This window comes from Heloderma suspectum, chromosome 2 (assembly GCF_057233095.1).
Source record: "Heloderma suspectum isolate Gila_16-S chromosome 2, 16-S_ref, whole genome shotgun sequence".
In the NCBI taxonomy this organism is placed as follows: Eukaryota; Metazoa; Chordata; class Lepidosauria; order Squamata; family Helodermatidae; genus Heloderma; species Heloderma suspectum.
The window spans coordinates 159,451,489-159,593,957 of NC_139459.1; the positions used below are offsets into that span (position 1 = coordinate 159,451,489).

General features: G+C 45.0%; 1 protein-coding gene and 1 long non-coding RNA gene across 2 annotated transcripts; one reads left to right on the plus strand and one right to left on the minus strand.

Moving 5' to 3' along the window:
* Window positions 1-16,427: 16,427 nt before the first annotated feature.
* ATP1A1 (ATPase Na+/K+ transporting subunit alpha 1) lies at window positions 16,428-48,308 on the minus strand. The gene is made up of 23 exons (XM_084835405.1): window positions 48,060-48,308; window positions 36,025-36,132; window positions 32,841-32,900; window positions 31,820-32,023; window positions 28,932-29,045; window positions 28,662-28,796; window positions 28,424-28,541; window positions 27,431-27,699; window positions 27,075-27,273; window positions 25,110-25,219; window positions 24,056-24,190; window positions 23,637-23,829; window positions 23,076-23,251; window positions 22,623-22,759; window positions 22,062-22,212; window positions 21,162-21,330; window positions 20,578-20,732; window positions 20,223-20,346; window positions 18,105-18,250; window positions 17,847-17,977; window positions 17,486-17,587; window positions 17,152-17,243; window positions 16,428-16,716 (listed from the first exon to the last, which is right to left on the minus strand). Exons 1-23 carry the CDS (start codon window positions 48,069-48,071, stop codon window positions 16,688-16,690), a joined length of 3,069 nt encoding a protein of 1,022 aa, XP_084691531.1. The 5' UTR covers window positions 48,072-48,308; the 3' UTR covers window positions 16,428-16,687.
* LOC146353003 (uncharacterized) lies at window positions 47,492-101,995 on the plus strand. Its single transcript, XR_014787924.1, has 4 exons — window positions 47,492-47,770; window positions 69,863-69,995; window positions 91,728-91,810; window positions 101,321-101,995. It is a non-coding gene; the product is annotated as an uncharacterized LOC146353003 (long non-coding RNA).
* The last annotated feature ends 40,474 nt before the right edge of the window (window positions 101,996-142,469 follow it).

Here is a 142,469-nt window from a genome sequence, read left to right on the forward strand (position 1 = left end):
ATGGCGGCCCCCATAGGGAGCCGCCATTTGCGTTCCTTATTTCGTCGCTGTAGTCTACGTAAATCTTTACGTAGACTACGGCGAAAGTAAGGACAACGCAAATAGCGTTGCCCTTATTCTCGCCGTAGTCTACGTAATCTTTACGTAGACTACAGCGACCAAATAAGGAATGTGAATGGCGGCTCCCTATGGGGGCCACCATTAGCCGTACGCGCTTTTTTTTTTTTTTAAAGTCACCCGTGATAGGCTACGTGATGATTTACGTAGCCTATCACGGCTGACTTTGCAGATCTAGCCGTGATAGGCTACGTTAATCGTCACGTAGCCTATCACGGGGGCGTATTTTTTTTTTTTACTTTTATTGGAATGGCGGCGGCGGCGGCCGGTCGAAAGATTGGCTGCCGCCCCCGCCCCTGACGAAGACCCGACGAACCGCTGCTGGGACCCGCCGCCGGGAGGGACATTCGGGAAAGGTAAGTCCCATCCCGGGGGGTGTGTGGGGGGCGGGGGGTGCAGAGAATTTCTCCCCGAAACTTCTTCGGGGGGCCGAACACATTGGCGCTTGGCCCCCTGAAGTTTCGGGGAGAAATTCTCCGCCAACCCTACCTCCAAGGTGCAGCAGAAGGCTTGGCAGCAGGCTCCGTATCCCAAGTATTTATTGTATCTAATCTAATAGTCTTCCCCAGCCTGGTGCCTTCTAGATGTGTTGGACTACAACTCTCATCATTCCCAGGCAGTGTAAGCTAAGTGGGTGACCTTTGTTCAGTCACTATCTCTCAGCCTAATCTACCTCACAGGTAGATTGTTATGTGTATAGAATGGGAAGAGAACCATGTATGTGTTACCAGAGAGCACCTCACCTCCATTTCATCCCCATACTCTTCAACTTGTGTCTCAGTCTCCATCTTGTCTATAATAACTAGCTGGCAAGCTAGGATAGTGTGTGTTGCCTGGACTAGTTACCAACAAGGATCCTTCCTGACCCTCTTTGCTCTATTGTAAGGAGCCCAAAATGCACACAAAACTTTCCTATATCTGATGCTATCAGGACAACACTATACTACATTAATTGGCCATTGAGAGCTCTGGATTCTTGTGTGACCTTCTAACTAGCATCAGAACAAACCCACCCAAAGCCAAGTGCTCCCTGCTCAGGGTGTACATCACCCTCCCCTTTTGTTCCCTGAAAATCCCTTTGCTGATGCCATCCTAGTTTTTGTTTTCTGGACTGTAACTGACCTTGGACCCCTGAACCCAGTGTTCTTTGTGTGTGTGTGTGCGCGCACGCACGTGCACACATTCTCCTTCCTTTGTGTGCTAGAGGGAGGTCCTGCTGGCCTGTACACTGCCCACAACCCTCTCCTCCTTCCTGAAAAACCCTGCACCCCATCTTCTGGACTTTTACTTGCTCCTTGAGAGTGGTCCGGGAGGCAGCATCTCTGCCTGACCTACTCCTGGAAGCCCTGGTTTAGGTGCCTGTTTCATCATCATCACATTCCACAATCCTGCTCAGTAAAGCCTTGCATTGGCCTGGAATGCTGGCTTCACTTAGACTTACTCTGATGCTGAGGGTACTCCTTCCTTTGATGTGCTGCTCAGCAGACTATAATATCTAGGGCTGTGCACGGCCCCCCCCACTTCGCTTCAGATGCCGCTTCAGACCCTCCAAATCAGCCCCACTTTGACTTGGACCCCCTCTGCTTTGACTCGGTTCCAGATGCAAAGTGAGATTCAGATATCCGGACCACTCGATTTGGGTGTTTTCCCACTGACTTGCATGGGAAAACACAAATGGCCATAACTTTTTCAGTTTTCACAATAAATATATGAACTTTGGGGTCCTCTCTGCTGACATGGAGGGGATCCCACTTGCCAAATTTCAGGCAGTTTGGCCCAGTACTCTTTGTGCTAGGTGCAGCTGAATTTTGAGATTTTCCACAAAAACGTCCAAAGCAGAGCTATACCTCTCAGTGCCGTGCACTGCCTCCTCCTACTGCCTGCTCTGCTGTCTATGGCTATGTTTCCATAACAATGGAAGGAGAAGCTAATGGAAGAGTACTGGATTTTTTAAAAAAGGAATCAGCTTTGCGCTTTGGTCCATGCAAGGCTTCTCGAGCAAGCGCTCCTCACCAGTAAAAATTGCTTCACAGAACATACTTCCAGGTGGGGGTTGGAGTGAACATCCTCTGACTGGCAGGGGCTGCTCTGCAAGAGCAGAGTAGCTAAGAAAAGAGCAGAGAAGCTAATAAGAGAAGCTTCCCCCTTTCCTCTGAAAGTCCAGGTGCACCTGCATTTCAGGAGCAAGCCTCACTGAGCACAGTGGGAGTTACTTCTGAGTAGACACACGTATGCTTGTGCCAGAAAAGAAAGCAGTAAACACAAAGATGAAAACCAGCCCCCATTTTAACCCACAGGATCTCTATAATGAAGGGTGGAAGTAGTTTCTTCCTGATGCAATAAACCAAACAAAGGAGAATTGGAGCCTTGAGATTGCACTTTACCAGACTTAGGGAATTTGGACTTTAAGCTGTGCCATATCAATTGAGGGGGATCTCTGTAAATTCTGTGGGCATTAAGAGGGCAAGCCTAATTGACCACAATGGGAGTTACTTCTGAGGAGGCACTAATGGATTTGTTGTGGGAAAGAGAGCAGCAAACACAAAGACGGAAACCAGCCCCTATTTTAACCCGCAGGATCTCTATAATGAAGGGTTGAAATTTCTACCTAAGGCAATAAACCAAACAAAGGAGAATTGGAGCCTCAAGATCAGGCTGTGCCTTGTCAATTGAGGGGGTAAATTGCTGGTGGAAACACCCCCAAGGACTGCTCGCTATCTCCTGCTGACGAGGAGACAGCCAGCGAGCTGTGGGGGTGTGTGCCCTTGACAGCCGACCAGGTAGGAGGAGCAGGCGGTCCGTTGCACACCCCACCCCTGCTCACGAGGAGGAGACAGCTAGCGAGCAGCAGGGACATGTGCCGCACATCCTCCTCCTCCTGGTTGGGTGATTCACAGCGCTTTTTGCATATAAGTCTATGTGCATATAGACTTCCAGTCGCCATGTTTTTTAAAACATGGTGATGGCGGTGGAGGCGAAGGGACTGGCGAGCAGAGCAGGGGCAGGGGATGGGCATCCGGAGAACCCAGACAGGGGTGGGTTCTCACATCCCTAAGTGACACCACCAGAATGATCTCTGACTCTGAAATGCAGCTGTTTTTCTCCAGTTCTTCAATCTTCCCCCCTCCTCCACCACTGTCTCTGATTGGAGATTGCTGGGCTACGTTCAGCCCTGATTTGGCAACTAGAGTTTCCATTCGCCAAAGCTCCCTCCCTCCCCCGCTGAACTTTCTCAAGTTGATACTTTTGGCACCAGGCTGTCTGGGTTGCTCAGAACGAATCACCAAGTCAGACAAGGCACTTCATATACAAACTGCTTCACTTCAGGGTGCCTCATTGCTATTCTGTTCCACCTCTTATCACATGGAGACACCTCCAAGGCAGCCCACTTCAACTCGTTATTCGGACTATAGACTGAGGTGCTGCACAGCCCTAATAATATCCCACCTTCTCATTCACAATCTTTATTTCTCTGCCTCTCTCCTCAGCTTTCCATCTTCAAATGTTCCCCTCCTTATTCTCCAAATGCTGAGGTATCACTGTACAGCAGCTTTTGGCTCACTGTTGCCTCATACATCTCTCTCTCTCTCTCTCTCTCTCTCTCTCTCTCAATTTCGCCCTCCCCTCCTTTCTGAGATACCTTTCAGTATTTTGCCTTGCAGTTTGCCTTTCGTCTTTTATTTTACATTAATACCCCCCCAAGGGGGGGGGCCTTCATCTGTGTTGCTGCCTCCTCGGTATCTTACAAGGGTGCTCCACTACCTAGAACAAGTTCCTAACATTACCTATATTGCACTCCTATGTATTTGTTAAAATGTGTAAGTTTCTGGGCTAGCTTTGCTGGATTGATGCAGTATGTGCTCTGCAAAATAGAGTCAGGGAGCCTGTCTCCATGACAATGGAAGGAGGAGCGAAGGGAGGCTTACCCAGAATTTTTTCAAGGAATTGGCTTTGGTGCACTTTGATCCATGCAGGGCTCTATGAGTGAGTGCACCACTCCAGTATAAGTCACTTCACAGAACATACTTCTGGGTGGGATGGGGGGATTGGAGTAAATATCATCAGACTGGCAGGGGCTGCTCAACCAATAAGAAAGCCTCCCCCTCCCCAATCCAGGCTCTCCTTTTTCCTTCCCCAGACACTCCTGCAAGGTGATGGATGGAAGCTTAGCCCCATTGACCACAATGGGAGTTACTTCTGAGGAGACCCCTTCCCCAAGCTATGCCTGATTCCACCAATTGTTTTTTTTTATTTCTCCCCCTCTAAAACCACTATCTCGCTTTGTCACTATCATACTATCGCACAATAGCGACTTAGTGAAAGATAGGGGGCATAGCTGTTGCTAGACAAATGTGTGATATTGACCTAGCAACTGCGCGATAGAGCACATGCGTGATAGAGCTAATGAGTGATAGAGGCACAGAGACATGAAAGAAATCACCCATCCAGAAAGGAAGTAGTTCAAAAATCACACCTACATTTGTTCAGCAATAGCTATGCCCCCAAACAGTGGCATAGTGAGGTAGTGAGATAGGGATATAGGTATTGCTGAACAAATGTGAGATAATGACATACTGAGATAGCGAGATGAGGGGAGGTGTAGGTCCTGCTGACAAAAGTGCTATTTCGATTTAAGACTTTAATTTTTTTAAGAAGTTAGAAGCTGCCCGGAGCATAATGAGAGTTACTTCCGAGTAGACACATATATGTTTGTGCTGGGAAAGGAGGGGAAACAAAGGGATGGGAAACCAGTCCCCTTTCTAACCCAATGCTCTGCAGGATTGGATGATTGAAGGTGGAAGTAGTTACTTCTGAAAGATAATAAACCAAACAATGAAGAATCACAGCTTTGAGAAAGCTTTACAGCCTTTAGGGAATTAGTGCTTTAAAATATGCTATTTCAAGGGGGGTGGGGAATCTCTGTAAATTCTGATGTGTGCATTCAGGGGGACAAGCTGCATTGACCACAATGGGAGTTACTTCTGAGCAGACACTAATTGGCTTGTGCTGGGAAACACAGGGACAGGAAACACCCCTTGACCAGGGTCACAGTGAGAAGCACACCGCCGGGCAGGGCTAGCATACCCGAGGTAAATGTGGGGGTTGGGGCACACGACAACTATACAACAGAAAACTTAAGGAAAAGAATAGGGCTTTAAGCAGTCTCAGGCAATCCGTTTTTTCCCTGATAAGCTCCGGGGTGGCTGCTGGATGCCACAACATCATGTATTCCTAACAACCTCCAAATGCAGCCAGCTCAGAGTAAATCGCTCATCGAGACACCCCCAAGGTTGCAGAAGGAAGAGGTCCTCCTGTTCTAACAGAATAACACCCCTCATTCAGTCATGTTCCAAAAGGGCTTATTCCCTGAACATGGGAATTTAGGCTTCAGATGTGTATTGAGGTGCATATCCTGAGAAAGCGTGATAATACATCTTGGTGGAGAATGTTAGTCCGGCCTCTCCCAGGAGCCCTGTGGCTGGGGCACAAGGTGGGAGTGGTGGCCAGGCAGGTGGGCGGGCAGCAGAGACCTGGGTTGGCTGGCCAGCCACATGGTTGGCTTGCCAAGCAGGGACGGAGGGTGGCGGCTGGCGGCTGCATCCGCAGCCGCAGCAGCAGCCAAAAGAAGCGGGGAGGCAGCACTGCCACCCTGCTTGAGGCAGCAACATGCCTTGGGCCAGGCCTGGATAGGATCATATTACGACAGGGCTCTGTGATTTGCACTGGCTTCCACTATATTTCTGGGCCCAACACAAAGTGCTGATATTAACATTCAAAGCCGTAAGCAGCTGAGGCCAGGTTACCTGAAGGATTATGTCCTCCCATATATACCTGCCCGGACCCTAAGATCATCTTTAGCAGCCCTTCTCCAAAGGAACTGAAGTGGATGGCTACTAAGAAGAGAGTTTTTTCTGTTGTGGCACCCTAGTTGTGAAATGAACTTCCCAGAGAGGCACACCTACATTGTGCTCTTTTCAGTGCCAGGTGAAGACCGTGGCCAAATCTACATGGAGATGGTTTTTGAAACGATTGTTTAAATACGGATTTTCATGAAATCAGGTTAGCTATTCCCAAGGCAAATGGTGGCCAGTAATGCGGTATATGCATTTTTAAAAATCCGCTTGCATGGCGCAAACGGCACCTGAAACCACATTAGTTCAGAGTTTGGTGGGTGGAGTCCTGTGACTGTCATCAACTGTGTAAGTTTGGGGCAGCAAATGAGTAGAGGCTTGCTCCCTGAACTTCCCACCCCCTCAGTGAAGTGTAATTGGAGAGTTACTTCTGAGTACACATGTTTATCCAGCGCACGTTCGCAACAGCACAGTTTCAAAGCAAGGTTGGCTCCCCTCCCCACTCCCATACTCAATGCATATTTAAAACAGACAGTGATTGAGCACACATTTGCAACAGAGCGACAGGGCTGGCTCCCTGCCCCCTCCCCACTCCTGTACTCAAACAGCAGGCAAAGGAATTCTCCCAACCCCTCTGCTCTTGTACTTGGCAAAGTGCAATTGAAGGCAATGAGTTACTTCTGGGTAGACATGTTTAGCCCTCTGCTCTCCCCTGTCCCTGCCCCATGCAACTTTCCCTTCCACCAACCAGTGCTACTTCCACTAGCCTGTTCTGGAGCCAGCTGAGGTCACACAGACTCCCAAACTGCAGTGAATTCACTGTGATGGGAAAATCCTTCACAAGATCGGGGGGGGGGGGAGCAGATTTAGGGCAAGAAAAGCCACACTAGGTACAGAGAGGGGCATGTGCCATCTGCCACGATTGTTTTGGGAGCACAATAGAACCAGAGTAAAAGCCCCATGTAGATACCCCCCTTCTTATTTTCCCAAGCATTTTAGCTTTGGCTGTTGGGTGGTATAGAAATGTAATTAATTTATTAATTAAACGGGATTTTAGCCTCATGTGTCTTTTCCATGTAAGGATGAAAGCCTCTTGCCAGTGTGCAATGTATACGTCTTGCAGAATCATTATTGCTTCTCCCTCATATGTAATTGACTGCAAGAAGCTTGTAACACAGAAGGGCCTGGCCTCCTTTAGCATGGGGCCAAATGCCATGCTGATGTCCCAGGGCTGGGCTGCGTGGCGTGGCATAAGAGACAAGGCTCTATGTGCTCTTTCAAAATCAAGGGCCTTAATTTGGAGGTTGGGCAGGGGTCAGAAATTCAGTCATGTCCTGGCCCTTCTCAGACCAGGAGCCTTAAGATTCTAACGTTTTGCCAGTCCTCCAGTTGCAATTGCATTTCCATAGGGGTTTTAGTAAGGATTTGGAGCCTTTGCTGATATTTAATGCCAACAGTTAGTGAAATTCAGAGGAAAGAAATGGTGTTTCAGCTATTAAATAAGGATGGCAAAACGATAACAGATGACAAAGAAAAGGCAGAGGTGCTCAATTCCTACTTTGGCTCAGTCTTCTCCCAAAAGAGGGTCTATGACCCCGCTGGCAAAGGCGAAGTACAGGCTGAAGGGGCAGGATTGCAGCTTGAGATCGACAGGCATATGATCAAGGAACACCTAATTACTTTGAATGAGTTCAAATCTCCAGGGCCAGATGAACTGCATCCTAGAGTAATCAAGGAACTGGCAGAAGAACTCTCAGAACCGCTGTCTATTCTCTTTGAGAAATCATGGAGGACAGGGGAAGTGCCAGATGACTGGAGGAGGGCTAACGTTGTCCCTATCTTCAAAAAGGGTAAAAAGGAGGAACCTGGGAACTACAGACCAGTCAGTCTGACATCAATCCCTGGGAAAATTCTGGAGCAGATGATAAAGCAATCCATCTGTAAGCACCATGACAACAATGCAGTGATTACTCATAGCCAACATGGTTTTGTCAAAAACAAGTCCTGCCAGACAAATCTGATCTCATTTTTTGATCAAGTAACCTCCCTTGTAGACCGTGGGAATGCTGTAGACATCATATACCTCGACTTCAGCAAAGCTTTCGACAAAGTGCCCCATGATATCCTGATGAGCAAACTAGCTCAAAGTGGGCTAGATGAAACAACGATCCGGTGGATCCACAGTTGGCTACAGAACTGGACTCAAAGAGTGCTTATCAATGGGACCTTCTCAAACTGGGGAGAGGTAACGAGTGGGGTACCGCAGGGCTCAGTCCTGGGCCCAGTGCTCTTCCACATTTTTATTAATGACTTGGAGGAGGAGGTGCAGGGAATGCTGATCAAATTTGCAGATGACACAAAATTGGGCGGGATAGCTAATACTTTGGAAGGCAGAAACAAAATTCAAAGTGATCTGGATAGACTGGAGCGCTGGGCAGAAAACAACAGAATGACATTTAATAGGGATAAATGCCAAGTTCTGCACCTAGGAAAAAGGAACCAAATGCACAGTTACAAGATGGGGGATACGTGGCTCAACCACACTACAAGCGAGAAGGATCTTGGAATTGTTGTCGATCACAAGCTGAATATGAGCCAACAGTGTGATGTGGCTGCCAAAAAGGCAAATGCTGTTTTGGGCTGCATTAATAGAAGCATAGCTTCCAAATCCCAGGAAGTACTAGTTCCCTTCTACTCAGCACTGGTAAGGCCTCATCTGGAGTACTATGTCCAGTTTGGGGCACCACACTTTAAGAAGGATGCAGACAAATTGGAGAGGGTTCAGAGGAGGGCAACAAAGATGATCAGGGGACTGGAAACAAAGCCCTATGAAGAGAGACTGAAAGAACTGGGCATGTTTAGCCTTGAGAAGAGAAGACTGAGGGGAGATATGATATCACTCTTCAAGTACTTGAAAAGTTGTCACAGAGAAGAAGGCCAGGATCTCTTCTTGATCATGCCAGAGTGCAGGACACGGAATAATGGGCTCAAGTTACAGGAAGCCAGATTCCAGCTGAACATCAGGAAAAACTTCCTGACTGTAAGAGCAATACGACAATGGAACCAGTTACCTGGGGAGGTGGTGGGCTCTCCCACACTGGAGGCCTTCAAGACGAGGCTGACAGCCATTTGTCAGGGATGCTCTGACTTGGATTCCTGCATTGAGCAGGGGGTTGGACTCGATGGCCTTGTAGGCCCCTTCCAACCCTAATATTCTATGATTCTATGATTCTATGAAATCACAAAACGTTCCAGCAATGCCTGTCAGTTTGGTGGACACATCCAAGATCTTGTTCTCCAGTGGCTTAACAGCCAAAGATCCTTGCAGCATTGCTTTAACTGTGTCTCCCCCATAAGATGCAGCAGCGTCTTTTGAAAGTTTAGCATGCACAGGTGCCATGTAGGTGCTCTCTTCCCCTTCTAGTGTTTTGGCATTCACATTCATTGCATCCCCTACAGCTCCAAAATAGGATTTGTGATCTCTTTCATGTGATAGAAATGTACCCTGCCCACAAAGAAAACTGGAGCAGCAGGGAGTGTTTGGTCATGAAGCCGGTGGGTTGGATGCCCTGCCAAGCCAAGAACACCTGTGCTCCCCTTTTCCCTCCTGAGTGCTTGTGAGGGCTGACTTGGCATTTGGGACACAATGCCCACAGAGATCCCTGGTGTGCACAGCACTGCTGTTGGCTGCTTGTGCCAATATGCCCCTTTTTGCTGTGTGCCATTTCATCAGCTGTTACTGCTCCCTTTTTGTTACCTCTTCCATGTTCTATATACTTACGGTACCTGCTGACTGTGTATCAGAGTAACTGAGCTGGGTTTCCATTCCTCCAGCTTTTAACCTGCTGGTGATACAATGAGCACCTGGCCAAGTGGAATCCTAGCCTCCTATTCTAATCAATATGTCCTGCTTATAGTGGTGCTGGGACAAAGTTCCAGGGAACCAGACAGGGTCGAGTCCAAAGCAAGGTCAGTACGCAGTCAAACACAAGAAGATCCAGAGAAGAGCTGGGTAGCAGGGAAATACAAGGCAGGAGTCAGGGAACTGAAAGATTGTCCCAGCATCTAGTGAAGGCTTTTAATCCTAAGCCTGCAGAATGTCCTGCTACCTGTGGGGAATTTTAAATTTTATTTAATTTTTTCAACATGAAGGACTGACCTCCAGCTGCCTGCCATCTTCATTTACCAGAATGTCGCTGGGCCCAACATAGAGGCTGAGACCAAAGCTTCCTTTTGAAATGCCTCTGACTGCCTGGAAAAAAGGAAGGATAAAAATGGAGGCTTGTGGATGACAGTAGAGCAACCAGGGGAAGGCCAGATGAAGTGGTAGGAGAAAGTGGTGAGGGCAGGGCTGGGGGAGCTGTAGAGAGCAACGGGTGGAGTTAGGGAAGCCTATGGAGCATGTGGAGTGAGAAAGTGTGTGCCTGCCTGCCTGCCGGGAATGATCTTGAATGAGAGAGATAATTAAATTAAAAGGAGTAGTTTTATGCTTTGGGGCTCAGATCCCACCTCTGCCATGTACTCAGGTTCTTGGGCATGTTACTTGTCTTTTAGCCTCACCCATTTGTCTTTGTGTAAAATGGGTGTTTTTTGACTGGCTGCACCCACAATGACATCCATTTTGTGAATGGGCACCCCATGGCAGCAATTTTGTAATAGCATCCATGACACTGTCTCAAAAATTCAGTTGTGCCCACCAGCCCAAAAAGGTAAGAGACCCCATAGCATGTCTCTCTTATATGGTTACACATTATTTCCTATAATCATAGTCCTGTTGAACATATTGCAAAACCGTTATTTACTTACTTTCCACTCCAATAGATGGTGTCTCAGTTCCAAAATTCTTTCTGATCTTGAAACACTGAGCTGGCAGTGTTATCCTAGCCTTCCTGAAGAGCCAGTTGAGAAGCCCTCTGCTAGCCAATTCCAGGATCACTCTCTTGTCTTTAATGAAGACAACCGTAAACTCCTCATGGATTTATAGGCCCCACAGTCTGAAGAGGTCACTAAATTATTTGCCCTGCTCTATTATGTAACAAGCAGAAGCAGACTATTTGTCTGCTGAGATTGGGAAGAAACTCAATATGGAGGTAAAAGTTTCCTTTGCTTGGATTAACATTTTATATGTGTAGAGTGTGACACACAATACCCTGAAAGGGAATCTAGTATCACCTCAACGTTTGTCACCTGCCTCTGGTTGCTTGCAATTCTGAGCAGGCAGTAGCCTGCTCAGTGATAACAAGAAAAGATAGGTCTTGGCTTTGTGTTCCTCTGAGGAGGTCAGTCATGGCATCTGTCACTTACCAGCTCAGGGCACAGCCAGAATGGTGTGTCTGCTTCATGGAGGAAGGAGGTGTGGAACAGGAGGCCAGGTCATCTGATCCATAATGGATTTATTCTTCTAAAATGTACTCTTACAGCATGTCAATGAACAGCTTGACTGAGGTAAGGAAAGAACAGAGCTCTTTGTCTACCCAGTGGGAACAAAGGCCTGCCTGTGAGCATGTGGGCAACAGTGACCCAGCAGAGATCAGCTGGCCTGGTTTCCAATTATACAAGGCATAGTTACCACCAGGGAAAAGCATTTAAGGATTCCAAAGGTTTATGAGATCGTGGCTGAGGGAGGGTCACTGAAGGGCTGGATTCATCTGCCAAATATGCTTTCCTTTCTTATCACTAGGAATGCAGAGCAACAGAGAAGGCTGTATCAGATATATTGAATGCCAATACATACTGTACTTTTTGAGACATGCAAAACAGAATGTGATTTCAAATAACAAAATACATGCTGTCAGTGGTGAGTGGCACACATACATTTAAATGTTCAAGTTCCCCTGCAATATGTAGACTTCCCTATTAAGCACATCCTGAAAATTCCTGTACCATTTTTAGGTTTGTTTTTTGTTTTTGTTTTTTATGTTTCTAGTTCTTAAACAGCTGCAAAGATAGGCTTGAAAGTAGGACAAATGTTTTTTGAAAGCTGAAAGAGGGGCTCATTAGGACGTCCAGTGGCCTTTAGAGTCCTTCATAATTAATTCCTTGATCCCTTCCGAAAAGAGCAGAAATAGAATTTGTTATCCAAAATAAGCAGCTATGTGCAAATCTATTTAATTTGCATAATTATACAGGGGCTCCTTCACACTGAGCTTTTATTTCGTTATTAACAGAAGTTTGAGGGCCCTTACATGATGCCGTGATCATTCAAGGCATCTCCTGCACTAAATGCCCTTTGTTCCATTTTTAAATAAATCGCAGATCATGCACTATCAAATTACCCTGTTGTGTTCTGCTTCAGTTTCCTCTGTGAAGAGAGTAAAAGCGGCAAAAGGAGCGAGATCAATGAAAAATAATGGAAGACTCAGATACAAGGAGGGGGAAGGGGAGGGAGAAAAGGAAGCACGTGAAAAAGGGAGTTGTTGCGATCCCGCATTTAAAATGGAAGCATTTTAAGCTCTGTTTTAAATGCAGGATTTTGGGCTGGTGTAGAGATGCCCCAGGCCAGAATCCAGCGTTTCTTGGTGCAGAATTTTGATTTAGATGGTTTAAAAAGCATCATCACTTACCTCAGCATCCGTTCCAGGGGACTAGAAAGTAATTGATGTAGCATCAGTCTATGTACAATGGGCAAACCAAATTAAATGCCAGTAGTAGCAAACTGGCTAAATCTTGCAGCCCCATCCTATGCATGGTCACTCCAAAGTACATCCCAATTGTGTTCGAAGTCAGTGTACAGAGAATTGTGGCCTTATATTAAGTCATGTAGAATTATTACCAAGGGTGCAATCCTATGCATGTTTAGACAGAAGAAAGTCCTACAACTCCCAGAATTCCCCAGCCAGCTGGACTTTCTTCTTTCTAAACATGCATAGGATTTTGCCCTAAATGTTTCAAAAAGTGTATTCCTAAACTTGTGAAGTTGTACCTCACCAAGAATAAGGATGAAAAGGTATGATAAATATTTTTGGACAACAAATGATAAGTGAGACTACCTAAAATAATATCCTGAGAGGTAGCTGTGTTAGTCTGTTGCAGCAAAAACATCAAAGGGTCTTTTGGCACCTTAAAGACTAGTGAATTTATTATGGCATAAACTTTCATGGACTACAGCCCACTTCATCAGATGCATAAAGCGTTATCATGGCCTGGTTTGGAGGGGAGCAGGATTTGTAAACAGTGAGGTCCAGAGAGAACTGAAATGTCAAAAGTACAGTGATAATTACCTTATTTACAGTGGCCATTCACAAAACAGTTGTTGAATGATGACACAGACACCCTTGCATTGGTGAGCTGATTACACAAGTAGTGTGATAATAATTTTAAAAACCTTTGTCCCTATTTAAGCCACAGGAGATAGTCACCCTCTTGATGAATTGTAGCTCAGCTGTTTTGTGTAAAAATGTCTTTGAAGTTCATTTGTTCAAGAATGGCCACCTTACAGTCTGTGGCAGGCTAAGTGTTTCCCCACATCAGGAAGTCATATACCTGCTATTTTCTACTGTGATATATGCCATCATTTGACAGCAACGCACACTACATGGGACACACAGGCCAGTCTCTATGCAGAAAAATAAATGGACACCAATCTGATATCAGAAATGACAGTATTCAAAAACCAGTACAGGAACACTTCAACCTTTCAAGACACTCTGTTACTGAGGTGCACCTAAGCAAACAGGTGCATTGACTACTTTAAGACTTTTCAGCTCCCATGTTGAAGGTTTTCAAAGCTTGGCAAAATGGTGGCTTGTGTACATGATGTCCTATTTTCTGTGAGGACGGATCACCACAGAGAAAGTAAAATGGCTGGCCACAGGGAGAGCAGTTGTGCAGAACTGACTTGAGAGGCCATATCTGTGAAAGAAAAATTCTGTTTTTCTAGAGGGCCATCTCAAAATCTGTGAAGAGCTCAAGGCAGCTTAGAAATTCAACCCTACAGGGCTAATTCAAAATCTCTGATGCCACAACACAGGCCAGATTCCAAGAAGGGAGAGTTCTGTATACTGTAAGGCAATTACTGCTGAGTCCAAAAGGACAAAAAAAGTTCCTATTTAACCTTAAATAGGTAGCACTTGCTTGCTGGGTGCCCCTCACCTTCACTGCTGCCTGACGTGTCCGTCTGTGATCAGGAGAAGGTTAACGGGGAAGCAGGTGTTAGCTGCCAAGGGCCTGAATTTGAGCTATGGATTGCTAGTTGCTGATCCTCTTTGTATTACATGTATGCTGCCGTGGAATATGGTTTGGAAGCTTCAGCTGGTACAGAATGGAGGAGCCCACCTCCTTGTGGAGATGAGTTGCCAGGAGCATTATTTTTTAGGCATAGTGGAAGGGCTGTTCTTGTATAAAGCCCCAAACCACTTGAACCCTGAATAACTTTACTGTCTCCCCACTTGAGTCTACTGCATTGTCTTAAATACTAAAGCACTGCAGGTGGAGGAGCACTTTTAAACTACATTTCTCATGCATATACAGTTATAATTTATAATCAGTTCTTTGTATCATTATACAGAATAAAATCAAATAATTCTATTATTTTCTTTTACATTCATACATGTTCATATCCTATCACATGGTTTACTTAATTGTTAGGGTATCTATGGTTAACATATGCAGTCTATATTAATTCCAGTATTGAATAAGTGTTTTCCAATGTCTCTGAAATATCTCCGTTGCCCAAATTTAGCACTGGGAGAAATTCTTAATCAACTGTTGCAGATTAGGGTGAGGGATTTATCAAAGAGGAGGATGTCCAGGTAGACCCTGCCTCTCTGAAGTTAAGCAGTCAACAGTCACTGCTCTGTTTCAGCATGTAAGTGAGGAAGGTGAATCTCAGGCCAATGAGCCAACTTGAGCTCTCCCATGCATCTCCATGCCTAGCCCTCCGTTTTTTGTCCGTCCATGTCTTCATAGGCCCTGTCGGTGAAGAAAGTGGGATTTTATCAAAGAAGGTGGCAGGGTTTCACTAGGATTTTCAGGAACTCCCTTGGCTCAAGCAGCACCTCCTGCCCAGAAGGAAGGCTAAATAGGAGGGGCACGCACCAACCACAAGATTGCCAAACTGGGGTCCAAACCAATTTGAAAAACAGCCCAGTTTGGCTCAGACCAGTTGGGGGGTGCCTACTTACTCTTGTGTTCCAGATCTCGATTTGGAAATCCAGATCTTCATGCCTCCTGTTGACTATCATTGGAAATCAACGAAAGAGCTATAACTTTTCTGATTTGGATGAAATTTGCAGGTGTAGTTGTCCCTTAGGAGAGGATTACATCTGCCATGCTTCAAACAGGTGCAAGTTTGTGCTACACATCATTAAATTTTGACTGTTAGTTGAAAAGAGAATCCAAAGCACATCCCTAGTAGGCAATCCTATGACTCATACTCTCAATGCTTGTAAGCCTCCGAACTCAAGAGGCTTATAAGCATCCAGTGCAGAGCACGAGAAGATTATCATTGCCTGCCTGTTCCTCCTGCTCTGCATTTTCACTAGACAGGCTTTTCTGCCAGTCTAGCTGAGGTGCATCAAAGGGGGAGGAAAGGAGGCTGGAGGGGCCTCAAGATAGCATGTATCCCAGCCTCTCTAGTTTCCTCCCCACCCACTGGAATGCCCCTTTTGCCCCCTCTCTGAGGTCAAGTTCCTGACCTCGCAGAGGCAGCTGGGGTGGTTCTTTCCACGCTGACTGCAAGGGGGTAATGGAGCATGGATTTCTGGATCTCTAATATGCTGTTATTTGGAGGGCCCTAGAACTTGATACATGGCCAATATTACTTATTTCCAAAATTCCTGTAGTCTTACACACAAAATGGCACCGAAACAGGCTATGCTGTGCCACAGAGCCTTCCTGTGGAGTCCTCCAATGGAAGACACCTCAGTAGCTTGCTGACTGTGGTCCACTTGAGTTGCCATTCACCTAGCTAAAGCTCCCTCTACATAAGATTCCTGCAACCTGCTCCTCCGTGGGCACACACCAAAGGATTATTATATTATATTAAAAAGCCCTTCTCCGTGAGCCCCTGCCAAAGGAAGTGAGGCGGGTGGCTACTAGGAGGAGGGCTTTTTCTGTTGTGGCACCCCGGCTCTGGAATGAGCTCCCTAGTGAGGTTCGCCTGGCGCCTACATTGTACTCCTTTCGGCGCCAGGTGAAGACCTTTTTATTTTCCCAGGCATTTTAGCTTTCTAAATTTTTATCTTTGCTGTTTTAAATCTGTATTTTAAACTCCTGTACTGCTGCTAGGTTTTATTGTGGTTGTATTGTTATATTGTGGTTTTAATGTTCTGTATATTTTAAATTGTTTTATTGTGTGTTGTTTGGTTTTAGTTTTTGTGAACCGCCCAGAGAGCTTCGGCTATTGGGCGGTATAGAAATGAAATAAATAAATAAATAAATAAATAAATAAATAAAGTGTCAGTTTTACTCATGTCACCCCCTCCCCGCCACTATGAACAAGACACACACAAAATCCTCTTGATGTTCCACCTTTATTTGTAAAAGTCCAGATATAAAATCTTATCGTTTCTTTAAAAAAAGCCAAAGAGGCACATTAAAAACTACTCCATCTTCTACCCCCACCAGTGACTATGCTGGACACTCCCCTTCCTCTCCACTCCATGGTTCTTCTAGCTCTTTCCACTGTTTCCATCTTACAAGGATTTGATCTTCCTGCATCCAGAAGCTCACACAGTGGAGAGGCTCAAGAGTGCAACCAAATCTGGTCCAGCAGTTCTTTAGTAGTAGGTTTCCTTTTCCACCCAGCCTACATGGGGAGTGGGGAGAGAAGATATATATTAAGTTGGTTTTCCTATTTCTCAATTCAGATGCAAGCCCTTGATATCAGAAGCAAAGGGTTCAAGTAACTGCGCTGCAAATGATGGAGAACATATCAACATTCATGAGTTACACAAGCACAGACTATGCACAATTTATTCCTCCATCTTATGCCTCCTATTTATCAACTATTACGACTAAGATCCAGGCCACAGACCTTGAGGGCTCTTTGCCATCTTAGCAGCAGAGCCCACAGCAACCCCTCCAAGCGCTAGAAGCTAACAGCAGCCACAGCTCTGCCCTACTCACTACATTCACAGTTATGTTAGATTACACATGTGCCTCATGGAATGGAGCCCTGGACAGTAGGGAGGCTGCTAGACCACCACAACATCCAAGAACGTTTTGAACAGAAGGCTCTTACCTCCTGGGCTGCGTCTGAGGATGAGTTTTCTTACTTCATCATACACAAAGATGAGGAGAGAATAGGGGAAGGCACAGAACCACCATGTTGGCCTGCAAAGGAAGAAATCCAATTGTAATACGTAGTTGCATAGCATAATTGCTGTTTAGTAAGAGCCCAGTGTCCTCAAAAGCAAGCACTAACAAGTTTAGGATAAGCCCAGATCCCTACTTTGAAATGAAGCTCAAGGAATTAAGAGTGGTAGAGATTATGCAAAGACCAGCCATAGCAGCAGAGGGAAAGTTGAGAGAATGGTTTCAGGATAGCCAAAAGGGCAATTGGATTTAATACTTACTTGAGAGGATACATCCTCAAGGCAACATCCATTCCAGGGCAGTAAGACAGGAAGGCAGCCAGGGCAGTCTCTTCAAAGAGACCAAATATTAGGATCTTGTTCCTGTGGAAGTAGAAACGAAAGTCAACCCCAGGAGGAAACCACCTTCCTTCTCAACCCTGAATCCTGGGTGGAAGTTACCACAACCTTCTGGGACCTTAAGCATTTCCCCCAAATGCTGTTGGCAACATGGCCCCATTTCACATGAAACCTAATACATATTGCCTCTAGCATCTGAAACACCCAACCATTTCCAGCTGTTTGGTTCCATCCTGGGAGGATCAAAGGCCATTTAGGAAGGGAATGACAACTTGCTACTCACTTCATTCCTTGCTGGAAGACAGAATTCCTTCTGGTCTTACAGATAACCAAGTCCGCCCACTGCACCACTACAATGCTGACGAAGAAGGATGTGTGACAAGTGAATTCCACAATTTTCCTTTGCTCGTAAGTCTGAGGGTTAAAAAAAAGCAGGCAGGAAGACTTCACGCTTGCATCTTTTTGCCCATGGAACAGAAAACCATCAGGAATGGGGCTAACATGCCTTTTAACAGTTATGTTAGGCCATTAGGAAACTCACCCACTGTTGTCCATAGCTGTCTTCTACATCATTAATCCATCGGTCATCCCATGTCACTCTAATCCCTAACAAGGATGATGGCAAGAAGCCATTTTCTGCAAGGATCACGAAATAGGTGAAGAAGCCTCCCAATGCTTGAATCATTCCTAAACAAAGTGGGAAAAACTTTACTTCACCTTGAGCAGATGCTAGAAGACATTTTATGAATAATACACACACATTCACACTCATTCAAGAGACTTCTTTTGTGTTTTAGCCAATCTCAAAAAGGTAAGAGGCTGAAGACATGTCTGTCCCAACTCACCGGCTGTCTACTGACTAAAGCTGAAGCAAGCTTTGTAGTAAGCTTTCTCTGTGATGGTTTATTGCACAAAAGCACATCAGGGGCACAATACCAGCTACTCCCATTCTCTGCCGAGGCTTTGCTGTGCCCCTCCAGCATTGTAGCCACGATGCACGAGCCTACACACCTTCTGAATTCCAGCCAAGCCTGCTTTCCTCCTCCTCCTCTGCTCTAGGAGATGCATTTGCAGAGAAATGAACTGCTCCTCAATTAGCACTCCTCAACTGTATAAGTGGAGATTACCAGGCAGCTGGAAGCACTATAGTTCTATTAAGCAACTGCAAAGTAATTGACGCAAGCAGCAGCACATAAGATGGCCACTCCAGGTCCCAGCTACTAGAGACCAACCCCGCCTGAGCCACTTGCCCTTTAGCCTCCTTAATCCCTTGCCTATCCACTCCCTCCCCATGAACAGCTCACATGCCTCTCTTTCCCTAGGCCCTGCATGGGAGTACCCGACATTCCAGCAACCTTTACCTCTTTCTGCTTGGCCCCTCATTCCCTTAACTATGCCCTCCTGTGTCCCCTTTCCTTTAGGCCTTTGCTTCCACCACTCTTCTCAGGTCCCAGCATCTCACTGCTCTTTCACACATTGCAGGAAATGGCACAAAGAAATGCAAGGTACAGTCCACATCCCAAGCTCTACATTCTAATATGCCAAGGGGATTTCACACACTTTTCTTATATAGAACATGCATCTCATCTAGGAAATCACATCTGAAAAGATGCTTCATTCATGCTTTTTCTTTTGCTGCTTTCTTTAAAAATACCAAGACCTTGGGCCAATGCTACTCTGCCCCTCCCTCAACCGCCTTTCTTCAGCCATTTTGCACTGGGCTCTGCGTCCCTCAAGCTCCACTTGCTCCTTCTACTTGCAGACTTCAGGCCTGAAACCACTGACATTTGGAACATGGTTCTTCAAAATAACGATGTTTTGCAGATAGCACTGACAACAACACTGGGAGCTCTGATTCCACAGTATGCAGGCTGTGATCAGTCAGCCTCAGAATCACTGGGAAAAGGGCAACGTATCGTGCTACTGTCTCTGAAGTTCAGCACAACAGGAATCCCCCCACTCCAAAGCGAGGAGGAGAGTACGCCCTGTACCTCTAGCTGTGCTGAGCTCTGGAAGTGCGTCCAAAATGCCATGTGAAGACCCCTCACTTCCTCTGGATGAGGAGGAACAAGGTTGGTGATGAGCAAACATTTGGGCTGGACCCCACACATGGAAACAAAGGAAGCTGCCTTATACCAACTAAGACCTCTGATCTACCTAGACCATGATTCTCTACACTGACTGACAGGAGCTTTCCATATTTCAGGCAGAAGTCTCTCTCAGCCCTATTTGAAAATGCCAGGGATTGAACCTGAGAACTTCTGAATCAAGGGTGGAGAACCCCTCCCCTCCCTGTGCACTGCCACCCCCATGGAAATTGCAAGGCAATTAGGCTTAGGAATTTTTTTCTAAACCTACTTGCTGAATGGAGGGCTGTGGGGGAAGGAAAGAGGAGGAGGAGGTTTAAATAACTGTGTGAATGGGGAGTGCATGGATGTATTTGAACTGGGGGGGGGGAGAAATCTGTGAATAGATAGAACAGTGCGTTCATGCTCATTTTTCACTTTTGCCCCACCCCAGCAAACTTTTCCTCGAAGGAACATAGCCCCCGACTTCAAAAAGGATGCCCACCCCTGTTCTACAGGCAAATTTCCCCACCTGCTCATAGCCCTGCACCTACACCCACATCTGTTCACCAAAGGGAGATGTGTGCGCTTACCAATCTGACCATAAGCCATGCTGATCAGCCTTTCATTTACCAGTTTGTCTGTCTTGGGGTTTCTGGGCTGTCTCTTCATAATGTCACTTTCTGCTTGCTCATATGCCAGAGAGATGGCAGGAACCTTTAAAGTGGGTGAGAGATGTTGTAGGATTAGATACCACTTCATGGGTTGCGTTTCTTGCATTAACCTATAGCGTCTACACTCACAGTCCCCTCAACAAAAGAGCAACATCTGGTTTCCACAGCAAGCATTTTAGAACACTTGAACATACATGCCTCAGGCTATGGAAGGGTGGGTGTGGGGGATATTTAGGCATGGTAGAAATAAAGCCTGCTAGATTGTTTTACTAACCATGTCAGTGCCCAAATCAATGCATAAGATGGTAACTGTCCCCAGTGGTAGGGGGATGTTGGCGATTATGAAGATGAGGAAAGGTGTAATCTCAGGGATGTTACTGGTCAAGGTGTAAGCAATTGATTTCTTCAGGTTATCAAAAATCAGGCGACCTAAGAGAAAAGAGAACTATTTTTAAAGAAAGCAACCAAGTTTGCTGTGACAGGAGTGTAGACTACCAGGTACCCAAGGCCAACCTTCACTTCCTAAGTTCCATACAGAACAGCTTTTAGTTCACACTGATGTGGAAAGTTTAGGAAAATGATCACTACAGTAGAGCAGACATTAACTAAAGCAGATGGAAATTCAAATAATTTAGATTTGGGGAACAAGCTATAGTTTGATGGCTTTACAGTAGACAACATTGATTTCCAAGGACTAAACAAGGAGTTTTTCTATGCACACAGATGTGTGTGCATATGTGCGCGCACACACACGCAGAAAGTTCTTGGACACCTAGGATTTACCATGGCTGGTGAGGAAGGAAATAGAAGTGTTCTGTTTGTGAACACCAAAGTTGCCATAATGAGTCAGGAACTCACCCTCTTCAACCCCAGTAACAATAGAGGCAAAGTTGTCATCCAGCAGTATCATGTCAGCTGCCTGTTTGGAGACATCTGACCCAGCAATACCCATAGCAACACCAATGTCTGCCTTCTTCAAAGCAGGAGAATCATTCACACCATCACCTGTGACAGCTACAATAGCACCCTGAAAGGAAAGAGGAAGAAAAAGGAGCTTCGGTTTATGCAAGTTATCTCAAGCAGCTGAAAATAACTCCTCTCTTTCCCGACAGGTTCACTCCCACCATTTGCATTAAAGCATCCATTGGCTTTAAGTCTGCCCCAGTACCTGGACAGCAGCTACAAACTTCAAAATGTGCTCGTGCCCTCCATTACTCTCCATAGAAGAGGGACCAAAGTTCAGTGTTAGAGCACACCATTTGCATTCAGGTTGCAGCTCCAGCTAAAATGATCTCATGTATCAGGGTGGGAAAGCGCTTCTGGCTGGCAAGATGCTGATGATCAGAGTAGACAGTACTGGGCTACATAGCATAAGACTTGACAAGTATAGAAGCATAGAAATAACTACAGAGCAGTGATAAATCAAGAACTAATGCAGATCAATGGAGGAACAAACTGTGTTTAGACAACCCAGGTGTGTACTGTATAGTCATTACCTTCCTAAGTAAGTACTGCAGATTTCCACTGGTTAGAAATGGCAGAGAAGCAGACTTTGGTTAAACATTAGGAGAAACATCCTAATGGGACAGTGGAACAGACTGCCTTTGCTAGAGGCAGAGACTGGACAGTCCACTTTCAGGGATGCTGTAGCTGAATTATAGATCCTGCATTTGAGAAGTGGGCTGGGCTATATGTCCCCCAAAATCCCTTCCATGATACAGCTGACTGAACCACACTGCTAGAATCCCCTCTGCTTACCTGCCGTTGGCAACCTTCCACAATGATAAGCTTCTGCTGAGGAGAAGTTCTGGCAAAAACTATTTCTGTGTGGTGTCTCAGAATATCATCTAGCTGCTCACTGCTCATGTCCTTCAAGTCAGATCCATGAATCACGCAGGCTTTGGCATCCCTGCAATTTGAGAGAAGGTGAGTTGAGAACTGCAGAATATTACTCCTTTTTTTTTTTTTTAACTCAGTGGAGGAAACCTTCCCTCTGATAGGGCAACCAAGACGGAGTGGCTGCTTCCATTCCAGTCTCTCAGCCAGAGGATGCTGCTGAAAAAGTTTTAGAAACTTGATCTGGGTAAACTGTCAACTTGAAAACAAGCAAAATGGATGCAGCCAGCTCAAGTGTGGGATCAAGCAGAAGCACTGTTTCCACAGACTTGGCTCCAATCTTGTTCACCTGTCTCCACCACATCTCGCTAGCACAGATATTTGTTGTTAAATGCTAGAATTTAGAAGACAAGTGGCAGGTCCCCCGCACCCTCCCCCAGACAAGCACCACTGTCTCTTTCTAGCCATGCTGATGCTCAGTACCTGGAGTTGACCTGGCTGACAGGAATGTTGAGGCGAAGAGCAATATCTTCCACAGTCTCATTGCCTTCAGAGATGATGCCAACTCCCTTGGCAATGGCCTTAGCCGTGATTGGATGGTCTCCTGTCACCATAATAACCTGCAAAGCAAAACAAGGCAACATCAGTCCCTGGTAGCAGAGGCCACATGTGACTTTTCAAATGCCATATGCCCCTGAGCAGAGACAAAGGGCAGGCATTGGTGTGGCTTATCCAAGAGAGACAGAAGCATCAACAGCAACCGCACGGCTTCCTTCTGAGATGGAAAAGCAGTTCACAGATCTGTCTAGTCTGTACCCGCCCCCCCCTTGCATGCAAACCTCTCAAACACAGCTGCTTTTCTATATTCTTTGATGCTGTGTTTACAGAGGGCTCAGGTTTAATATTTGGAGGGGTGGGTTGGTAGAGCAGTTTTACCTTTATTCCAGCACTTCTGCATTTGCCAACTGCATCAGGGACAGCAGCACGAGGAGGGTCAATCATAGAAATCAACCCAACAAAACACAGCTTGTCTACCGGGAAGTTCACTTCATCCGTATCAAACTGGAAGCCTTCAGGGAACTGCTCATCCGGCAGAGCCAGGTGGCAAAAACCTACAACACATCCAATTCAAATAATCTCACATATTAGGGAGGAGGTGCTCAGTGGGGCTATTTTGATTGCCAAGTTGCCCAGCTACATTTGAGAAGCCCTTGGAAAATTTGGCACCGGGCACCTTGGAAGCCAATGGAAAGTATAATTCAGCCAGATCCAGACTCTCTCTCCTGCATGAGACTGCAGCAAGCATTAGAAGCTTACAACAAAGCCTTACCAACATTTTCTTTAAGTTACAGTCTATGAAAACCTACAGATCCCAGCATGCATTGCTCCAGTCAACCCAAACACTTCGCAAGCACTTCCAGTGATTTCTTGGCTGTACTAAGGCAATCGAGCATGTGGGTTAATGTAAGGCAAGACTAGTCCAACAGACCACCTTACCCAATACTCTCTCCCCAAGGCCTCCTAATTCAAGGTAGGCATTCTGAAATGCATCTTTGGCCTCTTCATCTAAGGGTTGCTCTTTTCCATGGATCAGGATGGTGCTGCAGCGGTCCAGGATTCTCTCTGGGGCTCCTTTCATCACAAGCAGGTACCGTGATTCTGATGGGTTTGCATTCTTGTGGATCGACAGCTGCATTTTTTGAATAGTGTTAGAAAATGTCTTTTTTGGACAAGGTTTCATCTACGAGGCTGGTGTGGAGTTTTACACTCAGACTCCACCATCCCCAAAGCTCTGGCACACAAAGCAGCAATTTGATTGGCAGGTAATGCAAACCCACCAGGGTTAAACAAAAACCAACCTAGCCCAATACGAAAGATGCAGTGTTTGTTTATGCAAAACATCACACGTTTCTTACTTGGTATTTGTTGGTAGAGTTGAATGGTATCTCTACCACCTTGGGGTTCTTCTCCCTCAGTTCCTTGACAGACCCACAGCAGAGTTCAATGCATTTTAGGAGTGCAGATTCAGAGGCATCTCCTGCCACTGCCCTCTAGCAAACAATACAGTAAGTATACATTAAGTATCTGAAGACCTTATAAGATGATCCGCCTTCCAAATAAATATCACTTCTTTACAGATAAGATACATGTCCCCATTCTGTGCAGAAACACAATGGTTGACATCAGTTTTCTCTTAAAAAGAACAAGCATATTTTTAGTGGACATGCACAGAAATGAATAAATCTGCAACAATATGAAAAACATATTTTAAACATAACTACTGTTTATCGGGGGAATGAATTTAATATACCCAAGAATAACTCAAAGTGCAAAGTGCTTGCTAGCGATTCAGAAATCACTTGTATTGTAGAGGAGACTGTGTCTCCTCTACAAGTGACTTCTGACTTGTGAATACATTCAGTTTCTTCTGCTATGCTTAAGACCAGGCCTGCCTAGTTTTCAACACACCAACGTTAAGCAGCCCAGCAGCCAAGGACATCCTGGCATTACTGCTTGCCTAGGACAGGCAGTTTGTTCAGCACCTTACAGACCACATAATACTGCCAGGGCTGGGTTCAGTTTAGTGGGCACAAGTTGTGCAGGCCCGCTCAAGGCACAGTAGGCTAGTTTTACTATTGGAATAAACAGTTTTGCACATTTAGTAGGATTTCTACTATGCTTTTGTGTGTGTGGGGGTGTGAGTTGGTGCAGATCTTCTATTTGCTTTTGTGTTAGAAGGACCTGGTGACTCCAAGCTGTACTTGAAGAACCAACAAAATTGTTCCTTGACAATTTGTGAATGATATCTGTCCTCTGATATTAGTGAGGTTGCTACACTGCCTTTGCCACCAGCAGAACCCTGTTCTTCCTCAAGTTGCTTTCTCCTCATAATGCTTCACATTGACCATAAGGCCAAGACATGCTTGGCAAACGAGCAGCTACGGTAACTAAGCCAGGGGAATGACTCACCTTCAGAATGGGAACATTTTCTTGGTTAGCCTGAAACACTGCCCGGTTGCAGAGTCCTGCAACCCTGGCTAAAGAGTTCCATGTTGGAGATGTCTTGTCAAAAGAGGCACCTTGGGGAGAAGCAGTGGAAACTTCCATTTTAGTTCCATTTTCAGAATCAAACACAGATTCATTTGCTTTGCTCGACTTTCCCCTTGTCTGACACTAAGCACAAACTCACACCCACCACAACTGAGAAAAATCATCTCTGAAATCTTGTAAATTATAGTAATTATGGGCTACACAAATAGTACTAAAGTAAATGCTGGCAGGCTCAGACCCACACCTGGCATACTCCAATAATTGAAGCAGCAGCCTCAGGACTTCTGGGAATATTATCCATTGACTGGCCTGGATAACTGCTGGCTTTTATATTTTCAAAGGGACTATGACCTTTGCTTCCATATTCCAGCATGCATTGGGATGATCCAAGACCATTTAGGCAGTCTGCAAAAAGCTTCCTCAGTCATCTTAAGACTGTTACATATAGCTGACAGACCTCCACGATGCCTTCTACCATCATCTCTCTCTTCACCCCCCACTTCTTTATTTGTTTAACATTGATTTTATGGAACTTGGAAGCTAGCTCCCCAATGCTTCTATGTTTAGTTGGTTGTAATAAAAGTATGATGCTATGCTATTGCTGCTTTCTTGATGCTCCTGTACCAAAATAAAAGGATGTATTCTGCACAGCTCCAGCAAGAATGGTAATAAAAGGTTTATTCCTTATAGACCAAAATACTTTTTGCACTAAAATTGCACTACTGGAAGACAAAGACACACACACACTTTCCTTTTAAAAAAACATTGGCTAGGCAGAAGGCCAGGCATTTAGTGGCTCGGTTTGCATAATCACTTAAACAAGCCATGTTTAAGCAGCAGTGCGTGCTGGGCTCCATTTACCTAATCACCTGCCTGACCAGAGCTTGTTGTGTCGTCTGATCCTGGGCAGGCATGGTTCCCTCAAATAACCCATGGCCTGTCGTTTGGTTATTTGACAGCTGTTATCCCTCAAACAAGCAACACCGCCCAGGTTTGGAGAACACAACAAGCCCTACCTGGGCAGGTAATTAGGCAAATGGCACCCGGAACGTGGCTTAAACAAACAACTAGGGCTTGTTTAAGTCATGGTGATTGTGCAAACTGGGTTAGTGATTGTCTCTTTCAGACAAAATAGTGGGTAAATTCCTAATTCGTTTCTGAATGGAGGGGGGCGGGGAGAGAACCAGAGAAAGAGCAGCTGGCTATTCCCACTCCCTCTGAATAAGAAAGAATATAGGATTCACCATAATACATGGTGGGAGCAGAGAGAAAGATGGCACTGCTACAAGACCTAAAAACTGGGCAGTCATGATACCGAGCTGCTGGAGCACAAAGAGCCAAGGGTGGGAGGTATCATGAACAAAAGTAGTGCAGGCTTATTCCCAGCTCTTCAACCCTTCATTATGGCCACTGACTTAGCTGCCACCTCTGTCCCTGAGAAGCAGAGGTAACTATTATGATTGCTTCTTCTGGCATGAATAAATGTGCTTTTCAGATACAGTAATTAAACCTAGAATCCAGCTTTCTTGCAAGTATACAGCCATCAGTGCCTCTTCAAAAGCTGGCCCACTTTTCTAAAATATATTTTATTATCCTTCATATCCTGCTCTTGCATGGGGCTTCCATCCAAGATGACCAGCTCCAGACTTGCTTAGACTCAGCAATACTACAGCTTCAGATGCTCCCAGACCATTTGCCAGGCCAAGATGTCCCACTTCAGTCAGGGTTAGAACTACTATGAATGTATTTTCCTTGGTCACATGGGAGACAGAGCAGTGAGCTTATGCAATGGCAGGGGCTTCTTGGGGCCTTGCTGGCTTATATATTTTGACTATGAGCAGAAGACAGTGCCTATTCATCTGACAGGAAGATCAGCCAGCTTACCACTCTGGTTTTCTGTAGTGTCAGCCTCGTGGATCTGGTTATCAAACCACATGTGAGCGACTGTCATGCGGTTTTGAGTCAGGGTGCCTGTTTTGTCAGAGCAGATTGTAGATGTGGAGCCCAGAGTTTCCACCGCTTCCAAATTCTTCACAAGACAATTCTTACGGGCCATGCGCTTGGCTGTTAGTGTCAGACATACCTAGAGAATGACAAAAGGAGAGGGATGCTTGTATTCACTGCAATCCTGTCTTCCCATACCTCTTGCTAAAAAGAGCAGGAAAATTTGCTTCTGAGAAGTGTGTGCCAGCAGTCACTGCAGCTCCTCTTCAAACACATGGTATCTGCACCCAACTTACTGTGACTGTAGCAAGCAGACCCTCAGGGACATTGGCCACAATGATGCCAATAAGAAAGATAACAGCTTCCAGCCAAGTGTACTCAAGGATCAGTGAAAGGATGAAGAAGGAAACGCCAAGGAACACAGCCACACCAGTAATTATGTGGATAAAGTGCTCGATCTCTATAGAAATGGGTGTCTGTCCCCCTTCCAGTCCAGAGGCCAAGGAGGCAATGCGGCCCATCACAGTACGGTCACCAGTGTTAATGACTACACCACGGGCAGTCCCTGGAAACAGTTACAAAGACTATAGTTAAAAACAAACATTTATCTGCACAACTAAGATCTATCTTTAAGATGATTTTGTATATACTTCACTATATGCAAGCAAGTCCTTTAGCTACCTCCCAGCCAAACAGCTCAAAGATACTGTCTTTGATACATCAAGATTGGTGGCACACAGATTTCTATCCTACTCCCAGTAAGAATGTTTTCTGACCATATCCTTATTCTTTGTCCTCTGGGGCTGCTCAACAGAAGTTTAGAAGTACCACTGCCCACTCCTTTAGCAAACAGCTAGCAGCTACCCATGCTTGCTTCTCCCCACCCCCCTGAAAAGGCTGCCCTCTAGTACAAAAATACCACTTCCACGTAGCAAATCTGAATGGAAAGGTACTGGACCTTCTTGGCAAGTTGATCACAAAACAAGTATGTCTACAAAAAGGGTAGGGGCTGCTGCAATTCGGGCTGAGCCATGGTTGGAATGAAGATCCCCAAACCATCAAGCACCTCCGACAATGTGGTCATTGTTTAGAGAGAATGCAAACATAAGCAACTACATGCTGTTTTTGTCATGCAAAGTGTTCACCTGCCAGCTCCACTGTGCTGACAGAAGGTGCCCTGCCCAGAGCTTCCCTTATTTCCCCTTGTTTTGAAGTATCCAACACTTCTAGATCTAAGCACTTCAGCGTTCTACTGACTCGTTTGATCAAATATCATAAATGGTTTTTACCTTCAACACAATTGGTAGAGAAGAAAGCAATATTTCTAGTCTCCAGTGGGTTTTCATTTGTGAAGTCTGGAGACCTTGTCTGAGGTTCTGATTCGCCCGTGAGAGAAGAGTTGTCCACCTGCATAAGCAATTGTGTTAGAGGAAGAGTCCACAAGAGGTTGCAAGGAGGCTGTGGCAAGCGTGGTTCCTCTGCAGGTGCATGCTGGCCCCTCTGGTCTTACAGCTGGCACATACATACCTTACAGCCATGGGCTGAAATGATCCTCAGATCTGCTGGGATTCTGTCACCTCCTTTCACCTCCACTAGGTCTCCAACAACCACCCCTTCAGCATTGATGCTCAACTTCTCCCCATTTCGGATCACCAGAGCTTGCTGCAAGAGAAAGGAGCACCTGGGAACTCTTCGGCATGCGATCAGAGCCTTCACTTACTTGTACCTAGAAACAGCTACCAGTAACAGCAGCGAGCCCCCCACTCCTCCGAAGCTGAACATGCTGTATTTACATACCTGAGGCACCATATTTTTGAAAGATTCCATGATCTTTGAGCTCTTGGCTTCTTGGTAGTAAGAGAAGCAACCAGTTATGATGACAACAGCAGCCAGCACAACACCCAGATACAACTGCAAGTAGATGCATACATTTGATCAGTTTAAGTGAGAAGTCTTTTGAATGACAATGGCACTAAACAGTGGGTCTGGTGTTGTAAAATTAGTTGTAAGCAGTACTGGAGTAGACAGAATTTGATCCAGTTTGCCCCTGAGTAAAAGAGTTTGAAACAACTCATTATGGGATTGTAAAATGAAGACCTTGATGAAGAAGTGGGCCTGTCCTGAAGATCGCAGTTGAAGTGCACTAGAAGCATTACAGGCCAAGCTCTCAGTAGCCTGAGCAGATCTCAGGCAACAACACAAACCAAGAAGTTAGATGATTTACATCACCTTACATATAAAACAATGAAACTAGGGCAGATCATAGCCACCTTGTCTTGTACCTAACATAGGCCCAGTTCAGACATTATGGGAAACCATGATTAGTGAGAACGAGCCAGGATCAAACTATAGTTTCAGTTCCTATTTGCTCTCACTAAGCAGAGTTTAAACAAACTACCATTCTGAGTTTGGACATCACAGGGAAGTCTGCTTAGTTTAAAAGTGGAAGTAAAATCTCCCAATCTCCTCCTCTGGTATGTGAAAGAGGAGAACGGAGGGAGCATACATGCTTGAGGATTATAGAATCATAGAGCTGGAAAAGACCTTGCAGACCATCTAGTCCAACCACTTGCTCATTGCAAGCTCTGTACTGCATGGTGCAGCTATGGCATCCGCGACAGATGGCCATCCAGCCTCTGCTTAAATATTTCCGGCAAAGAAGAAGTCACCACCTCCTGAGACAATCTGTTCACTGCTGAACAGCTCTCACTGTTAGGATGTTCCTCATAATATTTAGTCAAAATCTGGTTCCCTGTAATTTCCAACCATTGGTTCCAGACCATCCCTCTGGAGCAACAGAGAACAAGTCTGCTCCTGCATCACAGCCTTTCAGATATTTGAAGACCGCTATCATGTCTCCCCTTAATCTTCTCTTCTCCAGGCTAAACATACTCAGCTCTTTCAACTGTTTCTCACAGGACTTGGTTTCCAGTCCCCTCACTATCCTGGTTGCTCTTCTCTGGATGCACTCCAGCTTTTCAATGTCCTTCTTAAAATGGGGAGCCTAGAACTGGACACAATACTCCAAATGTGGCCTAACACAGAATAGAGTGGAACTATTACTTTCCGTGATCTGGACACTGTGGGCAAGATCCAATAGGGGCCTTGCGTGTGCCCAGCCCCTACTGTTTTCAGCTGAAATGTAGTGCTTCCAGGGGCAAGCCCCCAAATGAGCAGAAACACTTGTTTCTGGAAGGCATGTCCTCCCCCATCCAGAAACGAGCATTTCTGCTTGTTTGGGGCTTGCCCCAGAAGCACTACATCACAGCTGCAAATGGTGCTGGCCGCACACAGAAGAGCCCTAATGGATACTGCCCTATGCTTCTGTTAATGCAGCCAAAGATTGCATTAGCTTTCTTAGCTGCCACATCACACTGCTGGCTCATATTCAGCTTGTGATCCGCTAAGACACTTAGGTCCTTTCCACATGTAATGCTACCAAGTCAGGTCTCCCCCATCCTGTACTTGTGTTTTTTATTTTTTGTAGCTAAATGCAAGACTTTTCGTTTATCTCTGTTGAATCTCATCTTGCTAGATTCAGCACAGTGTTCCAGCCTGTCAAGATCCTTTTGAATCTTGATCCTGTCTCCCATGGTATTGGCTATGCCTCCTAGCTTTGTGTCATCTCCAAATTTCATAAGCAGCTCCTCTATACCCTCATCTAAGTCATTCATAAAAACATTGAACAGCATAGGTTCTCCATTTGAGACCTCCCTCCAAGGGGATGCCGAGCCATTAATTAGCACTTGCTGAGTACCATTGCTCAAACAGCTGTGGATGCACCTAACTGTAGTACTGTCCAACCCATATTTTGCCATCTTGTCAACAAGGATATCATGGGAAACCTTGTCAAATGCACTGCTGAAATCAAGATATACTATGTCACAGCATTCCCATGATCTACCAAACTAGTAACTCTATCAAAAAAAGGAGCTATGGTTGGTCTGGCACGCCCTCTTTCTAACAAACCCACGTTGACTCCCAGTAATGAATGCATTATTCTCTAGATGCTCACAGACTGCCCATTTAATCATCTGTTCAAGAATTTTACCCAGTATTGATGTCAGGCTGACTGGTGGGTCATTTCCTGGATCTACCTTTTCCCCCTTCATGAAGATGGGGACAACATTTGCCCATCTCCAGTCTTCTGGTACCTCACCTGTTCTCCAGGAGTTCTCAAAGATTACCGACTCTGAAATAATATCCGCAAGCTCCTTCAGCACTTGGGGAAGTAATTCATGTGGCTCTTGAGATGTGAGCTAAGAGCTGCTCTCTAACTTATTATGGGCTGCAAATCCCTCTGTAAATCATTTGTTCTATTTGTCCAGGTTGAACACAACTCCCCTTGTGGGAGAAGACTGAGGCAAAAGAGCAGTTGAGTAGTTTCATCTTCTTTCCATCACCTGTTAACAATTTACTATCTTCCATAAGCAGAGGATCTATCCCTTCCTTGATCATTTTCTTGCTCCTAACGTAACCAAAAAAAGCCTTTTTGTTGTTTTTTAGCATCCCTCGCCAGCCACAGCTCATTCTGGGCCTTTGCTTGACACTGTTTGTTCACATAGTGGGAGACCATGATTCACTGGTATGTCTAAAGTGGACCATACAATTTAGACAAGTCAAAACAGCTATGCAGCTTAATAGCACAGCAAAGTCTCTCCCCGCCCCCATATATATTTACTCACATTGTCATTATTTGGCTCCTCCTCTGTTGCAGCTTGAATACCATATGCCAGAAAACAAAGAATAGCTCCAATCCACAGCAGAAGGGAGAAGCCCCCAAAGAGCTGCCTGCAGAATTTAACCCATTCTGGTGTTGTGGGAGGTGGGGTGAGAGTGTTGGGTCCATCACGAGCCAAGATCTCTGCGGCCCGTGCAGGAGTCAGACCCTAAGTGCAAAAATGGGAAAGAAGAGAATTCAGGCACAGCATTGTCCTTAAGAGATGTCATGGCTCTGCCTCACTCAGGAGAGACTATCTGCAAACTATGGAGTAGTTGGGTTGTTTTTGTAAGCAAACCCAAAACATCAATTTTTCTTCTATCTAGCCTTTCCTAAAACACATTTTACATTAAGTTAATGTGCTCCCTCATTAGTGATACAAGTCGAGTTGTCACCTGATTAAAATTCACTCAGTCTGCATAAATTTGCATGTGACTAAAATTGAGCATACTTTGTTTTTAGATGATGCATGTATATGTTGCAGCAGGTGCTGTCTTAGAAGAGGCATTCCTGCCTGTGTGTGAGTGAAAAGTTCTAAGGAGGTGACTGCCACTTGCAGTTTTTACAACTGCCTATTATTAAAAACAAACTTGTTTAAAAACGTTGCTCAATTAATTGGATGGCTTTAGCCAATTACAATATATTTAAAGCGATTAAAGGTTGCACCCTTTAATCAAGCTTTTATTATGTTATCTATTTTAAGTATGCAATAGCCCTCACCCTGTATGATATTCCAGCATAATTCAAAATGGCCCATGCCTGTACAAAGTGGCAAACTGGCAGCAGCACACAGCAAGCACACAGCCCTGTCAAAACTCAGAAGGGAATGGCAACTTTTGAGCCGAGCAGCGCAGTGGGGGAAAACAAGATACATTGGCACCTTCTACAAGGAGGTTAAGTATTACGTACAAAGGGACATCTTATTCACCATAGGGATCATAGGTACTCTGTCCTTGCAAACCAGAACAGAAAGTTGGCCAGCTTACCCGGCTGAGGTCCGTTCCATACTTCCGATGAAGTTCATCAAGGCTGAGTTTGTGGTCATCCTGCAAAGCCAAAGAGATTAATGAGACTTGCTCCAAGCACCTGCGTATGTTGTCAGTATGGGGATGATGTTCATGACTGTAGCTGAAAAGGGTTCCAGACAGAGCAACTTAATGTTTCTAGAACTTCAGAGTAATTTGCTAATTTCATGGGCTCTGCTGATAGATCCCAGCCAGACAACAGCTTCATTAGTTGCACCCTTGCTGAATCTGCACACTTACTGTACACTTACAGCACCCACAAGAACATGCACCTTTCTCAGGTTTCTACTAGAGAGCCAGTGCTATCCAACGGACAGTGGTGGACTCAAGATTGGATATTAAAATCCCTGTTATGCAGCAAGTAACTATTTCTGCACCCCAAGGACTCAGTCTGTATGGACTCACTCTCTCCCAATCCCTCATATAACGATTGGCAATTTCAGAGGGTTGCTACAAGAATAAAGAGCAAAAAACGGCTGTTTCAAATAGGCCCTGGGCATGTAGCTTCTAGATCAGGGATGGGCAAACTTGAGGCCCTCCAGATGTTTTGGCCTACAACTTCCAATAGCCCTAGCTACCTTAGCCAATGCCGAGACATGATGGAGGCCCATATGTTGGCCACCCCTATTCTACATACAGGAGAAAGAATTGGGCTCACATGCCCTTTCTCTCAAAGCTACAAAAGGAACACATTGTATGATGCAGCACCTATGTATGTACACCTGTGCACACATACACTCTCATCAATGTGGGGCCAACAGACAGGGTGAAGAAACACGTTCTAATCTAATGAGTGGGTCCCCTACACATGTGTGAACCAGCCCCTTATATTAGAAGCACAGCATAAGCCAACAGATAAACGCAAACACTTGTGTCTTTCTGCAGGCACTTGTTGCCAATAAGGCAACACCCAGTCGCTGATTCTTGGTGAAATAAAGCCACAATCTATGCCTCCACTATCCAAAGGCCTAATTAAACTTACAAAAATATTACCACAAACTGCTGGCCATTGCCACAGTTCTTTGATGGCTTTAAAAAAAATATTTGACAAATTCATAGGAGGAAGAGAAGCACAGAGCCACAAACACACTTCTCTTCATTACTAAGGCAACTGTTATCTCCCAACTCTGGCAAGCATCCTTCATGTGAGCAAGCCTGAAAGCACTTGGGGTGGGTGGATTGAATTGGCTTATCTTTGCTAACCAGTGCTCACAGGGATTCCAGTCTAAAAACATATGGGAGTGGAGGGCAACTTGGGCTGTAACTTTTCAAAGTACTAGGCTAAACTGAGAAACAAGGAAAAGAATCATGCAGGACTGGACTGGATTATTTCTCTCTCTCTCTTTGATGGGGATTCAAGTTGAAATTAGCAGTTTAAAATTTTAGATGAGCACAGCAAGTATTTTGAAATGTTAACGGTTTTGTATGATAATTTACCTCATTGTTAGAAATACAAAGGTTACATTAAAGCCATCTGAAAAGCCTTTATTAAGCAAATGCTCAATGTGTTTCACCAGCTGAAACTATGTAGAAATCAGTCACTCAAGAGTTCAAATAGGAATTATTCCCAAAGAAGCATGCACAGGATTACACACTACTATCTAGCTCTGTCCATTCAAGAACACATGTAGATATTATTATGGTCCTCTAAAATGTTTCTGAAGTCCCACTGTCTCTCGATCCCAACACTGTAACACTTCAGAGCCTGCTGAGGTACAGACCAACTTTAAGAGACCCAGCATAAAAGACTGAGCTTTCAGTCAGGAAGTCCCAGTTTAATCTCACTTCTGCCATAAGCATACGAGATAGTCATAGGAAAGTCACTCTCTTTCAGCTTCAGCCCCTTGCAATATGCAGATAATACTGATGAACTACCTTACAGAGGTACTGTAAAGATAACAAGATAAAGTATGTTAAGAACTTTGAATAATCTAAATCAGGGGTGGGCAACACCCCACTGAGGCTCTCCCTGCTGGCTCCCAAAATTGTAAAAAAGCAAACAAAACAAAAGCTGGCATTCAGAGTGGCCATGCCGACTCTTTTTTTAACCATTCATACATTCCATTTATATCCCTCCTTTTTTCCTCTTTCAACAAACCCAAGGCAGCTTACACAGTCCTCCTCCTCTCCATTTTATCCTCACAACAACCCTGTAAGGTAGGTTAAGCTCAGAGTCAGTGATTGGCCCAAAGTCACCAAGTGGGGACTAGAACCTGGATCTCCAGAGTCCCAGTCCAACACTCTTAACAACCACACCACACTGGCTTTTTTTGGTGTAAGGATGCTATTTGGCGCTCTGGACACCATTTTAAGATTAATTTGGTTTTTTTTCTGTGCCTCGGGGGGAGAGCTATGGCCCACAGTGCGAGGGGACTAGCAGGAAAAAATGGCCCCTAGATCTCCCAGAGTTGCCCACCCCTGCTCTAAATGCACTATAATACTTAGCATTTGTATTATTATACACAAGGAAGCTTCCTTGTCATCGATTTTAGGCTTCTGTCAACAATATAAAATTTACTCTGCCCTCCCCCATTCCAGTGTGAACACACACATAAAACAAAACAAAAATGCCACCTAGTATTATCATCATGTCATCCCTGCCCCCCAAATGGGGAGGTGGGAGGAAGAGAAAGTTAGAGTGCAATTGGCAGAGAGTAATGAGAGGCTGAAATGTAGGTGGGTATATTGAGGTTTATGGCACAGTGACAGCTAGGCTAGCTTACGCCACACACTATTTTTGTTGCAAATGCAGGAGTTTTGTTCACCGGCAACTTATTCACAGTAATTCAAACAGTCTTAAAAAGAGGACAGACTGCCAATAGAGCTCAGGAGCTTAAACGTAACTTCTAAATCAGCCTTCCCCAACCTGGTGCCCTCCAAATCTATTGAACTACAATTCCCATACTGGCTGGCAGTGATGGGGGCTGTGGTTCAACACATCTAGAGGTCAACAGGCTGGGGAAGGCTGTTGTAGATCAACATCATCCACCAGATTTGAGGCTACATTAACAGAAGGGATAGGGTAAGCAGCTGAAGTTTAGGAAAGAATCTCTTGAGGAGTCTGAAATGGAAAAGGCTTAATAGCACCACCCCAAACCTTACTTCATGTGCTGAACTTCTCCCATAGATCAGAAGTTGATCTTACCAGTGAAACTTCCTTTTTCAGTTCATCCATATCCTTGTCTTTCTTCCCCTTTTTCTTCTTGGCTCCATGTTCAGATGTAGCTGCAGGTTCATACTTGTCACGTCCAGTCTAAAAGAAAACCAGAGACATGAGGATAAGGAGCTGCCTTGCACTGAATCAGGATATCAGCCCATCTAACTCGGTACTGTCAAATTCTGACTGGCAGCAATTCTGCTGGGTCTTGGACAGAAGTCCTTCCCAACCCCGTTACCGGACACCCTCTAACTGAAGGTTTAACTGCAGTGCTTGAACTTGAAACCGTGCCGATGCAAAGCATGTTCTCTACCTCTCTGCTATGACCCTGTCCATCAAACAGTTATCATTGATCTTCTGTATACTCTAGAAGCAACCCTTCTGTGACACCTGAATCCCCTCAAGCACTAAGGCTTATTGAACATGGTGGGATTTACTTTTGAGTAAACATGCACAAAATTTCACTGCAATGCAATAGACCAAGACTGCAAAAAATATTTTCATCAGCCATTCATGCTGGTGCAGTATATTTGCTTGGTCCACAGCAAGCCTGAGCAGTTTATAGCAAAGCACAATGAAATGCCATTTATAGATTAAAAAACCAAACACAGCCACACCCACTCAACAAGCTAAGCACCTATTCAATTTTAAAAGGCTGCAGGACAAGTCTCCTTGGGCAGATACAGTTTACCAGAAGGGGGAAAGCCTGCCAAAATCCTTGGTCAACAACTTGTCAGATTGCCCTCATGTTGTCACACTGTAGACCCAAAAAACTACTCCTTAGAAATTACTGGGGGCGGAGTAGAAGCTCAAGTCTGTAAGTTTAGCTATGGTTTGGTATGACGTCTGAACTGATAAGCCATGGTTTACAATCAGCCAGCAAAGTAGAAACCATAGCTTAAATTGGATGGTTTAAAGTGGGTTTATGCTAACCCCACTTTATGTTTGGCGTGATATCTGAATTGACAAACCATAGTTATGGCCATCACTTTCCCTCCAGAGGTTGCTGCACCTGGACATGGGAGTGGACTCATCAAGTTAGGTGCTGTGAGGCAAGAAAACAAATGCAAACAAGTAGCCCTAAATGAATTTGCTGAAACTGAAACCATGGTTTAGGTTCTGAACTGTGGTTATCATAGTTTAATGTTATGCCTGGATTGAGCTGATGTGAGCATAATTACTCAACTTTACTGAATATTTTGCACTGGAGGGAGCCCCCCTACAGTCGTGTGCACTCTCTCTGTCAGTCACTCTAGCTACATCCAAAGGAATTGTAAATTTATGTAAGGAAATTGTGTATGCATACAATGGATCCTTTAGAAACATTCTGCACATCTAATTTCATTAAGAATGTGGTGGTTTCCAAGAACATTTCATACAAGTCTTATCACAAGATTAGCACAACCTATCCATTTCACGTTGCTACATCATGGGACAATTATTAGAAGTCTGTTTCAGAATGTTTCAGACTTTATGAAATGAACTACAGGGGAAGAACCCCCCCCCCCCAATCATTCAATTCAACTTTTTGAACTCAGCTCCCCTTCTACGCTTATTCTACTTTGAGGACCTCATTCCTGCCTCCAGATAGCTATTGGCAGAAGAATGAGCAAAGATGGTTGCACACAGCAGTATGCTTTCCACCACATGCGAATCTGTGGAAAAGGGCGAATTAAAAATATTTTAGCAAGAGTGCTATGCTAGCACCTCTCCTATATCACTTGTCACACCCACAGCCTGGCAACATTCCTAGGCACTGCCTGAGGGACATGAACTTAGGAGGTCCTTCCTTCAGCTGCAAAATTTTCACTTGGACCCAAAGTAGGAATTCTGCAAGAAGCAGCTGAAGAAGATGCTAAGTTCACAACTTGCCAGTTCACAAGATAGGAATGGCCAGTTCACAAGATAGGAATGGGACCTTCAACTTCTACTTGTCCTCTAGCAGCAGCTAATCCCTTACGAGAGCTCCTGACCTACATGCTCTGGAGGTGGGAGGAAGTATACCTTTTCATGTATTCGGGTATGGTAGTCACAGCTTGCAACAAGAGAAATGAATCCTTCCCTCCAAAGATTACAGCCAATCATGACAGTCCAAATGCCTTCAAGACTGCATGTCATCCCCCCACTCCCTCAGAATCCACTGAGCAACTTTCTGTACTTGTCCTTCTCTTTTCCCCCACCCTGACTTGCATAACCTTATTTGTACAAAAGCTATTTTATGCTGATAAAGATGCAAGATTAATCCTGTGATTAGTGATGACCTGGGGGCAGGGGGGGGGGGAGTGACAAGAGGGACCTATGAAGAACTGAAGATGGGGGGCACAGGTCTTTATGCTTCAGCCCCCTCCTCCCTGCAACAAATCAAGGGGGCACTGTGCTCATAGGAAGCTTTTTCTAAGCCCACTCACCCCACACTCACTTGGGGAACAACCCCCCTTTACTTCCCAAACAGCCATGAGTTGAAGGCTTCATTTGTCGGTTAAGTGAGAAGCCAACACAATTCCCCCACCCCTGTGAACCTAAGGCAGAAAAAAAAAATCAGCATAGCAGAAACATTAAGTTCTGTGTTTGTACCTGGTGCCTGTGTAGACAAACTAGGCCAAGCCAGTAAGAATGAACAATAGTCACATTAACTGTGGAATATCTGAGGTATTTGTTGATCATGTTAACTTAAAGCTTTGGAGTTCATACAACCGGTAGAAAACAGAGGCAAGCAGAAGGCAGTTGGTTATGGACAGAATTACAGGAAGTTCAGTTTTGCTTTTTTAAGATATTTCTCACATAGTACCTAAAGTCCAACGTAATTACAGGATCAAATATTTATTTTCCTCATACTTTTTGCAGTGTGCTCAGGGCTATGCAACATTTCGAAGAACACTGCAGGCTGTTTTTAGTAACTGGAAGGGAGCTTTTGTTCCCTGTGTCTCTTATCTGTGCAGAAAGTGAGGCTGAACTGAAAATACTCAACATTCTTCACGTACCCTTCACCGCACTGTTTCCACCTCCTCGTTTTTTTAAAAAAGAGAAGTCATGTTAGGGGAGAAAACAAAAATCCAGCACAATCTTCAGAAAAGCCCCACTTCAGCTCTGCCAGCCTCTTGATACAACTGAGCTAGAAATCTTAGATTAACCCCAGATAAGTACACCAGAGACTGTTTGTTAAAGGGTGGTTTTCATTACCCCTTCCTTTTCTAGCTAAAAGGAAGTGCAACTTATGAATCATGAAGAGGCAGAGAACAAAAACCCTGCTTTATTCTTTCCATGTCCTCCAAGTTCTTCTCTCTCTCTCTCTCTCTCTCTCACACACACACACACAGTGGTTCACGCATTTCAGTGTTCTCTCTGCCCCTGCAATCCAGTTCACTCATGCGCTTGGAAAATTCTGGAATCCCCCCCCATTTCTTTGCGAATTACTGAAATGTACTGCTTACACATCCCAGCCAGCCTCTGCTGCAGACTCCACAGATCAGAGCTGCAGCCTGACACATTCTTCCTGTTTTTAGTATAGGTTTTCATAGATGTTGGGCAACATTAACCTGCTTCCTCACCATCTACTCCAATCTATAACAGGTCAGAGTAGTGGAAGCAATGAATCTACAAGAACTTAAAAACCCACTTGCTTGTGGTAATTATACAAGAAACTTCAATGAAGTGCAAAGCTGAGTGGGAACAGGTGCCAGGACACTGTAGGCTGGGCAAATGGGTTGTACATTCCCATGAGCTTTAAAGAAAGCCAAGAACAGTTAACTATGATTGTGGGTGAGGAAGATGGAATGAGTCAATACTATAAACCAACAAGTACCCACTGAAATTATCCAGATACCTGCCCAAGGGAAACATTGCCACATATTAAAACTACCAGTGTTTCTATTTATGATGCAATACATGCTTTAACCACTGTAAAGCTTCTTGCTATAAACACGTGTGATCAAGCAAGTAAGCAACGATGTGGAATTTCCAGTCCCTCAGCGCAACCGTTAATCAAATAGAGAAAATTCAAACCTGCAAATATTAAGGGATGTACTTAGTCATGTTGATTTGTGAACCAAAAGGGCAAGTTCTAACCCCACGCCCCCCCCCCCACACACACACACACTTTGGGTCACACACACAGAGCTCTCAAGTTCTGCACAAAGTAAGCACAGTTACCTATGTCAAACGTTATGTCAGCAACTCATGTAATGCAAAACAATATTAAAGTAAGCACATCTATTCTGTGTGCACTTGTTAGTACTTGTAAAGCTAAATATTGTTGCAATACCCAACATTCTGAAGATGTGTTAAGGCTACAACCCTATATCCACTTACCTGAGTATAAGCTCCATTGAACTCAATGGGGTTACTTCTGAATAGCCATGTAGGATTGTGCTACAAGTTATGGGATGAGTGGGCAGACAGAGGATATAATAAAGAGCATTGTGCTTAGATATGAAGAGCACTGAAGTGAACAGTAATATGCCTCAAGCCAAGCTCTCGCTGCCTCAGTCCCTCATTTGCAACTTACAGAGTTGGTGTAAGCATTATTAAGAATCTTAGTGAAAAATAAAGGTCTGATGCTACTTTTAGAAAGTGACATTTCTCTCCTCCACCCTCCCTCTTGTTTCTGGATTTCCCTCTGTAAAAATGGCAAGCGCTTCTCCATATTTGGGGGCCTCGGACAACTAGCACTGCCTGTGCCATATTCCAAATGTAAGAGAAAGCTGAGGGTTAGACAAGTAGGAGTGCTGAACTTTCATTCTGGACAAGATAAAACCAAAGTACATAAAACAAAGTCCCTGGGAATCTGTTCTGCTATTATAGCGACATCATTAAAACAGCATCTCAAGGAGAGCTGGAGCTACTACTGTTCTGTGGTTTCAGCAACAGATGCAGAACAACAATTATCTTCATAGACTAGTCATAGGCAATGAACTTTTCCTCACCAAGACTGGAAAAAATGCCACAGCCATTTACCATCTGGCATAATCAATATATTTGACAAGGAAAGCAGAATGCTGCCTGCTCTAGAAGCCAAACTTTGATGTTTACTATCCAGCCAGCCGCCACCCCAGTTTCTAATCTATTATTTGAGAGTGGGGGGAATGGATGCTGGGAATCATACAGACAGGATGAGAAAGTATTTCCCCCATGGCTTCATTATTTCCAGAAATTTTACATCTCTAGTCTTTCTTTAAAAAGTGTTCTTATCACATAGTTTTTAGGAATCATTTTGGGTAACCAGCCTTGGGTAAAGGCTGGGTAACAATATATAAATATCTTAAATTCCAAAAGAAAAAAATTCAGAATCCAAAGCTGTTCAATTTTTCAGAAAAACCAAAAACAGTCCTTGGAAAAAAAACCCAATTTTTTCCTGAATTTTTCCAGCTTTTTCCAGGCCTTCACATCTCTATTTCCAACCACTAAGCAAGCTTCCAATGTGGCTACTGTCTCTATACCTAGTGCACACTTAGAATTAATCTTCAACTTCACTAAAATAAGGTGTACCACATTTTGCTTCAAGTTCTTACCCTCTTTGAAGAGCCTGCTTTGGTTCAAATGCATTTGACACTGCAAGCATGTTACTTACTTAAGAAGACATGCCCAGTGCTAAGATCATTGTTCACAACTGCCCTCTTCCCCCATTCCTGTACAGTGTTGCTCTTGGTGGCATTTTCTGGCATGAATATGCTATCAGTACCAGGTCTTGCAGTGTAAATCTGTCTGCAAACTCACTCAAGGAGTTCCAGAATTGGGGACGGAAAGCCAGGCAGGCAGCAACTGCCTCTCTCATTTGACCATTTCAGGGAAAGGCTGGCTACTTTGACAAGCTCCTCCCCCCTCAGGCCTTTCACTCCGTATATGGGCCACAGCATCCCTTCCCATGAACTGGCATTATTGCTTGTACAAGCAAGCCAAGCTGCTATCTCTTTCTGAAGCATCGCGTGAGCTGCCTGTGCCTTCTCAGGGATGCCAACAGGAGCGCTACTCAGCAGAGGCTGTCTGAATTTGACTGAGTGCTAGGAGCAGGAGCACTAGGGCATGGCAATCCAGCTCTGTTCAACATGGACAGTCATCCCCCATTGTGCTACTTGCTCCCTCCCCTACTAAGTGTGAAGGAAACCATATCTACATGCCATAGCCACTTTCTTTTTCCTCTTATCTGTCATCCCAAGCCATCAGCCAAGCCCTCGGTCTGGCATGCTTCAAGTAACATTGGAAGCAGCAGCGGGTTTGAACTCCCCACACCCCCAAAAGGTGATGGGGGAGAAACCTGCCACCAACTGGGAAGCTCATTGTGACAAGTTTAATCCTGGCATTGAGAATGCAAGCAGACCACCCCGTCTGCTCCTTGAATGTCTTGCACACAGACCAATTTTTGTGTACCAGTTGTGTCATTCATTCCCACTGGAAGTTTTCACATGGCAGACTTCCACAAATCCACTTACTAACTCACCAGGGGCAATGCCTTTGAGGACGGCCTCTCTCACAAGCACAACTTAAGAAGCTCCTTCTCTCATTTCGCTCCGCTAAGCTTTAGAGCACAAAGAAGCAGTGCAAGACACTTGCTGCTGTTACCTACTTGAAACCACAGTATGATGAGGGATACAGTCTCCTGTACTCAAAAGTTTTCATGCATACACAGTGCATGGTGGTGACCAAATTATGGAGCAGCTAATAAGCCACCCCAAGATTTATGGATTCTGACTGAGTCACAACCATCATTTGCAGACTGTAGCTCCGGAGGTCCATTCCCCTGACAAAAATATCCCGCAGCAGACAGCCATTGGCTGTAAACGTCTATGCAAAGAAACACTTAGTCGCAACTGCTGACACAAACGTCTTGACAACAGCTGTATTTATTACCCCATACCTGCATGCTAACCAAGGGAACAATTAGTTTAGATTCAGAATAAAATGGTGAGTATGATATAATGCTTTCCTTACCCTTGTGGAGGGGCTGCAGCTCAGTGGTAGAGCACCTGCCTTGCATGGAGAAAGTTCCAGGTTCGATCCCTGGCATCTCCAGGTAGAGCAGGAAAAATTCCTGCCTGAAACCCTGGCGAGCTGCTGCCAGTCAGTGTCACTGGCTGGATGGACCAAGGGCAATCCAAGGGATGGACCAACGCAATATAAGGCAGCTTCCTATGTACACTTAAGTGTTAATAAAATGTAAACTCCCTTGTTATAAGCATATTCAATGGGTTCTATCCCATTTCACTCTAGTGGAAATCTGTTAGTGGTATGGGACTTTCTCCCCTTTTCCTTCCCCCTGCAGCCCTGTGCTGGCCAAAAATCTGTTCTGGAGGGATTCCCAGCCCCTAGAGCAGATTTAGAGGCTGCAGAAAAGCAAATCACTCCCTCCCTGTTCTGCTGATGGAACTGCTTCTGTCAGTGTAATGACACCATTGGATGCAACCCAGTTTATTTAAAACAAAGTATGGAGCTGTAAAACACATACACTTTCCTCCTACTGATCTAGACCCTGCAGGGAAACAAAGTCTTGATGTGGACCAAGGTCACAGACTTCAATTCTAAACATGCCTAATCTCAGGATCACTTTTTCTGGGTCCTCAAGTGATCTTGGCTCTTTTCTTGCTATCCCAATTTTGGCTGGAACCACACCAAACCATGTCACACCTGGGAACCCAACAAAGGGACTTGTGGATCAGCACAATTTCTGAGGTTCAGTGTTGGAAAGTGAAAAAGATTTTGAGAGTTCCCTGTAAGTGAGGGAGGAGAAAGGTACAGTAGTTTCTACTAGAAAGGTACAGTAGAAACTGAACAGTAGTTTCCCACACTTACATATGTATCTGTTACCTATTTCACTTAGTACAAAGTATTTAAAAAAAAAAACCTATACAACAAACTCCCTGTGCAACAGTGATAATCTATATGCCACTAGCGGCATAAAAACATTCATGCAACCCCTGCAATGATAAAAGTAACCACCCACACACTGTGCATTCTAGCTTTCCCTTATTCTAGGATGTTCAAATTATGAGTTTTTATATAACTAAACTAGTGGTAAAAAGCAACGACACAGAAATAAACTTTTTAAGCTGACTACATGCGAGAAACACTGAGACCATTTTAATTTCTCAGATGGAAGTCATCAGCCCTGGTGGGGCAATGGAAAAGTGTACCTTCCTGACAGAACCTGCCCATGTAGCTTGGATAGTATAGGAAGCCATGGGTCATTGTTTATACAAATGTTCTCCTTTGTACCTATGTTAGAAAAAAATCTGAAATTCTTAAAAAATAATCAGAGGAAAAAACACTATGGATATTGGCAAAATTATTTACCAGTATTGTAGCCTGTTGCTACACAAGCACGAATCTGAAGGTTTTAATGGGATTTTTAAATGTGGTTACTATCAAAAGCTGTTGATGTTCTGTGCATACATAGACTGTTTTAGTTTTTACAAAATGCTGTTAGTACAAAGGGATTTTAGTTACACCACTACAAGGTTGTTCATATATACCAAGCGCTGAAGATGCAATAGCTATCCTGGGAAGGAGGCCATAATCCCAACTTCATATAATTCTTAACACTGGAAATGGCATGCTGAAGAAAAAAAGCACAGTCCAATATCCACCAGCCCAATTAGACTGGAGGGGTCCTATTGGCATTCATCATAATAATCTGGTGTGAGCAGGTTATGCTTTGCAGCTACACTGGAATCAGTAGTTACATAAGCACCAAAAATCCAAAGGTCTATCTCACTCAAAGAGCAACAAAACAGGTTCAAGTAATTTTCCATTTTTCTGATGTTGAAATACGTTCACTGGAGTCACTGTATTCAGTGTGGCGTGGTTGTTGTTTTTTACTTGAAATTCAAACTGACTCTCCTGAATGTGTGATCCCTCTGTGGTTTGCTTGATGAAGCCAGTGCTAACAAGGAGAATTCCCAGACTGCAGAATCTCAGCTTTGTTTGTTTTAACATAGCCAAGCCAATAACAGACAGCCTTCAACCAAAGCTCTTACGTTTTGTTGCAATTCAGGTTACAACTCCATGACTGCAAATGGCAATGAATTAACAAAACACCTAGTTGTTACTGGTAAAAGCCAGTTCAAACTGATGTTCACCACCAGTACCTCATTCTAACTAGTTTTTCCTGGGAAACTGCCAGCTGCTCACATACACACAGAATTGTGGAAGAAAGTGTATGAATTTGCTAAGCATCTTACAGTCTGGCCTGTGCACTGTGATCTCTCCAGCCATTTATCCTCAGATATTTTGCTACAAGAAGGTAACAAAGTGCCATCAGGCCTGACCTCCTTGGCTGTTAACTTACAAGGCAGCATGACTGTTGTGGGCTGCGCAATACACAGAAGTTTGCAGCCTTACGCAGTCCTGTGAGGCAGTAAATCCCACTGAACTCAGTAAGGCTTGTTTCTGAGTTAAATGTATTTAAGATTTGACTGGGAAGGGCAAGAGGACTGAAGCAGCAAGCAAGCACTAAATACAGAGGATCTTCTGTTGCTATAGGCTGCAAGAAATATTCCCAACAAATCCAATGCAAACAACTTAGTTTTGAAACTAAGTGATGTGATCATGGTTTACATATGGCAAGAAAAAGGAAGACACCCAGGATGGGTTCAACTTCATGAGAATGAGTTGACTGTCTACAGCCCGGAAGCTACAACCCAAAAGGCATCATAATGACAGTATACCCTCTGTGATAATTGCATAGCATACTGAAAACTATGCAAACTATTGCATCAAGCTGCAGGATCTCATGGATACAGAAGTTTCCTCTATTAGGCAACAGCCTCTCCAGCTTCCACCTGTCCTGCTTAATAAGCAACTCTAATTAGCAATCATCATTCAGAACTTGGTCCCTGAGGCCTCAAGAGAAAAAGAACTGAAGGAAAACTCCTCTGCATTCAAATTCAGTGTTTGAAGGGTATTTCAACATTATATACTCCCCTGGGCCAATCATCATTCTCAGCCTAACTTCACAGGTTGTTGCAAGAATAAAATGGGAGAGGGGGAGAGAACTATGTACCACACAGAGTTCCTTGGAGGAAAGGCAAAATAAAAATATAATATATAAACTTTGTGTTCAGGCTTAAAAAGGCAAGGGTTCTTCACTTTTAGTTTAGGATAATTTCCACACATTTTGCTGCTTTTCTAGGCATAGCCTCTCCAGAAATCACCCAGACCTCAGCAAGAGTTTCACTAGATAAAACAGGAACACACTCCTAAGAAGTTAAACATTTAACACCTGGGCAGCAGAGCACAACACAGAACTGATATGCTGGAGGGAACAGAAGGCAACAAGAAGCGCCACCAGTTGGACGCACAAATAACTTGCACGTTCAGTCTAAAGCTACCCATGAGTGGACACTGTGGACAAAAGTTGTTACCTAATTTTTTTTAAAAAAACCCTCCCCACTTGTAGGCTTCCACCATTTTAAAATTCACACTGGCAATTCAGTTCCCTATCTACTATCTCGACTCTAAGCTGGTTTAGAAATAACAATGTCATTTTCACTTTTTAAAGCCACAATAACCCATTCTGTAACTTTGTTATTATTAAGACGGCTACCTTCTTCTAAAGCAGGAGTGGGCAACTTATGGCCCTCCAGACGTTTTGGCCTACAACTTCTATCAGCCCTAGCCAGCATAGTCAATGCTGTGGGATGTTGGGAGTTGTGGCCCTCCAGGTGTTTCTTCTTTTTTTCCTGACCTACATGTTGCCCATCCCTGTCCTAAAGGCAATGCAAGGGGTGTATATGGAAATAAGTGGCCTTTATTCTTCCTCTTCAGGGACGTTCCCCACTGAAAAGCATGTGACCAACTTTACATGCATCTGTGTGCAACAGTGGACTTCAGCTGAAATGAAAGGACTTTGTGCCATAGAATAAAGAAAGCTAAGCACAGACCAGTAAATGAAGGTGGAGATTATTCAATCTCCTGGCAAGAATACTGCAGGAGTTACTGCATCACTCCAGGCCCAGTACTCTGAGATGACCAAACCAGAACCAATCCACACATTAGGACAAAATCAGATGGTGGAATTCTGGATTGCACCACTACAAATTGCAGCGGAGAAGTCATATTTTGAAGATACCCCCAACCTGGCGCCGTCCAGAAGTTTCACACAACAATTACCAGCATTCCTGACCACTGCCCATGTTGCCTGGGGCTGATGGGAGTCGAAGTCTAAAATATCGGGAGGGACCGAGTTGGGGAGGGCTGTGGTTAGGGTTACATTTAAACCTCTAGCTATAGCTAATCTACTGATTTATTACATTTTAACGTAGGGAGACTTTCAAAAAGAGCCCCCACCCCACTCTATCAGTCCGGAATCTCCCCAGCAATTCTGCCACTTGTCTAGACCGGCCCTGGGAAATGCGAGTTAGGCCTCCACGTGCCACTCTGAATCACACACTCGTGGGCATTGAGGTTAAAACGATGCCCGGTAGCGATGGTGTCACCGCGGGATTTCCCGCCACCCCCCCTTGTAGAAGGTCGTCCGATCCACCGCCACCCACGCTCCCGCGGGCTTCCAGCTCCAGTCGCTCGTCCACCACCGTAAGCTCCCGAAGGAGGAATTGCCCGCCCAACGGCCCGATCTTGTTCCGCCTCCACCAGGAAGCCTCCGCGTTCTCCCCCCACGCCACCCTGGCCCGCTTCTGCCGCCGAGGAAATGCCCTGGTCCAAATTCCACTACCTCGCTTCTGACGCCCAGATCTCCCTCCTCCTCCCAGTCCCCGGCGGCCAGCTCCCTCTCTCTTCTAAGCCGGTAAGCAAATAGCCGGGAGCAGGGACCTCAGCAGCGTCCCCCCGCCCGCGCCCCGACTCCGGCAGACTTCGCCGTCGCGTGCGAGCAGGCGAGGGAAACATCGCTTGGCTACCAACAGACGGTGGTGCTACCGCCGCCGGACCGCGCCGGGCGGGATCTAGCAGCGCCAAGGCGCGGGCAGACAGGGCAGCCGGGACGAGAAGGCGCCGGAGAGGCGCGCCATTTCCCTCCCTCGCAGACACTCGGCGGGCCGCGCTGGGTCCTCCGTACCGCCCCTTTCCTTCCTCACCCCCTTGCCCATGGTGCCGACGGCCCTTCTTTCGGATGCTGGTCTCAGTGCAGGGCGGCGGCGGCGAGACAAGGAGAGATTGCCACGTGTGCGTTGGGCGCAGGCGAAAAGGCCGGCTGGGCAATGTTCGTCCGGCCACCCCTTTCCTCGCCGACCGCTTGTGCGAGCGCAAGCGGAGCGCAGTCAGAGTGGCCTTTTGGCTGCCTCTTCGCGCCGCATACAGCTAGCTGGCCAAGCCTCGGCTGCCCCGCCCTCGGCAGCGCTGGCGCCGCCCAGTTGATCAATGGCGGGGGAGGAAAGGCGTCTCAGCCCGCTCAGCGTCGGTGGCATGGACTGAGGGGCGCCTGCGTGCCAGACAGTCCTGTTCGTGGTCCGTTGTGCGCCCTTTCGCGTGCTCAGAGGGGACTAGGCTGGCGGGGTCGGCATCCCGCAGAAAAATCCGAAGCAAGGAATCTTGCCTGCGGCCAAAATGTTATATGTGCCCGCCATACCTAATATTCAGTCAATTTATTTGGGGTGAGAGAGAGATTCCTCAAGTTCTCGTCCACTTAACTTTAACTTAGTATTCTATGCAAGTGATAGATGCGAGAAGTAGATTTTAACGAACTTCACGTGAGTAACTTAAGGTACAATAAATTAGAAATGAAAACAGATGTCCATTACCTGCAGAACAGTTGGAGTATGCGCCAATGTTACCTGTATACACCGACTTCCTCCTTTTACACAAAATCTTTAAAAATGTACCGATATTAAGGTTCCATGGAATTTACTCTGTAGAAATTTGCATGAGATTGCATCTTTAAATTGTTGAATGGGTCACGGCAAATTTCTAGCATATACTCGTTGGAAAGTTACTTTTGTGGAAGCATGCCAGTTTACATCTGGCAAGAGATGAGTTTCTTTATATGAACATAAAGGGGGATCTGTTCCCAGTTTTCTAAACATGTATAGCAGGGGTGTGAAACGTGTGGCCCCCCAGATGTTGCTGGACTGCAACTCCCATCATCCCTAGCTAGTGCAGCCAATGGTGAGGGATGATGGGAGTTGCAGGCCAACAACACCTGTAGGGCCACACAGTCTCCATCCCTGATGCGGGGCCATCTCTGCCTTACTAATTTTGCCTGGTTGTATAGTTTTAAACTATACTGGTTGTATAGTTTTAAAGCAGCTTAGTTTTTCAGTTCTACCATTACAACACCTGAGCATTTGATTCATTATAATCAAGATGATTTGTCTTATCTGTATATTCTCCAATTTAGGTTGGAGAATATAACTAGTGAGGGTCCTGGCCAATTAAAAAAGTTCAGTGAAGAATGGTAGAGTTATAGCGGTTCCAGTATTTTGCTTTGAAGGACAGGTGTCTGTTGTATTCAACCATTTTTATGCCCGCCAAAAGATAGCCTCAAGTTTCTCCTATATATAATTCATTATTGTTATTATTCAAGGATATGTGCTGCTCTAGAAAGAATATGTATTGCTAAAGTTATGAGGATTTATACTTATAGTTATAAAGCTCCCATTAAAAAAAATGGTTGAAGGGGAAAATTACACAACATGTATCAAGTTGGCATTTTGAGGGCAGCAATGAGAAGTGGAAATGCAGCACATAGCCTGACTGGCAGATTTAATCTTCCAGAATAGTGGCTATTCCCCCCCCCCCCCAAGTGGCAGTGGAAACCAGGAAGGAGGAGAGCAATGCAGTATATATTGCGATGTGTATGTGGGAAGGACAGGAATTTTGCCACAGTCACCTGTGTTTAAGAAGGAGTGCTTGTGCGCGCGTGTGTGTGTGAGAGAGAGAAAATGAGACAGGAGCGTTGCTGCCTTTGTTTGCGAGTATGAGAGAGTGGGGGGACGGGTGCTACACGTGTGGGGGAGAAAGAGGGGGGTGAATGTTGTGTGCATGGGTGAGGAAGAGGAGGGAAGGATATTGTGAATTCTTGTTCTCTGTCATACACAACAGTAAAGTCATCCATATCTATTCCCTATCCATAAAATTTGTAGAACCTTTATACATGCTTCATTCTTTGACTATATAACCTATATTTCAATTTCAATTGTAGCTCTGGTTGGCTCACTTCCTGGAGTGATCTGCTCTGTATGTATTTTAAGATCTCTGCCTGGATTCTCTTGCCTTGCATTCCATTGTAACAGCAATGGCCTGCATCCCAGAGTTGTAGTAAGAGACTTTGTCTCATCGTTAGCCTGTCTCACCTGAAGTAATATTAATAACAACAATGGACTATGTTATGTTCTTATTGCACTTGAACCTTTGGCCAAACTATAAAGATAATAAAAACATGGATGTAAAAATTACTGGGGCAATACAAGGTTGTTACAGACTTACCATGAATTTAAGATTTGCTGACCTCCCCTCCCCTCCCCTCCCGAAATGGCTCATGTAATGCAGTGAATTGCTTGCTTGCCTGCCCGCCCCTCTCTCTCTCTCTGTCTACACACACACACACACACACACAAACTCTAGGACCAAAATCCCTTCAGTTTAAGAGAAGAGCTGAGGTGCTTCAATTCTCTCTTACTCTGAGAAACATAGATGTTGTAAGTTAAGGGACCTGCTTTAACTTCTGTACCATGTAAGAAATAAATAGCCTCTACCGCAACTGTCCCCAGCCTAGTGCCCTCCAGATATGTTGGACTGCAGCTTCCATAATTCCCAGCCAGTATGGCCAAAGGCTGTCTTCCCACATGGAAACCTTGGCCAATGGGCATGCTGGCTGCGAATTATGGGAGTTGTAGTCCAACACATCTGGAGAGCACCAGGCCAGGGAAAGTTGTTCTGCTGTCTCACACACTTGCTTACTATTCCCCATGCTGTTTCAGGCCTAATCCTCCAGAGGAGAGGGAGTGTGAAAATTGGGAGACAGAAATCTTCCTAAAGAAGGAGAAGATGATCTAATTGGCTGGGAGAGGTTGGAGCTAATGGAGTCAAGCCATTAGGAAATGCTCCCTGCGGGGAGTGGACTCAGGAAAGGAACAATCTTTAATAAGATATATATTTATTTAAATTCTAAACTTTTAATTCTGACACCCAACCCCTTGCAAAGCTTATCTTAAGCTGCAGAGTGGGGTCTGAAAGCATGTGGTGCAGCATTTTTGATGAAGCAAAGTGCTTCTAGGTCTGATTAGTGCCTGGATGAGAGGCTGCCTGAGGGTCATGTGTATGTTGCCCTGAAGTCTGTGATGGAAGAAAGTCAGAGTATGAATGTAATAAATAAATAAATGTTGAACCGAAAGCAAAACCAGCAAAGTAACTAATCAAGCATTATCAAACTTGCTCTGCTTATACATTCTAAGAATTTAATTAATTTAAAATAGGGCACACATGTTGCACAGGCCAATCCTATGCATGTTTGCATCTATGAGTATAAATGTGGTACTTGTGCTTCACTCCCCCCTGCTTTTTGCTGAGTCATGTGTTGCTTGCCCCAGTGCCCATCTGCCCCCAGTCTTGTATCCTTCACTACATCCTTCATCTTTGGACCCCTCCTCCCATTCTCAGGGCATCTCTACTCCAGCCTAAAATCCTGCATTTAAAACAGGGCTTTCTGCTTTCATTTTAAATGTAGGATCACATCGACTCCCTTTTTCACGTGCTTCCTTTCCCCCTCCTTCTCCCTGTATCTGAGTCTTCCATTATCTTTCATTGATCTCACTCCTCTTCTCGCCGCTTTTCCTCTTTTCACGGAGGAAACTCAAGCAGAACACAATGGGGTAATTTGATAGCTGTATTTGTAGAATACAAATAAAAATCTGCAATGTATTTAAAAATGGAACAAAGGGCATTTAATGCAGGAGACGCCCTGGAGGGTCACGGCGTCATGTAAAGAGTCCGCAAACTTCCGTAAAGGAGCAATGTCAGTCACAGGATAAAAGCTCCGTGTGAAGAAAGCCAATGTAATCCAAATCAAAGCATAAATCTTCTTTTATGAGATGTGGATCAGCCTGTGCATCCTAGGATGGAAAATATGATGCAGTGAAAGTCCAGTAATAATGATACCACATTCCATCATTGAATCAGAGTTCCTGAACTGTGCTAGTCACCTCAACACCCTGCTGTCCTGGTCTTGCATCCCAACGGTCCTGCAATCTAGTGAAAGGTTGGTGCTTCCAACTACCCCTCATTAGATCAGAGACTTTCCATCATGGAATGTGGAGGGGAGGTAAACACATGGAATCAGAACCTTTGGAAAGCAAGGTAAGGAGCAGTGTTAGAAACACACACACCCAAGACCTCTGAGACAAGGAGGAGGCAAAAGCATCCCCCACTCCTGTAACTGGAGGCTTCCTTTTAATTTTGGATCAGGCCTGGAACCTGCAGGAAAGCAACAGAACTGAGACCCACTCCAGAAATGATCCTACCCTGCAATGGCGCTAGTCAGGGTTCTTGTATTGGGGGGTGGGGGAAGTGGGCCATGGGTTATTTGGGGGTTGTTTCCCCCTCTAACAAGCCACACCATCTGGGTTCAAACAACATGACAAGCTGTGCCCTGGCAGGTGAGCAGGCAAACGGCATGTGCCATGGCTTAAGCCAACATGGCTTGTTTGACCTACTGTGATAATGGGAGCAAGGTCTATTTGTAGCAATTAAGCCTGCTTTTTTGTTTCCATATAACAAGCACGTATTGAAGAAAGTCTAGAATCGCTGTTATTCATATATTCGCCTTCCATGTGAAAACAATTGCTCATGACAACAGCCAAAGCTTTAAAGGAACATGAAAAAGGACATCTCATAGTTACCAATTCTGTTCTAAAAGCTATTGCTTTAATATTACATTTACTGAAGTGGTATTGAATGCCATTAAATCATAGCGTTTGCAAGCCTTTCCTCTGAAAAGAAATAAATAGCTGGTTTCTGGACAGCACCATATCAGCAGGCTTGGGCTGCAATTCTGTGCCATCTTGAAGTATGGCTTCATTTGCATGTGTGCCAAGTGCAGGATAAATTACCACAGCAATCTAAGTGCAGGCCAACTTTCAGCATAGGCGAAGGAAGCATTTTTATACTTAAGAGGCTGTTTTCCAGGTGTCTGCACAAAATGAAGTGAGGCGGGTGGCTACCAGGGAGAGAGCGGTTTCTGTTGTGGTGCCCCAGTTGTGGACTGACCTCAGAGAGATTCACCTGGTGCCTACATGGTAGTTTTTTTTGGCACCAGGTGAAGACCTTATTTTCCCAGGCATTTTAGTCTCTCAGTTTCTGTTTTAAAATCTGTAAGAGAGCAATCCTATTGTCCCTGGGTGAGTGTACCACGGACCATAGGTTTGTTTGGATTCCCCCTTCTGAGGTGGGAGACAGGGCTCCGATCTCGGAAGGGGGAGTCAGAGATCTGACCCTCCCCTCTTGCCCCCTCGTTGCCAGCGTGGAAAGAACCGCACCACCTGTCATCCAAGGTTGGAAAAGCGACCTCGGAGGAGGAGGAAGGGGGCCGTTCCAGTGGGCAAGGAGGGGAGAATACTGGAGAGGCCAGGATATGAGTTATCCTGAGCCTCCTCTAGCTTCCTCCCCCCCACGCCTTTGCCAGATGGGTGAAAAAGCCCGTGTAGTGAAATCTGCAGGGTGGGAGGACAGGGAGGCAGGAGGACATCTTTGCCTCTGTCGCTCCTCCCACCCCGCATTTGATGGTTAGATGCCTCTGAGTTCGGGGGCTTCCAATCACCAAGAATGCAGTTGATAGGATGGTGCCGTTAAGGCACAATCCTATCAAGATAGGCGGCCGCCTCCAAACTCGGAGGTGACCACCTATCCAAAGCAAGGCAGGAGAGGCATGGGGGGGATCGTTCCCTCCGCACCTCTCCTGCCTTGCTATTTTTCGCTAGACAGCTGTTTTCGGCTGTCTTGTGGGGCTGGGGGGGGCGACCAGGAGAGGAAGCTGCCGTGCAACACGTTGGATGTGTCCTACGTGCAGCTCTGCTCTCCTGCCCCGGAACGCCCCTTTTCAGTCAGTCCGCACTCCTCTTCTGAGCATGGAGGACAGGGCTTCTCCATGCTGCCTCTGTGGCAGTGCGGACAAGGGGGGAAGTCAGTTTTCTGGGAACTGACCTTGGAGCGCGGGCTCTGAGGTCGGTTCCCAGAAATGAGCATATCCTATGGCCCTCTAGACACTGTCTAGTGGCCATAGGATTGCTCCTTTAGTGTATTTTTAAATCTTTACACTGGTACTGGTTTTAACTTTGCTTTTATACTGTCGTTATTCTGTAGCTTTTCAAGTTTTTTAGTATGTTTTACCGTGCTGTACTTTATAATTTTAATTATTGTGAACTGCCCAGAGAGTTTTGGCTCTTGGGTGATACAGAAATGTGATAAAATAAATAAAATACGCACAAATGTACATGAAAATACCAAGCACAAAAGAATGGGAAGTTTGGCTTTCAGTGCCACACGCAATCTACCTATGAAATATGTGGGAATAAAACATGTTTTTCCTTGACTACAAGGTAAAAATAGTTATTTTGCAAATAATAATCATTTGTCACATATTTGAAATATTATTTTGCAAATAACGATAAAGTACTATACGTGTTTTGTATTATAACATATTGTTAGATTTTCCATAGCTTTAGATTGCAGAAGGTGGAGCTTTCTGGCTTCATGGGAAGAGCTGAAGATGTTCTTAGACAATTAGAATTATGAGCCTTATTTTGTTCTCTAAGGAAGATAATTAAACTTGGTAAGAACCTCAGCTATCAACTCATTGTACATGTATTAGTGGTGAAGCTATCACTATTGCTAGAACAATACTGGACAGTTTCCTTAATGATTCTGATGAAGCCTGTTTTGCATAGAAGAATTTGTATACTGATTAACATTTCAGTGGTTTCTTTCTAATAAGAGATTCCACATGAAAAATTATTGCTTTACTAATAGGTTCAAGGTAAAGAGGTGCCTATTATGCCTCTGGGATTTTCAAGAAAGCTGGGGATGTTTGACCCCTGCAGTCCACACCTATAAGTACCTTTAAGTAAACAAAGGTTTACTTAATTGGTAAGTGGAAAAACACCAAGTAGTGATCCCATGGATTGTTCTTACTAAAATTTCAGAGAGGTTGTGCTCATGGTTTGTTGGTTATTGCAAAAACAACAAAGAATCTTGTAGCATCTTAAAGACTCTTATGGCATCTAAAAAAATTGCATTTCTTTCAAGCTAGTCTTCTAAACAAGGCCCTTCAACATATTTTTACTTCTTGACAATTTCTACTCTAGGTTTTAAAATTAAACCATGATATATGTTCATAATGTACATTCAATAATATATTAATATATATTCAGTGTCCACTGTATAAATCAGTAAAAACCTTACTGTGGACAATTTTACTGCTAAGGTAATTTATATTCCCACTAAGCAGCATTCCCCCCCCTCCACACACACACACACATTTAAAGACTAATAGATTTACTGTGTCATAAAGAAATGCAAGTAGTACAGTAGGCCTGCAACATTCCTATGCAAAGCTCAAATTATGCTAGATAAGAGCAGTGACCATTCACATCAGTAATTTGTTGATAACACAATCTTTTAGCTTTGCTGAGTTAATGTAATAACTGTAGAGGGAGGAATCCCTGGTTATTGTTAAAATTGGCCTGGTAGCTTTCAGGTTCTCAAGGTTACCCAGGACTAATGTATTCAAAGAGTCAATGCGTGAGGATGAACAGTGAACTGAACACCAAAGTGTTTTATCATTTTGGCCACCCTCTCTTTTTACCCATGTAACTAAGGGGCTCCTGCTGCACTGCTAGGAAAGTGCGGCTTGTTTTCACTTGCCACTTGGGCAGCATCTTCCACCTATGTATGTCAAAGCTTCACGCTGACAATGATTCATTATTTTTACATGCAGTCTTATTCTGTGTTACACATTATTATTACGTTATGCTAATAAAAGGACAATTTAGGTTGCAATCTCATGCATGTTGAGACAAAAAAAAGTCCTACAACTCCCAGCGTTAGGGATGGACGGACTCCTCACTATCCACGCCACCAGGCAGTCGTTGAATCCCTGCCAGCTGGCTAGCCCTGTTCAGCTCCCTGGGCGAGCTGCTGCACAGTCTGTGGACGTCCTGTGAATGCCCAGTAGCTGCCCGACCCCTCAGCAAGCTGCCAAATTGTGAAAAAATGGTGGCTTGAGTTTTTCTGTAAATGTAATGTTGTGTAAATGGCAGCCGAAAAGGGGCCATTTACGCAACAATGCAGGCATAAATGGCCCCTTTACGGCTGTCATTTACGCAACATTACATTTATGAAAAACCCCAAGTTGCCTTTTCTTTTGGGGGGGCAAAATGGTGGCCTGTTGAGGGAACTGTTGAGGGAACTCGCAGACAGTGCAGCAGCCAAGCAAACGGGGTTCAGTAAGTGCGGTGGTCTGCAGAATAGGGTCTGGGAAGCTGGGGCAGCGGGAATATGCCAGACACACACCCCCTTGGACTTCCACAACATCTCTACCCAGCATTACCCAGCCAGCCATTCTGGGAGTTGCAGGACTTTTTTATGTCTAAACATGCATTGGATTGCACCCTTAAATGATTTAGAGAGCAATCCTATGCCCTCTAGCCAGCGTCTATGGGGACATAGGTTTGTCTGGTTTCTGGGATTTGAGGTTGGAAAGAGGGCTCTGACCTTGGAGCCCAGAGACTGCGCCCCCCCTCCCCCTCGTAGCCAATGTGGTTCTGGCTACGTCTCTGCACTTGGAAATGGAGGCTGCAGAAATTGGGTACTCAGCAGCTTCCAACTTCAGAGCCCAGAAACCATGCTCTCCCCTCTCCCTCGTAGCCGGTGCGGTTCTGGCTACATCTTCATGCTCGGAAACAGAGATGGGGAAAAGGGGGCAATCCCAGGCACCAGGAGAGGAGGAGATTGGGGAAGCTGCGTTATGCAGCTTCCTATGCTCGCCCCAGCCTCCTTCCCTCATGCTCAAAAGTGCTGCGGCTAGACAGGTGAAATTGCCTGTCTACCGAAAATGCAGTGCGGCCTGAGCATGGAGGTGAGGATCACTTCTGTGCTCTGGCCTCCCTGTGTTGGATACTTGGCACCCTCTGACTTTGGAGGCTGCCAACCACCGTCATAGGATTGTGCCCTTAGATGTTCTTTTATAGATTGCACGCATTGCCTTTGCAGTGGATTAAAAAGAATGTCCTCTTGATAATTACTGTTAGGGCATAGAATTGAACGGGAACTCAAAGGTCACCAGTGCAGGACATCCGCTACTACAGCATTGCTGATAGATGGCCATCCAGTCTATGCTTGAAAACTTGCAACAAAGGCGAATGCGTGAGATTCTGAGGCAGTCTGTTTCAGTGCCAGCAGCTTTTACTAGAAAGAAGTTCTTCCTAATATTCAGTTTAAATTCCCTTTCCTGTAATGTGAACCTGTTGGTTTGGGTGCTATCCCCTGGAGCGACAGAGAACAGATTTTGTTTGAAAGGTTTATAAACCACTTTTTAGGGTTAACCTTCACAAGGCAGTGTATAACAAGACTTAAAACCATAAAACATAATAAAACATTAACAAGAGCAATGATAAAATTAACAGTTAAAAGTAGAGAGCACCTTATATACAATGGCTGGAGTCCTAACTCAGTTATAGGCAAAAGTATAATTCATCTAGCACAGGGGTGCAGAACCGCAGGCCCATTCCAATCTGGCCCTCCAGGGCTCCCCAAATGGCTATGCCCCCTTTCCCTGGCCACCGGTGGTTTCTTGGCTTTTGTGCAACTTGTGCTACAGGCTGAATAACTTCCTCGCATGGGCATCCACTGGTAGGGGCAAGGGGGCACAACTCCCCCCCCCCAGTTCCAGTCATGATGTCATTCTGAGAGCAGTGCCAGAGGCTGCAGTGCAGCGCCCACCCTGTCTATCTCTACTTTCAGTTTCCAGCCACCCAGGGAAGACTCGGAACAGGACAGAAGGGTAGTAAATTAAACATGGGAGGGGGGATGCCGTTACATTTAATCAGTGCCACGGGAGCTCCTTCTCATAAGGCAAAGAGGTTGTAGCAGGCAGCAACATGACCAGTCTCCTCCACGCTGAAGTAGCTTCTTTCTGAGAGGGGGAACAGCACCTTGTGCTGCACACACCCACCCCATTGATCTCTACTCTCCGGTTCCCTGTAACGGGTGGACGAGTGAGGCCCAGCCAGGGGAGTTCAGTAAATTAAACAGCCACTAAGATTCCATCAAGTTCAGTTGAGAGCTCAGTTGAGAGTGCGTACAATGCGGATGGGAGAATGCAGACCCGGAAGGGACGGTGAGGCCAGCTTTCTGCCAGGCCAAGCCGGGCAGTGCCATGGCCTGTTAGGCCCTTGGTTTGGTAGCCTTCGGGAGCACCTGCCTCATAAAGCAAACAGGCAGCAGCATGATGGGCTCCCTTGCCGACTGTGAGGATGCAAATCACTGACTTCCCATCCTGTTCACATGGCATGGGCTTCTGGTTGAGTTCACTTTAATTTAAACTGAACCAATGAGATGTTTTCCAGCCCACAGGAGAGGTGAGGTGAGGTGAGGTGTGGGGAGAACACAGGAATGTCACCCATCTAGGAAGTGGGTGGCAGGGTTGTTGTAAGGACAATCCCTAGCAGTCCCAGAATCACAAGGGTATATGCACTCCTTATGTACACTGGCTTTTGTGGTTTAACTCCCCCCGCCCCAACGTGCATAAAATTGGGCTGTCAATGTTGTTATGTGAAAGCACCTTAAGACCCACAAAAGCTGGGAAAGTGCAGAAAGAGAACATAAGAGAGAGGGAACTGACCCATCATCAGGCTAGTCGTTCCAAATTTCAACCATGGTCATGGGCATCTGCAGGGAGGGGCAATTGACTCCCTGGGGATGAGCCATAATCTCCAGATTCCCAGCTTTCATTTGCAAAAAAGCAAGTCTATAGCCTTGCCTCTAGACTAGAACCCAAGATATGAGGCAAAATGTGCAGCCACTATTCTGCCCATTCGTTTTGTGAGTAACTTGCCACCTTTTCATGTTTTTAGCCAATGAATACAGTCACAGCAATACCCACTAGCTGGGTGTGTTAAGCTTTTTAGGGGTCTTCCCTGTTAGGAAGTAATTGCAGCCTCATAAAAAACAATTTAGAAATCCAGGAGTTTTCTGTAGCTGGATGTGGGCAGTAGCGTGTCTGCCAAGAAAGAAAAGGTAGCAGCAAAGACAGGAGTTGGTGATCTTTCTAACTCAGGACTTGTTAATTCCCTCCGCCCCCAAGTTTTTAAACATTTAAAAATTACCCCAACAATGTGGGCAGATAAACTTCATTGTTATTATACCCATATTGCAGGACATAGAGCTGTGGCTGAGCAAGTGTGGGTTACACAAGTCCTGCAGAGTAGCCCAGCGTTGTTATTCCCATTTTGCGGAGGGGTGTGCGTGTTAAGAGTAGAGTATGACAACTCTGCAGTGTAGTCCAGTGTTCTTGGTGTTTTAGGGGCATGCAGATGGGACTGTGAAATTATAGCTGCAGGGCAATTTATTAAATGTTAGAATGGGTTGTTGTGAAATACATGTAACATTAAGAGAACCTGCCATTTTTAGCTCTTGTAGGAGGCCCAAGTGAAACCTCTCCCCACCTCTCTCTCAGCGATAGCCTCAGAGCTGAGACCTCTCCACAGAAGTTAGTGCTTTCTCATGTATTGTAGAAATAAAGAAACCTCTTAGGAAGGTACCTAAATCTATTGTGCATTGCCTGTAGAACAGAATCTAGCTGTAGGCTGCAAGCTGAGTGGGTCACCTCCCCCCATTAACCATGCCCCTTGGCCCAAAGGGCCATTACAGGGGTGAAGGGTATCATGGAAATAACTGAGGGTTTCAGCTGTGGGTGGAAAGACATTGTCTGGAAGCAACAGCAGGGAAGATCTGGTATACAAATTTCTTAGAGGCTAGATCTACCTATCATGGTAGATCTGGTGCCCAGGCCTTTTCACTACCTAGTCACTAGATCCACCAGAAACGGTAGACCTGTTCTCTGTTTAAATTCTGCAACCATACACAAAATGTTCAGTTCAAGGGGAAATAAACAACTTCAGAAGAACATTGCTGTAGTTCAAAATTCAAGCCATACAAAAGTTGTATTGTTAGCTGATGTAAAAAGTGGCTGACAACAATGTGAAAAGTAAAGTAAGTAGTCCAGGCTCCTCCAGAACACTAAAACCTGATCAAGCATACTGATTTCCCCTTCCACTGTGCACAGACTTGACTGCTACTCTGTAGAGTTGCTTCCCATTTTAGTGTGAAGTTAGAGCAGTTTGAGGCCCTTCGCGACAGATGATGGCATCACAATCTGCTGCCAACCAGCTGCTTCCCTCTTGAAAAGCCGCATTTTCCCAAATTCCTTTTACTCCGGCTTTTTTACTGAAAGCAGCTCCCTGGCAGGTTTTCTCACAGTGTGCCATGTCCCCCACCCCCCACATTAAATCCTGGGTGTGCCTCTGTGACCTGGCAGTGACGTGGTCAGGGGGGTGGGATGTAAAGTAAGGTCAAGACTTCTCCAAATGTGCTATTTCGACTTATTGCAATTCCCTATATTCACTATAGTGCATCTCTACTAAAGAATGAAGGGGCTGGCCATGTTCCTCCCCACCATTAAATTCTGGGTGTGCCTCTTTGACCTGGCAGTGTCCTGGAATGCTCCAGTCCTTCTTATTTCCCCAATGGAAGTAGTTTTTCCTATTCCCATTGAGAAAATCCCTAGGAGTGCAGCAGCGACCCTTCACATTACTGCAGTAGTGGGGACACTCAATCACCTTAGATAGGCTTCTTTTAATCATTAACATATCCCTCCCCCTTTTGTGCATGTTTACTCAGAAATAAGAAATAAATTTTGCTCCCTTGCAGTGAAAAGGTTAAAGGCCAGTGTGGTGTAGTGGCAAGAGTGTTGGACTAGGAGCTGGGAGATCCGGGTTTTAGTCCCCACTCAGCCATGGAAGCTCACTGGGTGACTTTGGGCCAGTCACAGACTCTCAGCCCAACCCATCTCACAGGGTTGTTGTTGTGAGGATAAAATGGAGAGGAGGAGGATAATGTAAGCCGCCCTGGGTTCCTTGCAAAAGGAAAAAAGGCGGATATAAATGCAATAAATAAATAAATAAATAAAAAGGCTAACTTTAGTAATTCGCCGTTAAAGCGCTCTTTCGCTTCTCTGGTGCTCTCGTAAATTGCTATTGCGATGCTGTGCTTCTTTGATATACTGTAGTTTCTCTGATGTAAAGTCATTTCTCTGTTGTTATGTAAAGCCTCTTCTCCAGGTTATCGCTTTATTGAAGTAACAATCTTTTGGTATTTACGGGAGCTTCTCATTGTGAGCAGGCATAAGGAGAAAGGGAGGGTTGGAAGGGGGGTTGGAAGGAATAGGCAAAAGTGCACACGTGGGGAAAATGGGGTGGGAGCAGTAACTCCGCAGCAGATTGCTGGGGTGTGGTGAAATTGGGGTGGGGGGAGCTCTCAGGAGCCTTCAGATGCTGCACTTGAGAACTGGGAATTTTGGTTTCTTCAGGGAAATCTGCACACATAGGGAAAATTAGTTGCTCTCCATTCGTAACGTAGTAGCAGCGGGGAGCCTGGACAGGGGCAGGAAACAAGCCTGTCTCATTGGTTGAGCAGCCCCTGTTCAGTTCTACTCCCCCTGCCCCACCGGGAAGTATGTTCCTTTCAAGCGCTGAAAACCAGATTTTAAAGGTATGCTATACTCAGCTTATCTTGCTTTGTGTGTCCCTGATGGACCAAAGCCAATTCCATGAAAATCCAGGTAATACTCCAACGTGCTTCTCATTCTGTTGTCGTGAAGATCTGCCCCCCGGTGCTCTTTAGATGTTTTGGATGTCAACTCTAATCAGCCCCAGCCAGCATGGCCAATAGTCTGGAATGCTGGGGTTGCAGTTCAAAACATCTGGAGGGCCTCAGATTGGGGAAGACTGTTTTAGTATTCACCAGTGTTTCTAATAGGGATGTACGAAACTCCACTTACCTGGCTCCGCCGGGTTCCGCTGGGGGGGGGGGAGGCGCTCCGTCTCTCCCCCCCAGAATCCTGGCCGGCCAGCTCTGCTCTGCGGGTATTCCGCGGAGCCGCCGGCCGGCTCTGCCAGCAGCTGGACATCTGGCCGCTTGCTAGCAGGGACGCAAATGGCGGCGGCTGTAGCCACCGCCGTTTGCGTCCCTGTAGTCAGCCATGATAGGCTACGTAAAGACTTACGTAGCCTATCACGTCTGGCTTAAAACAAAAACAAAAAAAACGCACGTACACAAATGGCGGCGGCTACAGCCATTTGCGTTCCTTATTTTTTGCCGCCTTAGTCTACGTAAATATTTACGTAGACTAAGACGGCGAAAATAAGGGGGAACGCAAATAGCGTCCACTACGTACGCGGTTTTTTTGTTTTTTTTTTAAGCCAGACGTGATAAGCTACGTAAGTCTTTATGTAGCCTATCACGTCTTGTAAAAAAAACAAAACCCGACAAGACTGCAAATGGCGGTGGCGGCAGCCAGTCGGAAGACCAGCTGCCACCGCCGGAGCCGCCGCCACCCGGAAGATCCGCCCCAGGTAAGTCTCGTCCCGGGGGGGATCAGCGGGGGGGGGGTGGCAGGCCATTCCGCCACAGATTTCAGGGGGCCGAATGCACTGGCATTCGGTCTCACCGAGATCCGTGGCGGAATTCTCTGCCATCCCTAGTTTTAAGAAGAAGGAATTCATTCTAGGACAAGGCATGTGAAGTTGTCAATGGGCAGTGGGGCCATAAAATATACAATATGATATTCTTAGGACAGGTGCATTTGGGTGTTTTTTTTCTCTTGCTCCTGGGAGTTGTTGTTTTTATGGCTCACTCCAAATAAAGTTTTATTAGAGTTCATGATGCTTCTTAAATCTGACATTCTTCTGCATTCGTGTTGTTCAGTTTCCAGGATCTTCTACTACTCTGTGTAGGGTTCTAAATGTCATGGAATGTGACACTAAGCAACAAAGAGCACACACAAGGAAAGTGCACAGGTGCGCTGTAGCAGTATGTGCTATGCGTGCAAATTACAACCACAAACTGCTGTGCTTTGCCCCTGCCCCCCTGGAAAAATTCCAGCAGACGCCCATACTTCCTTGGAGGGGAGGGGTGGTGAAAAGCTGAAATCGTTTAGTCTAAATTGGCAAGAGTTCCACTCTGGCCTGAACAGGCCTGGAGTCTAGAACAACATGTGATAATGCACACAGGTGGTTTAACAAATGCGTGCAGGCCGCTCCTCATGAAATGGAGCTTCCTTACAGGCAGCTAAATCTTTAAAAGAAAATGGATTTCTTGACAGTCTTCATCTCACTGAGGGAGTAAACCTGTGTCTCGATTACACCACTTCAACCTACAGGTGGGGGACTCACATGACTGAATGTACCATCATACAAAGCACTTCACAAATACTAGTGAATCAGAAAACAAGCAGTTTTGGTTAATTCATCCTCTTCTTCTGTTCACATGGAGAACACTTTTATTGGGTCCTTTTTGCTGTCTGCTGTCTGAATAGACTGTAATTTTTGCTATATTATAAACTGCTTAGGAAGCTTTGCTGTATAAAAATTTAGAAATTCAAATAAATCACTAGTTAGGTAGATCAAAGCCAGCCCTTTGATTTGCACACTCATTTGTTGTTCTGTTTGATTATAGTGGCTCTGTTGATCATCGTGATATTGGAGTGAAATTTGGTGTACGTGCTCAGGACACAACTGTATGTTTCAAGTGGGAATGCCAGGTCAAACCTTGAACCCATTTTCAAGGGGGCAGTAAAAAGGTAGAGCACATCACAATAAAAGTGTCTTATAGCTGTATCTGTGTTCTCACAATAATTACTCAGTGGTCTACATGAAGGAGGAGCTCACAATGGGATTGGGGGGGGGAGTGGGTTTTATGCCACTCCACCAGGGCTCAGAGTCTGCATCTCTCTCACAGCCTAGAGCTCTAGAGTATGGGGGAAGGGTTTTCAACAGCTCAGTGTCCTCCTGACTCTCCCCTCCCATAATTACTGCTAGTACGATCAGCCCAGTATTGTTGGTGTCATTGAGAAGGAGACCGATAACTAGGGGCTTCTCTATATTAAGCGAAAAGCCCACATCCTTACCAGAGCTTTCTTCTTCTGGAGTCTTTCCGAATTTATGATGTGCTCCTTTAGATGGCAAACGTGGTTTGGAACTGAAAACTTCCCTTCTCGGCAATGCTTTATACGTTTAATGAAACAGTGCCATCTACTGGCTGAATTGTAGCATAATGCTGGCTTTCCACGCTGCTAATATTACACCATTTCCTTTTATTACAGCTTATCTCCAATCTTTTTGAAAGCAGGATAAAGGGGGGAAAGCGCGGGAGGTATCCTGGAGATTGATGATGTCATGTAAAGGACCCGCAACCTTCCATGAATGACCAATCACAAGCGTGCAATAAATTGCTCATATGGAGAAGCTCTAGGTGTCCTCCTGAAATAGTAACTCTTACAAATGAAGGTGGGGGAAGGATGGGGTGCGATGGAATGATGTTGGACAATAAGATGTCACTGGTTCATGCACTGTGACCGGCCAGCGCACTGCATGATCTCAGGTGCACACATGGCTCTACTCAGCTCTTTCTCCTTGGAGACCATACTAGGAATCAAAGCTGGAAACTCTTACATGTGAGGCCTGTGCTTCCCTACTAGCTATAGCTCTACAGAGGCCCTCTTTAGTACAAGCCCATATTGTGTATGGAGGGGAAGACAAGGGGATGTGGCATGGGTTGGTTCCTGGGAAATTACAAAGCCTCTCATTTCTGTGGGGTTAGAATGTTGCTCCAAAGGGTGCAAGGTCTGGGTTCTAGTCCCGCTGCCTTGTTTTTTCTAAAGTGATTGTTACCAGCATGACTTCCATGCTAAGACTTTATCTCTGGGATCCCCAACATGGCACCTGTGGATGCCAGTGGGCCCATGGAACCTCCTTTGGTGCTTGCCAAGATCCCCTGTGCCTCCCTAATTGAAAAAATAAAAGATTCATTATTTTTTTTACCTTGTTCAGGCAACTGCTAAGCAAAGAGTTAGCTTGCAGCCACCCACCATCTTTGTTTACTTTCCCCCAAATGCCTCTGCCCCAATGTGGGCTGATAGACTTTATTAAGGAATACAGATGGGGTGGGGAGCTGCAGGCCTCAATTTGCAGCACACCGGCCAGCACGGGCATTGTTTTAGAAGAGCACAGCTGGGCATGTCTTCCGAGCTGTGCCCTGGATCTTGAGCATTGCCCCAGTGCCATCATCTGTCTTAATACAAGCCAGTTTCTTCCTTCTGAGCTCAGTAGTCTTGCAGTTACTAGGAGACATTAGGACTTATTCCCACAGCAGACCAATAGCATGAAGGCACAAGTCTTTTAAACTAGAGGGGAGACTGCCACCTCTCCTTCCACAGTCTACTCATTGTTTTTTCTCTCCCGACTTTTCTGGTCTTATATACTTGCTGCTGGCAGCTTGCTTGCAATGAAATTGTGAAGAGGAAGGGGGAAGGGCAGGAAGAGATCCCTGTGAAACACTGGTATTTCACACAGCATCTGATTTTACTGCCCCAAACTGGCACCTTTGGCTTCTGCAGAAGTTCAGTAGCTTCAGCACAGCGACAGATTTAATTAGCTTCCACAAACGTCTTTCTCCCCATCCACATTAACTTGTCCAATATAGCTGCAGGCAACAGATTATATTAAAAGGAGGTTTAGGATTATATGACATCATGATCCAGGAAGTACTGGGCTTTTGAATAGGTTTTACAGTTTTAAAAAAAGAGGAAAAAGCCCTCAGCCACCTTACCTCATAAAGCTAATTTAAGGCACAGTCCAGTTCATATTTGGACAGGGGAAGTCTACATGTAAATGGAATGAGAAGTGCATCCAGAATTATCCGGATTTTCATGAAATCGCCTTTGGTCTGGCACAGGCACACAAAGCAAAAAATGTGGAGTAAAAACTACCTTAAAATCCTCAGGTCAAACTGCACTTTAATCCGCCTTACTTTGCAGTTGAATGGGCAGTCTCACTAGTAGAAGTGAAGGTCATCAACCCCATAGATGCTGCTCAGCCAATGAGAGAAGCTCGCTCCTGCCCCTTCCATGCTCCTCTGCTCTAGGAAGTCTAATGGAAGAGATGAGTAGAATCATAGAATAGTGGGGTTGGAAGAGGCCTACAAGACCATCGAGTCCAACCCCCTGCTCAGTGCAGGAATCCAAGTCAGAGCATCCCTGTCCAGCCTCCTCTTGAACGCCTCCAGTGTGGGGGAGCCCACCACCTCCCCAGGTAATTGGTTCCATTGTCGTATTGCTGTAACGGTCAAGACGTTTTTCCGGATGTTCAGCCGGAATCTGTCTTCCTGTCACTTGAGCCCATTATTCCATGTCCTGCGTTCTGGGATGATCAAGAAGAGATGCTGGCCTTCCTCTCTGTGACAAAGCCAGAGAACAGACTGACAGGTAGGCAGACAGGAGGTGCCTAGGTGCTGCACAGAGGGAAACGGCTGGAATTGCCTCCCTCTGCTAGTGCTTTGGAGGCAGCAGCGGCGGTGGCTGCTGCTGCCTCCACTTCCCCAATCTGAACTTAACTTCCTTCTCCTCTCCACAAACACACAAGAAAATCTCACACACAGGACTATTCTTAAGGGGAGACATGAATGAATCAGCTGCTGCTATCTGTGAATAGAAAAACCAAACTGCTGCATTAGGGGCGACCCGGTGTGATTCCGTGATTGGGGAGGTTTGTTCCCAGCCCTTTCCATGCTCCCTTCCTGTACTGGCCACCATCTCTCCTTCCCTTCTGGGTATTCCTTAGTTGTAGGTGTATTGTGGAACTGTGAAGTTGCAGGTGTATTGCATGACTGCGACATATTGAGGTTGGCCAACCTCTCTCTCCTTCCCTTCTGGGTATTCCTTGTTTGGAGGTGTATCATGCCACTGCAAAGCTGTAGGTGTATCACAGTAAGGCGACTGCAAAATACCATGGCTGTAGGCTCCTGCTACTGACTGCCCTTTCTCCTTCATTTCTGGGTATTCCTTAGTTGTAGGTATACTGCATGACTGCGAAATTGTAGGTGTATTGTTACTGCAAAGTTGCAGGTGTATTGTGACTGCAAAATACCGAGGCTGGCCGCTCTCTCTCCTTCCCTTCTGGGTATTCCTTAGTTGTAGGTGTATTGCACTACTGCAAAGTTGTAGGTGTGTTGCAGTAACGTGACTGCTGGTCCTGCTACTGGCTGCCCTTTCTCTTCAGCTCTGTGTATTCTTTATCATGCACTACATATAAATGGGCTACTCCAGTATTGTGAGTAAAACAGTATTGTGCTACTATGAATGGGAAAAGGAGGCTACTTAATGTGAAAGCAGCCCTATTCCAAATGGGAAAAGAGGGAATGTGGGGGGAGGGGTGGCCGCACCCCTTGCCCACATCACTTGCAGGTCACAGTCAGGTCAAAGAGGCATGCCCAGGATTTAATGCAGGGGGATGGAGCACACTGCCGTGGAACTGCTCCGGAGCCGCATTAAGAAAAACAATGGAGTAAAAGGATTTTTTGAAAATGCGCATTTCAGGACGGATGCTGTGGGATGGTGGCAGATTGGCGACAGCATCATGTCTTGCAAATGACCCCAATGCACTCTACCAACGCATTAAATCGGCCATGTAGATTGGCCCACAGAAAAAAAAAGCCCTGTGACTCCCAGTGTGGCTGGCTGGGGAATACTGGGAATTATAGGACTTCTTTCTGTCTAATTATGCATAGGATTGTGCCCTTAAGTATGTGTGACCTTCACATACCCTCCAAAATTCCTCTGACGTGTTACCTCTCTGAAAGGAGCCACTTGGCTTGGGTACTCTCTCCCTCCCTCCTCCATTTCCAATTACCATTCTTCCTCTTCTTCCCTCCCCTGTCCTGGTCTTCTTTCTCTTCCTTATTCCATCCAGAGCATGTATTAGGGAATTCTCAAGAGAGGAATGTTTTTTTTGGCAAGAGAAGCTTGAAGAGGATTCGCCGTTTGCCTTCTCCTCCTCCTCGCCCAGAGGATTGGCTTCACGCAGTTGCAGAGGAAGGAATTCGGCACTGCTTTGTTTGTCGGTTGCCTTTCTTCACCAATAGGTAGGGTCATATCTCAGTGGCAGAGTACATGCTTGGCAGGGATGGCGGAGAAATCCGCCACGGACTCCAGTGAGGCCAGATTCTTTAGAATCTGTGGAATTTGGAATCCCCTGGAGTCCATGGTGGCACTGACTACCCCCCCCCCAAATCCCCCTGGAACGGACCTACCTGCTGCCGTCTGTCCAGTGCGTCCGCTGCTGGGCTGCTGCGGCTGCAAATGGTGGCTGGCGTAGTGGCCGCCATTTGCATCCCTACGCTAGGCCGTGATAGGATACGTATGTATTTACGTAGCCTATCACGGCTAAAGCAGGGACGCAAATGGCGTAGGGGACACCATTTGCGTCCCTGCTTTAGCCGTGATAGGCTATGTAAATATTTACATAGCCTATCACGGCCTAGTGTAGGGACGCAAATGGCATCCCCTACGCAGGACGCCATTTGTGTCCACAGCAGCCCGGCAGCGGCTGGAGGCCCCGCTGCGGATCAGCCTGGCCGACGGCTCCATGGACTGACCGCAGAGCACAGCCGTCCAGGCAGGATTCTGGGGGGGAGGACCAGATCGCCTCCACCCCATCGAGGATTCTGGGAGGAGGATCAGATCGCCTCCCCCTCCGCGGACCCCAGCGGAGCCAGGTAAGCGGGGTTTCGTACACCCCTAAGGCTTGGCATGCAGAAGGTCTCAGGTTCAATCCTCAGCTTCTCAAGGTAGGGCTAGGAAAGAATGGACAAATGGTCTCACTCCGTATAAGGTTAGCCTACGTTCCTAGCCACACGTACATGCAGGTGTCCCCTCTGAACAGTATAAGGCAGCTTCCTGTGCTTTAATAAAAATAGGAATTAAATTTGGGGGTGGGGGGTGGAGAAGAGATTTTAAAAAATGCTCACTTATACAATCCTAACTATGTCTTCTCAGAAGTAAGGTCCATTATGTTCAATGGGGCTTACTTGCAGGAAAGTGTACGTAGGATTCTACTTACGATTTGCAGCCTGATCTTCTGCACTTACTCAGAAATAAATCCTGAGTTGTGATCATGATACTACAGGCTTAATAAACGGCCCACCCATTTCTAATCCACTGAATTGACTACCCTATGCATGTTTTGTCATTTGTGTTTTTTCTTTTTGCATGGACTGTAGCTTCAGTGGTAAGAGAAAGGCACGTAGTACACACTCAGATTTCTCCATAAGTTTGCCCTAGTTTTGAAAACAGACTCTTTGGCTGAATCCTGGTGATGTCTTGGCACAAATTAAGTTATGGGGAGGAAGGTACAATGAGAGCTTGCACATAACAAGGAGAGTTTCATGAAACAAAAACAAAACATCTGTTTTTAGGAAGAATTGCTGGAGTTCAGAAAAACGAGAAGGGATTGTTGTGTGGAGGGAAACAATGAGGAAGGGGAGGCTGAAAGTGCTCGGTGGTGAGCGAAGAAGGGTTCTCCATTTGCTCAGAGGCACTCTTTCTTTCACTGCTTTCATTGGTGATATATAAACACATTCTAGTAATTCTATATTTGCATGCATCTATAATCTGTCTGTCTGTCTAATTAGGAATGTGCATTGAATTCAGAAGTTTGAAGCCCAAGCAGAACTGGGCAGACTTATGTCTCTAAAATATTTTGGTTTAGTTTCTCTAAACACTGCAAGAGGAGGGAGGGAATATGGTTGAGTGTCTGACAGGTCCACATTCTAATTCTAGGGCTACAAGATGATGTCATTGGGAGAGATTTGGCTTCTGGGACCATGGTTTATCCATTTTGGATGTAGGACTGCTGGTAGGAGATGGACTGCGCCTCAGAAAGACTGGGAAGAATGTGTTTGCAGGAAGAATGGTGAGTTTAAACCAAAATCTGTGGAAGATGGAGACAAAAGCCCAGAGGTAAGGACTAGGGATGGCACGGGCTTCCAGTTGGGGCTTGAAGCCCAGTGAAAAAACCCCTGTTCAGCCCCCCTGGATGCTTGTCCATGGACCCCAGCTCTTGCTTGACTCACCACGTGCCAAGTTGGGCAAGTGTGCGGGTGCCCAGTCCATCAGAGTGCCGCCTGTTGCGGAGAGGGAAAGAAAGGAGCACCTCTCTTATACTTATGTAAAATGACCAGCCTGTCCCTCCCTGCTGCCACTGTAGTAGGGGTGGGGTGGGGTGGGAAGAGAGGTGCTCCCTTCTCTGCCCCTCGCTACAGCAGTGTCAGTGAGGGACAGGCTGGTTGTTTTACGTAAGTGTAAGAGACTTACATAAAATGACCAGCCTGCCCCTTGTTGCTGCCACTGTAGTTGGTGAGGGCAGAGGGAAGCACGTATCCTCTCCCCCTGCCCCGCTACAGTGGCAGCAGCAGTGGCGAGAGACAGGCTGGTCATTTTCTTTTACACTTACTGTATGTAAAACAACCAGCCTGTCCCTAGCCACTGCCTCTGCTCTAGCAGGGGTGGGGGGAGGAGAAGGGAGCACCTATCCTCCCCCCAACTACAGTGGCGGCAGTGGGGACACCCCCGCAGCCACCTGCTTCTCGATGCGAGCCGCCATCTTGCATAAAAATGGTGGCTCGCATCGAGGAGAGGGAGCTGTGGGATGTTTCCGGACTGCTCGCCAAGCCCTCCAGGGCTTGGGCAGCCCAGCTCACGGGGGCTGGCAGCAGCAGGGACTCTGCAAGTGCCTGCACTTGGCTGACGCAAGGGAGTCCGTCCATCCCTAGCAAGGACTACAGATAAGGGCTCATGCACTGTAATAGGAGCTGGAAGGGCAACTGTAGTGAGGCCTATTAAACCTCTTAAAAAAATGCAGGCAGGTCCCTGAAGCATAAAGTTCATGGCTTTTGATGTTCTTTATACTAACACTCAGATTACAGAAATAAACAGGATGAGCTTGAACACTTGATTTAAGAAGGTAAATATGACTTAATAGGTATACCTGTGACTTGGTGGGATGACTCTCATGAGTAGAACATAGCAGCTGAAAGATATAACTTGATCAAAAAGAACAGAAGCCACAAAAGGGCAGAGTTGCACTATATGTTAGAAATGTATATACCTGTACAGAAATTCAAGAGAACAAACCCTGTTGAAAGCTATGGGTTAAAATGAATTGAGCAAAGAATAAAAACAATTATGTGGTTGGCGTTTAGTACCAAGCACCCAGCTAAGGAGAAGATGTGGATGATGCTTTGCAAAAACAAATTGCAGATATTTCAAGGAAGCATGTAGTAGTAGTAATGGTTTTTTTTAATTACCCTGATATCTGTTGGGGAAGCAACTCTGCCAAGTATGGTTTCTCCAGGAAATTTCTGACTTGCATTGCTGACAACATTCTCCTTCAGAGGATGGAGGGAAAGACAAGGGGATCAACCATCTTGACTGATCAATAGAGCACAGTGGGATTTGCCCACATACCCCCACCAAGAAAGAAAAGAAAAAAAAGTATTTAAAGATTTAATCGCATTAACTTAATCAGTTAAATAATTCAGTGTGACCTAGGCTAGGTCACTGACTGGTTTTGTTTTGGTTGTCCAGTCCCATTGCTTCTCTTTCCTGTCTGACTCTCTAGTTTCAAGCGGGCTTTTCATTCAGGCCTGTCCGATCCTGTCAGGGCAATGGGAAGGTGTCTGCAGTCTAGAGATTCACATGACGAGGGCCCCTTGCTCCATTCTCCTTAGGGAGGGCACTCTTCCAGTCACTAGATTCGTTATTACTAGTTTCACTGTTGGGCCCCTCTTCTCAGAGAACTATCAAAGCTTTCAACAGAGGCTGCCAGCAGTTGTAAGGCAATGTTCAGCCAATCACATAATTCCAGGGAGTCTTGAATAGGGCCAGCCCCTCAGATACCTTTTGGATACCACTTCCCTCCAATTTGTTAACTTTTCTGTATTAGAGCAGGGCCATATAGGAACCAACTGCTGTATTAAGAAGAGAAGGCACAATTCTGAAAAGCAAATTCCCCCCTCCCTTTGCAAGGGGTCTGGTTCCTCTAAAAGGCTTAGTTGGTGTAAAAAGGGAGGTTCAAAACCTAGTAGGCTTTGATGTTCAAATATGTACCCCATTGTCCCCTCCCTCTCTACAAGGAATTATGTTCAAATTTGTGTCTCTTCCCTCCAAGGAGATCTAAGTGGCAGACATGTCATTCCCTCAACCCCTTTTTATCCTCACAAAAAACTTGTGGTTATGCTGTGAGATAGTGAGGCCAAAAGTCACCCAGGGATCTAGCTACACATGGCTATATAGGGATCTGACATGTTTAATAGTAATTCTTTCTTGATAGATTTAAAAAAGCATGTTCTTAAAAGTATAAATTGTGTAGTTCTGCTAGAGTTGCCACCTCTCCAAGATTGACCTGGAGTCTCCAGGAATCAGCATTAATCTCCAGGAGATTGTTGAAAGCAATCCTTGAGATTTTAGCAGTTTAGTATTGTGTAAAATATTTGGGACAGGAGAAGGAAATCTCCAGGCATACCTTCAGCCATATTTGGCAACCCTATTCTGCACTGGGGTCCTTGTGGGGTTGTGCTCTCTTTGTATTGTTGCCTCGCACAGAGACTGCTTATTGTACTGTGCTGATACTGAAAGGCTTTGAGCATGAGCAGAGTGAATAGTAGAAATGTGTCTGTACAAATTTCTTTTGTAGGAGAGAGTTCATCTTTAGAAAATATGGAAACGTATTCAGTTTGGAGAATAAAAATAGTATTTATATAGTTATAAATTAGTATTTATAATTTATATGAAAAGTATTTTATGAGTACTTCACTGCGCTGGCATTCGGCCTCCCCGAGATCCGTGGCGGAACTTTCGTACATCCCTAGCTGGAACCATCAAGTGAAGTAGTGCTCTCCTTGGGGACTTTGCCCTCTTGTTTCCCCAATGGAAATAGTTTTTCCCATTCTCATTGAGAAAATCCCCAGGAGTGCAGCAGCAACTCCTCACATTGCTACAGTAGTGGGGAAACTCACTCACTTTAAGTAGCCTGCTTTCAGTCTTTAATATATCCCCCCTTCTGTGCATGTTTACTCAGAAGGAAGAAATAAATCTCTCTCCCCTACAGTAAAAGGGTTATATGCTAACTGTAGCTCACCTTAAAGTGCTCTTTCACTTTCCCAATCCTATCTTAAATCGCTATTGTGATGTTGTGCTTCTTTGATGTTCTGTAGTTTCTCTGTTACGTGAAATTCCTTCTCTGCTTTATCGCTTTATCATGTTCTTTCCTTCTCATTGCAAGCAGGGCGAAGGAGAGGGGAGAAAGAGGGGTCGTTTGGAAGCAATAGGCAAAAGTGCACACAGGGGGAAAAATGGGGTGGGAAACAAGCCTCACTCATTGGTCTTCCCACCTTTTTTTATTCTATGTCCACCCACCCCATACCCCAGTTGTAAATAAATCCACTCCCCCTCAGGCGGCTGTAGTTGGTGAAACTGGCGCACTTACTTCAGGTTCACATTGTAGCAGCAATGTGCTATTTCGACGTTGCGCTTTTATGCAGGATCGATTTAAGAGGATTTTTTTTAAAGGTAGAGGCTGTTGAGCAGAGCACACCTATACCTTTGGGGGGATGGCTGCCAGAGGTTAGTGGTAGGCAAGGCGAAGTAAATACCATGAGGTAGCTCAGAACTCCTGAATGGCAAGCTGCAAAATGGCGGAAATATCAGGAAATCACGGGGAGGAGAAACATTGGGGAACACCGCTTAACCAAGGTCATTGAGGTCACAGCCAGGTGAAAGACACACCCCTGGGTAGGGCTATTACGCCAAAGTAAATGCGGAGGGTTGGTACATACCGCAACAGAAGTGCAGACAAGTCAAATTAAGGAAAAGAATTGGACTAAAAGTAATCTCAGAAAACTGTTTTTCTGCGAAAATCTCTGGGATGGCAGTGGGATGGGCATGATGTCATGTGCCCCAAATGACCTCTAAGCACATCCAACTCTCAGCAAATTCCCCGTGGAGACAAAAAACTTATTTGATGAGCTCCCACTGGGCTTTGAAAACCTGGCTGTTCAGGCGGGCACTTGAGGTGAGTTAGGATTTTTTTTTTTTTTAGAGCAATGTTGTTTTATTCAGTTGATCATAGAATCATAGAATAGTAGGGTTGGAACTATAAGATCATCTAACTCCCTGCTCAATGCAGGAATCCAAGGCAAAGCATCCCTGACAGATGGCTATCCTGCTTCATCTTGAATGCCTCCACTGTGGGAGAGCCCAGCACCCCCCTAGGTCATTGGTTCCATTGTCGTATTGCTCTAACAGTCAGGACGTTTTTCCTGATGTTCAGCCGGAATCTGGCTTCCTGTCACTTGAGCCCATTATTCCATGTCCTGCACTCTGGATGATCCAGAAGAGATCCTGGCCTTCCTCTCTGTGACAACCTTTCAAGTACTTGAAGAGCGCTATCATATCTCCCCTCAGTCTCCTCTTCTCAAGGCTAAACATGCCCAGTTCTTTCAGTCTCTCTTCATAGGGCTCTGTTTCCAGTCCCCTGATCATCTTTGTTGCCCTCCTCTGAACCCTCTCCAGCTTGTCTCCTTGTCCTTCTTAAAGTGCAGTGCCCAGAACTGGACACAGTACTCCATATGAGGCCTAACCAGTGCTGAGTAGAGGGGAACTAGTACTTCCTGGGATTTGGAAGCTATGCTTCTATTACTGCAGCCCAAAATAGCGTTTGCCTTTTTTGCAGCCACATCACATCGTTGGCTCATATTATGTACATTGTTGGCTCATATTATGTACATTATGATTATGTACATTTGTTGTATTTGGTGTTGTTATCTGTACTGTACTCCGCCTACAGTGGCCGGGTAGATGGCCAGATGGGTGGCTAATAAATCTAGTAAATAAATAAACCAGGCACTTCAAAGTTCAAGTCCCCAGGTCCAGCTGAATTGTATACTAGGGTGTTGAAGGAGTTAAAGGATGGATTCTCAGAACCTCTGTCTATTATCTCTGAGAAGTCCTGGAGAACGGGTGAAGTACCATGACTGGAGGAGGGCAACTCTTGTCCCTACCTTCAGAAAGGGCAAAAGAGAAAATCTGCGGGCCAGTCTATCTGACATCAATAACTGGGAAGATTCTAGAGCAGATTCAAAAGCACTTGACCTTGACACACCTTGACACTAATTGCTGGAAGCCAGCATGGATTTGTCAAGAACAAGTCCTGCCAGACTAATCTTACTTCATTTTTCAAGCAGTTAACTTCCTTAGCAGATCATGGAAATGCTGTGGACATAATATATCTGGACTTCAGCAAGGCATTTGACAAGGTGTCCCATGATACGCTGATTAGCAAGCTAGTTAAGTGAGGGCTGGATGGCACTACTACTAAGTGGATCCACAGCTGACTGAGCCATACTCAAAGAGTACTCATCAATGGTTGTTCATCAAACTTGCATTTAAATTAGACTATAGATCTCTTTGAGCTTTTATTATAGAACAGATTTCTTTCATGATACACTTCATTCTAATGTGTAACAGTCTCTGACTAAAAATAATACACTCTGACTTGATCATCCCTATTTATTTATTTATTTATTTATTACATTTATACCCCGCCTTTATTCCTCTTGCAAGGAACCCAAGGCGGCTTACATTATCCTCCTCCTCTCCATTTTATCCTCACAACAACAACCCTGTGAGGTGGGTTGGGCTGAGAGTGTGTGACTGGCCCAAAGTCACCCAGTGAGCTTCCATGGCCGAGTGGGGACTAGAACCCGGATCTCCCAGCTCCTAATCCAACACTCTTGCCACTACAAAATGCTGGTGTCCTGTGCTGAATCATGGGTTCAAGGTGCCAGCAGCTCTAGAATTTGCAAAATTATTGTGGTCTATAGATCATGTAGAAAAAAGAGTTTTAAAGCTGCAAGTACGTGGTCCTTTCCCTGTTGTTGTCCTAACCAAGCATTACCCAGACTTTACATACTTGAGACACGCTCCTCTGACCCCACCCCAGAATTAAAACTGGAGGCAAACTTCACTGTTACACATGAAAATGTTTAGTTTTTACAATGGGAAAGAGTAGGAATTACCAGTCCTCAGAGAAGCCCACCCTGTGTTTCTGCAGTGCACCCCTGGAAAGCCTGGTGCAGTGACTTATCCAGAGGCATAACAGCAGCCTCCCCTGGGGGTGGGTACTTATTTACCTCTGCTGATTCTTTGCATTGTGAGGCTGGCTGGAAAGGAGGAAGGCCAGAGCAGTGAGTGATGTGGTGAGCAACCTCCCCTTTGTGGTTACTTTGGATTTGCGGGAGCCTTTAATTATTTAATGGACTTATCATGGAGCATCAGCATTTTTTCTTGTGGCCCACTAGTGTGTCCTGTGAACACTATTGCTCTAAATGTTCTAACAGAGCTGGAGGAGGTGGGGGAGGCATCTATCTTCTCAATTTTGAAAATGTTCCCTAAACAACTGGGATGCCACCTGCCCCAGTTGGTCCCTTACTCTTAAGCCTGATTTATATCCCAGCCAATTAAATTAATATTTATTTTATTATTTATTATTTAATTTATTAATCGCCCATCTGGCTGGTCACCCAGCCACTCTGGGCGATGTACAACATACAATAAAACAATAAAATTCTACAATAAAAACATTTTCTAAAATACCCTAACCCACCCCAAATGCCTGCCTGAACAGCCACGTTTTTAATGCACGACGGAAGCTCATTAAAGAGGGGGCATGACGGAGTTCCCTAGGGAGGGAGTTCCACAAAATGGGGGCCACTACAGAAAAGGCCCTCTCCCTCGTCCCCACCAGTCTAGCAGTCCTGGCTGATGGGACAGAGAGAAGGCCATCCGAGGCTGATCTTGTTAAGCGGCCTGTCTGGTGCTGCTGGAGGTGCTCCTTAAGATAGGCTGGGCCGGAACCATATAGGGTTTTAAAGGTCAAAACCAACACCTTGAATTTGGCCCGGAAAACAACTGGTAACCAGTGCAACTCCTTCAGCACTGGAGTGATGTGATCTCACTGGCGGCTGCCTTTAATCAGGCGAGCCGCCGCGTTCTGTACCAGCTGCAGCTTCCGAACCGTCTTCAAGGGTAACCCCACGTAGAGCGCATTACAGTAGTCTAAACGAGAGGACACCAGGGCATGTACTACCAATGGGAGCAGATGGTCGGGAAGGAAGGGGCACAGCCGCCGTATCAGATGGAGTTGATACAGCGCTGTCCAGCTCACAGCTGACACCTGAGCCTCCATGGACAGCTGGGAGTCCAAAATGACCCCCAGGCTGCGGACCTGGTCTTTCAAGGGTAGCCGTACCCCATTCAACACCAGGTCAACATCCCCTAGCCTCCTCTTGTCTCCTACCAAAAGTACCTCGGTCTTGTCAAGGTTCAACTTTAGCCTATTCCTCCCCATCCAGCCACTCACCGTCTCCAGACATTTGGACAGGGATTCTACGGCCAACCTTGGTGAAGATTTGAATGAGAGGTGGAGCTGCGTGTCATCCGCATATAGATGACACTGCACCCCAAACCTCCTGATGATAGCCCCCAGCGGCTTCACATAGATGTTAAATAGCATCGGGGAGAGGATGGAACCCTGTGGCACCCCACAAGTGAGTGGCCACGGGTCTGAAACCTCCTCTCCCAGTGCTACCCTCTGGTACCTGCCGGAGAGGAAGGACCGGAACCACCGCAATACGGTGTCTCCAGTGCCCAACCCCTCCAGGCGGTCCAGGAGGATACCGTGGTCAACGGTATCAAAAGCCGCTGAGAGGTCGAGGAGAACAAGGAAGGAGCATTCACCCCTATCCAGAGCCCTCCTCATATCATCTACCAAGGCGACCAAGGCCGTTTCTGTCCCATGCCCAAGCCTGAAGCCCGACTGAAATGGGTCTAGATAATCAGTTTCTTCCAAGTGTGCCTTCAACTGCACCGCCACCACCCGCTCAATCACCTTGCCCCAAAATGGCAGATTTGAGACTGGGCAAAAGTTGTTCAGAACTTGAGGATCCAAGGAGGGCTTCTTTAAGAGCGGTCTTATCACTGCCTCCTTGAGGGCTGATGGCATCACTCTCTCCTCAAGGGAGGCGTTCACCACCGCCCTGATCCCCTCACCCAGTCTCTCTCTGCAGCCCATAATGAGCCAAGATGGGCAAGGATCAAGTAAGCAGGTGGTTGGCCTTACAGATGAAAGCACCTTGTCCACTTCATCAGGAGGAAGAAGCTGGAACCGATCCCACAAAACCGGTTTGCCACAGGCCGCCTCTTGCTCACTAACTGTATCCACAGCGTGCAGAGTAACACACCTAATCTGATCAATTTTATTTGCAAAGTGCCTTGCCAAGGCCTCACAGGAGGCCTTAGAATGCTCCAGTGGTTCCGGAGCCACAGGACCGACCAGGCTCCGGACCACTTGGAACAGCCTCCTGGGACAGCACTCTGCAGACGCGATGGAGGCAGCATAATATTCCTTTTTTGCTGCCTTCACCGCCACGTGATAGGCTGAAGATACAGCTCTAGCCTGTGTCTGATCGTCTTTGGAGCGAGACTTCCGCCACCGGCGCTCTAGCCGTCTCACCTCCTGTTTCAGAGCTCGTAACCGCGGATTGAACCATGGTGCAGTCCGAGCCCTGTTCAGGGGGAGAGGGCGTTTCGGAGCCACCTGATCTAATGCCCCAGTGATTGCGGCATTCCAGCCACCCACCAGGGTCTCGACTGAGTGGCCGTTGGTGTGCCCCAGAGAATTCCCAAGCGCGTTCAGGAATCCATTTGGATCCATAAGACGCCTGGGGCGGACCATTTTAATGGGTCCTCCACCCCTGCGGAGGGGTTGTGGAACCGAGAAGTCCAACGTCACCAGATAGTGATCTGACCATGACAAGGGGGTGGTGGATATACCCCCGACTTCCAGATCACTCCCCGCTTCTCCAGAACCAAACACAAGGTCTAGTGCATGACTGGCTACATGGGTGGGCCCAGTTACAAAATGGTGCAGTTCCCAGGAGGCCATGGTCTCCATGAAGTCCCAAGGTGCTCCTGTGAGGATGGCCTCCGAATGTATGTTGAAGTCCCCCAACACCAATAAGTTAGGGGACTGTACACGCACATCAGAGACCACCTCCAGCACCTCGGCCAGGGAGTCAGTCGTGCCGCGGGGTGGACGGTACACGAGCAGAATCCCCAGACTGCCCTTTGGGCCCAACCTCCAGTACATGCACTCAGCAACCTTGGTCTCCCGGAGAGGGGGCCTGGTGAAGACCAAGGACTCTCGGTAGATAACAGCCACTCCCCCTCCCCGATCCCCAGCCCTCGGCTGCTGTGCATACAAAAATCCAGCTGGACACATGGCTGCAAGGGTTGGAGCAGCAGCCTCGGCCAGCCAGGTCTCCGTAATACATGCCAGGTCTGCACCCTCATCCAGAATCATGTCATGGATGAGGGAGGTTTTCTGGGTAACAGACCTGGCACTGCAGAGCAGCAAACGAAGGCCAGAAGATGGGGTCACGCCTTTTAATAAATTTAATTAATTAAATTAATATATCCTGAGCTGATTGAAGGCTTAGGGCCTCTAATCTTTTCCTGATCTGGCCTGGGAGGGGTCTCTCAGAATAATAGCCCAGGTTCTAACTTGGGAAGAGAATGATTCTTTAAACACACGTACACACCGAGAGAGACTCAGTTCGCACATGACAACAACTCAGTTTTTTCCCCCCAGGTAATATAAATTAGCACATGTAGAATGAACTTCTGCTAAAAAAAAAATAAATTCCATCAATGAGTGGATGATGGAAGAAAAGACACCTGACAATCTGGGAAACACATATGGAACGGATTTAACAAAATCATACCAGATAATACTACACAATTTGGCCTTCTAGGGAGAGCAGGACTACTCATTCTTATAGGGTATTTGTCAGTTCAAATAGTTATCTGTAAGGTGCACTTACATTCTTAAAAGAAAGCGGCAAGGAGTTATTTTTATTACAATCCTTTACTTATACAGTGTTGTTATTTATACAGCACCATCAGTGTTTGTGATGCCTTAAAGAGTTTCATAGGCAAATATAGAGTGCTCCCTGCTCACAAGAGCTTACAGTCTAAAATATACATTGGCAAAAACAACAGAGATCCCTGTTCCTCTGATGTTCCCCATCAGTCCTCTCCTTTGTTCTGCTGATTTATCTGCCTGCCGCTTTGTTTTGCTTTCATAATTTCTCTTTATATTTTTGTATGTATCATCATCTTCAGATGTTTGCATACATTACAAGCTGCATGGTAGGGAGTCAAGTTGACAACTTCAGGAAAAGCCACACCTGTGTGCTCTGCCACAGGCTATTGAAAGCAGCAAAGCACCAGCGTCTATTCAAAGCACTCTTTGTGTTCAAGGTTGGAAAAATCTATTTTCTGCTTCTACCAGTGACTACTCCGGGCTGATTGGAGCTGTAACACAGCAAGGAAAAATCCTTTCCATTAGTGGTATTCATTTATCCCTGGTGAGAGCTGGGGGGTGGGGGGAACTATTTGCCACACCCCAGGTGAGATGGAATGAGCATGAACCAATGGAAGTAGGTTGAATGGCTAAGAAATAAGCACTTTACTTGTTCTCTACTTTGGCTGGTTGGTTGACAAGCCTGATGTCCTGACCAGCGGGTGGTTATAACCACAAACTACAAGTTGTGATTGTTCAGCTGGGAGTGATTGTTGGATGAGTGGACAACTGTAGGCTGTCTGTAATTTTGTAACAATGGCCCACAAGGAACAAAGGGAGATAAGTATGTCCTCACAATGTCAAGGCCAGCTTTGCACAAAAACTCTTGCTGCTATCATTCTGAAATTTGGCAGACATGATCTCCTCTGATGGGGAAATGAATCCTGAAATTTTTATCCAATTCTTCAAAGGAATACAAATGTTATTGGCAATTCCCTTTAAAAGAAAATCAAAATATAAACCCTGCACCTATTTTTCTGAATTTGGGCAGGTGTAATCCCCTTCTAGTAGGGGGCTACTATGCCTGAAATTATCATCCAGTTCTGACCAAGAGAAAACAGTTACAGGTTTTTTTTTTCTAATTTCCCATGGTAGTCACCAGGAAGCATAAAGACTCATTTTTCCAAACCTTGGCTCAGGTCTGGTGCTGAGCTGAAGTGGTCCGACTACAAACTGGCCAGAGCAGAAGCGAGATCTTTTCCAAAATGCTGAATCGGGGTCTGAGTTGAAGTGGGGTGGGGGGTCAGTGCACACTTCTTATGTATGTATGTAATCTATACACACACTCAAGTACACTGCATGCGCGCGCGCACGCACACACAGACAGACATATATTAGACATGCACTTAGACTCGGATATATGCACATTTGTGTTATGGGCCTGTGTCCTGTGTCTTTTAAGAACCTAGCAACGCCCCTCGGGCCAAGTAACCCCATTGTCATGGTGAGACCATTTCCTGGTGAGATTTGAACTTATGGCATTACTCTCCTCCTGCGGGGGTGGGGAACCTATTCGGATGGTCCACCCCAGGAGACTGATGGAATCCAATGGAATGCTGTTGGGGATTTTCCAGTGGAGAAAGCTGGTGAATGAGACGAGACCCTAGCTTCACTTTGGAACAGTGAGATGCTGAGAGCCATCAACTTGATTGTACCTGGCACTGTGGAGCCCATTCTGCTCCCTGGTATACTGGGGACCTGCAGTCAAAGAAACAGGCTGGATGTTGGCTAGAGCAGTGGTCCCCAACCTTTTTGGGACTAGGGACTGGTCTCGTGGAAAACAATTTTTCCATGGACCGGGGGTGGGGGGATGAGACTGGGCCGCAGTAGGGGTGTGGGAACTCCCCTTACCTTGGGTCCGCGGGGGGGGGGGAGGTGATCCCTCCCTCCCTCCCTGGAATCCTCTCCAGCCCTGGTCTGAGTCCGCGGAGCTGCCAGACGGCTCTGGCCACTGGGATGCAAATGGCGTCTGCATAGCGGACACCATTTGCATCCCTGTTCTTTACAGTAATCAGCTACATAAAGATTTACGTAGCCTATTACTTGAAGAACAGGAACGCAAATGGTGGCTGCTATGCAGATGCCATTTGCGTCCCAGCGGCTGGAAGTCTGCCAGCGGCTGGAGCCGGCCAGCAGCTCTGCGGACTTGCCGCGGAGCAGAGCCAGCCAGGGCCGGCGAGTATTCCGGGGGTTGGGGAGGGATGGATCTTTCAAGGACCCTGGGACAGGTATTAATCTCATGATCCCAATCATTAAGAAATGACCCAGCTCTTATCTGTGAAGTACAATGTTTATGATGGATCTAGCCAGTTTCCAAGTGACCCTGATTGCAGGCTAGTCCATCTCAGCCAGGTCATCTACCTTGCTAGCGGGTCAGAGGAACCAGGGTGTACTCTGTGGCGTATGCCTTTATGGAACTGGAGGCACTAAAATTGTCTCATGTTTGGCTTTTGAAAGCTTCAAGCCTTAAAGTCTATTATGTCTAAGAGATCCAGAGACAGAACCAACACTCTGCATAGCCCCTTCTGCAGTTCTGTTTCTCGATCACACCAGTGTCTTCTGTCCCCCAAATGGCCACACTCCTTCCCCTTGCTGCACCACTTTCTCTCAACCACTGATTGTTTAGTGATTTCCTGGATTTTTGTGGTAGTTCTTTTCCACAATCTAAAAGGCTGAAATGCCTCTCGTGAGGCATAGTTGCTCGCAGCAAGAGCTTTAAGCTAAAATATTAAGGTATTTTGGCCCCACCCCTTTTGCGTTCAGTGCAGCCCCTGAAAGTTTCTCTGCAATGGAATTCAGCTCTCAGGCTGAAAGAGGTTCTATACCCCTGCTCCAGACTCTGATGGAAAGTTGGGAACTGGCTTTTATATAGATGGGCACTGTACATTTATGTGAGAGTATCCTAATTCCACAGTAATATTGACAATCATTTATGGGGTTAATGACACATGGTGGTTTTAGTTCTCTCTCTCTCTCTCTCTCTCATATTCAATATGTGTGTACCATCTTCATCTTGATGCATCTAAAATACAAACACACCCAGTTTTACTGAATGTGTGGGGGCAGGGGCAGAGCCCCACTAACCCCCATGAACCACCTCCACATCACAGTGACACTCAGACTCTCTTCGTTTATTACCATTGTTCTGGCTGCTACCATGCATACTTATTGCTTCCCACAACTCTGCCTGTCTCTTCCTCCAGCAGACTGACAATGGCTTAATTGAGCATGCGGAAATACTTTCTGCAAAGTCAACCTGGGGGAATGATCTGCTGAAACTTAAAATGTGGCCATATAGGTGCTGTCTGAGCCATGCTGAGGAAGACCACATCCAAATCTCATGGCTAATGGGCATCATTGTGGGCTCCCTAGAGGCTACACAGAAGCCAGTAAGTCACGTGGTGATCTAGTGTATGTAGCAGTAGATTCTAAATGTGGCATGGGGCGAGCTGAGAAAAGCAGGTCCATCTGTCTCTCTCAATAATTTGACAAATAATGTTCATTTTCTTTGAAGAGCTGAAGGAGGACAGGAGGTGTGTGAGAGTATAAGTGGGTGAAAGAGAAAGTTAGGTTGAAGAAATGTGTGCAAAGGTAGATTTTTATAATACAATTTTATAATGATGAACAATTGTCTGCCTGCAAAGCAAAAGCTGTGAAAAGCCTGCCACACTGTCTCTGGATGAATGTTGTTGATACATAGTAGAAAGGTTAAAAGGGTAAAGGACCACTGTCCTTTATTAATCAAAGTGCTAAAGATAATTTTTGGTTTCTAATGCAAATATTCAAGACATGTGGCTAATTTTGCAATTTCAGCCAAAACCATTAGGAGGAAAGGGATGTCTAGGGGCCATAAGATTGTTCTCCCCATTATTTAAAATATGTATATGTAAGGGTAAATACCCAGTCAAGGCAGCTTCCAAAGTAAAATACAAAGAACAATAAACTTTAATGTTAAGGTTTTGACCTGTAAAGCCTTAAACAGTTTGGGACCAAGTTACTTGAAAGACCACCTTAACCCATATCAGCCTGCCTGCACTTTAAGATCAGAAAGAGAGGCCCTTCTCATTTGCCCACCCATGACAGCAGTCAGGTGAGTGATCACATGTGAAAGGGCCTTCTCTGCAGTGGCCCCACACCTTTGGAATAAGCTGCCATCGGAGGTCCACCATGCTCCATCATTGCAGACTTTTAAGAAGGCCTTGAAAACATACTATTTTACCTTGGCATTCTCTTGATATGACTGCTATTGTTGCTGTTACTGCTGTTAACATTGTTGATGGTTTTAATGTTACTTTTACTGTCCTATTTATTGTTTTTATGTTTTATCATTTTTAATATTTTAACTTTTTATGTATTTTATTGCTGTGAGCCACCTTGGGAGGTCTTCTGCCCTGAAAGGCAGCCAAGAAATATTTTAAATAAATTACATAAATAAATATTATTATTAGGAATGTGGTGGCCAACAGGCATGGGCAAATCCTACCGTACCAACATGTCTTAATATATCAAGGTGGGATGCTGAAGACCTGAAGAGGTTTTGCTAGTTCTGAGTATGCAGAGTCATTATTCCACCCTTTACATTCATAGATTTTGCAAAGAGTTTATAGGAGGGCCTCTGAAGTTTTGCTGAAGTTTTCAAGCAGACTGCCCTTCACAAATCACTTTTTTGTATGATGGAGAGTACTGTACTGAGAGAGAGAGAGAGAGAGACTGAAATTACTTGAATCAAATCCTTAGGTGTATTTTTTTTCCAGGACTGCTAATATAGACAGCTTAGTGTGACTCAGTAGCAGCCAGCCAGCCACCAAAGTTTTCCCAACCCAGTGAGCAATGAATTTAGTGAGTAGACTGCTGGTGAGAGGTACCAGTCAGTGATAGTTTCTCTGTTGACCGTTTGGATGGGCAAAATGTGAAATGACTGCTGGCTCCTTTTGATCTTTTCCCCACTTTGTTTCCCAGCTTCTGTTATCTGATAGTCTGTAGTCGGCAGGCCTTGCTGCTGCATACTTTTGAGCAGGGCAATGTCTATTGTGGGAGAATCAAAACATTGTAGCCAACCCCCTGAAGACTTGTAGCCTGGCTTGTGTTTCAGCTTCTTCCATGCCATGTACAAGAACTGGCTGGTGTGCAGCCCGCAGATCTCAGTTCTGGCTCCTTGTGGCAGGTATTTGTTTGTATTCTTTTAATTAAGCCATTTTTAATGTATACAACAGGAGCATCTGCAGGAATTTTTCCTGGAGGGTGAGGGGCAAAGCTGCACAGGAGTTTGTGGTTATAATTCTCATGCATAGTGCACATTGCTACAACACACCTGTGCACTTTCCTTTTGTGTGCTCTTTGTTGCTTAGCATCACATTCCGTGACATTTGGAAGCCTACATAGAGTAGTAGAAGATCCTGGGAACTGAACAGCACTAATGCAGAAATTCAAGAAGCATCAAGAACTCCAACAAAACCCTTTTTTGGTGTGAGGGATTTAAAAAAAGCACCTAGGCACAAGAGAAAAAATCCCCAACCCCACGGTACAGCTGTCTTAAGAATATCCTATCATATATTTTGTGGCATCAGTGCCCTTATCATAACATCAACAACTTCACATTACTCGTCCTAGAATGGTTTCCTTCATCTTGGAAACACTGGTAAACACTTGGGATGGGCGGATTCCCTACCCGCTGCTCTGGGGGGAATCTGCCCGCGGTGGGGAGGCGATCCCTTCCTCCCACTGGAATCCTGGCCGGCCGGCTCCGCTCTGCAGCAATTCTGTGGAGCTGCCTGCCGGCTCCGAAGCACCAGCGATACAGCCACCATTGCCGTATCGCTGGCTGGGCTGATTGACTCCCGACGCAAATGGCATCCATTATGCCATTTGCAGCTGTAAAGGTCTTAGTTTAAGGTAAATGCAGCCGTAAATGGCTGCATTTAGCTTAAACTAAGACCTTTACGGCTGCAAATGGTGTAGTGGACGCCATTTGTGTCCCTGCTTTTTCACGTGATAGGCTATGCAAATATTTTGTTTTGGAAACTAATACAGTGTTTACCTCAAAGAATATTAAAGACTACTATAGAATTAAAGCCAGAAACTTTTTTTATTGAGGCTAACAGATAAACACATAAAAGAGAAGGGGGGAACCCTCTTTCTCTACATGACAACGGCTGCAAGGTTATTGTATGCACAAAAGCGGAAGAACGAAACAATACCAACTGTGAGCGAGTGGATCATGAAAATGATGGAGCTGGCAGAGATGGCAAAACTTATTATTATAATTAGAGAAGGATCAACAACTAAATTTATGTTAGATTGGAAACCTTTTATAGAATTTGTACAAGAAATAGAGAAAAATGATATCTGTGTATGTGGATTTTGAAGTTTGAGATAGATAATTTTCTTTGTTGTTGTTGTTGTTGTTGTTAAAATTAGGGGAGAAATGAGATAATGTCAATGAACTCACTGTATGATATACAACTAAGATAAGAACTAGTAAATAATAATGAGCATTTGTTATGTAAGGGGAGCCAAAGGTAGATATCGTGCAATCTTAAGAGATATTTTAGTGCACGTGTATTGTGTGTTTATGTTGTTGTGTTTTGTTTTTCTTTAAAAAAAATATTATATCAAAGGAAAGACAAAAGAAAGAAAAGAACACATGATAAGTAAGGTCCCATGGCAAGCGACTCTTAATGAGAAAAGGAGTCCAAGATGGATGGGAGCTTTTAAAAAAGGGAATTCTCAAGGCACAATTACAAACAATTCCAACAAGAAAAAAAAGGTGGAAGACAACAGAAGAAGCCAATGTGGCTTCACAAAATGCTCAGAGATGACCGGAAAACAAAAAAGTACACTTGGAAGTGGAAGGAAGGCCAAGCTACAAAGGAAGGGTACAGGCAGGTAGCACAGGATTGCAGGGATGGCTAAAGCTGAGAATGAGCTGAGGTTAGCAAGGGAGGCTAAAAGCAACTAAAAGGCTTTCTTCAGATACATGCATAGTAAAAGACAGAGGAAAGAAGTGGTGGTTCAACTATTAAATAAGGATGGCAAAATGATAACAGATGACAAAGAAAAGGCAGAAGTGCTCAATTCCTACTTCGGCTCAGTCTTCTCCCAAAAGAGGGTCTATGAGCCCCCTGGCAAAGACGAAGTACAGGCTGAAGGGGCAGGATTGCAGCTTGAGATTGACAGGCATATGGTCAAGGAACACCTAATTACTTTGAATGAGTTCAAATCTCCAGGGCCAGATGAACTGCATCCTAGAGTAATCAAGGAACTGGCAGAAGAGCTCTCAGAACCACTGTCTATTCTCTTTGAGAAATCATGGAGGACGGTTGAAGTGCCAGATGACTGGAGGAGGGCTAATGTCTCTATCTTCAAAAAGGGTAAAAAGGAGGAACCTGGGAACTACAGACCAGTCAGTCTGATATCAGTCCCTGGGAAGATTCTGGAGCAGATGATAAAGCAATCCATCTGGAAGCACCTTGAAAACAATGCAGTGATTACTCAAAGCCAACATGGATTTGTCAAGAACAAATCCTGCCAGACGAATCTGATCGCGTTTTTTGATCAGGTAGCCTCCCTTGCGGACTGTGGGAATGCTGTGGACATAATATATCTCAACTTCAGCAAAGCTTTCGACAGAGTGCCCCATGATATCCTGAGGAGCAAACTAGCTCAAAGTGGGCTAGCTGAAACAACGATCTGGTGGATCCACAGTTGGCTACAGAATTGGACTCAAAGCGCGCTTATCAATGGGATCTTCTCAAACTGGGGAGAGGTAACGAGAGGGTTACCGCAGAGCTTAGACCTGGGCCCAGTGCTCTTCAATATTGTTATTAATGACTTGGAGGAGGAGGTGCAGGGAATGCTGATCAGATTTGCAGATGACACAAAATTGGGCAGGATAGCTAATACCTTGGAAGACAGAAACAAAATTCAAAGTGATCTTGATAGACTGGAGCACTGGGCTGAAAACAACAGAATGAAATTGAATAGGGATAAATGCCAAGTTCTGCACCTAGGAAAAAAGAGGACTGAACATTTTCAACTGACACCCTGCCTTTTTGTCTGCTACGGTGGCAACTGCAAAGCCCAGCCTCTCTTGACTCAGCCCTTCGAGCCATGGGTCATAAAGACTATTGAACTATCGTATGAGCTGGCTGGACTCGAACTGTCTGCCCCAGTCCAAGCTCACTCTACTCATGCAGTAGTGATGTCGGTCACATTTAACAGCAGGTTTGCCATCCCTGAACTGTGCCACGCTGCAACTTGGTCGACACTGTTTACCTTTATTAGGCACTGCAGACTAGATGTTTGGGCTAGAGCTGACTGTGCTTTTGGTCATGCCTGTCAGGAATGAGTCCCAGCCCTTTCAGATGTCTGACACCTCTGATTCTAAGTCAGACTTAGAACTGCGAGATCAAAGCATGGGGGAGGGACCCTCCCCAGAGCGTCTAGAAGCTGGGAGAGATTTCTCAGAAAGCCTTGACAAACAGATGGCCCAGGCTCAATCCCTGCCCCCTCCCTCCACCGTAGGAACTCAAGTTTCCAAAGAGGAGGAGGAAGAGGGGTGTGACTTGAGGGATGCTAGGGCACATTGCAAAGCTAAGTGGGAAAAGTTAGGGGCAGTGCTCAGGTGCTCCACCCGGATAGCCACTCTTGGAGGCCAACATAGGAGGGAGCCACCTTAAGGGAGAGGCATCACTGCGAAGCAAGCTTGGCCGTGAGGTTCCTACCCAAATTGCCAGCAACTTTCTCTACTCTCTGGTTCATCTCCTTTGCTTAGAGATTATTGATTAGTTGTTGAGAGCCTGTGTCAGTCTGAGAGTTTCCTTGAGTCTGGTCATATTAGCCTGAAGCTTTGACTATTGTGGTGTTGATTGCAAAGGGAAAGGTCAGTCCATTTCTAACAGCACTGTCCTCTTTTCTGTGTTGTAGTAGGACACTCACCCGCCATTATTGTCATTTAGCTTGCTACTCGCCCATATGTGTGAAGCATAGGGACCACGAAGAAGAAAGACAGGTTACTTACCTGTAACTGTGGTTCTTCAAGTAGTCATCTATGGATTCACACGACCCACCCACCATCCCCTCTTTGGTATACTCAAGCTTGATGTTGGCTACCAAAGGTATTTGTTTCTTTCTCTTGGTTTTGAGGCCGCAATGTTGGTCTCAAGGAACTGAGGTAGTCAATGGGAACCCTCTAGGGACATGTGCACTGGGACAGTGGGGGAGGGGTTCCAGCCAAAATTCCTCAGCTTCCCAAATTGAGGCTTCACGCAGGCACAGAGCCCATATGTGTGAATGCATAGATGACCACTCGAAGAACCACAGTTACAGGTAGCAACCTGTCTTTACTAATCTACTGCCAAAGGCGGTCTCTGGATATTTTTTCCTTTTCTGAACCACACAAACTTTTGCAGCAGGTAACAAGTCAAGAATATAGTCTTTATAACTAAAAATATCCCCTCTCTTTCCACCCACCTTTAAAAGTATCAAACTGGGGTCCAGTGGTATGTCAGGGCTACTTATTTCTTTTATCTCTTCTGCTGTTTCCAAAATGCTTGCATCGAAGGGGCTGGATCACCAAATACGTACAAAGTTATCCTTTTGTCCACACTTCCCCCAACACAGTCTCTCCTTCTTGCACACATGTACTGACAATGCTTTTTAAGGGTTATGAACAGCAAGCAGACTATCACAGAGACTTAAGACAGGATATCAGTGAAGTAGTAGTCTCTCACTACTGTTTTATAAGACAGGCAGAAACAATAGGAAAATGGACCCTCAGTGTTTGGTACTGCATAATTAGAGGCTGAGCATACACAAGGTTGGCCATACACATTAGAGGCTATCGTAGACATTAGTTCTGCTAGAGAGACAGGGGCTTTAGCATTCCTGGACTTGTTTTGTTGCTCTTCCCTCCTTTGTTTTCTCTCTTCTCTCTTCTGTCATCTGAAATCTGAATGCTACTTGTGGGTGAGGTGAGCCTTTGCCTCAGGCCATGAGAAGTTCTGCCTGTCATATTTAAGACCAATTGTTCAGATAGGGCACGGCCACAAATCTGAAGTGTATGTTCCCAGTTTCCCTCTTGCCAGGCAATTGTTCAGAGGCCTCAGCTTATTCAGGCTGCTTCTGCTTTCATGGTTTGGGGCAATTCCAGCTTGTTTTTTAAGTGTTCGCAGTCTAGAAATTCATTTGCTGAATTACCCAAAGCAGGAAAGACAAAGACCTCCTTAAATAACACAGAATCAAATCTGTCCCAGCCAGCACACCTTGTGATGTCAGTTTGTTTGGTATAATTAGAAAATAAGGTGCTGACTTTAAACACACACACACACACCACTTCTATGGGCAGTGTTTTACTTTCTCTAGCATAGGGATTGATGTTGTGTAATAAAAATAAAATAAAAGGGAATTACGAATACTGGTGTTAGGAAGCCCGCACCACACCATCCCTGTTGCAAGTGGTCAAAACAATTAGGAATAGGCAATCCCCTATAAGTTGAAGGTGCTTCTATTTGGCACTCTCCCTCTCCTCATCTTTGTGACAGCTGGACATATTTTCCAGCTTGCTTTGCATTTTCCTCAACATATTTTGCATGGCTGTCCTGCTCCCAAAAAAGAGTCTTCATCAGAGTAGCCCAATATTTATTTTTATGTATGCCATTTGAATGCCATCCAAGATACCAAAGTTCTCTTACAATAAACAAACATAAAACAATTTAAATACAGAAGGGAACATAAGACCATAAAATCAAGAGCAACATAAAATACAACAACAAAACAAGATGCACCCCAAAATTGAATACCTTGGTTTTGAAACTGAGAGGCCCGGACTACAAAAGGTCCGGATGAACAGAAAGGTCTTTACCTGGTCCTGAAAAGATCACAGGGATGATGCCAGGCAAACCTCTTTGGGAAGGCAATTCTGTAACTACTAAAAAGGCCCTCTCCCTAGTAGTTACTGGCTTCAGTTCATTTGGTGGGGCACTTGGTATAGGGCCTCCAGGAAAGATCCTGAAATTTGGCAGACAGGATCTCCTCTGATGGGGCAATGAATCCTGAAATTTTTATCCAATTCTTCCAAGGAATTAAAACGTTATTGGCAGTTCCCTTTAAAAGAAAGTCAAAATATAAACCCTGCACCTATTTTTCTGACATTGGGCAGGTGTAATCCCCTTCTAGGGGGCTACTATACCTGAAATTATCATCCAGTTCTGACCAAGAGAAAAAAAGTTAAATTTTTTCCTAATTTCCCATGGTAGTCACCAGGAAGCATAAAGACTCATTTTTCCAAACATTGGCTCCAGTTTGGTGCTGAGCTGAATTGGTCCGACTACAAATTGGCCAGAGTAGAAGAAGGATGTTTTCCAAAATGCTGAATCGGGGTCTGAGTTGAAGTGGGATGGGGGGTCAGTGCACACTTCGTCTGTCTGTCTGTCTGTCTGTCTGTCTGTAATCTATACACACACGAAAGCACACTGCATGTACACACCACACACAAACACACGTGTATACATATTAGACGTGCGCTTAGACTCATATATGCAAATCTGTGTTATGGGCCTGTGCCCCGGATCTTTTAAGAACCTAGTAACGCCCCTGGTGGTGGTTATTATTATTACTATTATTATTATTTTGTGTGACTGAATTACAGATGAATTACATCCCTAGATGCTGAAAGAGCTGCTGTCTGTATTCTTTTGATAATTCCTGGAGAGTTGAGGTGCCGGAAGACTGGAGATGGAGAAATGTCTGTGAGTATCTAAAACAATGCATTGATTACTAGGAGTCAACATGGGTTTGTTAGGAATAAGTCATGCCAGACCAACTTTATCTCCTTTTTTAATAGAGTTACTAGTTTGGTAGGCCATGGGAATGCTTAGAGATGTAAAATTTCTGAAAATTTTGTAGCTATGGGAAAAAACTGGGCTTTTATTCCTTTGTGTGTGTTTGGGGAAAAATGGAAATTTTGGGAAACATTGAAAAATAAGCAATACTTTTTTTTTCTTTTTTTTTTAGCACTCTTCACAGATCTAAAGTCACTTTGTTCCTTTAGGACAGCATTCCTTAACCTGGTGCCCTCCAGTTATTTTAGACTTCATCTCCTCTGAGCCTCAGGCAAGATGGCCAATGGTCAGGAATACTGGCCATTGTAGTCCAAAACATCTAGCGCACCATGTTGAGGAAGGCTACTTTAGGAACGTAAAGCAGGCTTTACGTTCCTAAAGTTATATTATGTATAACTTGGTTTGCTCATAAAATTAATATTATATTTGAAAACTTTTAAAAGTAAACCCAGTTAGTAAATGTGTAATTACTGTCTGAATAAACTATACTTTTAAATTTTAATATACCAAACATGATTAATTTTATGAGCAAACCAAGTTATATTTTAGGTTTCTAGTTTATTGTCTGATCAGAGGGAACTTCAGCAAGGGGAGTAAAAGCTTGGTAACAATATATAAACACCTTGTCTTAAATTCTAAGAGAAAATATTTCATAATCCAAAGCTGTTCAATTTTTCCAATTTTTTGGAGGGGAAAAAAAAAGCAGAAATGGTCCATGGAAGAAAAACAGAAAAAAACGGTTTCCCGCCCATTTTTTCCAGGCCTTCGCATCTCTAGGGATGCTGTGGACATAGCTGCCTCCTACGTTACATCTTAAGACTATAAGCACATACAGACTCCATGGCTTTAACATAGGGGTGGACGAAAGTCCCTTACCTTTCGCCGAAGCTTGTTCGCGGTGGGGGGGAGGCGCTTCGCTGCTCCCCCCATGAAGTTCAGGCTGGGGGGGGGAGGCTTCCCGCCTCGCCCCGGCCGAAATTCAGGCCGGGGAGGAGGCTTCCCGCCTCGCCCGGCCACGAACTCGAAAGTTTAAAAAAAAAACACTAGATCTGCAAAGTCAGCCATGATAGGCTACGTTAATCATCACGTAGCCTATCACGGGTGACTTAAAAAAAAAAAGCGCGTACGCTAATGGCGGCTCCCATAGGGAGCCGCCATTCGCGTTCCTTATTTGGTCGCTGTAGTCTACGTAAATCTTTACGTAGACTACAGCGACCAAATAAGGAACGGGAATGGCGGCTCCCTATGGGGGCCGCCATTATCTGTACGCGCTTTTTTTTTTTTAAGTCACCCGTGATAGGCTACGTGACTATTGACGTAGCCTATCACGGCTGACTTTGCAAATCTAGCCGTGATAGGCTACGTTAATCGTCACGTAGCCTATCACAGGTGACTTTAAAAAAAAAAAACCGCGTACGCTAATGGCGGCCCCCATAGGGAGCCGCCATTCGCGTTCCTTATTTGGTCGCTGTAGTCTACATAAATCTTTACGTAGACTACAGCGACCAAATAAGGAACGGGAATGGCGGCTCCCTATGGGGGCCGCCATTATCCGTACGTGCTTTTTTTGTTTGTTTTTTAAAGTCACCCGTGATAGGCTATGTGACGATTGACATAGCCTATCACGGCTGACTTTGCAAATCTAGCCGTGATAGGCTACGTTAATCGTCACGTAGCCTATCACGGGGGCGTTTTTTTTTTTTTCTTTTGTTGGAATGGCGGTGGCGGCAGCCGGTCGAAAGACCGGCTGCCGCTCCCGCCCCGCACGAACAGCTGCCGAACCGCCAGCCGGACCCGCCGCCGGGAGGGACATTCGGCGAAGGTAAGGCCCGTCCTGGGGGGGGGGTGCGGGGTGCGGAGGATTTCTCCCCGAAACTTGTTCAGGGGGCCGAACACATTGGCGCTCGGCCCCCCGAAGTTTCGGGGAGAAATTCTCCGCCATCCCTACTTAACATCAGCCACTTTTGCCTGCTTCCCTCCCCACTTTTTGCTTCGTTTACCGTCTTGCCTGATGTAGAATTCTAAAGAACTTGAAAGCTTGCATAGTATTTTGTGACCTTTGAGTTGGTCTAATCAAGGTATTACACTAATGTGGATTCCAACAGTAGGAGCTGTTTTACAGTGGCTCAGGAGGTAGTGGGTTCTCCTTCACTGGAGGTTTTTAAGCATAGGCTGGATGGCCATCGGTCAGGGATGCCGTAGTTGTACCTTGCGTTCCAGATCCATTGCTGAGCAGGGTGTTGGAATAATTGATCTCCAAGGTCCCTTCCAACTCTATGATCCTATGGAAATTTCACAAAATATTTGCTTTTCTGTTGTCCTGTAGTCACTGATTATATGCATACTGCTAAGTGAGTTTTATTGTTGCAACAGAGATATTTGCTGTTTAGCTAATGAAAAACCCATTGGCCCCACAAATATCTATTACTTAGCAAGCTGCCAGGTGGGAATTTGTTTTACTGTAGCAGCTTCTATTGAGAAAGACTGTTAGCAGTTCAGCCAGTTCCTCCTAAATGGCCATGTTACATTTTGGGGTGGCATCTCAGGATGCCCAGGAGAAGTTACACTGCATCAGTGGTAGCAATGTCAACATTATGACAGATCATACTGTCTAAATTTTGACATTAGCCACTTCTGGAACAGTGACATACACTATCCTGTGAGAAAAAGCTTATTTTTAAGGAATTCAAAGACTCCTAGCCTGATGCTGTGGTCTTGCCAAGATGGTCAGTATATTGCACTGTAGCTTGCACCTGTGCAAGCCAAGCCAGCAGGACTAGCATTAGATATTTACTGCTTATTCATATACCATCTTTTTTCTGAGGGGCTCAAAGTGGTTTATGTGCTTCTCCTCCTCACAGTTTTATCCTCACAACAACCCTGTGAGGTAGATTAGGTTGAGAGCCTAATCAGCTGAATTCAGGTCCAACACTCTAGCCACCATGTCCATTTGACAACAGTGAGCACTTGACAAAGCCCAGGCTTGGTTTAGGGGCCCACTATTAGTACTGTCATCTTTGTGGCACAGGTGAGACTCTGTGGGGGATCTTCATGGCAACGGGTTTAGTTCGCTCTCCACTTTGTTGTGCTTTTCACTGAAGTCAAATCTGCTCCGTCTGGGAACACGTGGGGCTTGAAAACCCAGATTATCCCAAAGCTAGCCTGGGGCTCTCAGCAGGTCACACACAATTTACTGTGAATTACTGCAAATTGTTTGGGTGGCTACTGGGTGGGGTCTCATCCCCATCATCATTTTGAGAGCCTATTCCCTCTCTCCCACTCTCACCTTGTTCCACCCCTTCTGCTTTCTCTGGCCAGTGTGTGTGTTGGTGCCCCCTCCCTCCCCATCCTATGTCCAACCCCCCCCCCAATTTTTAAAACTTATTTTCCCTCTAAAACCACAATAGCACAATAGTGATGGGACTAAATGTGCAAACCCATTGATTTCATTTTACTTAGGGTGCTGGAACCATCAGGTGGAGTAGTGCTTTCCTGGGGGGCTTTGTCCTGTCTCTGCTTAGTGGCACAGTAAAGATTTCTCCTCCAAATGTGCTTACTGCAATGCCCTATATTAGCTATAATGCATCTCTAATAAAGAATGAAGGGGCTGGCCATGTCCCTCCCCCTACATTAAGTGTGGGTGTGCCTCTTTGACCTGGCAGTGTCCTGGGATGCCCCATTCCTTCTTGTTTCCCCAGTGGAAGTAGTTTTTCCCATTCCCATTGAGAAAATCCCCGGGAGTGCAGCAGCGACCCCATCACACTACCACAGTAGTGGGGGCACTCAGTCACTTTAGGTAGCTTGCTTTCAGTCTTTAACATTTCCTCCTCTGTGCATCTTTACTCAGAAGTAAGAAATACATCTCGCTGCCTTGCAGTGAAAGCGAACTTTAGTAACTCTCCCTAAAGCTCTCTTTCACTTCTCCAATGCTCCCTTAAATTGTTATTGTGAATGTTGTGCTTCTTTGATGTTCTGTAGTTTCTCTGTTGTTATGTAAAATCCCTTTTCCGCTTTATCGCAGTAATGTTATGGGAGGTTCTCATTGCAAGCAGGGGAAGGGGCGGGGTTGGAAGCAATAGGCAAAAGTGCACACATGGGAAAAGTGGGGCGGGAGCAATAACTCTGCAGCAGATTGCTGGGATGTGGCGAAATTGGGGTGGGGTGGGAGCTCTCAGGAGCCTTCAGATGCTGCACTGGAAGACTGGGGATTTTAGTTTCTTCAGGGAAATCTGCACACACAGGGAAAATTAGTTGCTTTCCATTCATAATATAGTAGCAGCAGGGAGCCTGGACAGTAGGTGGAAACAAGCCTCATTCATTGGTCTCCCCACTTTTCCCTCTTATGTCCACCCACCCCATACCCCATTTGTAAAGAACTTCACTCCCCCCAGGGGGTGGAGGAGCGCTTACTTCGGGTTCACGATGTAGCGTTAATTTCAACATTGCGCTTTTATGCCTTATTGATTTTAGAGGCTTTTAAAATAGTTAGAGGCTGCCGGGCTGAGCACACCTTTACTTTGCACCAGAGCTTAGTGGTAGGCAAGATGAAGTAAATACCACGAGATAGCTCAGAACTCCTGAACAGCCAGGGGCAAAATGGCAGAAACATCAGGGAAAAATACAGGGAGAGGAAACATTGGGGAAACACCCCTTAACCAGGGTCAGTGTGGTCACGGCCAAGTGAAAGACACACCTCTGGACAGGGCTATCATGCCAGAGTAAACATGGAGGGTTGGTGCACACTGCAACAGAAGCGCAGAGAAGCCAAATTAAGGAAAAGCATCGGACCAAAAATAGTCTCAGAAAAACCAGTTTTTCTGGCATAAACTTCGGGGTGGCTGTGGGATGGCCATTACATCATGTGCCCCAAATGACCTCCAAATGTAGCAAACCTGCTGCAAATACTCCGTGAGGACAACCCCTGGGATACTCTCTTCCTTTGCACAGGGACTGGCCAGACTGGAAATTGAATGTGCTGCTTCTTTTTACTGTTATTTAATTAAAGCATTTGTACTCTACTCTTCAGCTGAAAAGGCTCCCAGAATGGCTCAGTAACAAATAAGACAGCCCCTGCCCACAGGTTTACAACTTAAAAGAAATGACACAAAATGTAAAAAGGGATGAAGAGGGGAGAGGAAAACAAGCAAAGTCAGGCACAAGTTCTTAAAGTTAAACTTAGAGGTCTAAGCTTCAAACTTTATAATATTTATAATAACATAATTCTTATAATGACCAGCTTGAATGGAAACTGCTCAGGGAGAGGAAGAGGGGGAGCCTGACGGAGCTGGTGTTTCAGCCTTACTTCCCATCTCTCCTTCTGCTGCAGCCAGATGGAATGAGAGCGAGAGAAGAGCATTGCTGGTGTCCAGGGGCAGTTTATTTCTACTTCATATGTTCCAGTCAAGGGTACAGAAATTAGGTACTCAGCAACTTAAAAATTGGTCAGAGACAGCAGGAAGCATGTTCCTCCTCTTTCCATGGGGGCAGCACTATGTATAAGACGTGCATATACTCCTGTCCCTATTTACCAGGATTTCCTGTCCCTGTCTTGCTATTTAGTGACACTGTGGGGGTGCCTTTTCAACACCATGTTAATATGAGTTGTTAGAGTTGTCGTTCTTCAGGTTTCAGCATCCTTCTCTGAATGTCTAAGAGTTCTGCCTTTGAGTAGGAAGCAGATGCATTTTGTCTCTAGTTCACATGCATGTCAGTGCACATACATGTCATTGTATAGGGCACAGCCTGGCCTTTCACATGGTACAGCTGGTGAGCTGCGCTCAAGTGTATAAGGTATCATAGGAAAGGATGCTTTTCTAGCCAAAAGAACGGACACTCTCTTTTGCTTTTCAGTAAGTGCAGGATAGACTATTGCACAGTAAGGGAATATAATGCACAGAAGCAGTGATGAACCTTCCACTATAATAGGCTGGATGGGCTCAGGCTGTGGTCCTTGGATACGAAAGAGATGTTGCAACTCTGCAAGAGTGTTCCTGTTTCCATCTATCAGATATTGGAGAGTAAGGACCTAGGGCTGGGTACCTTGTCTTCTTATTCCCTTAGCCCCCTACTTCCTTCCATGATTTGATTGGGCCGGGGTGCAGGAACAGAAGCTCTTTTCAATGCTGTGACTCAGCAAAGTGGATGATATGAAGTAGTGATAGTGAGAGCGCTTATGAGCATCTGCACAGGAAGGAAATCAGAATGCACCAGAGGGAATAGGATTCCTCTGCTCACTGGCACAATTGGGTGTCTCTCCTTCCACGCTGGCTTCCAGGTTTTGTAAAAAATAAATAAATCAAAAGATGCACCCTAGTTCTGGGGATTAGTTTTGGCTTTGAAAACAGGTTCTTGGCCTCAAACGTTCAAATACTTTCCATTGTTAATGTTACTCAGTGCTCATCCTACCAGCTTCTAAGGTTCTGCAAATTCCATTATGTGGACTGAACCTCATGCTGGTAGTAGGGGTGCTAAATTGTTAGGAAAGCTCAGGTGCCATTAAGTCTTACAGCTGTGCCTTAATGGCTGCTGACAAGCAGTGGTGTAATGGAGCTAGAGCTCACAGGGACATTGCACCAGCACTTTTTCATCTTCCACCTGCTCAGGCTTCCCTGTTCTCTCTGGGCTTATCTGCAGGGTTCACAGTACCTTGTGGGGGAGCCACAAGGGTTTTTGTGTAAGATTGGCTTGACATTTTGAGGTCTCCAAAAGAGGACATACTTATCTCCCTATGTTCTTTGTGGACCACTGTTCTGAAAATTACAGACAGCCTACAGTTGTCCCTAAGTAAGAAACCAGCAAAGTTACAGAAGGATAGGTGCAGCAGTTCATGTGGAAGGGGAGTTCTCCAATTTAGGGGAGGGAGTGATTTGCTTTCCCTTCCATGCACTCCTTCTGCAATAGTTTTTGGGTAAATTTGTATGAAAATGCACAGATCATAAGAGGTGACCTGCAGGCAAGAAACCTGCAAAGTTTCTGAAGGATATACAAGCATTCTAATTTAGAATTACTAGAATGTATTTACATTTCACCAATGTTAGCAGCAGGGGAACATGGGTGGGAAGGTGCTATTGCACTCATGTCCTGCTTGTGGGTTTCCTATGGGCATCTGGTTGGCCACTGTGTGAACAGAATGCTGGTCTAGATAGATCTTGGTCTGATGCAGCATGGCTTTTCTTATGTTCTTAAATAGAGAGTGCCTCTGAGCATGTGCAGAATATTTTTATTTCACCACTGAGCACTTACATTCTCCCCCTACCAATTCTGTTCCCCTCCTTGCAGCTATCGCTCCTTATCCTACCATCCTCCAGCAACTCTTCATAAAACAGATGTCTTGTTTTGTGCAACTCCTCTGTACCTCCTCCTGGTTATGCACAAGCTCTCATTGTATCTTCCTCCCCATAACTTCATTTGTGCCAAGACTTCACCAGAATTCAGCCAATGAGTCTGTTTTCAAAACTAGGGCTAAGTTATGGAGAAACTCTGAGCATGTACTAAGTGCCTTTCCCTCACCAATGAAGCTAGAGTTCATGCAACCCCCCCCCCCAAACCCACAAATGACAAAACATGCAGAGAACTGAGCTGAAAGGGTAGTCAATTCATTAGTCAGAATTGGGTAGGCCCTGTATTAAGCTTGCAGTACCATGCTCACAAGTCAGGACTTATTTCTGGGTAAACATGCAGAACATCAAGGTGCAAACCTCACTGCAGAAGTAACTTGTGCTGGAATCCTATGCACACTTTCCTGAGGGTAAGCCTCATTAAACATAATGGGACTTCTCAATAGGCATATATAGCATTGCATAAATTAGCAATATTTATCTCCCCTCCACTTAAAAAAACCCCAAACTCCTATTTTTTTAATTAAAGCTTTCTGTTCATAGGAACATAGGAAGCTGCTGCCTTATACTGAGTCAGACCCGGGGCCCATCTAGCGCAGAATTGTTGACACTGACTGGCAGCAGCAGCTCTCCAAAGTTTCAGGCAGGATTCTTTCGTAGCCCTATCTGGAGATGCTGGGGATTGAACCTTGGACCTTCTGCCACTGAGCTACAGTCCTTCCTCTTGCTGGATAATGGCAACTGACAAACAAAGCAGCCCCAGATTTGTTTCTCTGCGACCATGTGAACCCACTCTTCTCAAAGACTTGAGTGAGGATAAGGAGAAAAACCAACCCTCTTGTCTGTTCATATAAAGTCAAATACAGTTCAGAACTTCTCTTGCCCACCGAAGAGTATTCTCTTTAAGAATCCCTAAGATATGCTTTGGGTGGAATAAAGAAGAGAAAGGAAGAAAGAACAGGATAGGGGAGGGAAGGGAAGAAGAAAAGAAGAATGGTGATTGGAAATGTGTGTGGGGTTGGGGGGTAGAGAGAGTTCCCTAAGCCAAGTGGCTCCTTTCAGAGAGGTAGTACTTCAGAGGAATTTAGGAGGCTGTGCAGGGTTTGCAAGGATTGCACGTACTTAAATGAACTTTAAGAGGTGAGGTGGCTGAGGGCTTTTTCTAGCTTTTTTAAAACTGTAGAACCTATTTAAAAGCCCCAGCAGTTTCTCGATCATGACGCCACATAGTCCTAACTCTCCCTTTGGGATTATTTGTGTCCTACAGCTATTTAGGAGAAGTTAAAGCGGAGAGGGAGAAAGACGTTTGTGGAGGCTGATTGGATCCTTTGCTGTACTGAAGCTACTAAACTTCTGCAGAATCCAGAGGTTCCAGTTTGGGGCAGTAAAATAAGATGCTGTGTGAAATACCGGTATTTCACATGGAACTTTTTCTTCCCTTCCTTCTCCCTCTTCCAAATTTCATTGCAGGCAAGCTGCCAACAGTGGGCATGTAGGAGCAGAAAAGAAAAGTAGGGGGAGAGAGCTTTTTTGCACCTCAAAAAAACCCTACACCAGAGATTAGGGATAGTGACCTCCTAATGGTCACCTTAAACACCTTCTGATGAGGACCTCTAATTTCCTGGGTGACTTGACAGTTTTTACTTTTTGTTTTAGACTTTGAGAAAAGGAAACTTTACACATGGCTTGCGCAGAAGCCACTGGACCTAACTGTCTGAAATTTGGTAGGTTCAGTCAGCTCCACAGGGCCTGCTAGATCCCTAAATGCCATGAACTTACGTGGAAGCACAAAAAAATTATAGCTCTTTACTTTGACAGATTTTCTTGGAAAAAGCAAATTTTACCTGTGGCTAGCACAAAAGCCACTACACCTAACTGTCTGAACTTTGGCAGGCTCAATCATCTCTATAGGGGCTGCCAAGTCCCCAAATTCCATGCACATGTGTGGAAGCACAAATAAAATATAGCTTTTTGCTTTGACACATTTTCTTGAAAATAGCAAACTTTACTAATATTAGTATTACTATAATTATTATGGGATTATGATTATTATTATTTCTTGTTGGTTAAACTTCGGCAGGACAGCAGTTCGAGACCCGAGTGCCACGTGACAGAGTGAGCTCCCGTCTTCAGTCCCAGCTCCTGCCAACCTAGCAGTTCGAAAGCAAGAAATTGCAAGTAGATAAATAGGTACCGCTTCGGCGGGAAAGGTAACAGCGTTCCGTGCACCTCGGTGTTCAGTCATGCCGGCCACATGACCACGGAAGCGTCTTTGGACAGCGCTGGCTTTTTGGAGTAGAAATGGAGATGAGCACCACCTAGAGTCGGACACGACTGGTTGGGGACACCTTTACCTTTTTTTCTTTTTTTTTAATATGTGTCAATGGAATGGTAATATATGGTTAATGGAAATGGATTGTTTGCTCCCGTTTATTTGATATAAGACCGAGGTTCAGCAGATTGAAGATTTAATAGTACCTGCAATGTTTGGAAGAGTGCTGTATAGGTATAATTTGCAATTGGACTTATATTTGGATATTTGGTTTGCTTTCATTGAAGCTTAGATATAATCTTTCTTTCTTTCTTTCTTTCTTTCTTTCTTTCTTTCTTTCTTTCTTTCTTTCTTTCTCTCTCTCCTTCTTTTGCTTTCCTCCTTTTTTTTCCCCCAAATACTGTAATGTTGGAAACTGTAGATTTTGACTATGTTGTTGGCATTGTTTATTTCACTTATAAAAAATAAAATAAATATAGATTTAAAAAAAAGAAAATAGCAAACTGTACCTGTGACTAGCACAAAAGTCACTGGACATAACTGCCTGAAATGTGGCAGGTTCCATCAGCTCCATGGGGGCTGCCAGGTTTCCCAGTTCCATACACTTATGTGGAAGAACAAAGCTCGATGGGGGCTACCAAGCCTCCAAATTTCATGAATTTATCATACAAACTAAAAAAGTTATGGCTGTTTTTGTTTTCCAATGCAAGTCAATGGGAACATGTAAAAAATGGCAATTGGGACAGCTCAAAAGATCCAGGGCACAGCTCAAAAAAGATCCAGGGCCCATGCCCAGGTGGGCCATCTTAACAACGCCTCTGGTGATACCAATGGGGAATACTTGCTTCAGTTTAGAGGACTACCTAGGATTATTGAATTAGAACACTGCCATCTTCCAAACTCAACTCTCCAAATGGTTATTGTTCTTTTTCTTAGTAACTTGGCCAAAAAGATAAAGGTATGAATGTGAGATAAATCTTTTGGAATCTCCTCAGATTTGAAACAGATATATTAGTAACCAAGAAATTAGGTTTATTATCTAACACTACAACAGTCAAAAGTAATTAAAATTGAGAGCCAGTATCTTGTAGTATTGCACTGGAACTGGGAAGACCAGGATTCAAGTCCCTACTTAGCCATGAAGCTCACTGGGTGGTTTGGGGCCAGTCACCAACTCTCAGCCTAACCAACCTCAAAAGGTTGTTCTGAGGATAAAATGGAGAGGAGGAAGATCGTGTATGATGCCTTGGGCTCCTTGTAAGAAAAGGCGGGATATAAATGTAACAAATGTATGAATACATAAAAAGCAAAATGACATTTCTAAGTTAATTACTTGCCATGATATAGGCTGGTGTTTAAATCTTATTTGGTTCCTGAAGGTTTATAAGAAGCAGCAGAAGAGTGTCACCTCAGAAATTCCAAAGCCCCTGTGTTTTATGGAGCAGGGTGGTGCCTCATGGTAAGCACATAGCTTTCCCTAACTCCAAAGCATTAGTCTTGTCTTTATTCTTACAGGAAACGTAGCTGACCCATTCATCCCAAAGGTATGATATGATCCAAGAAAGTACAAGTTCACGTTTCTCCTAGTAGGCAATATTTATGTGGATGTTTTGTTAGTGCCTTGGGTTATCAGAAGCAAAGGTCAAAACGAGACCACTCATCTTCCACTGAGGAGCAGACAGTAGCTATTTGTCACCTTCCCACATATTAATGGAGGTAGTTTGGCCACTTGAGACACAAAGCTAACAGAGGATTATATCTAATAAGAAAACGCAACATATTTATAACTCTATGTGACAGTACATTTATTCAGTTAAATGTACATTCGACCCGTTATTTTTAAAATATGCAATTGATTTGGGTTAAATCCAATGTCACACAAACAGACTTCTGTTTGCTCAACAGGACTGTCCCTTGCTCTCCTCCCCACTGCAGCTCCCCACATAGAATCATAGAATAGTAGGGTTGGAAGGGGCCTACAAGGCCATCGAGTCCAACCCCCTGCTCAATGCAGGAATCCACATCAGAGCATCCCTGACAGATTGGCTGTCCAGCCTCCTCTGGAACGCCTCCAGTGTGGGAGAGCCCACCACCTCCCTGGGTAATTGGTTCCATTGTCGTATTGCCCTAAGGAGCAGGGGTGGGGAGCTGAGGTGCTGGAGGAGGGAGAGAAAGACCATTTTACCAATAGTTTCTCTTCTGCTGGGAGATGGACAGAATTGGATACAACCCAATACAATACAATGTAAAACCGCAGTATCTCAAAAATATTGTAAAAACAAAAAATTTAAAAACCAAACACATCTTTTCACATGCCTAAAGCAAAACCCAGCCCCTACTTCAAACTTAGTCTCTTTTTTTATTACACATCCTGAGCCTTTAGGATGAGGCAGTCTGCAAAACTAAATGGATAAATAGATAACCAGATTCCACTTCAGATGCTTCTGCTGGCCCATCCCCATGCCTTGACAGTCCTGCCCTGGTTGCCCTTGGAAGCAGTGCCCGGGTAGTCCCTAGTGTGGTCTAGGTACGGAAACAAACATTTTAATAGAATCAAATTGTAGAAACCATAGGTCATTGCAAAACCTGTTTTTCAATCAATTCAGAACATTTACTTTTAAAATTGAGGAATGTTAGTATAAAAACAGTAAATTTAATATAACAGTGCTTCTCAATCAAGATAAATCTATCACATTAGCATTTTAAAAAATATTGCTTGCAATTTAGCTGAATAAGCAGCCACAAAATTAGAGATATGTTAAGCATTACACTTCATTAACACCAGCCAGGAAATATTCTGTTTCCATCGTAAAGCCAAGAACTATCTGTATTTCTGATCTAGACTAAGCACTTCGTTCTTACAGGTTCTTAAAGAGTACCCTGAACTGGAGGAGATGCTTAACAATTTTTACCCCCGCATATTTATTTGATTTATTTGTTACATTTATGTTCTACTTTTCCTCCAAGGAACCCAAGATGGCATACATGGTCTTCTCTCCATTTTATCCTCACAACAACCATGTGAGGTAGGTTAGGCTGAGAGTCAGTGACTGGCCCAAAGTCACCCCATGAGCTTCGTGGCCGAGTGGTGACTAGAACCCGGGTCTCATAAACTCCAGTCCAGCACGCTAACCACTGTACCACACTGGCATATGTAATGTCTTAGCACAGGGGCAAGCAAACTTCAGGCTTGAGGGATCTAATTTGTTTTTCACTAGGCCCCATGGTCCAATTACCACAGCCAAACTAGTGGATAGGAGGGGCATGGCATACACTTGTAGCACAGTCCTATGCATGTTTATTTGGAAGTAAGCCCCCAGTAAGCAAGTTTCAGACAGCAGCCTTGGAAATGAGGAACAAGGCTGCCTCTGAGCACCTGCTTGCCTATGTTCCAGCTAAGGAGGAGTTTAAAATATGCACCATTTACGTATTTTTGGAGGACATTTTTGCATCTCTCAAGTCTGCAAAGACATCCCTTTGGCATAATCTACTTAAATATATTTAAATATATTTAAAATAGATAAGTTTTAGTCAGAGGAAGGAACTCATTCTTGCCAGGTTTCAGTTAATGCCGTCCTTGATAGTTCTTGATAAGCTAAGACGTATGATCTTGTGGATCAAAGGAGGTTGAGGACCTTCCCCCGGTATCTGTTCAGTTGTCTTCAGACAGTTAGAGAAAAATAAATAGTTTTAGGGGAAAGCTTCTTGTAGACTTGTTAAAAAATGGAGCTAAATGATTAGAAGCATTGCTTCCAAATCCTGGGAAGTACTAGTTCCCCTCTACTCAGCACTGGTTAGGCCTCATCTTATTTTATTTATTTCATTTAATTTCTATACCGCCCAATAGCCGAAGCTCTCTGGGCGGTTCACAAAAATTAAAACCAAACAATACACAATAAAACAATTTAAAATATATAGAACATTAAAACCACAATATAACAATACAACCACAATAAAATCTAGCAGCAGTGCAGGAGTTTAAAATACAGATTTAAAACAGCAAAGCTAAAAATTTAGAAAGCTAAAATGCTAAAATGCCTGGGAAAATAAAAAGGTCTTCACCTGGCGCCGAAAGGAATACAATGTAGGTGCCAGGCGAACCTCACTAGGGAGCTCATTCCAGAGCCGGGGTGCCACAGCAGAAAAAGCCCTCCTCCTAGTAGCCACCTGCCTCACTTCCTTTGGCAGGGGCTCACGGAGAAGGGCTGCTGACGATGATCTTAAGGTCCGGGCAGGCACATATGGGAGGAGGCGATCCTTCAGGTAACCTGGCCCCAAGCCGTTAAGGGCTTTGAATGTTAACACTAGCACTTTGAATCGGGCCCGGAAATGGACTGGCAGCCAGTGTAGCTGGAAAAGTACTGGCATAATATGAGCTCGCAGGCCAGTCCCTGTTAACAATCTTGCTGCCCTATTTTGGACCAGCTGAAGTTTCCGGACCGTTTTCAAATGCAGCCCCACGTATAACGCATTGCAGTAATCCAGACGAGAAGTTATCAGAGCATGGATAACTGTAGCTAGGCTATCTCTGTCCAGATAAGGGCGTAGTTGGTATACCAGCCGAAGCTGATAAAAAGTACTCTGTGCCACTGAGTTCACCTGTGCCTCAAGTGACAGTTCTGGATCCAAGAGCATCCCCAAACTACGAACCTGATCCTTTAGGGGGAGTGCAACCCCTCCAGAACAGGTTGAATATAACCTAGCCGGGCAGACAAACCACCCACTAACAGTACCTCCGTCTTGTCTGGATTGAGTTTCAGTTTATTGGCCCTCATCCAGTCCATTACCGTGCCCAGGCCCTGATTCAGAACAGCCACTGCCTCACCTGGTTTTGATGAGAAAGAGAGGTAGAGCTGGGTGTCATCCGCATATTGATGGCACCTCAGCCCACACCTCCGGATAACCTCCCCCAGCGGTTTCATGTAGATGTTAAACAGCATGGGAGATAAAAGAGAGCCCTGTGGAACCCCATGGCACAATTGCCATGGCACAGAGCAGTAATCCCCCAGTACCACCTTCTGGAATTGGCCCTCCAAGTAGGAGCGGAACCACTGTAGTGCAGTGCCTCCAACTCCTAACCCAGACAACCTATCCAGAAGGATACCATGGTCGATGGTATCGAAAGCCGCTGAGAGGTCCAGGGGAATCAACAGGGTCGCACTCCCCCTGGCCCTCTCCTGGCAGAGGTCATCCCACAGGGCGACCAAGGCAGTTTCTGTTCCAAAACCAGGCCTGAAGACCGATTGAAATGGATCTAGATAATCTGTTTCATTCAACAGTGCCTGGAGCTGTCCTACAACCGCCCGCTCAAGCACCTTGCCCAGGAAGGGGATGTTGGCCACTGGCCTATAATTGTTAACATCCTCTGGGTCCAGGTTAGGCTTTTTCAGGAGTGGTCTCATCCAGTACACATCTGGAGTACTGTGTCCAGTTCTGGGCACCACATTTTAAGAAGGATGCAGACAAACTGGAGAGTTCAGAGGAGGGCAACAAAGATGATCAGGGGAGTGGAAACAAAGCCCTATGAGGAGAGACTGAAGCAACTGGGGATGTTTAGCCTTGAGAAGATAAGACTGAGGGGAGATATGATAGCACTGATAACACATCAGGAAAAACGTCTTGACTGTTAGAGCAATATGACAATGGAACCAATGACCTAGGGAGGTGGTGGGCTCTCCCACACTGGAGGCATTCAAGATGAGGCTGGACAGCCATCTGTCATGGATGCTCTGACTTGGATTCGTGCATTGAGCAGGGGGTTGGACTTGATGGACTTGTAGGCACCTTCCAACCCTACTCTTCTATGATTCTATGATTCTAAGTCAATGGGAGGGGGAGGTTCAAAGTAAATGCATTGAAGGGGATGGGAGACCTTACGACTGCTACTCTAAGTAGACTTACAATGCACTTCTGTGCATGCCTACTTAGAAGCAAGCCACACAGTTTTCAATGGCACTTACTCCCAGGAAAGAAAAGCCTTACAGCCAATGAGTTTACTCAGAAGTAAGCATTGCTGCATTCAAGGGGGATTTCAGAGAAGCATTTGGGATGGTTAGTTCAAGCACCCTAGTGGGATGGGAGAGATGCAGAAACGATCACTGGAAGCGTGGTGAGTGACCTGCCCCTCTCCTGCTCTGTTGTCATGACAGTGTTATCAACACCGCCCAGCAACACCCCCTAGCACAAGCCCACCCAAAGTGGGACAAAGCGCTAAAGGGGAAATAGGGCTTCTTCACACAGAGCTCTTATCCTGCTACTGAGATGGCTCTGTCATGGAAGTTTGTGGGCTCTTTACATGACACCGTGAGCCTCCAGGGCATCTCCTGGACTAAATGCCCTTTGTTCTGATTTTAAATAGATTGCAGATAATGAGCTATCAAATTAGCCTGTTGTGTTCCACAGTTCCCTCCATGAAAAGAGGAAGAGCTGCAAGAAGAGGAGCAAGATCAATGAAAGATATGGAAGACTCAGATATAGGGAGAAGGGGGGGGGGAGTCCGTGAAAAAGGGAGTCGTCATGATCCTGCATTTAAAATGGAAGCAGAAAGCCCTGTTTTAAATGCAGGATTTTAGGCTGGTGCAGAGATACCCATACACAGGGGGGAAATGGTGATTTCAATCGCAAGCACAGAAAATTCCAGGTTTTTCCCCGTTCTCAGATAACACGGGAAGAGGGAGGGGCAGTTGTGAGACAGCAGCAGTCAAGCAGGGGCGTCATTTAAAGCGCCTGTGAAAACCAGTGATTAAAGAAGAACGATCCTGCTAAAAATCCAAGGTGTGAAGAGAGCCTATATAAGGCAAATGTAAAAGACTGTACTGGAGAAGCTTGTCAATAATTCAGATTTTATCTTTGGGTGTTTTATCATTGGTTTAGTTAGCAGCAGCCATTTATAAAAATTGTGATTGGAAAAGGGTATTACAAAATTGTATAGTTTGGTTGAACCTGGCAGTCTTGGATTTACTAATCTTTTTTTTTTTTTTACTAGTTTAATTTTGTTTATGTTCTGTAACAACACTGGCTATTTTTTCTGTTTACTTTGTAATGACCTAGGTTATAAACAATAAGTGAATTGCACATGCTCACCTAGGAAGTTGTTTTCCATACCAAAACTGCATTTTTAGTTTCTTCACATATAAATCCGCTCCTCTTGTTTCACCTGAAAGCTTTCTTTTTTGTTTCAGCAGCCTAACTTTGTGTTGGGGGAAGGAGGGGGGTTAACTGTTCCTACTGTTAAACAGTTGGGATATGAAATCTTGTTGATCTACTGGAAGAACCTGATCAACCTTCTACCAACCCTGTTTAGCTAATAAGGGCTTTTCTGAGCTTACTGTTCAGTATTGCTGATAATAAATGCTTTTCTGAGGGGAAATCTGTTTTGCAGTGCAATCCTAGATATGTCTACTCAGAAGTAAGACCCACTTAATTCAATGGGATTTACTTCCAGGTAAGTGTGTATAGGATTGCATCCTTGATATCATTTCCAGGGAAGAGAGAAAGATAACTTTATGGGTGTTCTCTGCTGATTTTTTCCCAGAAGGGACAGTGTAAAAGCTGCAACAGAACAAACAGGTCAGAACAGTCCCTTTATTAAAAAAAAGAAGTCAAAAACGATGGCATGAATTACAGTCATTTGAGGACAATATTTTAGGACTGAAACCCTTGCAAGTATTATTATTCCCATAATGCCTAGAACCCATTTGGAATTGCAAGGAATGCTAACTTCCAAGTGAGCCAAGCCAACTAAATTCACCACTCGCACATGACTGCATGGCACTGATGCAGTAAGCCACAAAACCTTCACAGCAACCACATACCTGTTCTGGGCAATAGTACATATTCTGGAAAAACTGCCCAGAAGGCCAACTTCCAAGTGAACTAAACCAAGCAAATTCACCGGTCACAGATGGGACTAATGCAATAAGCCACAAAACTTCCACAGAAACCATGTTTTGGCACCTGTTCCAGGCAATAAATAATCTGTATTCTGGAAAATGGCCCAGGCTGGTGTCCAGAATATGGGCTTTTACCCAGAACAGGTATCAGAACATGGTTTCTGTGGAGGTTTGGGGGCTTATTACATCACTCCCACCCAGTTATGTGGGCCTGGTGAATTTGGTTGACTGGGCTCACATGGAAGTTGGTGTTCCGGTCCATTCTGTTCTGTTCCAAATGAGTTCTGGGCATTACAGGGTTAATAATATAAAATTGCAGGGGTTTCAGCCGCAAAATATTGTTCTGAAGTGTCTCTAACACATGCCATTGTTTTCAGTATGATTTTTCTTAAATAAGGGGGCCTTTCCAGCCTGTTCCAGTTTAGCTTTTACACCATCTGCTAGAAAAGAGCCACTGAAGAGCATACCACTACCCAGTAGTAAGTCACATTAAAACTTCACAGTCTGGTAGGGGAAAGGTTGTGTCAGTTATCAGTATCAATGGTGCTGGCAACAATTGTGCTTCCAGACACAGGCATTTATTATACAAGCACCCTGCCTTATTCAGGGAATTTTACCGGAGGAGGTCCAAACAATGTCTTCTCTTCCATTTGTAACCCTCCTGTGTTTTTCCACTACTACTTCTGTCTTTTTTCTTACCAAACAAAATCTGATAAGGAGAGAATAGCTCAGCCCTTTTTGACTGGTAGTAGCAGGGGCCCTCTGCCTGGAAGCAGGGCAACACAGTGGCAATGGAAGCTCTAGCGGTGGGCACTTTGCCAGCAGTGAAAGCCTGGGATCTGAGTGCTGGGGAAGCCTAGTATCACTTGCTGCAGCAGAAACGCCTCCTTAAGTAAAGACTTCTGGATCACCTGTAGGAAATGTGCAACTGTAATTCTTCAGGGATGAAAAATCCCCTCCCCCCATGCCCCGTGACTGATTAAAGGCAGCTCAGTTTTTGAGCTGCTAACAATAACCTAGGAAGGCCCTCAGGGAACAGTTGACTGGTGGAGTTTGCTGAACACTGGATCTTCACACAGCTGAAGCGTGTGTTTAAACAAAGGCGCAGCCTCTTCCTGGTGAGATTTCTGTACACACACCCATGGCTCCAGAGTTTATATTCAGTGTGTGGATAATTTTGCTATGATTACATTGGTAAACCTTTATAAAGGGCCCTGCCCTGCCAGCCATTCAGGCAGCCACAGGGCTCTAGTGACCTCTTCCCATTTTCTGACCCAGTGTGACTCCAGGCTAGCTATTCATTGTGAAATGGGGAAAGCTCATGACAGTCTTTCTTACAAGCAGTTCTCACAAGACTGGTCAATCTAGTTCACCAGATAAAACAGCTTTTCAAGTAATTTGCCAGCAACCTGTTTCTCTTCAATATTCAGACTAATCTTGTGGTGAATCCAGCTGCTGCTCTCACACACAAATCTGCATCTTTTGAGTAAGCATACAATATGGCTACACATACATTAGGCATCATGTAGGCCCAATTTAGTATTTTTCCCACTTGGTTATGCAAACATTCACTTCTAGAGTAAAGGTTTCTATAGTTGCTGCAGAATCTGGGTGATGACTTGCCTTGGAGGCAGGCAGTTTTGCGAATCTCATGTTGATGAATTTGCAAAATTTGAAGTGACTGCACCTTTTCCTATGACATGAGGGCATGATTTCAGAGGCAGATGTGACATGGGAGATGCATTATCAGGTCTCCCAGTTTCTTTCCACTTAAAAGCAGCTGCAGGGGAGCACAATTTTAATCAGAGCAGCACTGCTGTGGGAGGAGGATTAACCTTTTCCTGTCTCTTTTCCCCAATCTAAAAGTGTCCACCCCAAGTTTCTATGAGCTCCTTGGTGGAAAAAAATACAGGTATCTTTATTTTTCCCACTGGTGGCCTCATAAAGCTTTGGAGCAGTGGTGGGCAACTTGGGAGTCCTCCACATGTTTTGGCCTACAACTCCCATCAGCCCTAGCCAGTATGATGAATAGTTAGGGATTGTGGGAGTTGTAGGCCAAAACATCTGGAGGAAGTTTGTCAAGTAGTTTGAAACAGAGGAATTTCAAGATTTGTCAAAAGTGAAAGAAGACAACAGCAGAACATAAAAGTGCTAGAAGTAACCATTAGAAGTGAAGGTGCATTAGACGAGCACTCAAGTCCTCTGTCAACTTATGGCTAGGTTATTGATTATTAACCAATATAATTATATGTTTATTCACTTCATCTATATTTAAACTTTAGTACTATTTTAATTTTATGAAGACATTTTTACTCTGCCTTTCAGCCCCAATATGTCCCCAAGACAGCTTACAATCATGTAAAAACAAATCAGTATAACAATTATAAGGTGAATTATAATCCACCTGTCCCTTCCTTGAAACCCCAATTGGCTCTTGCTGAGTGAGGTGTCCAAACCTACACCACTGGTTTTTTAAGGGCTGAAACAACCCAGCAGTTAACCTATGATTTGTTGTTGGGTTAACTGCTAGATTGGTTAGAACTACCCAGCGGTCTGGGTTCAGACTTTGCACTCAACAGGAGCCAACCATGGGTTGCTGAATAATAGCAGAAGAATCCCTAACAACCCATCTGCTTAAAAATGATGGGTTGTAATTACATGTGAACAACAGGGGAGCAAGAATTCAAACATGTATGAGCTGTTAAAGTTGCTGTTTGTTACCAATTAGAATTTCTGTTACAGGAAATACAGTGTCTTAGATCCATGCATTCCAGGCTCATGAAATAGTAATTTGATCTCATTTGGTTACTGCTGTCTCTAGTTCTTTCCATGAACAAAAAGCTCAGTTAGCTAAACCCCTTTTAAACAATTTTGAGCTGGTGCTGAAACAATTGCAGTGTTGGAACCAGTTGCCTCTCTGTGGGAGGGTATTCCATACTCAGAGTGCCACAACTGCAAAGGATCCCTATGTTGTTGACACAAAATGTTCCCAAAGTACTTGGAAAAGAGCCTCCCCTGGTGAGCTTGTCATGGACAGGCTGGTTTAGAGAGAGGCACTCCTGAAGATATTTGCCTCCCAAGCCATTAAGTGCTTTTAAGATAAGTGTCAGCACCTTGAATTGGGCTCAGAAATGAATAGGTAGCCAGTGCACCTGCTTCAGAATCAGTGTAATGTAATTCCACCTGGCTGCACCAGTTAATGTTCTGGCTGCGTGCTGATTCTGCACTAGCTGAAGCTTCTGGGTTGTCTTCAAGGGCAGCCCCACATCCAAGGCATTACAATCAGGAGGTTACCAGAACATGAACTACTGAGACCAGACTACCCCCATCCAGAAATGGCTGTACCTGGAGAACCAGTCAAGGCTGGTAAAAGGCACTCCTAGTCACTTAAACCCCCTGAGCTGCAAGTGAAAACACACACGTGTGCATGAGCAAACAGTATGGGCTGCTTTGGTGTCAGTGGGGGAGGGTACAGGCTAAAGCTTCTTCATTCCTCAGTGGTCTTTCCTGCTGCCATTAGCTGCAGGAAAGCAGCAATTCTGGCAGCTTTGTGGTCACTGGCCAAGGAAGGTTGCTAAAGCCCAAACCCCGTGTCAGATTAAGATTGCTGCTTTCCTGCTGCCCTTAGCAGTGGAAAAGCTGCAATCCTACCTCAGGTCCACAGGGAGAGGCATTAGGATGGCTGTTCTGGCACTGTTGCAGTGCTAGAATAGCAGTCTTTTCCCTGTGGCCCAGGGCTGAGGAGAAAACTGAGTGGGGCACCTGCAAGCTTGCCCAGCTGCACAGAGAGTGACAGAGGGCCACCTGCAGCTTGTGAACCCCTGATATAGGGGATAAGATGGGTCTTTGCAGGGCCCCCAGAGGTCAAATGCCATGAGGTCAAACAAAGACTCCCTAATGCCACTTTCTGAAACGAACTCTGCAGGTAGGTGTGGAGCCAACCATATTACAAGTACTTGTAATACAAGTACAACCATAGTACAAGTACAACCATAGTACAAGTACTTGTTCCTGTACCTGTTCATAACTTGGAAATATGGAATAGTGGACTCGGAAATTAGGAAAGGACCAAAATGGATATGCATGAAGGACAGAGATCTCAGATCACAGCCAATCCCTGCATTGTTTCTGAGCACTCTGGCTCACACATGAGGTTGCCTTTAGCAATGGACCATTTCAAATATAAAACAACAATACCTTCTGGCTCTCTTAAAGACTAATACGTTTATTATAGCATAAACTTTTGTGGACTAGAGTCCATGTTATACATATGGGTGTTAACAGTGAGGTCAGAGAGAAATGAAATTCAAGAAATACTGATTGCATTAAGCTTAGATGTATATAAAATAATTACAGCAACCACACACAAAGCGTGTTGATGACACAAACATCCTGGTACTAATTAAACACCTATAGTGGGATTTAAAGAAGCAAACAAAAAACATCTTGATTCAGGTCACAGATGAAAGAATTGAACTTCTTGATAAGTGTCAATTCAGCAGTTTCATGCTGGAGTTTCCTTTTTAAGTTCCCTTGTTCAAGGATGTCTACTTTATGGTCAATAACAGAGTCCTAGGAGACTGAAATGTTCTTATTATGGTCAGTAACAGAGAGTCCTAGGAGACTGAAATGTTTCTGAAGACTGTACTTTTTGATGTCATGCTTGTGCCCTTTTATTCTTTTGCATAGAGACCGGTTGTTATCACATTGCTGGCAAATCAGTACATCACATTGGAGGATGAAGAGATGAACAAATCACTGATGTTGTGACTGACATTACTGATTCAAACTAGGCTCCTAGGAGAGAAGTTTTTGGCAGGTGTGGCTTCTCCTGTCAATGTAGCTTTATGGCAGAGTGGGGATCCATTTTCGGCCTGAGGTCTGAATTGGCTTGGAATGTTGGGGGCCGCATGCCAGCAGTGGGCTGCATGATAGTGGTGAACTAGCGTAGGAGGGACCACTGCTGGCATGTGCCCGCCTTACATTTTCACTCACACACTCGCCCATTAACATACTACATGTATACACATATGTACATGCATACACACCCTTCCATGCAGATCAGCTGTGGGGGTATTTTCCTTATCCAGCACTGAGAGAGGCTCTCCTCAGCAATGAGCAGGGGAAAGGGCTTGTCTCTGATCTACCGCTGATTAGAGACAGGCCCTTTCCCCTGTTCCAGTGATGAGAGAGGAGCTCCTGTCAGTGCTAGGGCAGGGGAAAAGGCTGCGGATTTGAGACAGCCCCTTTCCCCTCTTTCAGCATTAGGCAGGTGAAGGGGTGGGGCCTGGGAGAGGAGCCAGGGAAGAAGCTTGGTGGATGGATGAGTAACCCCTCAGGCTGCAGGTTTTCCATAACTGCTCCATTGAATGCTGCTTCTCTGTTACAAGTGAAGGTTTTAATATATACTATTGTGCTCATTAAACTAGATAATTAGGAGACAGCCTTCTCTTAACCCAATCAGTGCCTTCATTGCTTACTCTCTAGTTACACATCAGGCAATATTGGCAACCCCGAGCCCTACCTCCAGCATAACATGATACATTCATGGAATAAATAGCCACCTCCTGCACTGTGAAGCCAACCAGCTCTCAGTGAAACATGATATTTTTCTTAATATAAACATGCAGCTTTCTCTTACATGAAGCCCCTCTGATATGGCGCCTGGGGCCTATGTCTTACACACCATCTGCCAGTTTTTATCTTTGTGCAGCAAGAGCAACTCAGTGCATAAATTATCAATCATGCATGCCACCTGCTCCAGCGAGCAACAGGAGCTGGACTTGAGATTAATGTGCTAGGAGGAGGAAAGTGATGTCATGCTGCTGAGACCAGCAACTGTCCATTATAGCAGAATTCTAGGATGACAGAAGACCCAGCCAAAAGTGAAGGGGCAAGAAAATGGTGCCTCAAATCCCAGCAAAGTAATATAAATACACAAAACACACTCTGAATATTCAGTAGCATAACCGGGGTGCTTCCAGACAGGTGGGTCATAGTGGTCCCCAATAATTGCTCTTCTGCTGTAAACTATGAGTGGAATTGCAATTGACTTTCTACACTATTGGGGGTATTGTGTTATTTTCACTTGTGCCTCTCTGTCAGGAACTGTTGGGCTTCCAACTGATAGTCTTGAGATTTGTGTGTAGTACCCTGAGGCACTGGACTGACTCCACCCATTCAGACTGATCACTGGATCCTCCTGGAAATAGAGTGGCCACTAACACATTCTCCTAGAAAGATGACACACATTTGAATAAAATTTTCAAATGCTGATGTATATGTCTAGATACATGTAGAAATAATTACTATAATTCAAACAGGAACAGAATAATTACTATCATTTAAATTGGAACAGAATAGTGGGAAAGACGGTATGACCTGTGTGCCTGCTCAGTCTCATGTGCAGGGGCTAACTGTTGATGGGCAGCTTCAAGGCCCCTCCGTTCTCTCCTTTTGTAGGGTTTTTTAATCTTTAAACTGGACTTGGACCAGGCAGCCCTTCAATAGAGGACATCTTAAATAGAGGACTATATGGCTACCTTACCTGGAAAGGAAGGAGAATAAGAGGGGGCTAAGAATAAGAGGGCTTTAAGAAGGAGAGGGCTTTAAGAAGGAGAGGGCTTTAAGAAGGAGAGGGCTTTCTGTTTCAACTGAGCCTCCCCTAAGCAAAATAGTCTTCCTGAGCTTTGGTGTGTTCTTGTATCTTTTGGCCCTGCCTTCTGACTTGCTTTCCCATCTGGCTTGTTCTCGGTCCCTCGGTCCTGACTTGTTCCCCAGTTCTGGCTTTGACCCTAGACTCCTGGCTTATCTTGGGCAGCGGCCTATGGCTCAACCCAGTATTCACCAGAATAGCCATATATATATATTGTATATACAGTCAGGGCCAGAAATATTGGAACAAAGATAACTGTTTTGGCAGTTGGCCTCTGTACACCACCACATTGAAGTTGAAAGGAAACACACCCAGATGGGAGCGAAGTCAGGACTTTCAGCTGTAATTCAAGGGGTTTGACAAAAGTGGGGCACTAACCATTCAGGAAGTACAGCCAGTGGCACACACACATCCCGATCATTGGTGGCTCATAAGTAATGGAACGAATGGCTGACAAGCAGCTGCATGGCCAGGTGTGGCCTGTTTCCTGGGTACCCCATGACCAATCAAGCAGAGAAAAGGCCTGGAGGTGGTTCTGAGTGTCATATTTGCATTTGGTGGCTGCTCACTGGAACTCCCAACATGAGGTCCAAAGAAGTGTCCATGCGAGTGAAGGAGGCCATCATTTGGCGGAGGAAACAAAATAAACCCATCAGAGAGATCACAGAAACAGTGGGAGTGGCCAATACAACAGTCTGGAACATCCTGAACAAGAAGGAAATAACTGGCAAGCTCAGCAACAGCAAAAGGCCTGGAAGACCACGGAAGACAACTAAAGTGGATGACCGCAGAATTCTGCTCATGGTGAAGAGGAACCCTTTCACAACATCTAGCCAGGTCAAGAACGCTCTTGCGGAGGTAGGCATGTCATTGTCAACATCCACAGTCAAGAGACAGCTTTATGAATGTAAATACAGAGGCTTCACAACAAGGTGCAAACCACTGGTAATGCTCAAGAACCGAAAGGCCAGATTAGCCTTTGCCAGCAAACACCTAAAAAAGCCTGCCCAGTTCTGGAATAAGATTCTTTGGACTGATGAAACCAAGATTAACTTGTACCAGAATGATGGGAAGAGAAAAGTATGGAGAAGGAAAGGAACAGCTCATGATCCAAAGCATACCACATCATCTGTCAAACATGGTGGAGGCAGTGTTATGGCATGGGCATGTATGGCTACCAATGGAACCGGGTCACTGGTGTTTATTGATGACCTGACTGCTGATAAAAACAGCAGGATGATTGAATTCTGAAGTGTATAGGGTTATACTTTCTGCTCAGATCCAGCCGAATGCTGCCAAACTGATAGGATGCCACTTCATACTGCAGATGGATAAACTACCCTTACAACCCATGGCTTGTTTTAGGGGTTGTTTTACCCATGATGGGTTGGCGTGTCATCTAAACATAGCAGAGCGAACCCATCATACGTTGCAGCAATTGGGCAGCGAGCCACTCAGCAAACGGCACTTTGGAGGGGCTGTCACTGATTCGCCAAGCCCTATTTTAAATTATGTTTTTGGGCCCCAACAGTTGTGCAGATGGGACCATAATATATATGGCTTGTTGGGTTGTTCAGGGTGGCCTGTCATGATGCGTGAACCTGCAGCGTGGGTTCTGTATGGTTTGTTACAGGACTACAGAGATGCCTGGCAAGATCAGCAAAAATGTCTTTTTGCAGTGCCTTACGCCCCTCCTCCTCCAGCTCAGTGCTTCATTTGACAGCAACCAGCTTGATCTCCTTGTGAGCCAAGTTAGCACAGCTATGTCATACCTCTGGGTAAGTGCAAGTAGCCCCAATTTGGGACCATGGAGATTGATGAGGGGGCATTTAAGCTTCCCCCCGTCCTGTTTTCATGCCAAAATTCCCCCTTGCATGGGAGGTGGTTAAAAAGGAAATAAAGTTTCAATTTTCTTCTTTTAACCCCTATCTGCAGGGGTGGGGTGGGGGTGAATTTTACCATAAAAACAGGACGGGGGAAGAAATGCCCCCTCCCAGATCACCATGGACCCAAATTGGGGCTGTGCTATCTCTTATCCCAGAGATAAGTCAATCACGCCTACACACATAGCTGTGCTAGGAAGAGGACCATCCCTTGTCCCCAGCTGTGAGGAACAGCCAAGGAGGCTTTTTTAAGTGTTAAAGAAAATAAATAAACCCTTCAGCCCCCTCATCCTAAAAAGTAAGATAAACCCTTCCTCTCTCCTCCAAATATAAATACCACAGATTTTTTGGGTTGTACAACAGATATATATGGCATATATATATGCCAATGTAGGTGCGTCGCAAGCGTGGTGGTGGGGGTAATCTCATCACAGCAGGAGTATACACGAGTTGTGTTGCAAAGGCCTCTGGGATACGTGCTGGGAGCGGGCAGGAGGAAACAAATCGTGGCAAGCAGGCAAGTGCCTGATCATCTGTCGGCAGCAGCATGGCATAGCGAGCAATTAACCAACCCACCATGGCTTGTTTTCATCATGGCTTATGATGTACGAACCAGCCCAACATGCTGTTACATCAAGTTCTGAGATCACAGGTTTCATAGTTTTGAAAGCACACACTTTAATCGTGTGTGATAGAGAAGAGTTTTGCTAAAACTTCTGTGTTCAGTCTAAAAGAAATTATGCTTAGTAGGCATGTTTCTATTGATCTGAAAGGCAGATGGATACCTGAGGAAAACTAAGTCATACTTTCAATGTCCTGGGCTGGAACCTCTTCACTACGCATGTTCACTGTCCCTGTAGTGGACCCTGGTGCCAGCTTCTACAGACCCATGAATTCAGCCTCTTCTTCCCCTTCTCTATTCTCATTCTGTTGCCAAAAAAGAATGTCCATATCCTCTTATTAAAAAACACAAGTATGCAAGAATTCACACAGATTTATACATGTACACAAATGTTAAGAACAGGTCTGCTGGATCAAACCAAGTTCCATTTAGTCCAGAATTCTCTTTGTCAACTGCTGCTAACCACATACCTCTGGGAAGTTCACCAAAAGGTTGTGGAGGCAACTGTTCTCCCATGCTATTGGTTCCCAGCACCTGGTACTCAGTTCTGGTCCTCAGCTTCTGGTAGTCATTCAGCTATCATAGCTATTAGGCATTGAATTTGCTCCATCTTTTTAAAAAGTCATCTTAGTGGCCATTACCACATCTTATGGCAGAGAATCCCATGTTAGTTATGTGAAAACTTGTCTCCGAAAAGGTTTGTATAGCTCTGAATGTGTATTCTACAGACAACTGATTCACCACCATGGTAAGTGTGCTGGAAGTGAGAACATTCACCTGGGCTGATGTAGGCACTACTGGCTCTGTTGTGATTGGGCCAAAGACAGAATCCCTTCCACTTCCACTCACTGCTGTACATGCCACTGCCTGTGTGCTGCCGTTCACGACAAGTCTTTTCTTCCCCAGGGGCCCATCCTCTTGCCTGGCTTCACACCTTTTCCTTTCATCTATAGTCCCCTTCAGGCATTCTCCCTTACACAACTGACTGTTGCTTGAGGGGAAAGGCCTGTAGGGGGGCTATAACTTTCTGACCAAATAGGGGTCCCGCTGGCTGACACAGTAATAACCCTTACTGTGTGAACAGAGCCCAGGTTAGCTGGGCTCTATTCACACTGGGGCCTGCCATTTTCACCTCTCCCCTACTGCCTCCCCCCCCCACACACACACACCTCAGCAATGGTCTGTGCTCTGTAACAACAAGACTTGGCTCAACCTGAGTTGCAACTTTGAAAGCACTGAAAAACACAGGCAGGTTCAGACATGATTTTCTTTCAGATGGCTCACAGCAACCCACTACTATATGTATATTAATTTCTTTAAGCTTTCAATGTAATTTGGGTGCTTTCAATGTAATTTGGGCGAGGTAAATTAATCACTTGCAAAGTAATCTGAGCAGATGAATCCAGGCTGGATCTCTCATCATATTGCACAATATTCATGAAGTAGCACCATTCTGAAAAGGAGCCAGATATGTAAGACAATATAGATTGGAAGCTCCAGTTTCACAAGGCAAATGGCAACGTGTTCTAAAAGGAAGGCAGGAAGGAAGGAAGGAGCTGTCAATATTCTCCATTTCCTGGTATACCATCTGGCACTTTGAGGGCATAGCAGTGAATTTCCATTGGATGCCTTTGTGTAACATCAAATATGATCTTGCCACTGCCATGTCATCAATGTTGAATGAATACAGTTGTGCATTTGACCGTGTTGATCACTATGAATGGCCTACTGATGAGCATCCAGGAACTTTTAACAAAAGAATCTGAATGGTCCTCAATGAACAGGAATGTTGGGAATCTCTGTCCAGCCTTTGGAATTTAACATCCATTAGAGTTTGGGAGGAAGTGAATAAAATGGTTGGAAACAGTTTTGCTGTTTTAATTGAAAGGGGGAATCGGAGAGACTCAAAGGGAGTGTTCAGAGCAATTCGTTGCCCTGAAGGTGAAGCACTTTGGGGTGCAAGGCCTCTGACTGTGAATTAGACAAGGTTTTGGGAACTGGTACCTTCTGTCAGAATGCTGATTTATTTCTGCTATGTTCTATGCCAGGGGTGGGCAACTTGTGGCCCTCCAAATGTTTTGGCCTACAACTTCCATCATCCCTCACTGGCTAGGGCTGATGGAGACTGTAGGCCAAAACATTTGGAGGGCCACAAAGTGCCTACCCTTGCTCTATGCTCTAAATAAAGCAAATGTTACAAATACAACATAAGCCTTTTTACACTGTCACTGGAACTTCTCGCTGTGTAGGGAAATGGGGAGCATGTTCATGACTGACTATATTATGATGAGTATAGACAAACTGGAAAGCATCCACTACAGATGTACACAGAGAGAACATGTCTCAAGATGCTGGAAAATATAACTAATAAAAAAGCACAACATGTTTCGGTCATATTGTTTTTGGGTCCTTCCTCAGGGGCTATAAAAAATACAATACACAAAATTAATTCTTAAAACGAACAGTAGACATCTCCAAATAAACACAAATTGCATGCGCCTTTGCGCTTACTAGCTTTAAAATTGCCTTCTGGGCACTCAGAATTGTATCTCTCTTCCAACTCAGTAACTGCCAGGTAAAATTATTACTAAGGGCGTCACTATAAATATCCTTTGCATGGGGGATGGCAGTCCCTTGTTCAGGTACAAGCAATTTTGGAGAGATAAAAAGGGATGTTCTAGGTTACACCTTTTTTCTGTGTAGTTATCTAATTCTATAGAAGAACCAAGGGAGTGTTGCCAAAGAAAAAAGCCTCAATTACAGTAGAGGAAAGAAACCTAATTCCACCTTAAGGCCTCACAGAGCCAAAGCTTTTGGTCTTAGAAACCACTCCATTTCCTTTCTATATAGGGACTTATTTTCTTTGTTTAATTTTTCAACTGCCCAGAACCTCACATTCAATACAGTATGATTTTTTTCTGTAAAATGACTATCGGGGGGGGGGGGGGGATTTTAATTTCTGATGTTGCAGAAATGCTCCCCTACCCTTTTTTTGAGGATCCTTAATATTTTTCTAACATAACATTTCTTACATTGTCTGATGTGCCCGGCACTTTACAGAATAACAAAACCAAAAAGACAAGTTCCACCCTGTGCCAAGTTTACAATCTAACATTTGCAAAATTAGATTAAACACATTTTCGATATCAAGCAATGCTGATTGTTCATGCCTGCCTCCATGTTACGTGCTAGTCAGCAATGCTTGCATTTCCAGCTTCTAAGACTGTCTTTCTGGATTCATCAAAGGCAATGCTTCGTTCATTTACTGTTTACTTTTGTGTGGGAAAAATTACTTGCATAAAGAGAACCCATCCTGGGAGAAGTACTCCCATGGTTGCCATTAGTTGCTGTTTTGTCCACACTCATATAAATACTGAGAACTGAATTCATAAACATTTAGCTTTCTATTTTTGGAGTCACGAGACTCCTCTCAGTGGCAATGCAGGCTGCCAGCTGTTACAATGACTACCTTTGTCAGGAGACAAAATAGAAAAAGTGACCTGGAGCCACTGATATTGTGAAGGCTGTTTTAACCAAGGAGGTGGTTAAAGTGGTCTGTAAATTGAAGGCTTTCCATTAAAACTGCTTTAAATATCTTATGCTTATCTTCTATTTCTTATCTTGTATTCACAAGTGACACAGTCAGATTAAAAGTTTGTAGCATCCCTTGTAAAACATGCTTTCAACTTCTAAGCTAATATACAATGGCTGTAAAGTACAAAGGGACAGATTGCTTCTCCTCTCTGATAAGAGTCAAGTATAAACACATACTGTGGAGCCCTGTCTGAGGATTGGATTACTAAGGCACAACTGGAAGAGACAGGGAGGATTCGAGATCAGTGAAGCCTGGAGGAGCCCAGGCCTGAAAGGTAGAAAGGCTTTGCAGTGTTCCTATTACACCCCACCACCGCCACTCCTCCTCCCCAATCCCACTTTCCCATCCACCACTGAGGCCTCAGGCATTCAATAGCACCAAGGAGTGGGAGGTACTTGCATTCCTGAAAAATGGCCCTGGCCCCCTGCTGCCCTCTCAAACTGAACAAGGCCATTGGCACTGAGGTGGTGTTGTGTTTCTTAGTCACACTAGAGCACTATTCCGGCATTCAAAAGGGGTTAAAATCAACATGTGAGGAAAGGGAGCACTTCAGGCCTGCCCCTCTCTCACGTTGGCTTCATTGCCCTCTACTCGTGCAGGGCAACTGTCTAAAGGGAGAGCCTCCTCTATCCATGATGGCTCTTCACATGCTTGAGAATGCCGATTTTCCCGCATTCTCAATCGCATGGAGAACCCCCATGGATAGAGGAAGCTCTCCTCTTCAGAGAGTTGCCCTGCACAAGTATAGGGCAATGAAGCCAATGTGGGAGAGGGGCAGGCCTGAAGTGCCCCCTTCCCTCACATGTTGATTTTAACCCCATTTTGAATGTCTGAATAGGTCTTAGATGGTGACAGAATGTTGGAAACTGGCATGTCTAGATATTAACGCTGTGAAGTAGAGGAGGCTGAAGCTGGGAGTTTTCCGCAATCCAGAGCATGCATAAATGACATCTTAATTCCCCCCCCCCCTTAGTTGCAATAGTACAACATTGGGTAGCACTGGGCAACACACTGAATTGGGGGCAGGGAGGTAGCCTTGCTGTTGTTAACACACACTCCAAAATGACGGTAGGAGGCAAAGTGTTTTGTGTGTGGGGGCAAGGTGAGGAACACCATTAAAACAAACATATTTAACAATAAAGTTAAGTTGTAAATTGTCTCCAGCAAAGCATGTGTGTGTGTGTGTGTGTGTGTGTGTAGCCAAACCTCTAAAGAATTTGTAAAAATGAAAATGAAAGGTTTTCATAAGCATGCAAGGATGATAATGGGGATTCCAAATTTGGAGGAAAGTCTCTAAACTGGTATTTTTTAACTTAAGAATTATTTGGTGCCAAGTACTATGTGTATTTGTGTGTGTGTTTGTAGGAAAGGAAGAGTTATGTCACTTGTCACCAGTTCTTTTACAGAAAATCTCCAACTCATGCCCCCTCCACCCACACACAGATGCTCATTCCACACAGTAATCCCAACACAATGAATGCATGATCTGGTGGAAATTTAGTATTTTTCAAAAATATTGCGGTTTGGGTGATGATCAGCCTCAAACTGTATCTGCTACAGGCTACGTTTACATTCTTAATTTCTTACAAGATGCTGTTGCTTCTAATCATCAGGAACATGAAAGATACTGTTTGACATGGGCACAGGACAGGAGCAATAGTGGGGACTCTAATTCCCTAACAGAGGACTGGAGCTGCTAACTGGCACTGAACAATTCAGCCGGCTCTTGTCAACAATAGGCGGATGCCACTGTCGTTTGCAATGAGGGTGTTGTTAGCACTGGTCTCTCCGGTTCTCCTGCCAAGAAAACCTTCCACTAATTTAATAAAGAACTATTGTTTCAGGGAGTGCCCAGTGACCATTCCTGGGCTGCAGCAGATAATAATGATAGTGATTTGCCTTTCATTACTGTGATGCTAAAGGTCGCAGGAGGACACACATAACCAGACATTTGCATAAGCAACCCCAACATAGCTGAAACTCTGGCTGTGCTTCAGAAGAGAACAACATATTACAACAATGCGTACAATTTCTGTGACAAACCCTTCCTAGCAAATAACACATTCAACCTTCTCTAATGACCTACCATCTATGGGAACTTTCCAGACATCACATCAATAAACAAAGACTTCTTAGCCAAAGAGGCATGATGGGAGAACCGCAAAATTATAAACCCCTACTCAAACAAACTGAGCAGTCAGCCAAATGTTCCCTCACAGAGCCATTGACTCACATTAATTTTGGCTGCTGCTTTGCCAGTTACTAAGAAACATTTTTTCTATTTATTCGTTAAAATATATTTTGTTGGGGTGGGAGGGTTCATAGCACAAACAAGGAGACTATACAGCTGATACAAAAATTTAACAGCAGTTAAATAAGCAAATAATTAGTAAAAGTTTATACCAACTGAAAAAAGGTGTGATCCAGATTGCTTGCTTGATTTATCATGATCATTTTTCTTGAAGTTTCAGCTGATTTGATTTTCCCCTTTTGTGTCATTCACATTCACTGCATCTATAGATAACTGAAGTCATTGGTGCCAGTGGGGGATTTCCTCCCAAAGCAAAGAGAACCTTCAGAGGATGAATTTTTCTCAGGACTGAGCAGGGGAGGAAATTCCTTCTCTATACCTGCTGTGTCCTAATAATTGTTATATAATTATTACCCCCCACCCCCAAGTCATGTTATTTTTATTTAAAGTGCAAAGACAGATTGACTGAATTTGTACAATCACGGAGAGGGAAATAAGCCATGGTGGCTTGTTTTCCCTGCCACGTGTGCCAGGGGGATTTGCATAATTACTCTTGCCAGTACGGTTTGCCTTGTCATGTGAACCCGGCAAGGGTGGCTTGTTGCTGTAGTTAACAAGCCACCCAGAACCCATGGGCTGTTGTAGGATTCTGGAGTGCCTTATTAAACACAGCAACAAGCCACCCTCGCTAGATTTGCACAATGTGGTAAGCCATGCCAACAAGGGTAATTATGCAAATCCCCCTGGCATGCACCATGAAGGAAATAAGGCACTGTGGCTTATTTTCCCCTCCATGATTGTGTGAACTGTCCCATTGTTCTTCTCTCCTCTGCCCTATTGGGGCTGTTTATTTAACCCATGGGGAGGCTGTAGCACGTGCAACTGCCATTTTGAATATGTAATACCCGCTTGGGGTGGTCATGTTGTGCGAACCGAGTGAGTATGGTTTATGTGAGGGTCTGTTTTAGGGTTATGCATGGGCTAACCCTCACATAACTCACACGGCAACCCCTGAGCAGGGGTTGCATATTCAACTTGGCACCCACAGATGCTGCAGCTCATCATGGGTTAAATTACCCATGGTGAGCCCCAGCGTGTGATCTGAACCCAGTCATTGTAACCTCTAAAGTCAGCCAAGAGCTAAGGCTTTCTTTATTGAGGGGTGGGCAGAAAGCAGATTGGAATCTACTGGTTTTGCAGTAGATCAGCAAGGTTTTCTGACCCCTAATGGTTTAAAGAACAGCCAGTATTACCAGGAGAAGACTGTACACTGTAAACTAATGGAAATGGGTATTCCTTCATTTGAATGTTCTTCTCTGTGCTAGGAAAAGGCAAAAGAAGTTCTGTTGTTAAGACTATATGATACTGAACAGCACCATTTTATATCTGTGGCAGCTAAATTTTGTTCTTTTATTGGCATTCAGTTCTGAGCAGTGAGTAAAGAGCTAATTATTTAAGAACTGTATATGTTTCTAAACGTTGGGTTGCATTTACACTGGCCTTTATAAATGTTCTACTATCTGCCATGTCAGAGAGGAGATTTAAGAAGCGTTTTTCATTACAACCTTATTGTCCTTGTGGTTCAGGGGAAAAAGTCCTACAACTCCCAGCATCCCTCCAGCCAGCCATGCTGGCTGAGGGGTGCTGGGAACTGTAGGACTTTTTCTGTCAAAACATGCATAGGATTGTGCCTGTAGAGACTGAACCGGTTTGGACATCCTCAACAACTCATGGTTAACAAACTGAAAATGCAGCAGAAGCAAGCATGCGTGCTGGTTCCCATGCACCCATCCAGTACCATTGCGATAAACAACTCAGAGACAATCCATCCCTGAGTTGCTTATCATGATGTTCAAACCCAAAACTCTGGGTTGCTCTATTGTAAGTTTCTATTGGAATATGAGGAGGGAACTGATTACACCCTATTATCTAACTGGTCTTGCAGAGACAATGGTCTGGTTCGCACATAACCCGTGGTATGGATTGTTGAATTCTGGGTTGTCATGATGTGTGAACGTGACCATGCTAACAAACCATGGTTTGTTGGCCATGAACAACCCTGAAAGAGGACCCATGTTTTGTTGTTGGGTTATGAACTCTGGGTTATTTAAATCATGGGTTTTTGTTATATGTGAACCCAGAATCATGGGTTATTCATGAGCCGTTCCTTCAGGCTACAGAGGCGGTGACCAAGAGTGGTAAAACCACCACCATTTGTTTTACATGCTGGTACTACAGTGCTGCAAAGGCATTTGGGTTATGGGGTGGGGTGGGGGAGCAAAGGAAGAGGGAAGCAAAAAACCCAGGGATTGAGAAAACAAACCACAGTTTGTTTGATTGTCTGCCAGAAAAACCCTGGCTGGCAACAAACCACGAATTAAATAAACCATGGGTTAGTGTTCTGTGTGAACCAGGATAATTTGTTTTATGTATCTTATTGTTTAGTTGACATCATCCCTGTAGTTTTTTTCTGTTGCAGTTAAGTTGAGAGCCCAGTTAACATGTTCTTGATTTGTCTAGCATTGATGGTATACTGCTCTGTATGTCTCTGTATATATGTTTCGTATATTTTGTATTCTCAATCTGGTCACAGACTGTAACAAACTGGTTTGATTTGCAGTAAGATTGCAATCCCTCCACTGCTGCAATGCCTGGCCTTGTGCTAATCACTTACCGGCCTCAGTGTTCCTCTCCTGTAAAATATGAATATTAACTTGTTGCCTTTGACCCAATCTTTGTGCAGCTCTGCTGGCCAGTTTAATAGTTCTGCATAAAAATCCCTGATCTGTAGTGACTCAGATGCAGAATTGTACTCAGATAAGGAAGCTGCTCCAGGTTACCAGTTCCTGAGGCACCATAGGCAATTGGCTCCACCCCCTGAGTCACCATGTTGCATATACTACCACATAGAAAAAACATGTGTTTGTTTAGTTGAGTACAGTTACAACAATTATTCCAGAATAGAGTAAAGATGGCCCTTGTTTCTTCCCTGTAAAGAAGAAGCAAAGATTATTTCTGAAAAGGATGCAACATCCAATTAAAGAAGGTGGATTTGGGAGATAAGAGAGTGAGGAGGTAGGGAGTGCTGACTTAATTGAAAGGAGAAGATTTGGACAAGGGCTGCGGGGTGTGTGTGTGTAAAATAGACCCAGATCTGGGGAAAGCAGAAGGATGGAACCAAGCCCTTTCTTCTCTAGGGTACAGTAATGTCAAGGCATGCGAGTTCTAGTTTCTGATAGTAGAGAAGCACCTCTTCAGTACCTGACACTTTTGAACTGAACAGCAAGGTAGGGGAGAAAACACAGCTGAGCTCTGCAAGTGAGCATATGGAGCTGAACTTGCACTACCTGCTGCACTTCTTTCCAGTTACACAAACATGTTGATGTTGTCTGCAGCCGGGATCTTGCCTGTGTGCACAACCTCCTTCTATTTGGCCACATCAGAGGTCTGTCTTCTCCCCTCATGTTAAAACAAGCAAAAGGGCTATTCAGTAAACATGCAGATCTAAGGAACAAATTGAGGCACAAGAAGGCATGGAAAGGGGCATTCACAATCAAATCAGTCTGCTCAAATAGGTCCTCTGGAGAAAGCTCAAATGGCTCCACAATGCATCATTCACGGAAAAGAGTCTGGCACTAAAATGTGCTTGTTAAGATAATGATCAGTATATTTATGTAACCATAAGCCACTGTGCTGAGTATTCCAGCTGAAGTGCTTGTTAAGGCAGTGAGCTGGAAAAGGGGAGGCATGTTCTGGGCTGCCCAAGTAGCAGTTTTGCCTCCCATAGGCCAATTGCATGTAGGGGGAGCTGAGAAATGCCCAAAGTATCTCCAGGCAAGTTACAAAGGCAGGCACATACATGCACACGTGCACACACACCATTGCCATTGTTGTCTAGATGCAAGCAGAAGAGGTATGTTTTGCGGGGGGGGGGGATTCTTGTTATTTTTGCAGGAAAAACCAAAGCAGCTACTGTCAAAGTGACTGGGGTGCTTCCAAATGATGCTTTTATCCTGCAATTGCCCTGCCTGAAACACATAAATTTACAGGCAGTCCATACATCATTGTCTTCCATTTGTAACCCTCCCATTTTTTTTTAATCTTCCATCTTCTCTCTTACCAGAAAAAAATCCATTAAGGAAGAAAAGAAGGAATAGGCACACAATATACCTTTTCATTTGTGGTGCTAGAAGCTGTTTGTCTGGAAAGCTCGGCTAGTGGAGAAAGGCGAAGTAATAACTTCAGCATATCAAAGCACAATTTAACAACCCTGAGGCTCAAAGAGCTTTTTTTTTTTTAAGGGTGGAAGGGGTAATTCACTCTTTTCCTGAGGACTGTTTTTGCCAGTGCTGACACAAGACAATTTGCTGCCTATGGTGAAGGACAAGATGGCACCCCCACCCCACATACAGAACCCAGGTAGATTGGCAATTGAATCTTATTTCAACATTGGTGATGGAACAGCATCATCACCACACCTGAGGACGGCAAGCTGGTTTTTGCTATCAAAGTCCTCCCCCCACCTCGCACACACGCACACACAAGTTTTCAACAGGAGTAAGTGGGATAGGGACACTCCTGTGGGTGAGAAGCAGCTGCAGATGTGATTTTTACATTGAACTGCATTTGCCATTTTAATGCCCATTCTCCTAGTTTGGAGAGATCCTTTTGGAGTTCTTTGCAATCCCTTTTTGTGTAAACCACCTTAAATAATTTGATGTCATCAGCAAACTTGGCCACTTCACTACTTACTCCTAATTCCAGGTCATTTATGAACAAGTTGAAAAGCATTGGTCCCAATACAGATCCCTGTGGGATCCCACTATTTACCTCCCTCCTTTGGGATCATTTACCAGTTATTCCTACTCTCTGCTTTCTCTTCTTTAACCATTACTGGCCCATAAGAGGACCTCTCCCCATTCCATGACTGCTAAGTTTGCTCAGGAGTCTTTGGTGAGGGACTTTGTCAAAAACCTTTTGGAGGTCCAAGTAAACAACATCTACCAGATCACCCCTGTCCACATGTTAATTGGCATTCTCAAACAACTCTAAAAGGTTAGTGAAACATGATTTATTTTTGCAGAAGCCAGGTTGATTCTTTTACAGCAGGGCTTATCCTTCTACATGCTTATGAATTTTATCTTTAATAATGCTTTCTATCAATTTACCCAGAACAGACATTAAGCTAACCGACCTGTAATTTCCTGAATCCGCCCCTGCCTCCCTGGATCCCTTTTAAGAAACTAGTGTTACATTAGCCATTTTCCAGGCTTCTGGCATAGAGGCTGATCTTAGGGACATGTTATATATTTTTATTAGAAGTTCAGCAATTTCACATTTGAGTTCCTTAAGAACTCTAGGATGGATACCATCTGGCCTTGGTGATTTATTAACTTTCAGTTTGTCAGTCAGGTTGAGAACTTCATATTTTGTCTCCAGTATTTGCCTCAGTTCCTCAGACTCCCTTCTTGAAAACATCAGTTAAGTCACAGGTATCTGTCCAATATCTTCTGCAGTGAAGACAGATGAAAATATTTCATTCAACTTCTCCACAATCTCCTTATTCTCCTTTAGTACTAATTTTACTAATAATACAGTTCTCTTGTATCCAGTGGTCCAGTTGCCTCCCTAGCTGGTTTCCTGCTTCTGATATATTTAAATAATTATTTATTGTTGGCCTTGATGTTGTTAGAAATATGCTCCTAAAAATGCTGTTTTTTATCTCTTATTATCTGCTTGCATCTCGTTTGTGTAGACCAAAGGCCTATTCTAGTGCAGAATTCTGTTCACACAGTGGCCAGCCAGATGCCTATGGGAAGCCTGCAAGCAGGAAATGCAACAGCACCCTCCTGCCCTAATTCCCCAACAACTGATAAATGTAAGCCAATTACTCCTTCTGATACTGGAGATCATCTGTATTCACCCTCTGTGTGTTGCAGCAAAATTTGTGATCTGTATGCACTAGAAAAGCACTGTGTCCAAGACAAAATGAAAGGTCTGTCTATAGTTTTTGATCTCTGGTGACTGTTTCAAACATGCAAGTTATACTATGGAAGACATTTGTCACAAAGTAGCCGTATTTCTGTCTGATGTCATTTTCCTTAGCCATAAATGCTTTGACAATATGTGATTGTTTCCATGCAACCCTTTAAACAACTTTTAAACAACCTTTTCAACTGTTCCGTATTCATAAAAAGGGGCAAACTGGATCCCACTTCCTTCCTTTTTTAATTTAACCATAAATGACATTTGCAGGTCTGGATTGCCAATTTAGGCTTAAAGTGCCTAACTCTGAGATGTTTTGTTTGTAATAAAAGAAAGGCACTTGAGTTATTGCTGAAACAGGCCCTGTTCCAAGCAAAGGTCCTCCAATGACTTTCAGTTCCACAATACTACCCTGGAACCACAACCTTTGCATATTCATTTTACACATACCTCTCAACTGAGTCTATGTTCAGCTCGTAATGATCATTCCACCCAACCTTTTCCTCTCCAAGAATTCCCCTGGGATCAAATGCATGGCCCTGTCACCCTGTTCACAACTTACTTTCCTAATGTGGCAGATAAAGCAAATCTTTCATATTTGCATGATCTTACCCTTGTTGCTCTGTTTCTTCCATTCAGAATATCGCAGTAGCACAGTTTCAAACATTAACAATAGCGAAGTAGCTGCTTTCCCCATTCACAGTATGTAGTCTGTATTTCCCATTCACAATAGCATAGTAGCACTATTTCAAGCATTCACAATAGTGCAGTAGCCGCTTCACCCATTCAGATTATGTAGCCTGTTTTTCCCATTCACAATAGCGCAGTATCTTTTAATCTTTCACAATATCCCAATGATGGATGAGAGGGGAGAGGAGTGGGGTAAGCTACAGGGGCTTAATTCAGTGCTTCCAGTAAATGTCCCTGAGCAGGGGAGCATGAACATGGGCAGGGAACAAGCCTCTCTCATTTGCGGAGCAGCACCTATGGGATTGATGACGTTCAGTTCTACTCTGCCCACCCAATCCCGAAGTATGGGAGTTTCAAGTGCTGTGTGACCTGTGAAATGGGTTTTTAGGTAGTGTATTAATCTGCATTAAAGATTAATTGTTAAACAATTCACTCAAGTTTGAAGTAATCCTTTCCCCCCAGATATTAAAGTGATTTATCATTACATTTCAATCAATATTTATAGACTATTGCCTGTTCTCTAGATTTCTGCATTTTAATTCCCAATATTTCTGACATCCAAATTTGGCCTATACTCAGATATATTAGAGAAATCATGGATAATCACCAATACAACTGTAGTAGATTTCAAGGAGTTTTGTAAAAGTAAGACAACATCATCCGTCTTTTTCCTCCTTTGCAACTTGTAACCCTTTCATATTGGGTTCTGCCCAATATGAAGTAATGGCCAAAGGCACTGTCATTAACATAAACAAGTGACGGGGGGGGGGGGGGGCAGATACCAATCTAGTTAGATCTTGATTGTTGCTGACTCACTAAACAAACTCAAACATGCTTTCTCCATAAGTGTGGGCAAGTAAATGCAAGTAGATAAAGCAGATGAAAATATCTGTCAAAACAAAGAGCCACATCACTAAAAACAAGGCCTGTGCCTGTGTTTGTATTTCTTTACCAAAAGTGCTGGTGTGCACACAATGTGTCTTGGAATGCACATGTTTCCCTTCCATCCACCATAAGTGCTCATCCAGAGAATAAATGCTACGGAATGCGTTTGGGTTGCAGCTTAATAAGTACAATCAGATCCACTGGGAGAATAAACATTTGATCACACATTCTTATTATGGCCAGTTTACCAAAAAACCTAGCTTCAGAAATCAGTACAGAATAGGCTGCTGCAGAGTTAATTAATACAGCCTATGGGAAGAGTGGGCAACCTTCAACCCTTGGGCTGCATGTGGCCCTCAGCCTAATTTCAAAAGTCCTCTGCTAGTGATCAGATCAGCCCTCTTGCAGGAGCAATCTGTCCCTTTACCAGAACCCCACTGGGCATGGAGGAAGCGAGGGGTGGGGGGGGAGAGCACCACCATTACCACTTGTTTGCTTCCTTACCATGGGCATGAGCAGGCAGGTGAGCAGTTGGCGACAGCACTGGCAGGCAGCAGCCATCACCACCTCCTCTCTCCAGTGAAACAGAGAGAGAGGAGGAGCCAATCTGCATGAGGGAGAACACTTTGAGGTCATTCGTGTCACATAACATTGTCTGCAGCCAACCAGCAGCCTTCCTCCTGAAAACTTTCAGAAAGTTATTTTACTCTGTATTTTTTACTTAAAGTGACTCCCAGGTGTTTCTGCTGCAGTGCGCCCCGTCCATCCTCATTAAATCCTGGGCATACCTCTGTGATGTCGCTATGACTTGTCAGTGATGTGGTCAAGGGGTGGGGCCACCCCTTCCCACTTCCCATTCACTCTTTTTACCCACTGGCCCTACTGTTGCCAGTCAGAGTAACTAGCCTACCTTTCCAATTAATAAAAGCACTACAGCGCTAGGACAAAGAAACCTTCCAGCTGGGAAGAGAGGTGGGGAAGAGAGAGAGAGAGGCAACACAAGAGATGGGGCGGGCAGGAGAGAGAGACATTGGCGCATCCTTTAATAGACATAGGAAGGTCCCCCCCCCGAAAAAAACTGGCGATCAAGCATTAAGTAACTCCCCATGTATATCCACCTTCTCAGAATGAACTTGGGTAACCCCTGGGGTGCCTGAGGAGAACCAACTACTCCAGACTCTTCTCCCCTCAGCTGTTGCTGCCCTGCATTGTTCCTGCTCCCGTCACACCAATGCACAGCTATCTTCTTCCCCCCACTCCCTTCAAAGCAACAACAAACACACCAAAATACATGCTCGCTCCATCTTTTTAAGCTCCTTTCTTGGTTGCAACAAAGTTTCTCCCCTCACACAGTACTTGCTTTCTCCAGTTAGAGTATCTACCCTGCTTTTCTCATTCATAAAAGCACTTGATCACTGTTTCTACACTTAGGAAGTGCACATTTATTGCTTTTGCCAGTGAGAGTATCTAGCCTGCCTTTCTCATTCATAAAAGCAGTACAGTGCTGTTTCTCGCTTCAAAATTGTGTTTTAGTTGCTTTCCAGTTCATAAGAGTGCAGTAGCAGGGGGGAGCCTGGATGGGGCAGGAAGCAAGGCTCTCTCATTCGCTGAGAGAGACACTTTTCTTGCTTTGTGTGCTCCTGACAGACCAAAGCAATTTCAGGAAGATCTGGATATAGCCAGGAAGTGCATCTGATTCCGTTGCCATGTAGATCCCCCTGAGGAAACTCCATTGCCCCAGGCAGGAGTGCCTACTATAGGACACTGAGAGCCAGCCCTGATGGGTAGTTCCATTCTCAGGTAAGGTGATTCCACTGAATGTAAATGGGAAGGACTAAGTGGAAGGCAAACTATGGAAGCACTTTAAAAAAATGCTGACAGAGGCTCTTTGCCTTTCACTACTAGCTGCAAGGTAAGCAGAGTTTCAACAGGAGCAGTTTTCTCCAGCATTGAAGGTGCAGAAAGACATACCTGTTGAATTTCTCCCTGTTATGGAGCTCTGAACAGTGGCACTTCCATCAGCATAGAAGGTAGTAACCCTGCCTCCTGTCTTGGGATATTCTATTTAACCCACAACTACTTTAGACACCCTTTCCCTTCTCTTTCTCACACTGATTGGTCCTCATTCCTTGCCAAATACTCATAGATCACCAAACAAAGTAGTGCTACTTATGAAGCCATAATTTGTACTTCTTAAATTATATGATACACTTGCTAGAATGGAGATTTTAGGTGTGGAATTGGCAGGGCCTTTTTATGCAGTTGAAAGGTTCCTCAATCACTTGCAGCTCCAGAGATTCTATAATTTACAGAAGATTACCTAATAAAAGAGGAGAATTAATATACAATAGCAAAATCAAAGGAGCGACAACTTTACCTATGAGGTGGCAAATTGGGCTGCATGACGCTTTAAACAGCCATTACTTATTTGAATGTATGGACAAATAGTAAATAGCAAAAAGCCCATTGTTCTGCACCAATACGAGTTGCTGGGTGATTAAGGTAGGAAAGAGATACAGTAAGGATGTCTCTACACCTGCAGTTTATTGCACATTCATGATTGGCCACTCGTGGAAGTTTGCGGGTCCATTGCACGGCAGCGTCATCCTCCAGTCATTATCCCGCCACTTCCCCCTGCCTATCATGTGTTATCCTCAAACTGAAAAAATGTGGTATTTTTCCAGTCTGCATAATAGGAGCACCGTGGCCTGCCTGTGTATTTCGCCCATAGCGTGAATAAACCACTGTGTGTTGGCGGCTGTGGGCAGTTGCTTTGGGGCATTAGGGGTGTGGTCACGATGGTGAAGGTGGTGATGACAGGCTGTGGGGTGTGTCACCTTGCTGCGCTTGTGCCATTTTGGTCCTCGCTATTTTCGGTCTGTGGCCCTCAGAACAAGGTGGCAGAGCAGCATTTCACTAGCACGCCCTGATGCCCAGACACACGTTCCTCCGTAGAGGGGGAAATCGGACCAGTGTGGCGGCATTCTGCTTGCCAGGACCCCCCCTTGCTGTGCATTCCCAGCAGTCAAGTAAATGGCAGTGTAAAAGGCAGAGGCAAAACACAGAATGAGGGGATCGGGGGGGGGGGGAGGCTGTCTGCATGTCAAGCATAGCCCAGCCACCAGTAACGTGTGAGGGGAGGGAAAGGGGCAGGAACCAGGGAAGAATTATTGCGATGTGGCCAACGAGTGTAATGGTTCTTTGTGGAAAGGTGGCGATGTCTCCAAGCAGCATCACCACCACCATGAAAAGGAAGGAAACGAAAAATAACGTGACAAGGACAGCCATCTAAGGAGAACCAGCCAGTCTCGCAAGGATACCGGATGGGGAAAACACCAGTATTGATGCGGAATTCTCTGCCCATGTGATGGAGCCCTAAATCTGCTTCAAATTAACTAGGGTGCTTCCAGACAAGGCTTCTACAACACCAACACTATCGCCCTGTCTCATTCATGGACTTTTCCAGGTGTGTCATAACCCTCCTGTGTTTTCCCACTACTTCTTCTGCCTTTTTACTTAACATAAACCATCTATTAAGGAAGAAATGATGGAACAGCTGCACAATGACTTCTGGTTGCTAGTGCTAGGAGCCCTCAATCTGGAAGCACCCCAGGTGTCCATTTGAAGCCCAATAAATTGAAAATAATGATATGGAGGCCTGATTATCACATTACCAAGGGGACATAGTAGCCACTGCAAAACAATCACACATTGCTTTTGTAATGTACAGAGCTCTGAACCATATTGACATCCACCATGATGATCAACTTGATCAAGGTGTAATATTTATTTTTAAGTGGTTTGGGTTTGGTTTGCGTGGAACAAATATCAGCTTAAATCCCAGTATTTCAGCTTAACTTGGGTCCAGCAATGTTGGATGCTGTAAAACTAGAATGAGGGCTTTTATTTCCTACTCTTTTCATTTCCATTATTTATTACTGAGCTGCTACTTGCCCTGTGCATAGTAGGTACAAGACACCCCTTGAGAATTTCCCCAGGGAACATCGCTGTTGGGTTTGCAAGAGTGTGAGAGAGGGTGAGACATCACAGGCAAATCTGTATGATTCTCCCTCATTTCTTTAGGGTTAAGAAATCATCCCATTATGGTTATGAAAGATCAGATGTAGTTTTGCTTTTCACAGACTGGTTTCAATTGCTCCTGAGATGCAAAGCTTGCCTGATGCTAATCAATTTCCAAGTCAGATAAGGGTAGGAGGGGCCCCAACCTTGTATCCATAGCGGTTGACTTATGGCAAGGAAGGGTAAAGAATCCAGTGCCTTTCTGCCTGGATCTAGGATTGCACTGTGCTCGAAGCAAATGGATAATCACAGCAGAGATTGAAGTTCAGCATTTCACCAATGCAGAGCCCATTTTAGAAAGGTTTGCAATAGCACACAAATAGAAAGGTTTGCAATAGCACATGTCCATGACCAGTTGGATGAAAGCACAGTTACGTTCTCTTGTTGAGTTCCATTTTTTCTTTAAAAGTCCTGGAATTTCTATCACACTGCCAAAGTTTTCCTCCTGCCCCGCCATCTGCACACCTATCTTTCGTCCCTCCCCCTGCCACCTCTTCCCCACCCCTACCATTTTTCTTCTCCCACTTCTGTCTCCCTCTGTGGGCATGCACTCAGGTGAGTTAATTCACCTGTGCACACACCTTTTTTTAATGGGAGGAATTGCACAATTGCACATGATGGAAGAGCTTACCAGTTATCCACACTCTGGTAACTTCTTGTTTGGATTGCTGCAATGTGTTATGTGTGGGGCTGCCTTTGAAAACAGTCTGGAAACTTCAGCTGGTCCAAAATAGGGCAGCAAGATTGTTAACGGGGACTGGCCAATGTGATCATATTACTCCAGTGCTTTATGATCTGCACTGGCTGCCAGTTTATTTCTGTGCCAAATTCAAAGTGCTGGTATTAACTTACAAAGCCCTAAAGGACTTGGAGCCAGGGGGTTGTCTCCATGAGTGATTTACTCTGAGCTGGCTACATTTGGAGGTTGTTAGGGATACATGATGTCGTGGCCATCCAGCAGCCACCCTGGAGCTTATCAGGGAAAAACCGGATTTTCTGAGACTGCTTAAAGTCTGATTCTTTTCCTTAAGTCAGGATCTTGGCAGTATAGCTGCTGTGTGCCCCAACCCCTACATTTACCTTGGTTATGCTTAGCCCTGTGAAGGGGTGTGCCTTTCACCATGACCCCGGTCAAAGGGTGTTCCCTGTTCCTGTGTTTGTTCTAGCACAAACCAATTAGTGTCTACTCAGAAGTAACTCCCATTGTGGTCAATGAGGCTTGTCCCCTGAATGCACACACCAGCATTTACAAAGATCCCCTCAATTGAAATAGCACACTATTTCACTAATAGTGAAACTAATTCCCTAAAGCCTGTAAAGCGCTTTCCTGAAGCTGGGATTCTCCATTGTTTGGTTTATTGCTTTTGGAAGTAACTAATTCACACCTTCGTTCCTGCACAGCATCGGGTTAGAAAGGAGGCTGGTTCCCCATCCCTTTGTTTCCCCTCTCTGATTTTCCCAGCACAAATGTATGTGTCTGCTCAGAAGTAACTCCCATTGTGTCAATGAGGTTTGTTCCCAAAATGCACACTCCTGAAGTTACTGAGATTCCCATGAATTGAAATAACGCATTCTGAGAGCCTTAATGTCAAAGCTTCGAAGCTTCGATGGATTGTAGCAAGGCAGCGAGAACACTATGTTCTTATAATGATTGTTGCTTTAAGGAAGCAAGAAATTCCGGGTAGGAGGAGAAGAAGGAAAGTGATTTTTGTCAAGACACAGGTGGAAACCTCAGGATTTTATCGAAGGAGAAAGGGATGGGGAGAGCCTGGATTGGGGGGGGGGAAGCCTCTCTTATTGGTTGAGCAGCCCCTGCCAGTCAGATGGTGTTCACTCCAACCCCCCACCCAGAAGTATGTTCTGTGAAGCAACTTATATTGGTGTGGTACACTAGCTTGTGGAGCCCTGCATAGACACAAGCACACCAAAGCACTTGGATTTTCTCAAACCAACCCACTTTTGGTCCCTCCCACCACTGGAATGCGGCTCAGCACTTCTCCAAAATGGAATCCGGCCCATAGGCTGAAAAAGCTTCCCCACTCCTAGCCCTTTATGATCCACACATTACACAGTCTTCCCTTAATGCTACACTTCTGTTAGCAGGATTGAGCATGTTCCCAGTAGTCATGGCATAAGAGGAGAGCTCCTCTTATGGATCAGCAACTGGTGAAGAACAGAAAGCAGAGAGTAGGAATAAATGGTAAATTCTCCCAAAGGAGGGAGGTAAATAGTGGGGTCCCACAGGGATCTGTATTGGGACCAATGCTTTTCAACTTGTCCATAAATGACCTGGAATTAGGAGAGAGTAGTGAAGTGGCCAAGCTTGTCAATGACACCTAATTATTTAGGGTGGTTAAAACAAAAAGGATAGTGAGGGATGTACGAAAGTCACTTACCTTTTCGCGGATTCTGTTCATGGTGTGGGGGGGAGGCATTCCGTCCCTCCCCCCTGGAATCCTCGACGGCCGGCTGTGCTCAGTGGTGGCTCCACGGAGCAGCCGGCCAGGCCCAGGCCAGGGCCGTCTGCAGCCAGATTTCCGGCCGCGGAGGGCTCTGGGTAAACAAAAACAAACAAAGCATACGCAAATGGTGGCGGCTACGGCACTATTTGTGTTCCCCTTTCTTCGTCTTAGTCTACGTAAATATTGACATAGACTAAGACAGCGAAAAATAAGGAACGCAAATGGCGGTGGCCGTAGCTGCTGCCATTTGCGTATGGGTTTTTTGTTTTTTTTTTAACCCAGATGTGATAGGCTACGTAAGTCTTTACGTAGCCTATCACATCTGGGGGGGGGGGAGAAAAAGACCGGACTGCAAATGGCGGCGGCCGGTCGGAAGACCAGCCGCCGCCGGAGCCGCCGCCATCTGGAACATCTGCCCCAGGTAAGTCTCGTCCCGGGGGGGATCCGTGGGGGGCGGGGGGTGGCAGGCCATTCCGCAATGGATTTCGGGGGGCCGAATGCAGTGGCATTCGGCCTCACCGAGATTCGTCGCGGAATTCTCTGACATCCCTAGATCTCTCCCAACTGGGAGGGAAGGTTACAACGGCTGGGATTGTTTAGCTTGGAAAAAAGGAGGGTAAGGGGAGCCATGATACAGGTGTACAAAATTATGCCTGGTGTGGAGAATGTGGATCAGGAGACATTTTTCTCCCTCTCTCATAATCCTAGAACCCAGGGTCATCCCATGCAGCTGACTACTGGAAGATTCAGGACAGATAAAAGGAAGTACTTCTTCACACAGCGCATAGTTAAACTATGGAATTCGCTACCACAAGATGTAGTGATGGCCACCAGTTTGGATGGCTTTAAAAAAGAGTTAGACAAATTCATGGAGGAGAAGGCTATTGATGGCTACTACTCCTGATGGCTATGTGCTAGTTCCAGTATCAGAGGCAATAAACCTATGTGCACCAGTTGCTGGGGAACGTGGGAGGAAGGGTGCTGTTGCACTCGTGCCCTGTGGGTTCCCGGTCAACAGCTGGTTGGCCACTGTTTGAACAGAATGCTGGACTAGATGGACCCTTGGTCTGATCCAGGATGGCTCTTCTTATATTCTTATGAAAAGACAGCTTTTTCCACCTAACAAAATACATCTCAGAAAAACAGTGCACCCATGACTTTAATTGCTGTATGACTTGTAGGTGTGCAAGTGCCTCTCAGACATGCCTGCAATGCAACTGAGTGATGCACTCCCCTTCTCCAACCCCCATCTTAACTACTGTCTTTAGTTTTTCTTTGTATGCTTGAAACAGTTATTTGTGCACTGTCCTGTTTTGTGACGCTAGTACAGGAATGCTCATCCACCAATATTTTATAAAAGGGATCAAAGAGGCCCCCCCGCCCCCTGCTCCCATTTTGTGAACTCGAAAGTTTTATTCTAATTAAATGTGCTTTGGGAAACTGCAGATTTCCTCTCTACCCTTTCTTTAAAAGGGGAAGACCAGCTGCATAACTACTCACTTCACTCTGTAGCATGGCCACCAGACCCCATGATAATCTACAAGGGACGTAGAATACTGCCTTTGCTGGATCTGGGCCTAGGCAGGTATTATGCAAAGGTCAGAAGCGCATCAACTGGAGCTACACTGGGTTCCTTGGTGTAGCAGGGAATCACATTTCAGGGCTGGATGGATGTGCTGGTGTATGCTGTGATACAGCAACACCTGGTTGCAGCTCCCCCCCCCCCCCCGGCATATCATGCTGCTCTTTTCCTTTTTTATTTCGCAAGAAGGCAGTGGAATGTGAGCCATTCAGGAGGGTACTTGCATAACTGGCCTGTCCAGCCCATCCTGCAACCTTCATGCTGAGAGACTGACCTGGAACAGAACGTGCCACTGATGGAGCTTTGTTCTGCCTGCAGGCCAGAACGTGCAGCAGCAGCTCACATGTCAGGCTGGTGCCTTGACATAATACAGTGCTGCTGGCTTTAAAAACAAAAGGGGCAGGTCTATCTCCCCTGTGGAGAGAAAACCATATCCAGAAAGGCAGCGGCAGTCACTCCTGACAGGGCTGAACTGGCTCCCGAGGCAGGCTTTTTACTGCCCGCAAATTGCAGCATTCCCTAGAATTAAGACTTGACAAACAGGAGCGAGGGTTTGGGGGCTGCAAAGCAAAATCACACACACACACCAATCCTGACCCAGATTGCTGTGGGGCGGGGGGCGGTCAGGAGCCCAGTTTTGCTCAAACCAGTGCATGTGGGGCTGACCTTCTTTGTGTGTCCTGTGTGATGGTGGTGGTGGCAGCAGCAGCATGGGGGGGAGGGCGGGGAGACCCACAGCCGGCCTAGAGAGTTTATGTTGGTGGGTACTTAAGACAGTATTGCTTTTCTGTAGCAATACCCCAATTATGGAACTCCCTCCCCAGGGAGGCCAGATTAACGCCCTCTTTAGTATGTTTTCAGACAAGCCAGGAAGACTGTATTATTTCATCAAGCTTGCAACAGTTCTTAGTGTCACTCTCTGATTTTATCATAATGAGGTTTTCTGGTCCTGTTTTTACTTGTCTGATGTATTCAGAACCGGCCTTTCCATGAGGCAGGGCAAATGCCTCGTCTCAGGCAGTAGATCCGTAAGGGGGGAAGGGGGAGGTGCGGCAATGGTGGCTTGTCTCCTCTTCCCTCTCCCCTGTGCAGCAACGCATGCGCTGCCCCGCTGCCCACCCAGTGGCGGGAGGTCTTGCACTGGCTCTGGATGTGTTTGTTTTCATGTTGTGTTATTTTTGTTTTTATTTAATTGCATATCACCTTGGGCACCCAACAGACAGAAGGGCAGTTCATAAATAAAGTAAGTAATATAAATAATATCTGACAGCACAAGGGAGAGAGAAGGGACAGTTTGCCTTGCTAGGTATCTTATTTTTAAAGAGGGCTGGGAACTGGACATTGCTCAGATTTTGAGGCTAACCTCAAAATCAGAGGTAGTTCTTTGGTGTGGCTGATGACCTTCACTTTTATGCCTCAAGGCCTAGCAACTAGGCCTCCGAGCCTCATCAAATAAGGTATCTTATTTAGACAGAGATACTTTGAAAAAGACTTTAAATGATTTAAGAAGTTAAGCTGAAATAGAGTAAAGGTTACCTTGGAAATTTTATATTGAAAGGCATGGTAGAAATATTTTAAATTAATAATAAAAGGTGACTTTTTAATAACGGACAGCATCATTGGGTCATGTGTATGAACATAAAGAACAGTAGCAAAAAGGGGGGAATCATGCCCAGGAATATATATCAGTCTCTTTGTTAGATCTGGTTATTTATTATGGAAATTGTTTACCTAGCTTATCTGGAACAATAAACCCTCTGAGATGTTTGCTTAAGAAGAGACTGCCAGAATGAAGAATGTACCAGACAAAGACGTGACTTATATGCAAACTCAAACAGCTGGGTGTGAGATGTACTAATGGAAGACCTGCTCTCTCTTGCCGAGAAGGTGACTATGGATAAGCGTAAATGGAGAGTCAAGGCCAAGGATGGAGAGTTATACTCCAACACATCTGGAACACACTAAGGGTGCTTCCAGATGAGGCTTATATCCCACCATGGCCTGCCTCATTTAGGGAATTTTATGGGGGGTCCAGACATTGTCAGCTGCCACCTGTAACCCTCCGGTGTTTTTCCACAGCTTCTCTTACTGCAGAAAATCTGTCAAGGAGAAAAACTCAGAATAGCTGCGCAGTGCCTTCTGATTGCTAGAGCTAGAAATCCTCCATTGGAAGTGCCCTTGCTTGGGGAAGGCTGGCTGCTATATACAAATGTCACTCACATTTTGGCTGCTGTGCTTCAGTTGCCAAAGAATGAATCCCAGCCAAGGAATAGGCAGAAAGCTGTGAACTGCTCACAAATTGTTCACAAAAACAATTGAATAAGAGTCTCCTTTTTGCTAGACTATGGCCCAGTTTGCATGATCGCAGCTGGGGA

Coding starts and splice junctions, on each gene's coding strand:
- ATP1A1 (XM_084835405.1), bottom strand. Junction 25,220..27,074: donor CACTACAGAAAACCAGAGTG/GTAAGCTGGCTG, acceptor CTTCTCCCCAAG/GTGCCTCTTTTGACAAGACA. Junction 18,251..20,222: donor CATGGCTTATGGTCAGATTG/GTAAGCGCACAC, acceptor CACTTTGTTTAG/GAATGATTCAAGCATTGGGA.